This window comes from Mytilus edulis, chromosome 2 (genome assembly GCF_963676685.1).
Source record: "Mytilus edulis chromosome 2, xbMytEdul2.2, whole genome shotgun sequence".
Taxonomy (NCBI): Eukaryota; Metazoa; Mollusca; class Bivalvia; order Mytilida; family Mytilidae; genus Mytilus; species Mytilus edulis.
Genome location: NC_092345.1, coordinates 63,868,503 through 64,012,681, shown reverse-complemented (window position 1 = coordinate 64,012,681; position 144,179 = coordinate 63,868,503). Strand labels below are relative to the sequence as shown.

The following is a 144,179-nucleotide window of genomic DNA, read 5'->3' as shown; positions in this document are numbered from 1 at the left end:
TTCGTATTACACCAATAATTGATTTCAAAAAGGATTCATCATACGAATGATACACATAAAGCTGCAGACGCTTAACTTTTCGATGCAGTTAGTTTCACTCCGTTCGGAACTCATGCAATTGCATTGTTTTATTCCTTTGATTTGTTTGTAAACGAAAGTAATATGGTTAACAATAGAAATCGGTATTTCAATTCAGGTATGTAGACAACATTGTAGTTATGATATAAAGATAATGAGAGGTGGTATTGTTGTCAATAGACATAGGAAGATGTGATATGAGTTCTCTCCATCCAAATCATAATTTGCAAAAGTAAACCATTATAGGTCAAAGTATGGTCTTCAACACGGAGCCTTGGCTCACACCGAACAGCAACCTATAAAGAGCCACAAAAATGACTCTATATATCTTTAATCATATACAAAGATGCAAAGAAAACATGTAAAACAATACATTAAATATATAAACTTAGATATTCAATGTATACAACTGCAACAATATATTTTCAAAGTCGCTTGTTCATTTACAATCTGCAGATGATATCCATAAAGAACTATAGACTTTATTATTTTCATACTTTGAACGATATTATTCTATAATTCTACCTGTGTGACGTTTACATTCTAGAGTCATACGCGCGATTCAATGTTAGAGCCATGTTGATATGGCCATTCGGTCCCAATGCTTAAAATAATTTAAAAAATAAAATAAAAAAATAAAAAAAACAATGTCTTAGGTTTTTACATTTGATATATGCCTCTTTGTGCATATTTGTTAAATATGTGTTGGGTTTTATTAGTACTAATAGATACTTTGATACTTGTTCATTCTTTCACAACCTATTAAGTCTGGTTTTTTTTTGCTCACGCTTTGTTGTCAATATAATGGAATTTGATGCGACTGTCATACAAGTGAAAGGTTTAGCTAGCTATAAAACCAGGCTCAATGCACCATTTTTTACAAAAGAATTCAGGAAGATGACAGTTGTTATCCATTCGTTTGATGTGTTTGAGCTTTTGTTTTTTCCATATGATTAGGGATTTTCCTTTTCGAATTTTCTTCGGAGTTCAGTATTTTTGTCATTTTACTTTTTTTTTTTTTTTTTTTTTAGATCTGTTTTATTTGTGGATCTATTTCAATTTATTTTATCTGAAGGAAATGTCAGTGTATGAATTTGAAAGTCTTGGAATAATTTCCTTTCTAAACTTGTACGAAGCAAAATGCAAAGATTGACTATTCCTGTTTTCATGTAATACGCGATGTAATACGTTGAATAATCACGTCACGCTATCGGATACGTTTAACATCTCGATCACGCTTTCTGATACGTTGGTCACCCCCATCAACGTCGTCATAATCTCTTATTATAGATACTGTACATGTAAATATATATGAGAACCCTCAAACTAGATCTAATAAAAGCATGTATACGTAAAGAATAATATTTATTATTCCACGCATATCTATTTCTAAACAATAACCTGTATTTTGTAATTATATATTTACAGTGGTAATATATATTAGAAGACATAATGACCAAATGACTTGCTTAATCGTTATTGGACTATTAAATTTATTATGAGATATATCAGCAATATAAAAATCATATATTATAAGTAACAAGTCACGAACAATTAAACAAAAATTAATAGTGTTTATAAATGACATTTGGATGAATAAATGAGTTGCGTGAACTCGGTCATGAAATCCATTACGTTAATAATAATCAGAGACCACTATGACTTGATTAATCCTTCCATCGTTTCAAATTTTTACTTTTCAAAGAGACTGTCATTTGATTGATCGAGAAATTTTATCGTTAACGTTTTAGTAGCGTTGGTCAAGCACCGCAAACTTCAAAATCAGTGAATACAATCTTGTTTATTATCAAAAGGCAGAACAATATATATTAAATGTTAATTCTGTCGAAATCGCTTGACTCACTAGATAATACTGTGCACTAAGAAAAAATATAGTATCTGTTAAAAAAAATGCAAAAAATGACTTTCAGTTAACCTTCTACTCAAACTGCGAAACCAGTAATGATCTAAAACGATCACTTTGATCTGACCAGCTCTTTAATGATTATTAAAAATAAAAATTAATTAAAAACATTTCAATCCTTAAGTCAATATTCAAACTTATTCACTATTCTAAAAGTTATCAAAGGTACCAGGATTATAATTTAGTACGCCAAACACGCGTTTCGTCTACACAAGACTCATCAGTGACGCTCATATCAAAATATTTATAAAGCCAAACAAGTAAAAAGTTGAAGAGCATTGAGGATCCAAAATTCAAAAAAGTTATATAGTACTGTTAAACTATTCGTTTGCAGTCTGTTAAGAGAAGTTCATTCAGTCTATTTTCAGACTGGTCAGTAGCTCAAATATTTCTGTACACTTTAACATCGTGAATTATTAACTAAAAGCCACTGAACAGTACTGAATGAAACAGCAAGTAAATTGTACTGAATTTGTCGCAGTGTATAAGTCTCATATTGTCTGAAAAACTTCCTGAACATTTCATTTTTCAAACTTTAAACATAAAGCTCAGATCAAAATGACGGTTTCAGACGCAACTTAAGATGCATTTCCTAGTGGAATCATTTTGAATCTATAATGGTCACTTTCAAATAAATAATAATACATATGAAAGAAAATGATGTGTGTGTTTGTGTGAGAGTAGATAGATAGTACAGCACAATGGAAATTGATTTTAATCTGCAATACAAATATTCAATTATTGTTTAAAAAGACGTTTGTTTTGTAAATTTTAAATGAAAATTTATTCTAACCATGTATGAGTTGCGTAATATCTGTCATTTAATCCATCACGTAGTAAACAATCAGAGCCCTTATTAGTCTTGTAATGGTCTACAATCTCTTGTTATGGTTTTACTTTTCAAAGAGATGTTTTTGAGGAACATATTATTCACAATATAAATTACAACATAGTTCATAATACATACAGTATACATAGTTCATAATACATACAGTATACATAGTTCATAATACATACAGTATACATAGTTCATAATACATACAGTATACATAGTTCATAATACATACAGTATACATAGTTCATAATACATAAAGTATACATAGTTCATAATACATACAGTATACATTTTTAAATTATACATACAGTATACATTTTTAAATTATACATCAGAAATAAATCTTTGTTTATTGCAAATTTATATCAGACAAGCATCTTTTCTACCTTTTGAATAAAAAATGACAGCTTAGACAGCACATTTTTATTACAATATTTAAGCATGCCCAGCACTTTTTAAACATCTGGATATTTTTAATAATATGGAGGTATGAACTTCCCCCTTAAATCTTTAACTGCAAAATTGGTACACATAGATATATAGTGGTACACATCCCCAAGACCAGCTTTACAAAGTGGACAAATTCGCTCATTTCGTCATCTTCCTGTTTTCACTGTGTATTACATACCCTTAATTTACATATATTTACTCTATGACCCCGCTTTAATTTTAACAGATATGGTTCTAAGCAAAACTCTTCATTAAAGTGTAAATAAAATCCCCCTTGATGAGTTGTTTATATCAGAGAACCATTTTTGAATAAACTGGTCCTGGAGACTCTGCCTTACATTAGTTTTGGTATAATTATAATCAACTGGCTCCGCAATATTATATATTTCACATAAGCCACAGTCAGTAAACACAGATTTTACATAGTTAAACCATTTGGAATTATAACCTTCATGCTCATGCATGTACCAATGTAACTTATACAGTTACCCGATATTTTTTTTATCATTTGTTGCAAGCTTGTGCCAAAACATACAATTTTTAACTTGACCTGCAGTTCAAGCGGAAATCTTCCAAGTTCTCCATACACCATAGAATTTGACGTAGAGGATCGCACCCCCAAAATGCGCGAACAAAATTGTAGATGTAATTTTTCAGTATTATTTTTATTTTCAAACCCCCATATTTCCGAGGAATAGGTCAAAGTAGGAACCACCAATGCATCAAATAATTTTAACTGTAAATCCATCGGGAGTGAGATATTTTGTATCCTCATGTAAAGAGCATAAAGTGCCTTTTCGGCTTGGTCTACCAGATTTTTTTCGAGCGTGAAAGAAGTTTCCGTTGTAATTTAAATTCAGACCAAGATAAACATATGAATCTTTAATTTCAATAATTTCATTACATTAACATGCATCCGGTACGTCGTATTGCTCATGTTTTACTGATATACCTGTATGTCTGTCTCAAAATACTTGTTCACTATATCACAGTGTGGGAACGGAACTGTACGGTTTTATAATAATTTGGTCATTCGGAGACAAGCGGGGCTCCGACATTCGTAACAATAACAAGTTGCTTGATGAAAAGTTTGATGAACTCAAGTGTTACTATAAAACGTTTCTGCTTCAAGTTTTGATAATCAAAACAATCTATACATATATATGAACCGATAAAATAATAAAAACGACATATGCATCCTAAAGTTTTCACTAGAATGGTTGGACTCCGAGTAAATCGATCAAAACTGTGACAAAGCAGCGATCAAAAATATTTAATAAACATAAAAAAACACATCGTTGCTATCAGAATTTTTATACGTACCTTTTCTGATGTATAGTCTTACCTGTCTGAAAGTTTGAAAGTCATTGTCCAAGTAGAAACTCCAATATATCCATTTTCTAAATATCGGATATTTTAATTGACTGTACAATTGCTTGCAAGTTTACTGAACAATCGCTTAGAGCCCTCCTGTACAATCACTCGGAGCTTTCCTTAGCCAAATTCATTAAATACATTACATATGCGTTTCATTGGCTGTTCCTTGTCTGTCCTATTATATTCATCTATGGTATTTGAAATAACAATGAGTACGGATCCTGTTATTTTGCCGATTAATAAAGATAGTTGAGAATCTATCACGGAAACATTTTTGAAGGTGTCGATATCAGAGAGAAGATCAACATTCAAACAATAAGTATACAAGACAAATTAAAAGAAAAACAGTACAAATGTAAAGAAATCACTAAAACGAAAACAGTGCTCGAACAAAAATAAATAACCGAAAAGATGACTAGGTGCTCCGGAAGGGTAATCATATTTTAAAGTTCACTTTATTTATTAATCTCAACTGTTTTCAAAAAAATATATACATATATTTATTATAGGCAAAAAAGCGAATTGATATTTTAATGGAACATAATTGTTTCTAGTGTTTACGTTTTGGGCATATGAATTATTATGTCACTGAAGTAGGAAATGCTTACTGCTCTCTTTATTCTGCCACATTCATTGACAGATTTTATATTCAATGCAATTTATGTCATATCTATAAATGTTCAATTAAACTATACTGCAACCCAATGCGTCATATTTCTGACATGAGTTGGTTTTCCATGTTCTGTTATGATTTAATGACAGCTATTTGGTATTTATCCCTTATCATTGATACATGTAAATTTTTGGGACAGGCGCAAAAGATCGTCGTGGGTAAACATGCCTTTCGAGATCCAAACCCTTTCCCTATACCTCTAGCCAATGTAGAAAAAAACAAGCACGAAACAATACGCTTAGTAAAACTCAGTTTGAGTGAAGTCCGAGTCCGATGTCAGAATAGGTAATTTATAGACCTGTCATTTCCTAATGAATGTAATGAACCCAATATTTCTCACGATATCTACATGTACGAACAGCCTAGTAAATGTATCAAGGCATATACCACAATAAAGGAACTGGATACATGTATAAGAAAACCAATCTTGGACCTTTACCAACCTGTTACTATATTGCATGACTTATATACCAAACTACAAAGTGACCTGAGCAAACTATACCAACTTATAAGTCCTTTACTGTCGTACTAAAATACTATTGTCAAGTTGACCTAATGCTGCCTCTTAGATATGTACATTTTTGAACCAAGATTCTATTGTTTTGCTGTCTCACGAATTTATACCAGCACTTCTATCATGCTTTGAATCTATCTCTGTTAACAAACAATAGGATAAAAGAAATATTTTATTACTACTAAGCATGTGTAATCTCACAACATATATACATATTTACATAACAAATTACAACTTGGAAAAACTGGGGACTAACAGATTAAAATTGAGTTATCCCCCTTTTCATATTGATATAAAATTTAAAACTTGGGGATGAGATACAAAGGCTAATGTGAAGAAATTGTATCGAATTGGCCAAATACAGGTGTGAAGCAGCTGTAGCCCCCAAGTGAAATGGGGAACCTTTGTTGCCAGTACAATTTAACCTAACTTCTGTCTGTCTCTGCTAATTGTTTTTGAACATTCTTAAGAACATTAGGAGAAGTATGAATATATCTTGTGTAACAATTAGATGACCATCTACCAAGTGTTTGAATTAAATGATCTTCAAGACGGGATTCTTTAGCAGATGTAGCTGCATCAACTCTAAAAGAGTGTCCATTGTAGGAATCACAAGAAAAACCTAATTTGTGGAGTAAAATTTTGACATGTGAAATGAAAAATTTTCTGTTTAAAGGTTTCATATCTTCAGAGATGAGCAAAGCCTCAGTATAAGAGGAGTACACAGACTGCCTCAACTGATTGTATTTCAATATCGATAAAACAGGACAAATCGAACAACTTGTTTTGTAAAGTGGAATAGTAATTCCTTGTCTAAAAGGATCAGTTTTAGACTTTTTAAGAGTTACAAAAATACAATCACCAGTGTTTTGGAAATCACTGCAGCATAAGTTACATTCAGGATCAAACTGATTCATTACAGTGAATTCACCACATCTTAAAAAAAAGGCTGTTGTGCAGGCAGCCTCTAACATAATACTATTAAAATTACCAAAAATACATGTATGTAGTAATTTACACATTTTTGACAAATAGACATAGTAATAGGTAAACGTTTGCGTTTGACAGTATCCCCTTGTTTTTTCTTTAAACCAATTAAAATTGTTTTAAGACACTCAAGAGGCTTTCCGAAACTGATTTATGAATTAAAACCTCCATACTTTAAAAAATGAAACCTCATGCCACATCAATATAATTCAGTTGTAAAATGACATAATTGTTTGTGTTCAGCACAATATTCTACGAAGCGCATAAACAAGGTTTCTGACACAGGTGGGAGACTGTCTTTATCCCAAGTAAATCCATCTAACAAAAGAAATCTAGTATATAGTTCGATTCTTGTCTTATATACCCTAGTTGTGTTATTGGAGAGTGAATATTTCCACAAACTGTCTATTGTGCAGTCCAAAGGATCTCGAACAGTGGCGGACAAGGTTTTGGATCCATCACGGCTTCTAGTGCTAATTCCCGGAATTTGTGTATCTGGAAACGAGATAAAGCATCTGCTATAGTGTTACTCGCACCAGGTACATGTTCACTAAAAACGGCAAAATTGTTAAAAACAGCACACATTGTTAAACGTCTCATAAGTTTCATTATGCATGGTTCTTTAGAGCGACCTTTTTTAATGATATTAACTGTACTAGCATTGTCACAATAAAAGAGGATCTTTTTTCCGCACCACTGTTTACCCCATAAAATAGCTGCAACCACTATAGGGTATAGTTCTAAAAATGCCATCGATTCTGAATAGTCTTTAATACTTGGCAATTCTTTTGGTCACTTATCATAAAACCATTTGTTTTTGAAAAAACCACCAAAAACCAATAGTAGATGAAGCATCAGTATATAACGAAATACTAAACGCTGTAGTCAGTTGATTGTCATAAAAATAAATTTATACCATTCCAATTTGTTTTGCATTCCTTGTTAAGATGTACATAATAATAACTTTCTTTAACTGTTGACATGAGTTTATATAGGTAAGTCACAAATGCACGGCCTGGTAATATAACACGACTGGCAATATTTAGGTGACCCATTAATTGTTCAAAGTCTTTCCTATTACAGGTTCGTTTATGTATCATTGTTTTGATAAAATCAGTAATACGAACAATTTTGTCTTGTGGCAGACGAGCTTGCATGTTAACAGTGTCTAAAATAAAACCCAAATATTCAAAAACTGGGCCTACTGTCTTTTTAGCAGATAATGGTATAAATAAACATCATAGATACCAGGGCTAAATTTTACATATACGCCAGACGCGCGTTTCGTCTACAAAAGACTCATCAGTGACGCTCGAATCCAAATAGTTATAAAAAGCCAAATAAAGTACGAAGTTGAAGAGCATTGAGATCCAAAATTCCTAAAAGTGTTGCCAAATACAGCTAAGGTAATCTATGCATGAGGTAGAAAACCCTTAGTATTTCAAAAAATTCAAAATTTTGTAAACAGTTGATTTATATATATAACAATATCAATGATGATTCATGTCAGCACAAAGAGTGCTGACTACTGGGCTTGCGATACCCTCAAGAAAATAAATCTCCACCAGCAGTGGCATCGACCCAGTGGTTGTAAATAAACTTATCATAGATACCAGGACTAAATTTTACATATACGACAGACGCGCGTTTCGTCTACAAAAGACTTATCAGTGACGTTCAAATCCAAAAAAGTTATAAAAAGCCAAATAAAGTACGAAGTTGAAGAGCATTGAGATCCAAAATTCCTAAAAGTGTTGCCAAATACAGCTAAGGTAATATATGCCTGAGGTAGAAAAGCCTTAGTATTTAGATAAAATCTAAATTTTGTAAACAGTTAATTTATATATATAACAATATCAATGTAAAAGTATAAGGATAATAAATACATAGTTCTTTCACCACAAAAATTTGGTTTATCTATGGTTAAAAAATCATCCAATAAATGAAAAAATGACATCTATATTATAATTGTTCATGGATATCCAGCATATGCTTGTGGATAACATGTCAAAAAGTCTTGGACTTGAACGACAACCAAAAGGTAACCTTACATAGTTATAATATTTATTGTTCCATTTAAAACATAGTCTGGTATCAATAGTGAGTTTATATTCATATTTTTACCTGTGATGATATTCTGCCTAATTTCCGGCGAAATCATATCTGTGTCGCTGACGGATGAAGCCGGCACACCAAACGATTTAACTGAGTATACTGGCATTTTGTACGAGTCGTTTTGGCTAATTTTGGCGAGACGGTTTGTTGACGGGGCTTGTTCGGCCATTTGAGTTGTTGTAGAAGGAGGCATGAAGGATACCGCCATAGCTGACTGTAAATTAAAAGATGGCATTGTCTCTTGCAGCATGTTCTGTCTACTATTAACTTGTTTCAGAGTTTGTTGACCAAGTTCTATTGTGTTTATCAACAACATGTTGTTGACCTGGGCGGAAACTGCCTCTTGCATATGCGCAGATGTAGGAGTATGTATGTCCAGATTAATCCGCGGCGCTGAATTTGAAGCAGAATTTATATTTGCTGAAATAAAATTTTCTTCTAAAACACGGTTGGAATCATCGTTTGTTGGAATATTTTCGTCAGTTGAATTGTTTACAGGACTATTATTTGTGACGATAATAGTTGGATTGTCCGAAGAGTCGGGACTATTTTGTACGATGAAAACATGTTTTCATCATATGAATATCAAGCATAATCCCTCCCGCTAGGGATTTAGTATTATTCTATCATAAAATATATGAAAAGAACATAACCCGTGTCATGCCAATAACTGGTTTTGGAATAAATGTGTTTAATTCCGATGCAAAGACCCTATAAGTGAATCAATATTAAAGCAAAAATATGCAATCTACTTACATGTATGTGGTATAATTTCACGAAATATACAATAGATAGTACAATTAGCACCATAGACAGACTTTTACCCAGTCGGTAGTTACACAAATTAGTTATTGAAAGACAATAATTCCATATAATTGTAATTGGAGAAGGTGATAATAAGCCTGCTGATGTAATACTTCAATATAAATTATATGTATCTGCGTCTTTTAGTCACATACTGTAGATGCATTCATAAAACACACACTATAGCATTATTTTTTTTAAACCGGAAAATAACGAAAACGAAATGGGTTCAACAAAAATAATTATGTTGCTTTTCTTTGTTCAATTGGTGATGATATCGGAATCTTGGATAATACAAAAGAGATCATGGGCGCTGCCTCCAACAATTCTGTGTAATTATTCCGGGACATGGTACAAAATGCCTCCACCACTGATCACCATATGTATCAGAATGAAAAACTGTTATTGTTCATATATTCATATCAATATTTAACCAAGGAACTGACGAGGAGGACAACTATTATTCTACATTACCTAGGTATCTATGATAGGTTTCCTTATAAACCTGGTATCTTTGTTGCGCTTCAACAGGGTGACATTAATGTTATAAAGCAGACACTAATACTGTAGAACTGTTTTTTTTTTTTTTTATAAAATGCATTTAAACAGGGGTGTCTGTTTGTTAGACTGTGATAAGACTTTTAGATTGCAGAAGTTTGTTATGTTATTGAATTAAAGAAGTTTAGATAAGACATTTTTTTCTCTGATTTTTATAAATCCTTTAAAAGGTATATACATTTAATTGATTTCATGAAACAATTTAACCATAATTTGTTGATATGAACATTGGGAATTGTATCGAATAATTGATAGTGTGGAAACCACTAAAGGAAAAAGACTACTATAAAAAAAATATCAGAAACTAAATTTATGCATAATTGAAAAGCATTTATTCTTATCCCAATGCTCCAGATACGAATTTCCAAAACAATTTTTGGTAATATTCTTTTGGCGTGGCTCGGTATTTATACACCAGACATTGTGTTATTGTATAATGGTCATTTTTTGTATTCTTGTCTTTCATTTTTGCTTGTGTGCTTTGTCTATAGGGTAACTAATCCATTTTGTTTTTCTTTGATAAAAAGTTGTTTGCTTTATAGTCATCAAGATTATTACACTATGTTGAGTGTCAACTTTTGACATATTTATCTATAGGTATGTCTCTTTGGTTTGCTCGAGCATTGATTTCAATAAAATGGATTGTATGCGACTGTCATCCAAACGAAGTGTTTAACTAGCTATAAAACCAGCTTTAATCAACCATTTTGTACATTAGGAAATACTAGTACTAAGTAAGGAATAAGACAGTTTTTATCCATTCTTTTTGAGTTTTTGATTTTGTCATTCGATAAGGGACTTTACATTTTTAATCATCCTTCAAAGTCAGTATTAATTTTATAATAACGGACATCTGTGCCCGAGTGGTCTAAGTAGTAATCACTAGCCAGTCAACACTGAGGTTGTGAGTTCCAAGCCCGCTCGTGCAGGTGCACTCGATTCCAATCCTAATTGACTGGGATAGGCAGTTTTTTATCGAAAGTCGGTGGTTTTCTCCAAGCACTCATCTACCAATTAAACTGGTATTCACGATATAACCCAAAAGCGGTGCTTTAAAGGGGCGTTAAAACACCAAATATCAATTCAATGTTGTATTATTTTTTTACGATACTCATGCTCACATCTATTAAAAACTAAAAAGATACTTGAGCGTTGATGACCTAAAAAACCAACAATAAGGACCAGAAGTAAAGCCAAATTCTGAAAGAAAACTACGTAACATATGTTCCTTACGTTTTAATATTAGACATTTGCAGTGTCGGACACAAACATAGATATACATTTACACTGACACATAGCCTGATATATCTTCTGTCGTCTCAAAATGAAAATTATCACCATCGTGATCAAGCAATAGCTTCATGTTGACCAATTGATTGTTTCAAACAGTAAAACAACAGGATTGAGTACAAAACTTGTAGTATGTAGAAACATCATTTTTAGTCACAAAAGTGAAAATGCACATATAACAGAACAATACAAATTAAAAACAATAGTCATGCCAGATAAGCAAATCAAATCTCAATATTGACGATGGGTTGGCTTAATATTAAGTCAGGTAAGGTAAAGGTAATGCAATATATTATAAGGCATTGTCCCATGATAGGAACCTGTTATTCAGTGTTTGTCTTTGTTTTACGTTTGTTGTTTTATATATTTTGTCATGTCGGGGTTTTTACAGTATGCTAAGTGCTATATGACATGGGTATTTTATCAATGCTGAAGGCCATATGGCGGCCTATGATTGCTAAAATCTACTTAATTTTGTGACTGTTGGATAGCTGTGTCATTAGCATTCATACTACATATTTGTATTTTATATAGAGAGAGGCTATCATATTCATATTTTAATAAACAAAATGCTAATTGACCTGTACAAAAACTGACCAATTGTTAAAATAGTTTTAGAAAGAAAAGATACTAAAAATCACATAGTTCAAAGGAAATATACAAGGAATCCTACATTTAGAGCATGGTTGAAAGTATGTAAACTGTAGTAGGATAAATTTTGTGAAAGATTTGTCTGGCCAATTTCAGAAAATGTATCATCAAAAGTCATAGGTACTTGGAGGCAGGACAACATTTACTCCTTCTCCCTTTTTTTCCAAAGTCCTTTATGATTTTGTTTCTGTTTAATTTCATTATTTTCGCGTTTCTGTTACTATCAACATAAGTATATTATCAATAAAGTGTATTTTCTATTAACTATCAAATCCAAGGTTCTTCTCTTCGGCGATCACTGCTATATCACAAAGAGAGTATCTATATATTATAGTAGTATAAAATAAACGCAAAAATAATTGTCCTTTCCTCGAGTAATTATGAAAATTAGGTGTAAGTTTGAAACCGGAAGTCTTGTCTATGTCTTAGAACACAACCGCGAAATTGCGGGCATTTAGTCCGAGATGAAGTATTTAAATTGTTGTAGAATGCATTTTCCAAAATACATTTTAGGCAAGGTATCAAAAGTCTAAACCTGTTGGTACTGAAGTTACAGGACAATTGTTTTTTTCCAAAGTCCGTTAATGTTTGTTTTCTGTTTTTCTGTTTTCTGATTAACATAAATATTCTAAAAATTAAGTGTATTTGCTATTTGAATTTCTACCAATTCCAAGTTTACTAACTATCCACGGCAGTCACTGATATATTATATAGATAATCATTAGGTAATATAGAAGTGACCGCTGTGGATTGAATGTTAATAGCAAATGCACTTTTTGTTTTACAAAAAAACGTGAAAATAGTTGACCTGTCCCCAAAGTACCCCCAAGTACACAGGATTTGTATAGCCTAGGTAAACCATTCTGGCGTTTATTAACTGAAAAGAAATTGTTTCAACGTCAACGAAAATAAGTTCCGTTCAGCTTTTCGCTAATATTTTTTCTTATTTTATTTGGAAATAAAGTTTTACGATAATCTTATATAATTATAAGATTTTAAAACCTCTGTACATACCGCTAAACTAAGATGATATAAATTGACGAAATATTCATTATTGCAGTTTTCATCTCAACTTATAATTAAATTCGATTTAAACAAAAAAATGTCGTTTGCTGTATTTGGTAACACACAACAAACTAATAATGAAATATATCCAGAATTTCAGGGTCTTCAATGCTTTTCAAATTTTATACTCTATTTCGTGTTTTTTATGAAACTTTTAAAGATAAACGTGCATGAACATACAGAAGTTTCAGCCTGGTGTATTGTATATAACTATGACGACTTCATATACTTAAACGTTGCCTCACATAATAATAGAACGGAATTAGTTATCTCCATGCAGTGTTATGTACCACCTTAACATACAATTAATATATCTTTGTTATTATGTTATAATTTTTTTATAATCTTAAAAAGTTTAGAAAATTGCAAAGCTATATCTAATATAGTTGTTTTCGTGTTATATCATCAAATATCAGCAATTACAAACAACACACATAAACCACTAGATTATATAAACGGTAAATATATGATATTGCATTCGGTACTGTTAATGAGTTGTTGGACTTTTGTTCCTTGGGGGCATACATTGCCTAGTTAACAGCACTTCTATACAGCATAAATAAGAATAATATTTTATCGAAAATTGATATTTAAGAACTTCGGGTAAAATTTAACATTTAGGACTATCTATATATCAATGCATACCTCTGATTGTTTGTTCGGGTTTGGTTATCTATTGAGCCTTTTTCGGTTGTGTCAGCTCTTTAATGGTAGTATTAAGTGTTTGGTGTTCTTATAATTTGATTAAAGCATAATTGAAGAGATACTGTTTTCGAAATTTTAATCTGATGGAGTTAATAAAGAAACTCACCATAGATTCAAATACAAACCAGAGTTACGTCAGACTCGCCTTTATTCTACAAACTACTCACCAGCAACTCTCGAATAAAAACGTTAACAGGCCAAATACAGTAGGAAATTAAAGAGCATAAATTAGTATCGTTAACGGTTTAATTGCTTCATTAAGGAATATGAAGGTTTTCTTATGTAACATTTTATATTTGATATCGTATAATACATCATCACGATAAACTATCATCCGTTATGACAGAACACACATTATTGCAGAAAAATATTTAAACAATTATTGCATTTTAGTCTCTATCTGATTATTCATGATTGTGAGTAGGATTGATTTAGACCTACTCAGAGAATATCTTAAAATACTTATATAACTTTTGATAAACCTTTAAAATGAAGCCAACGATTTTCATTGCAATAGTAGTATTTTCCTGTAGTTTTGTTAATTATTGTTATCTATTATTATTGTAAAGAAAATAAACGACCTGCTAGCTTAAACATAGTAATACAGTTAAGGACATACATTTTTTATCTATATTTATATTCTTGCTGATCATGTCAGATGTACACTATTCATCTCTATCTACTGTATTAATTTTTAAGAGAGTGCTTAAAAACGAAACAGAGGAAAGTCATCTATTTGGGGAATGAATACTTTTGATTGCTTATTCAGTTACGTTGACCTATTTGTAAGTATTATTTTTTGTTTTATTCTAGCCATTAAAAACACTATAAATGGTTAATGTGATATTTAGATGCATTTACACCCAAAGAGAGTTGATTGTCGATTTTGATTGTGATGAATTTTTGAAATCGATTTAAAGTTGTACTTCTATGTCATTTTGTCTATTGTGGAGAGTTGTTTCGTTTGCAATTAAACCACATCTTCTTATTTTTATCTTACCTTTCTACCAGAAAATTACAAAAATTATGTTGGTGCTTATTTTTGTTATAGGTCAGAATTTATGTTGTTCCGATGTTAACTTTTTAAAATTGACGTGTTTTCCTCGGTTTTGGTTTGTGCACTGGATTTTGTTTTCCCTAAATCGATGCATGCTTATTGAACAGTGGTATACAACTGTAGTTATTATTACAGTTTGGCAATATCAATATATATGCTCATCATAGATTACATAGTGTAACGCACTATTATATTATTTAATTATGTATTTCTCTGTATAGAGTTTTATGTGGTTCTTTGATACAGTATTATATTATATTATATGCTTATAGTTTCTCTTTATCTAAACAGTTATTTCCAGAACCAACAATGGGAAAGCAGTCATCATTTACGGTCATTAACTCTTATTTTATACAACATGTTTCAAACATAATAAATACACATCAAGCGTATGATTGATTTGAATTTTGCACTGCTATACTGCTACTAACTTATTAATGCAACTGACTGAATAAATCTGACAAAGATTGAAAAATTAACACGTGCACCAAGTTCATAAGACGGTTAAGAAAACATTGCCGTCTCTACCACAGACATCATAAATATAGTAATAAAATGTGTATCGTCCACCTAAATAAATAATGATTTTAACAGAAGCCGAGTCGGACAGTACATGAAACATTAATATAAACATCAATTATATTTTTTTAAATTGGATGGATTAACGATTTGAGTCAAATCAATAAGATCATCTCTAGCTGATTTTTTTTTTTGCTGTTTTTTGCAAATTTTGTTGAAAATTTCAGTTGAGATAGATCGTGTCATTCTGATCAACTGATTCTGACCGTACTTGTATACGTTTTAAGATAGTATAATAAAAAGTGGTGTTTTATCTTCACCGGTGACGGCAAATATTTTTATCCGATAGAAACAAAATGAAAACAGTTTGTAGAGAAGATACCATAACTCTATACTGATAAGAATCATAATATTTAACTGTGTGCGTCTATTTCAATGTTGGTAATTTCGAACCCGAGGTGCATATTACTGTATCATCAGCCCAGCGCTTTGTGATATGGTCATTTCTGTAAATTTGATTATTCGATATGATTTTGTTTGTTTGTCTATCCCATGTAAAGATGGCTTGTTATGTATGCTCTTTGGCTTCGTGTTTATTTGGTCTAACTATAATGATTAGGCTACTAAGGGGATTTGTGAAGAGAAAACAAGTACCAAATGTTAAGCTTGGTATCTTTGTAGAGTGTTTCAGCACCAGTTCTAATTGTGGTTTTATTCATGAAAAATAGCGATAAAAAGATTATCATTGTTCATCTCAACTCGATTTCCTTTCTCGCTTTCGCCGTCCCGGCTCAAGCGAGAAAACCAATCTCGTTGAAATGATCACCGATAATCTATAATTATCATATTTTATATATTACTTCGACAAAAAATATCACTGCATAACAAAAAATATTTCAAGAAATCTAAAAATTAACTTTATATATATATATGAAGCTATGGCTTTACTTACATTCACATTTTACTGCAAATTGAAGCTTAAATAGCTTAATACATTACGTTAATGTTTTGGGATACTAAATCTCAGATTAAGAACGAACTGATATTCAGCTCTAGGATTTATAACACTTTTGGATAAAAAGATACATCTCCAACTTCCTTTTATTTTTTAAACAGTGTAAATGTTTCTGCAAAATATTCTTCCTGTTCTCCTCTGTATTGCCTCTTAAACTTGATAAACAAATCTATTTTATTTTTCCAAATAATCATTGGGAACAAGGGATTGATTTCACAATCGAATTTGCGACGACGGTCGTATTTTTAACGAGGTTAGAAAGTACAAATTATGATTTGCTAATGCAATGCTAAGTATCTTCTATTGTCACGAGTTCTTAATGAGAAGAAAGAATATACTTAGTAGTCTCGAAGTAAAAGACAGGAATATAATTTGTAAAATATAATTGTTATAAATATGAACAAAAAAGTTAAATGAAAATTAAAATAACTACTGTACAAAATCTTTGAACTTAACTACCTACAATTTTACAATTTTAAGAATTTATAGATTTACAGCTATTGTTGCTTATTTAAGGAATGACTGTAATATTTTTTCTGTCTATGAAGAAATAACATAAAAAATTTGGTGCACACTGAATAACGCGCGTAGCGGGTTATTTAACAGTGTGCACCACAATTTTTATGTTATTTCTTCATAGACAGAAAAAATATTACAGTCATTTCTTATAATTTAATTCTAAATTCCATTTTAAACCGTAGAAAACCATGAAAAAACGTTGATGACGTCACAGTCACATGACTAAATTGTGTCTATGGGCTCATAACAAAATAACGTCAGCCAATCAGAAGACGTGTTACATCCAAAATTAAATTATATTAATATAAATTCATGAATTCAAATATAAATAAAAACCTACCAACACCTTTCCTAATGGACGAGCGTAGCGTGTGTTCATTATTACTCTTTTTGGTCAAAAAATTAGTTTTTTATGTTCTTATTCTTTGATTTATTAAATTATTTTATTACATTGAATTTTAATGCTACTTGAGAAGACATTTTAAAGAAATATCTTTTTCTACTCATTCTTACTACGTTCTAGTTGAAGCATAACGTCAAAATGTTCCTTAATGAACAGTTATTGTCATATCGTTGTAAGAACACTCGGACAGTTGAGTTTAAATTGCATAATCATAGACTGTAATTTCAGCTTTGTCGTAGATGTGCGGTGGTTCATTGATAGATTTGTCGTAAATGTCAGGTGGTGCATTAATGGATTTGTCGTAAATATGCGGTGGCTCATTTATAAATCTATGAGTGCCTTCGTACCTAAAATAAAGAAGAAGTAAATAAACTATTGTTCTTCTCTATCAATATTAGGTGTATAAACATATTTTTTTTTTCATTTTTACGTCATCAGTAATTGTCGTTTATTATATATAAACAATGGTTTTTCTAAAAGATTTTTGTGTTTATAACATATCTCCGATAGTCAATGATAATATTACCAAATTCCAAGACCATACATATATCAAAATATTTTTACACAAATAGGGGGAGGGTTGGGATCCCGCACACATGTTTAACCCCGCCACATTATTTAGGTATGTGTCTGTCCCATATCAGGAGCCTGTAATTCAGTGGTTGTCGTTTGTTTATGAGTTGCATATTTGTTTTTCGTTCATTTTCTTTTTATATAAATAAGGCCGTTAGTTTTATCGTTTGAATTGTTTTACATTGCCTTTTATAGCTGACCATGCGGTATGGGCTTTGCTCATTGTTGAAGGCCGTACGGTGACCTATAGTTGTTAATGTCTGTGTCATTTTGGTCTCTTGTGGACAGTTGTCTCATTGGCAATCATACCACATCTTCTTATTTATATATAAAATATAAAAAGAACTTGTTTAATTATAATTCATTTACCAGCAAAGCCTTCAGTTATTGTAACGTTAAAAGAGAACTCACCATTTGCTGTCAGTGATGTATTTTCCTAGATCTACAAAACAGAGACAACAGATATAAAGTGGTTGGCAAACATAGTAAGTCGAAAAAAGAATTGCAATACTCATCCTCAAAGTACAAGAATACGAAAAGTCGAAAACAATCTACACACAAATATAGATTTACAAGCTCAACCAAAAACCAATGATGACGTCGTGTGTTGTGGTAATGAGATCGAACTTCGTAAGTGGCACTCTTTGTGTCGCTCAATGAAAGAAAATATTATGTAATAAGGCATGTTCTGTGATAAGTCATGTTCGGTGAGGTCACAATCGATGAAAGCACGACGGGATAGAGAAACCAATCAGTGGTCATATGTGAGAAACATATTTATCAACGGTCAACCAAATCGTATTGCCATCCGTTAAACTTTCGAAGCGTTTGAAACTCTTTGTTCAATAGCTTCATTAAGAAAATCATGATATGAAACGAAATAGCTAGAATATCGTATCAACTGTGACGTATAAAATCAATATACAGGTGCTGAGTTTATATTGCTGCAAACATGAATTCCGTAAAACATCATAGACGATAAAAACACGAGGAAAGTTAGCAAGAACCACACCCAAAGGACAAATGATGAATAGACAAATAACAGTCCACATTCACTTGACATTAAACTTAAAATTGAACAGCATGAAACCCATAAACTCCTGGCGTAAATGTAGTTGCTCCTGGTATGTGAGCCTTTCCTTCTCCGCTAGTGACAACTGCCAGTGGCGTGAGTAATATCTTATGGCATGATGCATTTATCATCAAATAGCTTATTGATTGTTCTGTTTCAAAATGAAAGACTCAGTAATAGGTTACATGTATCCTTTGTGTAGTACATTGTACTTTTGAATCAGCTAAATAATGTACACGCACAGTGAGAGTATAACGTTAAAATTTTAAAACTAATCGGCCACTAATTGAAATCATTGATAGTGTTTTCAGATATTAAACTTGATCAAAATGTTGTAATGTGTTTGTTGTTGCTTGTATTTTTAATGTAACGTAATGATATTCTGTTCCCTTCCCTTTAAAATGCAGCAGAATAATACAAATACATCGTATTGAACTGATCTTAATAATTGGTGTTACTGGTAAGTCTGTCCGTCTTTCTGTGTATTAGTCAGTCTGTCCATCCTATACACATTTATTCAGAAACTAAAATTCAAGCCATTCCAAATTTTGGAATCAAGCTATACACGTAAACGTGCTGTACAATGTGGTGACTTTCTCCCTGTATACCTAATACTTATAGCTAGCTATTGTTACATATCGTAAAGTAATATATTTTCGTTTTTGCAGTACACTGGAAAATACTCAATATATACTCCTTTCTTTACTTTTTTTTTCAATATCAGAAAATAGGTATTGTGATACGTTTGTCCTATTTATTCTTAATCACAATTTACCAGTGTCTTCTTTGGTGGTTAGCAACTTGTCTTTTGCAAGTTGATTTGGTTTGCGGCATTTCAAAATGGCACCAACAACGACCAAAGTTCCAAAGATAGCTAGAACAACAGCGCCTGCTAAAATCATCCATTCGTAGAAGTTCAAATCTAAAAGTTATACAAATGAATAATTAAAAAACTACAAAAAAGCATACAATCAAACGCAGATTTTGTAACAAACAAACAAAAATATATACATTATGCAAGTACCTCTTGTCGATAAGATAATTAATATGAAAGTAACCTACTGATATGAAATGAGATGCAATATGTTGATATGAATTGTGTCAAAACTTGTCTCCAGTTTAAACTATGTTGGACTACCACTCAACCACGGAATGTGTTAATCAGTGGTACATAAAACGCTACAAGAAGTTAATAGGGTCAAAGTGCAAGGTCAAGACAATAGACACGACAAGTGAAAAGTGACAATTCAATTTCCTTTCAGAAGATTTACCCATATAGTAAAGGGGTCATTAACCGTCAAATTCAAGTTCATTGATTTGACTAAAATTCTTATATTCAATTCATATCATACTTAAACGTTTATGCAAGTTACAAACTGTCTAAAATAAACAATTAAACAAAACATTGACTCGATAATATGCATCAATATTTCATGTGTATTTTATGTAGACGCCATCTAATTGACAATTGACATTTGATATGACCCAATATTGACGTACATGTGCATATGCATATAAGTATAGGTCTTTTTGATTTCATATTTTAAGTTTAGAGATATATTAATCATATTTTTTTACTTGTTTAATAATGATTTGTTGGGAATCGAAACAGTCAGCAAAGTTGTTTATCCCTGTTCCACCTTCAATCTTGAAAACCTCTCATTCATTAGTTGAACACACCTAACGCAAACATAACTAAGGGTTGAAATTGAAAGTAACATAATTACAGATTCAGATGAGGTGAATTATTGTCTTGTTAGTCAATAATACATCAGCGATGTTTTTTAATTAGATAACTTACATATTAAACAATACTACATTTGTACCTAAGTCTATCTATATCTCATTTCTAATAAATTCAAATTAAAAGCAAAAAGACTTTCACTCCTAAAAAATCACTCAACTTGTGTGTAAATGTTCAATAATCAAGGAATGTATATATATTAATTTGGCATACACTTATAATATAATAATGCAAAGAGACAGATAGCTTTTTCGAAAAGCAAGCTAATAATTGTTTAGCCATACCAATCAAGTTGTTTTGACCAATATCCTTCTTTGTTGACTTTCCGTTTGTGTTTTTACGTGAGTGGTCATCAGAATAGTCCATTAATGAGAAAGGCATCCTATTGTCAATGATTTGGCCTGCCGGTGGTGAACATGCAAGGATCCCTTTCGGTCTTGAACATTGAACTGATCCCGGATTCTCTCCATCTAAAGTGGAAATGAAATTAAAAAAAACACGTTACTGTGTTTACATTAATAGAAACGTACGTTAATGCATAATATCTAGCAGTGTGTGTATACGTTATTGAATTTTTACTCTTAGACGGATGAAATGTGATTATTTCTAATGACTTTTCATTAAAATAGTGTACAAATTAATTTGTATATAATTTTTTCATCTTATGATCAATCAGCCCTTTGGGAAAAGTTTTGTTTTCTCCTTTAAAACTCTCGTTTAAATGTGAGAACATTCGACAGGAATAGTACGTGCAATTAATTCATTCTCCAATTAAAATTTCGTTTGGTTCTAGATGAACTAAAAATACGGTTGATGGAATCAAGTTTAATTTTGTGTATTTAAACAAATGATTACGCCAATCTCATATATAAAAATAAATGTGGCACTATTCATATCTATCACTAGAATTAACTAAGGGTTTTTTTTCTATTTCAAGTGTCTGTATTAGCTGTTACTTCTCTGTGATAGAAAAACAAGATCTGGAATTAATCATGAAAGGAATACTAAAACGTTACTTCAATTTTGAATAGGAATCTGTATATTAATAATTAGAGGATACACATCTCAATAACTGAAGACTAATGTTAGCCAATGTTTAAAAACACTCACCACCTGTGAATTGAACAATTTTCGTATAAAATCAAACTGCATATTTTGCTTTAAAAGTAGTCGCTTTTGTATACTATAAAACTAGTATATTTTAAAGTGTTTGCATACGTTTAGCCAATTTGCTGATTATTGATAACTAGAAGGTCAATTACCGTTGAATTTTGATATTTCGATAGGAAAATAGCAAGGATACCGCTGGAATTAGTATTCTTTATTAAACCTCACTCTATATTTGAATAACGTTTTTGGCTAGTGAAAAATCACAGTCATGGTGTGAATAAATCCAGATATTTTCGTCCAAGTCTGCAGGATCGGTAAAAATCACCTTCACAAAACTGTACCGTCCTTTTATTCACAGCAGGTGAATGATTATTATAGGGGTAATCAGCGGACGAATATTGTTTTTATTATTTGTGATTTATTACATAAATAATATTTAATGGAAAAACAAAGGATATGGGTATCTATTGTCCCTTGCATCCATGTCACAAAATCAGTATTTATTTATGATTGCCTGTTTTCCATAGGACAGATTGAATACCAACATTTGTTAGGTATTATTAAACAGTACAGTGTAATGATTATATTGCTTTAACCTATCTTTAAATTAAAAATTCTCACCATTACAAAAGAACCACAACTTTTCCCTACATGGCTTCCAGTAGCTACCGTACACATAACACATTCCATCAGGCTCTATAAAAAGAGAGCAGTGCCACGCTCAAGTAAATGTAAATAAATTGTTGTTGATAAATGCTTCATGTCAGCATTACACGGACTTTTATCTTATTTTTAAATCCGTTTCCATTTAAACTTTTCATTTACCTTTTTATAATTCTACGAGGAACAAATACAAATAGAAAAACCTAAAATTTCCTTAGAAATGGATACTATTTTTAATTTTACCCTCGGACTAAATTGAACAAAAGTCAAAGCATATATCAGTTGCTACTTTTAATCATTTTCTCATTGATAGTCGTAAAATGATATTAAGACATTATCAATTGTCTTTGTTTTAATACTTACTTTCCGAACCTAAATCTGGATCTGCCTGCCTTCTCTTATACCATACATCACAATTAGTTAGCACGCATTGGTTTCTTGCTTTTTTTGCATCTGATAAATTTGATAAAACACTGTTGTTTTTGGAAGCGCAGTATTTTACCGCGTCAAGGTAGTCAAATGTTTGGTTAGGAAGGAATAAAAGGCATGAAATACCTACAATATATGATGTATTTTTTTACTAAACAAATCGTATCTATATATATATATACAAACAAGTCTAAACAAGTGACATATAGCGGATGTGGTCGAGTGGTCTAGAGCACTGGACATGAGGCTAAGCGATTGGTGATGTAGTGTATCAAAGATGTGAGTTCGAATCCCGCTCAGGGACGAACAAAAAATTGTCAGTAGAAAATCTAACTCTAACACTGTTTGGAGTAATTTTCAGACTTATATATTATATATATGCATTCCAATGTAAACCAAACATCTTTCAATAATAAAGTTTTACTTGTAGAAATAATCTATTTAAGAAGATTTTGTCACTAGATGAATGCTTAGATGGAAAACCTCACGTTGTTCAAAACAGTTGTAATGACTAATAATACTGGAATGGCAGCTGGAGAAAAAAAAAAACCCAATGGTATGACTTTGATGCTGAAATTGTAGGAGTGGTGTGAGTAAGCAATCTAGTTTATATAAGACGTTCTTTTTGCTTCGATTACTCTGTTCTCCTTCTTTTCTAGTGATGTTATACATTTGTAGGTAGTTTAATCAGATTAAAAAAAGAGAGAATATCAAAAATGAAATGTTCAGCTGGCTTGCACTTTAAAATTATTTTAATTACATGTTATGGAATCATTCCTAAGTTTTAAGCTGGTTTTGACAAATGGTAGTCAGACATTTATATTACAGTAAAATTTATCAACTTACCTCATTACACAAATTATTTGCTTATTTCTCATAAAACTCGTACAACGATTTTTTTCCATATCTAATATCTCCTCAAATTAAAATTTTCTGCAGTAACTTTAATTTCCTTCTTAAATACGTATATGAAATGAGATATCATAATAAGATACGTGTCAATAGATAAAACGAGATTATGGGATGAAACAAAAAATGAAAGAGGAAAATATGAAATAAAATGCTTACGCTATCTGACATTACAATGATGAAACTTTGCTAAAATGCGAATGTCAAAAACGTCGTACAAGTTGTTTATTCGTCTTTGTCAAATGAATTGAAGTAAGACTTTTTAAAACTTAATTTTGTATGTTTTCTTTATTCCTGTGATAAACATAAACATGGTTTCCATTCTTCACCAAAAAAATGTGTCACGAGCTGACTGCTTATTTTCAGAAATCTGACATTAATGATCAATACATTTCTTTGCTCGTGTTTCTTCAATTATTTACTAAACTATAAATGCTCTATTTTCTCTTTTTCTCCATTGATAGAGGATAAAAATGTTTTTGATTATTTGATAACTATTTTCTAAAAAGTCATTCCGAAATAAAGCATAGTATTCGGTTCATGTATTTAGTGTAAAATTCAATACATTTTAGTTTTCAATTTTAGTTTCAACTGCTTGTTAAGAAAATGCATGCTTTATATGAATGATTAATTACCATATAAATGCTGAAAATGCTTAACAAACAATACACATGTTCCTAAATAAAACAGTTCATTTCACTTTTTCTACAATAATTGCTTAAAATTTAAAAAAAAAGGATGAAGAAACACGTTTCGATTTAAGAAACTAAATCTTTTATTAAAGTGTTCGTCTATTAAATATACACGAATCTATAAAAACCAACCTTGGAAAAAAGAAACAAGTTGAATCCATACTATTATCATGTTTAGACCTATAATCCTATATGAATATTCTAGTAAATATATTTGATCACACAAAAACTATATATCATATCAAATGCATCAAACCAGATCACCAACAATTACAAATATTGCATGTTTCCTATTCGAAACGGGAAGTTTTTATTTGAAGTACTATAATTATAATACTTTTAACGAAAAATATTGTACAATTTCCGTTTTAATGTTCCAATTAAAAATCCTTATTGTTATAATCGTGTGACTGTGACATTCATTCTTTTTACAAGATATGGAGGAACTTTACAGAGACTTTCCAAAATTCTCCGATCAACATGTACACTAAATCTTATAAAAAATAAAAACTATAAAATTCGATTAAGGTGGCTCGGCCCTTTAACAATGCGCATATTTTAAGGGCATACGATACAGTTTTGAACCTGTATTTACAAGTTGATGAAAATTTGCATATAGGCTATTTTTTACCTGATTAAATCAAATATGTAATAAAAAATATACCTTCATGTGCTACTTTTAGAGTAAAATGAGGTCGAAATTTTGTATATTTGCTCAAAATTCAGATTTGTGTCCGTATTTTCTTTTTCGAAAGAAAGACATAACTTTTTTGTTTTAAAAGATAAGCACATATTGTTTTTTGTTAAATAATCGGTAATTTCTGTGTTTTGTAAGTATCATTAAAATTTATGCAATTTTTATTCCGAAATAACTCTATATTTATCAAATGTTCATGAATAGAGGAAAAAACGTCATTTTTTGCTGCATGTTTATCAAAATTAAAAAAATTGCGCTATTTACAGTTTTATAAAATTTGAGTCACATAATCTCCTTGCAAAATGAAACAAATTGCTGTTTTAAAAAATAGGGGTCCATGCACTCGTTTTCAAATTAAATCAGTTTGAATGATAAAAAGCAGTCGAAAAATGCATCTTTTCCCGATATGTCACAGTTTGACGTCGCGAAAATAACATTTTACGTTAGCAACGTCATTACCTCCCCTGTAACTGTATCGTATGCCCTTAACGCATGTTTCTTACGACGAGTGCCTTGGAAACGGTCGCTTTGAGGGGTCTTCTCAAAAATAGCTTTGACGACCTTGGAACGCGGGCGTGTATGAAAGCACCCTTGACGATGTAAACAAGTATTGCAAAACAGGAAATACGAACGGTCAGAAATTCAGAGTGCTTTCTTCATTTTTTGCATAAGAGTCTAAAAGGAGAGAAATATACACGATTTAAGCATAACAATAAAAAAAGAATATATAAATACTGACAGTCACATGTATGACGTCGACGGTATTTAGTGCCGCTTCGCTCCCAAAACGCATTCTCATCTTACCCGGTCGCCCCTTGGGTCCGTTCGTACCATATTTTGAATTCATTTAAATACCTATAATCTAATATAATAAATCCTCGAGGCCAATGTTTCTATTTCTATGATAGTTTTCTATTACTTATTTTGCTGAATTGTTATTTTGTTGATTTCGATTTTCTGTTGTATCTATCAATATGTCAACCGAGTTCATATTAAAAAAAAAAAGAAACATCAAAATTAAAACTGAAATAATTGAATCAGAGAAAGTGTTATTATAATATATGTCTCTGTAATAGACTAGTGATGGATCATACAACTTATTTCACTGAAATGATTATTTTTTTTTTTTCCTGCAGAAATAAAAACGACATTTCAAAATTTGCTGTTTTCCGCCTTTTCATGAAGATGAAAATTGATCAATCGGGGCGGATCCAGCCATTTTAAAAGGGGGTTCCTAACCCAGGACAAAAAGGGGGGTGTTCCAACTATATTTCCCCATTCAAAAGCATTGATCGTCTAAAAGGTGGGGTTCCAATCACTGGAACCCTCCCCTCTGGATCCACCAATGTTAAATAACCGGGACTGGCCTAGTATTCCGACATATCGGTCTGATATAATTCCTCAATACTGCATGCTTTGCGGAGGACCGCAAAATTTTTGGTTTCACCATGTCGGGATTTTGCTAGGACACACACCCGCAGCATGCCGGGCAGTCTCAAACACTACTAAACACTTTATATATAAAAAAAAAAACTATACTACTACTAGGTTCAGGAAAAGTTTGGACTGCAATTTAAAATCTCCGCCCAGTACACAAGAACACGTCTATATTAGCCGGTGATATTGGCAACTTTAATTTCTATCTTAATTTTTGACATGCTTTTTTAAAAGGTAAGCTAATAAGGAAAGTTCTTGATTAAAAACAATATAGTGGAGTGATGTCATTGCGGCAAAAATGTGAATGACAATTTTGTTTGTGAACACTGATTTGGTCTTACCGTAGGAAAGAAATGTATAACTAATCATCGATCTATGCGTGATGATAAAATGAGATGGTGTTTTTATTTATAATATTGAATTTTAAATTTGAACTTTGGTGGATAGTTGTTTCATTGGCCCTCATACCACATCTGCTTATTTTCATATCGTATGGTTAACATATAAATGTGACTAATCTGACAGATGATCCCTTGATTATACAGGGTGTTCAAGCAGCTGGGTGTATACATATGAAGCCTCGAAGGGTAAAAAGGGGAAATTTGGCCTTTACATGCACCAACTTGACCAAGCATAATTGTCCATTCATTTTCTTATGCCAGTCCATATATCTATCTCCTCTTACTTTGCAGAACTTTCATAATTGATACTAATCCGTATTATGCTTGAAATATTTGCCAGTGACCATTCAGTATGCACAAATCAAATTTTCATTATGTGAATTATATATATAAAAAAAAAACGTAATTTCTGGGACTTTTATTTGTTTGACTATGTGATATATCGGTTTTTGGTAATTGTTGAAGTCCATACGGGGACATAATTGTTATCTTCTATGTAAACTAGTCTCTGGTGAAGAGTTGCCTCATAAACAATCGGATACCCATCCTCCTATTGTTTATACCCCACACTACGAAATTGCGCAGGGTATAATGTTTTTGACCCGTCTGTCAGTCTCTCAGTCAGTCTTTCCTGTTTCTTGTCATCACAACTCCTCTCAAACCGCCAAACAAAAATTCATGAAACCTTAAGTTTTAGATAACAAGGACATACTATGTAAATATATGTGCATATCAACAGGAAATTACGATCCTTTTTTTCTAGGAGTTACGCCCCTTTGAACGTATTTGCTGCAGTATACTACTGCAACAGCTTGTCATCGCAACTCCTCTGAAACCACACTACAGAACTTCATGAAACTGTAGATAATAAGGACAGTCACATACTATGTAGATGTGCATCTCGACAGGAAATTATGATTCAAAATTTTTTTCTTATACCATTTTTTTTTTAAGTTATTTTATTTCTCCAGTGACAATGTGGGAACTCACTGCCAAATCGGGACTGGCTTCAGTTATTCGCAATATAATCAACCAATGAGCCCGCATCCTATGTCTCACTCTGTAACAATCATCCCATTAACCAAATATTTTGAAACATATTTAGAATTCAAGAAACAGACAAATCCATGAAAATGAGGTTAAGTTCAGATAAACCCTACAAGACAGACATATTTGCTTTTAATTTGTACATAAATCACCCATTAGTTTTCTCATTTGAGTTCATTTGTCATTTGAGGCCTTTAAAACCAACTATGCAGAATAGGTTTTACTCATTGTTGAAGTCCGTATGGTGACCTAAACGCATTAGTCATTTCTGTGTTATTTGGTCTCGTGTGTCTCATTTACAATCATATCACATCCTCTTATTTGATATTTTAATTTGTTATAATACATTTAATAATCATTTCATACACCAAATATACATGAAGATGACCTATTGATTACAATATATCATATTGAAAGAAGACTTACTGTTGACCAATGAACCATACAAATGATTATGTGGTCAATGACAATTGCCAGACAGAATTGTAAATTATTGCACACAAATAGTTTATCTACTACATGTACCTTTTAGTATTTATCATTTTTGAGTATCTGTCTGACATGTAGACGAATGACAGTAAAACAGGCGGGAAAAAAAGGCTCAACTAAATCAAATTTTTGAAACATGATTGATTTTATTCCTCTAATGTCTATGAGATCAAATTTATAAAACATTTATTAATATTGTTAATTTCAATGTACTATTATTATATATGTTAGTATTGTTGCCATTTACACATCATGTACATGTACAATAATTAGCTGATCAGCTATATATTTTCATTATTTTTATTCCCCTTCAGTGTTTTTTATAAGACTCGATATATATAAATGATCTGTATTCATCATTGGGACAGGCAGGTGAAGTAGGTCCTTTTGATTGGATTTTTTTAAGGATTTTGACAGCACTAAAGCATATACATGTACATGTAGTTCCAATTTATAGTTGATCTTATCTCCTTAAATGGATTGTGGCAACACATATTGCATATACATGTAGAATGTTGTTCTTAAGTTTCAGCACTGTACACATAGTTTCCGGTTACAAGACTAGAATATGATACTGGCTTCTCATGAAATTCAGACTTCTGTCAGTACTTGGCCAATAGTTTCCCAGTAAAGTTAAACATTCCAAGATCACTCCTTCCATTTGCATGTACATGTACAAATTTACTTGCAGCCTGAAATTAAATATCAGAGTAATTCTGTCAGAAAATCAACAAATTATTGACATTCAAAAGCATATAGATGTAGACTAGTTCATAATTGGTCATGTGTCCATGGGACACAGATGAGCAGCCACTTGCATATAAAGAATGAAAAGAGTAACACCACCCAAATTTGTACTTGATCTGAGTGTTGTTGTAGTAAGCATTGCATATAAGTTTCCAAAAATTTGGATGAAAGAAAGGAACAAAAATTCAGCATTTTTTTAATTTGTAAAGGGGCATAACTCTAGATAAGTAAAAGCAACCCCATCAAAAATTCAAACTTCATGTGTGTTTGTTGGTAATAACCTTATATATGCATTAATTGTGTATAAGTTTCATAACATTGGTAGAGGCAAACTGAAGTTAGAGAACAGAAACCAAATTTGGGACATACATGTACATGCAAGTTTGATAAGACTGACAACACAAGGGTAAAACTAAATGCCCCTGCCGCTATGGTGTAAAAATAATGAAGAATTTGTGGTGATCAATAATGAGCAAACAAAATATAATTACATGCACAAGTGTAAATAGAAATTTTGTTTCTATAGGTTGAATAAAAACTTCTTGCTGTTCGGCTGCCTTCAATTCTGAAATGCAGCTCAGTCCTCATGCTGAGGCTTCTTGTACCCTGTTTGGAATATAGGATACACAAATTTTGTATTTATTAAAAAAAATACTATTCACAAAACAGTAATGATTTTTTCAACTCAAAATACACAGTACCTGGCCAAAAGTATTTGTCCCCTGCATTTTTTTGCTATATATTTCATATAAAAACACATTTCTTCAAAAAAAAATTGAGGGCATTTATAGTTGGATTTTTATCTACGAGGCCTTAAAAGAAGTAGAATGGTCTAAATTAGTATGTATTTATTTGATAATGGGTTCGTTTGCATGTGTTTTTGTATTCCCTTGAGAACACATAAAATATTTTCTATTGGTACCAGGTTGCTTAAAATTGGGAACAGTATATCTAACTAATTCCTGCTTAAAATCAATCCAAAATATTTTTTTTTGAAAAATGTAGTTTTATATGCAATATATCAATATACATGAACAGCTAAAAATCTGAAGTGACAAATACTTATGGTCACACTCTGTACATGTTTAACCCTGATACTACTATTACTAGACCTTGTGAAATTTTTGTATACCTTACAGATTTTTTAAATTTTTTATTTTTTTTTGGGGGGAGGGGGGTTAATGGTAAACAAATTGTGGTTGATCAAGAAGAATCGTTCGATTAAAGGTATTTCCTCCTACTGTAGGGTTTATCATTAATAAATTAGGTCTTTTATATCATATTCTTAAGAAAACAAACAAGTCAATCAAACCCCTTGTCAGATGACCTTAATTGAGGGGGTTGACAGGGGTAAGGAGACAGGGGGTTGAGGGATCAGAGAAAAAGGGGTATCTTGGTAATATATTTAGTCATTTTTATTTTGTCTTGGAGCAAGGAGATGGAAGTATTGAAGTAAGAGGAGAATATTTTAGGATAAAAGGGAAGGAAAATATATTTGGTGTTATATAGCAGTATGTATGGTCAGATTATGTTTCTGTATGTGAGAGAGAGTTGTTCCCCTTTTGTCAGTATTTTGTAATTTATGTTTGTGACGTCATCTTTGTCTGATTAAAATGTAGAAATGGAAGCTGATGTGTTTTTATGTGTCCGTATATAATCGCCTCCATCCATGCTACCAGAGCTATTCCCCTAGTCTGTAATATGGTGGAGTGACCTAAACGATCGTGAATAATGATTTACACATATTTTGGATTTTAATTTTTCATTGGATTTTGGATATTTTTACTTAAAAAGTTGACCGATTGTTCCTGATGGATCCTGTACATGTTATTCCGCCATGATGCTGATAACTTTTTATTGATTTTAAAAAATTAAGCCGAACTTTTATTATAGTACCAACATTTAAATTGCATTTTTGAAGAAAAGAACAGACCATGTCTCGTCAGTCTCGTGTACGTACTGTCTTTGTGAATTATTTATGAATGTCTACATGTATTCCGTTTTTAACCAGAAAGCACGTGAGATTTATCTCATTGCATCATGATTATTCGATTTCCGTAATATTTGGATCCTGTTTATATATATGCTATTTTCATTTGACATTATTCATTTACATCGGTGATAACTGTATCGCCATGCATAGTCTAAAGTTCCGATTTCATCAGAAGAGCCATTTTACATAACAACTGTTGACTCAGATTTATCCGTTGAACCTTCTACACGTGTGATGTGTATTGCGTAATATGTTGACTGTAATGCTGTTGTGTTCATTCCGCCGTAAGTTACCTTTATTTGACTCCGTCTTTTAAAAACGTAATTATATTTACTGTGTTTTGGTGATAACTGTATCGCCATGGTTTTGCAGATTTCCGAGAAGACCTATTTTAAAGAAAAGATGATGAATTTATTCTGTACGAGAACATTCTATTTTTAACCATGTTGATTTTATGAAACCAGATACTTTTCATGCTAATTTTGATCAACGTTATTTGTTTACTTTGAAATTAAGCTAATGTGAATGTGTTTATCATTTAGCGGTGTGATATTTATCATAAATAAAACCTTATTAAATTTAAGAGTTTAAGGTCTCTGATGATACTATCAAATTTGTATTCAGCTATTTATAATGATATATGTTTGTCTAGTAGGAAATGCCATTGATATGTGTATCACTGTAATTGTTGTGTGGAAGTAATGCGTGCATAAGGTCATCCGAGGGAGGAGTCCGAGATGCCAGACTTTCGGTTTGCAGCGTTGATACGTTTGTTTTAAAATGGTTACTAGAATGTTGAGAGATTAACTTTATTCATGTGAACTTTTAATTTTGGAAATTATTATTAATTGTATTTTTAAAATTTTTTTTTTACACATAAACATATTGACCATTGTAAAAATTAAGTAAATTTTTGTTTTGGGGGCGGGATGTTATATAGCAGTATGTATGGTCAGATTATGTTTCTGTATGTGAGAGAGAGTTGTTCCCCTTTTGTCAGTATTTTGTAATTTATGTTTGTGACGTCATCTTTGTCTGATTAAAATGTAGAAATGGAAGCTGATGTGTTTTTATGTGTCCGTATATAATCGCCTCCATCCATGCTACCAGAGCTATTCCCCTAGTCTGTAATATTGGGGCTGGGAGTAGAAACTGTCCGAGGGAAGTTATGGGGTACCCCACATACATGTGACCCTAACTTGGCTACTAAATTAGATATTACAAATGATGATTAAAAAGACTAATTCATTGACACTAACGGTAGCGTAAACATGACAGTTGTGGTGCTTCATAGTAGATGTCACACGGATATTTTTCAAAACTGGCAGACATGTTTACAACTTGTCTTTAAAGGGTAAAATAAACACATAAATAAGATACCAGCTATAACGACTAAACATGGAACAGAAATTGAGCCCGTGCAAGGTTTCAGCCGCAGTGATTTTTAACAGTAGTGGGTATTTTGAGACAACCCCCAAGTTTGTATTTTTCGTGATACTGATAACATTTGGCTGCCTTATATATCGAAATCTATGTTTTCTTATGTAATAACTCTACCTTCATCGTTGTATATTCGCCACAATGTCTGTTATGCATGTACATGGCCGTATTCATCAATGTAGTATGCTGCTCGGCAATGGCGACCTTGAAATTCCTCTGGTCCGATAATGGCGCCAAATTAGAGGGAAGCAACTCGCGCCAGACAAAATTACCGTATTTCACCAAAATAATCAAAATTTCGCTTTTTGATAACAAACAGTAATACGATAACCACATTTATATTCAGCCATCGTTTATTGATATAATTACAAACACTATTTTATTAAAGCCGTCAATAAAAAATTCACAATTAAGTAATTAATGGAGTGCATTGAAATCAGACCTTATGGGGTAGAGGGGTCAAACAAAAGCTCGTAACTTTTTTAAAAGTCTGGTGACCCCCATTTTATTTTACCTTAAAATGCTCGAAAAGTTAATAGCTTTGACATATCTGTTTTTAAAAAAAATCTACCGGGGAAATTTTACGAAAAATCGATTAAACCAATATTTTTTGCCTTAAACTAAAATTAGAAAATGCAAAATTTAGACATTAATCTGAAAATAAAAGGATTTTTAAGTCAAAAACAACCAAGGGAAAGGTTTACATTTCAAATTCTAATGTTTTTTCACATAAAAATCATACTGACTTGGTTTTAAAAGTCTTTGAATTTGATGTAACCGTTATTGTTGAAAGGGTGGACATGTTTGGAAATATGGTCAAAATCGCACATTTCGCTTCAATTTGAGGGGAAAACGAGCCTGGTGACCCCCTTTTTTCTTTGCATTTTTGGATTCATCATAAAAAAATCTACAGAATATGTGAAAATAAAAAAAATCTACCGGGGGTCACTATTGGGGTGAGCCACCTTAAGGAAAACCACTGCCAATTTTGCTGTTTTGAGAAAAACACACGAACATCTGTCTTGTATAACACTCCTTCCGTTTACTTTCTTGAAGATGCATTGCAAATAGTGAAGACAAGAATGTACAATTATAAAACCAGTTCAAAAAAAGCTTTATACTATTACATAGACATGGAAATATTTCCTATATAAGTAAATCATTACTGCTCATTACCGTTATAAAACATTGCGTGTAGTTTCTAAAAGCAAACTGTAACTCTTACATATATGTTAATTTAGAAGTTGTGAAACAGAGGATATTGATAAAAATCAAAAACATGAACAGTTTATTAAAACACTATCACGTAACATTCCCAATATTAATGGTCAAAATTTGAATGCAGGGACTTAAAGAATTAATCTGATTTTGTTCCCAACCAGAAACAATTTATTAACAACCCCTGCACCCCCTCCCCCAAAAAAACAACAAGAAATATCAGGTGTATAAATTCTAAGTAAGAATAAATAATCTTCATTGAAACCTAAGATGTCACAGAAAACACGTTCATATTAGAAAAGAACTGGACTGGAAATAAGGAAGTGTATCGATCAAGGTAAGGAAAACTAATCAAGTTTATCCTGAATTTTGGCCATAACATTTCCGTACGAAATGATACAATATCAAGTTAAAAAATCTAGGATTTTTTTTGGAAATTGTAATACTGTTGTTAATAAGTGTTCCTCTTTCTGTCCTTTTAAAATCACCATAGGTGTGTATTTCCACCCGACCTAAACTTTAAGAATAATGGGGGAAAAAATCGTAAAATTAAAAAAAACAAACAAGCCAGTTTGAAAATCCCTTTAGAATAATATATGGAACAATATCGGCAAGAATATATATAATTAATAAGATTTGAAAAGAACAATGTGATTTGTCGCTTTTTGGTCGTCTAAACAATGATGGAAGGTCTAAATAAATGAAATGCGGTTCTTGTTCACAACAAAACTTAGTTTCCGTGTTTTTTCTATGTTGTTTGTTTGTAGTCTGATTGACATTTATCTCGCATCCTTTACGATTGCTTTACACCATATTTCAAAAATCATAACAGGGAACTAATTATAGACATCAATTGATACTTTTAAATATCCGTTGTCATATAATACATTTTTGAATTGAAAGTCAAACATCCTGTCAGTTTAGGTGCAGGCAGGAACAGTTTCCTTCAGGATAATTCATTTTTACGATGTGACCTTGAACAAAACCATACTGCGTCGCTACATACAAGCATATTTAATGTCCATAGAAACAAATTAAAGTGTGTCATGAAAAATAAATCGTGCATAAGATCTTCCCGTTTTTGTTTTTTTTTTTTGAAGTACAGCAAGTTATATCAGAGTGAAGGACGACATTGAGGTTGTGTGTTTTGATTGTATGCATAAATGCAGACTTTATTGCTTATAGACTTTATTGATTGATATTGATTTGTGTTTTGTCATCTTTGATATCTTTTTGAGTAAATCTGGAACCTCATAAATGGATTTGATTTTCTTATGCCATATACTATTGGTTTTTTTTTTCAATTAACGAATATGGCTTTTGTTTAACTAATTAAAAACTTTTGTAGACTACAGATAGTTTACATCGGGTGCCACATGTGGACCAGGATCTGCTTACCATTCTAAAGCACCTGGGAAAAAAGTAAAATCACAAAAATACTGAACTCCGATACAAATTCAATCGGAAAGTCCCTAATCACATGACAAAATCAAATGACAAAACACATCAAACGAATGGACAACAACTGTCATATTCCCGACTTGGTACAGGCATTTTCAAATGTAAAAAATGGTAGGTTGAACATGGTTTTGTTGCACTAAACCTTTCACTTGTATGACTTATTCTTCAAATTTCGTTATATTTACAACGATGCGTGGACAAAACAGACATAATAAATAAAATAGTCAAAATATGGGTACAACAGTCAACACTGTGTTACAATCTCAAAACAAAAACTCATTTACAAAAAAACACAAAAGCATCTATCAAATTAAAAAAAAACACATTCATTGCTTCGCGTGTCTGAAACGTGTCAGAAAATGTAAACGTCATATAGGAATAAATTTGGTCGTTCAATGTTTATTCAAAACAATTTTATAATTTCACATGGGGAATGCTAGTATACAGGGAAAAAAAAAATTTCAGAAATAGACCGAGATTTAAAATTGTCCAGAAGTTCGTTGGAATTTTTGAGAATCCACATATGGGTAACGTAAATACCACTACGCGAGTAAAATAAGTTTGTCGTTTGTCGTTCAAAGTATTTTTAAATTTATAATAGAACGGAGAGGCGCACACTTCGTTGCCATAGGAATGCCGACAATTTGTTGAAAAGGTCTACCTCCAAATTCAACAAATATGTTGTCGATGAGACACTCCAGCATACTGATCATTTATTCTTCTATGTAGCATGTTTTACCCTTTTGTTCACTATTGTCCCTAAGTGTTTGGTGGGGTTCGTGATGTTCAGTCCTCCTTCTTCTATATTGCGTTTTGTGCTCTATTGTTTGTCTATTGACCTTTTTCTTTTCTAACCATGACGTTGTCAGTTTCTTTTAAACTTATAAGTTTGAATGTCCTTTTGGTACCTTTCGTCTCTCCTTTACAACTTGACGTATTGTATGCACGTTTGTCTTGCTTTGTCTGTAGAAAAATAAACTCATCATAGATACCAGGATTGAAATTTTGTATTTACGCAAGACGCGCGTTTTGTCTTCAAAAGACTCATCAGTGGCGCTCGAATAAACAAAACGATGGCTAAATAAAGTACGGATTTGAAGAGCATTGAGGAACAAATATTCCTCAAAGGTTTGCCAAATACAGCTAAGGTATTCCATTCTCGAGATAGAAACGCCTTAGCAGATAGGCTAAATATATAAACAAACTCATAAGTCGACAAGAAACCTACAATACCATTGCAAAAAAAAACAAAAACACGTTGAAAGACAGTGCGGAAAACGCAACATAGAAAACTAAAGAATAAAAACACGAGTCTTCCAAAATCTAAAGAGGATCTAAGGTGCTACGACAAGGTAAGCAGATACTTCTTCATTAGTGGTACCTTTCGTGTTGCTCATGAAAGTACAAACCCGTTGATAAGCCTATTTCGGAGGTCACATTCGAGGAAAGAGGAAGGAAGTTTGGTCATTTGAATATATCCCTCGTCATATGTAAAACAGATATTCCATAACGGCCAGCCTACTCCTGATGGCGCCCGTACCATTTTCGAAAGAATCGTTTGTATGAATAGTTTTTGTCTTCAAGATGTATTGTATGTGGTATTATTTTGTCGTAATTAAGTGATTGTCCTATTGAATATGCATTATTTTTTTTATTTATTTACAGAGGGTATTGTTATTCAATTCATCTCAGTCTTTTATCGTTATCTTGTTAAAATTCATACAAAAATTGACATAGATATTATTTATAACAATGTTTGATATTGCCAATGAACTGAATGGTATTTTACAGGGAAACATTTTGACATGTTGAATGTATATCGGGTATATTTAAGTTGATTTTCTTTTTAAAAATCTACAAGTCCTCATGAATTTCCAAATATGTGTCATCATCTAATAGTGCACTAAAATGATGTGCAGATAAAATATGACTCGCCCATAGTATCCGTTACACAAACTGAAACAATTGTTTTTACAGCCAACGCCGGAAACACTACGCCTTAGTTAAACTTTTGAAGTTGGCAAGACAAACCCAACCTGAAAAGACTTTCAATTCTATTCTGAAATATCGGTCAAAATATTCTCGAAATAAAGGCCATAAATGTTTCCTCTACGGTGAAACAACACGCTAGTATATTATATAAATTCATGGACAGTTTTAAAGACACAACGTAAACAATTATGTTTATTGACCATCATTGATAAATTTTGATCGTGTTGGCTTAATGTAAATCCGCAGAAAGTTGCAATTACAATATCATGATTTACTATAATCATGAAAGTAACAAGCTGTTATTAGCAACTCATTATAAAATGAACATCTAGTTTGCATATTATCTATAATTATCATGTATGCAATTATAGCTATGCCAAATGCAGAAAAAAACATGATCTCAATACTGTACAAGATGTTAATGAAAATGGAATGAGACAATTGATGTTGTATCATGGTCAATAAATATACTTAACTTGAGTATACAGGACAAGGAAGATATACATGAGAATTAAAGGGCATCAACTAGTTTAATTTTTTATGAAAGCATGCAAGTCAAAAACTGCCTGCAATGAGAACGGATAAAGTTTTTTAAAAATTGTTATCTTGTTCACGTTGAAATATGATGGCTTTGCAAAGTTAAGGAGAATGATCTCAAGAAGAAATTCTACATTAGAAAAATGCTACGGAGAATACATAAAAAACAAGGGCATCTTTTGCTGCATGTTTTAATGATTTTCGCTCGGTGGAACCGTAAGTAGTTTTAGCCTGAGTGTTTATAATAAAGAGCATTGCAGATCGACAAATAAAATAAAACAAGATGGTCTCAAAAGCCTACACAGCGCACCTAGAATTGTTTGCTAAAAATCTGTCATCAATGATTATTTTTGCTTTTCAATAGTTTACCCTTATGTTCCATTTTAGCCACAGTGGATATGTTCCTTGACGTACAAAAAATAAAATACAAAATTTATACTAGATAGTCTGAAATTTATTCCGACCAAATTTGGCTGAAATTGATTCAGCAGTTTCAAAGGAAAAGATTTTTTTAAGTAAACAACTAGATGAACAAATTGTGAAAAATTGTCTACAAAGGACAATAACTCACTTAGGGGTCAACTGACAATTTCAGTCATTTAAAAAGTTAATTTATTTGTAGATCTGACTTTGATGAAAGTTTTTTTCTGTTTACAATTTATCTTTATCTGTAATAATATTTCAGATATTAACCGAAAACTGCAAAATTTCTTTAAATGTTATCCCTAGCGGCTATGATTTTTGATGGCAAAGAAAATAAAACACAAACTTTAGTCTAGATACCCTAAGGATCAATTAAGCTTGTGGTTTGAATTGGTGCAGTAGAAGGAGAAGAATTTTGAAATAGTTTACACCAGACGGAAAACGACACCGGACACCAAGCGATGGCAAAATATCACATTTCATTTGGAAAGTGGAGCTAAAAAAAACTAAAATTCCGAAAACTTAAACCTTTCGTTACCACTTACTGTCCTTATCAAGTACACGGGTAGTGTTGTTTTATGTGGATGTGGTTATTCTAGTTTCTTTTATGTGGATGTGGTAATTCTAGTTTCTTTTATGTGGATGTGGTTATTCTAGTTTCTGTTGGTGTTTTTGAGTGACGAGGAAAACTCAAGTTTGTTTTATACATGAGCTATAGGTTCATATACAGTTTGCTGTCAATTCATTACAGTAACTAACTTCCATTACCTTTTCTTGTATTTTTTACGGGTGGTAAATATTCTAATTCCGTCTCAAGTACTTAGCTTCATTTTGATTTAGAAACATGCATTCATGTACATTTCAAAATGTTGTCTTTCACGTTTATAAATATATGCGGAAAATCATTTAAATGAAAAGATTGGGCATATAAAGTTTTTTCGTTAAAAATCCTAATAGAAGTTTTATCGAAGCATATTAAAGGTAGAAAATTTTTAAACTTAATGGTAGTGATAATGATTATTAAAGCTCTCGATATAGCATTGATATACTTTGAGTGCTCGTAAATAAGGATCCAATCTGATAAGGAGTAGACATACATCTATTATCATTGATTATACAAACAAAATAAAGTAAAATAAATATATTTAATAGTCACCTTAAAATGTATTTTATTATTTGATTGATGGAGGAGATAAAATAGCTACAATTCTCTAAGTGAAAGAGGAGATACAGTATGAATACATATTTGATTTTAATTTGCCAAATACTTGTTTTTACATGTAGCGGTAAGCACAACTATAATATTTAATATTTTGTGTTTTTCATTTATTATTTCACAAATTTTTACATATATATTTGTGTATCACAATGTGTTTACTCGTTTCTGTTATTGTTATGTTTTTTTTTTATTAAAGGGGATACTTGTATTAGTTTTGTACTTATTGTCAGTGAAAAATTGTTTATCATTATATACCGTGATGTTCGTTTTTTTTAGCTTTAGTTGTTTCAAATGTGTGTCATCCAGGGCCCTTTTATAGCTTACTTCAGGGTATGGGTTGAAGGTCGTACAGTGCCCTATATCATAATCGTTTACATCATAGTCCTTTGGTCTCTGATAAATAGTTGGTAGGCCAGACAAATGTGTAATAACATTAACGGTACCAGTTTTCCTGCACCAGATGTGCATTTCGACAATACATGTCTCTTCAGTGATTCTCGTGTCCAAAATATTTGAAATCCAAAGCTTATATAAAAGATGAAGAGCTATAATCCAAAAGCTCCAAAAAGTATAGCCAAATCCGTGAAAGGAATCAGAGCTTTGCATGATCGACATCAATTTAAATGGTTCTTTTTGATAATAAAACAACTAATACCAACCAATTAAAAAGAAATTTTCCCCTTTTAATCTTTTGTCATGTCTTATTCAGATTAACCAAACCAACACATAGTTGCTATGTTTTTCCCTGACTCAGAAATATCCTTCCCGAAACATAATTGCTTTATTTTTGGCTTTAAAAAACGCAAGTAAAACATTTTTCAACGGCAAATGGGGATATTGTTTAATCAATCTGACATGTTATTTTATTTGTAATTTGAATGTTCTTTCAATTTGTAAGTGTGTCGGGTAACTTCTAGGTTAATAATCGATATGACTTTGACATTCTAGGAACTAATGCTACAATTTACTATTCTGGTATCGAAAAGAAAATATTTGATGATGCAGAATCATCATGTCAAGAATTCGGCGGGAATCTTTTGAGTTTTGGACAACTATTCGTTAAAGCTTTGTTAACATGTCAGCGATATCAATACGTTTGGAATGGGAGACCAGTTTACAAACAATTACGTAAGTCAATGGTACACGTTAATTTTATATATCATGTTTAAAACACACAAAAAATTAAAAATGTCAACGTTTAATACAATTCCATGTATGAAGTGATTTCCCGAAAAATGAGTAAATTATCTGTTATTAGAAATTAAACATTGTAATAAATAATAAGGTTTGAATTAATCATAAATCACATTAAAAATATTTTGATCATTTTAAGTAATTTTATGTAGAATATTAAGATACAAGATTGTTTTCAAGTAATTCAGACAGTTTTCAAAATATTGCTTGCCAAAAAAATGTAATAAGTATTTCCGAACATTTTAGAGGGATGTTATACTGGAGAAGGAAGCAAAAAGACACCAACAGATCATCACAAAGCCGATAAACGCATTGCCATATGTGCTGACTTTTGCATAAGTGACAAATTTACTCACTTTGGCATAACTGTAAGTGTATAATGTATGATGCAATCCTTGAAAAAATATTCGTTTACCTTCTGTATTTATTGTGGTATTCAGCTTCAGCAGATTACACTGTATCTAATTTTTATTTCCAAAGTACAAGTCTGATATTAGTGTATAAAAGAGGGACGAAAGATACCAGAGGGACAGTCAAACTCATAAATCGAGTATAAACCGACAACGCCATGGCTAAAAATGAAAAAGACACATGACACAACATAGAGAACTAAAGAATAAGGAACACGAACCCCACCAAAAACTAGGGGTGATCTCAGGTGCTCCGGAAGGGTAAGCAGATCCTGCTCCACTTGTGGCACCCATCGTGTTGCTCATATTATAACATTCCTCAAAGAAGTATTTTTTTAGAAAAGGAAATATTTTAAACATGTTAACATAATTATTCGTGTTTCATGAGGTTTAGACCCGTTGGGTGACGGTGTGTTAAAATTCGTAATTCGGCAGTTGTAAATTCAAGGGAGACAAGGATTCTTTTATTTGTCTTATGTGTTAAAATATTTTATTGGCATAGTTGTCCCAATTTCCATTGTAACAGGATTAATGTCGTGAATTTCAATAGTACTGACAATAGATGTACATGTCATTTATGTTATAGATGTTATTCAATAAAAAAATGTGTTGGAATTGTCAATGAAACAAGTATCCACCAAAGACCAATGAATGTGAATTTTATAGTAACTATAGGTCACCGTACGATAAAACAAATTCCGTATACATGAAGTAAGCTTTGGGATCACTGAACAATCCTCTCCTTAACCTGGGACAGTTAAATTACATCAAAACATAATAACGAACTGTTTAATTGCGATCGACGCGAAGAACTACATAAAAAAAGAATAAGAAAACAAAAAAGACCACTCAGAACCAACCAAGGAGTATAATCTTGGTATCTTTGGAGAGCTATAACAACAGTACCAAATAAATGACCTTTAAGAATGACTTCACTGTACATGTAAATTTTTAGTGAATTTTATGGGATCTGTAAACACCACCACTGTAAAATTATTAAAAAAAAATGAATGCACTTTGCTATTAGTAACAAGGTTTCTACAGTTACATTTAAAATTCAAAACAAAACCTTTCTACATTTGAAATTATAAAATGAAATGTTCAGTAATTCACTAAAACGAAATCCCTTGATTTAATAATTTACCAGTTATACACAGATTACGTTTATTGAAATCTAATCGGACACGGGCATAGTAATTGAGTAAGGAAATCGTGTTGTTAATGTTTGTATACAGTTTTCCGTTTGAAACTGATATATCCAAATATATCAATGGTAAAATAAGTCAGTTTGCTCCTGTACATGTAATTTGGTAGTTCTTTACTATTTAAAGCACAAACATGATAAAGACTCTTCGGCTTTTTGTACTTTTTAGTTCAAATAATATGATGAATACAGACTAACCAATGTCCATGTGCCTAAAAGCTTCTTTAATATTTAAAACGATGTTTTGGTATGTGTCACTGGTTTGTTTAATATAATTACTAATTTCAGTTGTAATATTTTACGTTATGTTTTATTTAGTACTTATGTAGTGTAATGTGACAATATGATAATTTTAGACCACAGAATGTTTTTGTTATGATCTAGAAGACTTTACCAGTGTGAATAGGTCCGATTCCTGTGACGTTTCAATATGTCCAGGAAACTTATACGATATGTGTGGTGTGGATCGTCATCAAATTTTGTATGAAAAAGGTACGTTTAAAGCATGTTTTCATTTCGGATTAAATTTTATTCGAAGAATCACTGGAACCCTTTTTCAAGCAAAAATGCGTTTGAAAATTCCAAATGAGTTTATAGAATACCCTCTTCATCAAAGGTCATTAATACTTGTACATATTTGTCTAAAGCAAACTTATCCTGGAAGCACAACTCTTTTTCAAGTATTGCTGCTTCCAATTTTTGCAAGAAATATCAAAATAAAAACGAAAATGACCAAGAACTAGCTAGTGTCGTTTGGTTTCTGACTAATCAATGAATACCTCATATAAAAAAGAAGATGTGGTATGATTGCCAATACTTATGTGGTATTATTTGAATTATCTACAAGGTATAAACAAAAAAAAGTTATTTCACTAAATATTCGCACATGACGGGCATGTAAATTTGTTACACATTGTTAGAATCGATTGATCCTTTGACGGACTACAATAAAAGTCGTGAATGGAACATGAATCTTTCTGTGATCACACCCAGTTTTTGGTGGGGTTCGTGTTGCTTAGTCTTTAGTTTTCTATGTTGTGTCTTGGGTACTGTTATTTGTCTGTGTGTCTTTTTCTTTGTTCGCCATGGCGTTGTCAGTTTATTTTCGATCTATGAGTTTGATTGTCCCTCTGGTATCTTTCGCCCCTCTTTCAAAGCATTAAAGTGCCCAAATTTGGTTATTTTTAACACAGAGCTAGTATTTTTTTGCATGATTTGATTTAAAACAAATTCATTGCGACCGTACATAATTAATCAATAAATTAGTAAGACGATGATAGGCTCTGAAATTTAAACTCCAGCAGCAATAGAGAGGATGCCATGCCGTGAACTAGACTGTTTCTTTTTGGCTTTGGTGGTTTTTTTTTTAACACGGTAGAGACACGTTTTAAACCAGTACTCTTTAAAACCATGTAATTAAGTTTTTTATTTTGCCTAAATTAAAACTACATACAAACCGGCAGAGCATTATGATGCAGAAGTTAGATATTGTTGTTGGCATGATTCTTTGTTTTGATACCTAGTACTTTATTAATAAATACCATGATTGCTATAATATGTCTTTGGGCTACAAATGTCTGAATTGTAGGAAATCCGTTCATTATTTAAGTATCTGTAAGAATAATTGTGTTGATTGGTCGTGACATAAAAACTTAAATGTATCACAGAAGACATAATACTCAAAACATTATCATTGAAAGTGCAACACATTGTAATTAATACTGCAGTTTATAGAAGCATATTCAAATTGAGTCAGATTGAGTCAGATTGGCGTAAACTTAATTCATATAAAATGTGATTCACTCATCCGATGCATACTTTTTTTTTATGTAGATAACGAATTTGATATTGGATCATGTCATGCCAGGAATGTGCATGATAATGGATATAGTCATAGATTAATTGGAGATTGCTTACAAACTTTTCCGTATCTTTGTCAAGGTAATACAATTTGATGATTCTTTACCATTTTTGTATTTTGATGAAATCAATATGTGTTTTTTCTCTCGACCCAATGTCAGTATTTACGATGTAGTTCAATATTTTAGACTTCAAAACAGTAGGTCTAAATAGTTCTCCAAATATTATACACTTGGCTATATTTGTAGAATTGTTGAACATTTCAAGTACCCCATTAATTTCAATTTTAAGTCTTATCTCCTAATAACATTTTTTTTTTTGCGAATTGAAATAACTGAAACCATATGATTCTTCTTATCATTATATTGAGTATTTTTTCTATTCATTTTCCTTTCCAAATTGTACTAGCATTTACTTTTTTAGTTGGTGTGTCAGATGACATCAGGTGCTCTCTAAATGAATCAACGCCTACAATGATTGTTGCTACTTCTGACAATACCGATACAGTGATCGTCAGTATTACTGAAGTCGATATAGACCGGGATACCACAATTTATAGAAGTTCTACTTTATCAACGATAAGGCGTAAAGTGACGAATCAAGCCTTAACTCAAACACAAGAATCTAACAAAAAAGGTTATATATCATTTTATTATAGAATCTAACGTGTTAAACATTTGTATAAAGCGAACTACATATTGTAAACACAAACACATTATGTTTTCTGTCAACGGTAATTAGAAGAAATGTTTTAACAAAATACCGAACTCCAAGGTTAATCAAAAGTCCATAAAACTGACACAATCAAACGGAAGACTGTATCCACCAATGCAACGAATGGAAACAAACTACCATAGATTTTCGATAACAAAACCAATCTCATCAAGTCATAAATTCTACTCTGTCTGGTTAGCAAGAAGGGTCTTATTCATGCTAAATACATCGCATTACATTCAAAGTTGAACAGAGATTGAATTTATAGATCTCCCAAAATAACTATATGAAGTTAAAGAAAGGCAAACCATAAATCGATTTAGTAGATTCCAATCAAGGCCACTCAAAAAAGAAGTTAGGCTGGGTGCCTGGCAGGGTAATTTCCTCTTCTTCACTTTTAAATTTTGTTAAGTAATTTAACATGTTTTGTTTAACTGGAGCAATGCTAAAACATAACGTTATCGGTAACATGTGCCTACATTGTTATACAAAGTAAATCTTTGTCTTCAGCAAGTAGTTTTAACAATATTAATATTAAACACATCAATACATTTTATCTATATAAAAGATAAGTGTATTAATTTTGATGTTATCATCGTTTCTTTTTGTTGCAGTTATAATCATTGGTGTTGCAGTAGCAATGGCTTCTTTCTTGTTGTTGTTCGCCGCTTTTATCTATATTAAAACTAGGTATGATATATGTGTAAATCTAAATTTATGATTCGTTATGAGTCAAACTGACGTGTATGTCAGCCACTATATGTCTTGTACGTCCTTCAACAATGAGTAAAACTACCGTTTAAAATCGAAAATAAACCAAAGGAGTAGGTCCGGTAAGGACCGATTTTGGCCTCAAATTTGAGGTTCATCTGACGAAAGATTTTGACCACTTTTTAAACACTTAAGTGTCTATTTCATTTGATTCAATTAGTTTATGTGAAAGATTTTAACTGATTTAGTCATTAAAAACGATCCGATTCAAGCTCAAATATGAGAAATCTACCTAATATGCCGAAAAAAGTCACTTTTCAGATGGTTTTTCTCAAAAATGAAAGTGGCCGCATCCGTGTTCATCCTCAACCTTTATATACGTATGTATTATCATCAAATACAACTTACATTTTAATATTAAGGATGAACACGATGACCACTTTCGTTTTACACGGAAACCATCTAAAATTTAACTAAAAGGCTAAAATTGTGAAGATTTCAGTAATTTAGCATGACTTAATGGTGCTAGTACCCGATATATGTGCATTGTATTGTCAAAAGCAGCCCATATTTATGTAGCAGAAGCATTCTACTGTCCAATAAATAACTAAAAGTTAACATTTTAACAATTTTGTAAAACTGCTATATTTGGGACCAAAAAGGGGTCTTACTGGACCTACTCCTTTGAAATGATTCAAACGAGATATCATTGTTAAATTTTAATTTGGAATTTTCAGAAATTATTTAACTAATCAACAACACATAGATTATTTATGTGTAATATTTTTCGTGGATAATTATTTAGTTGTCCTTAATACATATTGTCTGTATTTAAACAAATTTGAAATTTTTATATGAAATAATGTAATCAATTTGTTTATTTAATGGAAACCTACAAAAATGTGTAAATTGCAAAATGTGTCCACATGGAAATGTTGTTTTCTTTATAGATATACCTGCAAAATAAAGAAAAAACTATTTATCCAACTTACCTACAATTTACAATGTACTTAACATTTAAAACGATTATGAACAGCGGTATACTACTGTTGCCTTTATTTGCATTAATTTCAGGGAAAAGCCAATTAAATCAAAAGCCAATGCAGTCCCAAAAGTACATTTCACGAACACAGATGAGGACAGTGAAGACATTTATTATACCTCAGTTCAATATAACAAATTAGCTGGACCATCTGATACCAATCAATTCAAAGCTAGAAATCAAATGTACGACGAGGAATATCTAGTCTTCAACCAACCTACAGTATATGATTGAAAATAAAATAAAGCATAATTTCGAGATTTGTGCTGTTCTGATGTGTCTACATAGTATTATCGTGTCGTATCCATAATAACATTATTCTAGGGGATTCTATATATCAATTGTGAATGATATGCCGATAAAGAAAAATGCAAATACTTTTTAAGTAAAATTCTTACGAATGGGCATAAAACATACTTCGACGAAAAAAGACAACACACATGATGACTCTAAGAAAAACCAAGAGAAGACAAAAAGTTCATAAATCACTACATTTATACGCATTAGTGTCACTAGTTTATACATAAAATTTTTCTGTTTAATAAATAATGTTCGTGATAATAAAATGGGGTTTTGTTGCAGCTGTAAAATTCTTATTCAAACGGGATTCGACATTCTTATTTTTACCGCTTCACAGTATATAAAGCCTATAATTTAAGAAACGATCAATGTAAAATCATTGATCATTTGAATCACAAAGGTTATCAATCAAACACCGTCGTAAAATCTTTAAATACTGTTTTGTCCATACTAGTTAATATACAAACATAAATAAGAAGATGTGGAATGATTGGCAATTAGACAACTCTCCAAAAGAGTGTACACGACGAAGACGTTTACAACTAAATGTCGTCGTAAGGCCTTCAACAATGAACAACACATATACTGCAAAGACAACTATAGAGGCCCTGAAATGACAAATTTGAAACAATTCAAACGAGAAAACTAACGGCCGTATTTATGCACAAAACAATGAACGAAAACCAAATATGATAAAGCAACACGCGACAACCGCTAAATTACAGACTCATGACTTGGGTTAGCACGTACATATTGTTGCTAGGTTTTAATATAAAAATAGGAAATAGGGGTATGATAGTTTGTTGGCGTCAAACCTCTCATTTGCCGACACAGTAGTCCTTGATAAATTCTAAACTGTTCACGTTTTATGAATAACAACTTGCCTCCTTTACTATTGCTTACCCATGATAAGAATTGTTACACCCAGGTTTAATGTGATGTGCGACTGTCATTGAAGTAAGAGGTTTAGATAGCTATAAAAGCAGGTGTCATCCACCTTTTTATACATAAGAAAATGCCTGTAACAAGTTAGGAATATGACAGTTGTTATCCATTCTTTTGATGTGTTTGATTTTTGATTTTGCCATTTGATTATTGACTTTGCATTTTTAATTTTTCTCGGAGTTTGGTAATTTTGTTATTCAACTATTTGTAAAGAACTGAATTTTCAGAGAATTTAACTGTGTTAAAATTGAGATTTTTTACTTGCTGAAGCGGCATCATGTGGGATGTGTCGGGGTTGTCAATTTGTGAAAATTTGTATCGCATTTAGTACTCCTAAAATTTAATTACATCTGTGAAATGTCTTGTTTCTTTTGTGTCGTTTGTTTCCTCTTTTAATTAATTGAGTGTGAATTCACATTATTATAAGACGTGTCACGGTACTTTTCTATCCCAAATTCATGTATTTAGTTTTGATGTTATATTTGCATTCACATCGAATTTTGTCTAATGCTTAGTTCGTTTCTGTGTGTATTACATTTTAATGTTGTGTCGTCGTTCTCCTCATATATTGAATGCGTTTCCCTCGGTTTTGGTTTGTGACCCGGATTTGTTTTTTTTTTCTATCGATTTATGAGTTTTGAACATCGGTATACTACTGTTGCCTTCATTTATTCATCTTCAAAACAAGTCATCAAATATATCCAATATTACGATTGATGAAAATACAACCATTGACGCCAACCTAAAATGTATTATGCATCTTGAACCGCCTGATCTATATTTTTCAATGGCTACCTTCCAAAACTTTAAACATTTTTATTCACAGACAATTTATATCAGATATCAGCATAGAAAATCATACTCTTTCAACATGGTCGAACTCAATTTGATAAATACCGTTTTACTAACTTGGTGATGTTTATGCTGCTTTTTGTTTTAGCATAAATCGTCAGTTTTATTTTCTCATTTGATTTGTTTACATTTCACCATTGCGTGGCCTTTTATAGCTTATATTTCGATATATATTGTGTTCCTTTTAAAGTCGTACAGTGACATATAGTTGCTTTCATTCACATTCTAATTTCACTGATATACAATTGTCTTATTAGCAATCATACCTCCTTATTTTTACACAACTTGATATGCATGTATTTCTATGTGTTGATTTCAAAATACTTAGTAACCTATATCAAGCTTGAATATCACGATGCATGGTTATTTTAACTTTACTTTTACAATTAACCTAGTAAGCCATTTAATCTAAATGCAAAAATAAAAATAACGCTTTTAAGATATTATCTTAGTACCATGGTCATATATTGTAACAAATACCAATCTCATAAAATGAACATTATAACTTTAAACATCATGATCATATTAATGTTAAAAATAATGCGTTGAATTATATTCATCTTAAAATTCAGTATCACCTTGCTCTATGTAACTGTCATTTAAATATGAAGATATGAATAGATTATTATTTAAAAATACCAAGATAAAAGGGCGTCTGACACACATATTGTGCATAAAACTGGCGTCACACATTCACGATTCTTACTGCCGTTCTTGACAGGACCGTTCCCGATTAAAATTTGTCAAAAGTCTAATCAAGATCCTGTGAATCGTGGATGGAAATTCAAACTTTAATCAAAATTTGTAAAAAAAATAATTTAACCACGACAACAATCAGATATGTTTCAGGAAGCGTCGATATTCAACCGTTTCCAAGCGAATTTATCCCGATAATCCCGTTCTCAATCTGCTTCTAATCCAATTTGTATCTTTCGCCAGTTATATTTCGACCGAGTCTGTTACGACTGCGTCCCGATTATACCGAATGTAATCCGACAGAGATCAGACAGTGACCAGACAGTAAACCGACGCTGACGGAAGTTATCCGTTCGAAAACTGTCGTCATAATCGGGATCTGCAGGTACTGTCGGAACATAATCCTATCACGGTCCGCTCTATCGCATTGCTAACGGCTTTGTCTGGTCTCAGTCGTATTGTATTCTGTAATTGTCGGGACTCTGACGTGGGTATTATTGACGAATTTCGTATTTATAACGCGACTGTTCCGGAACGGTTTTGGCAAAAACGGTTCGCAATCGACAAGATCTGGATGCAATCTGGACTCAATCGGCAGAAAAAAAGCAATGAAAAACTATCCCAGATCATTCCCGTTCACCAGGACACCGTCCAGAATACACAGAACATTGTTAGGATTGTGATTCGATACAGCAGAATCTGTCACGACATAGGCACGATTGTAATCCGACTAGACTAAATCGGCTGAGTTTCCCTGAATGTTACGGGACGCACCTAACTGTCGGAGTGCTTCGCCGAACTATTCGGACCCTTCCCGACCCGTAGGAATCTGTTACGAACTTAAACGACTGCGTTCAGACAATGATAGGACATTCCAGATAATTGAGGATAGTAATCCGACTTTTTCACTTTTCGTGTCGTATCGCTGTCTGATCTCAAACGAGAGCAATAATCGGCAATGTGTGAACCCCGCATTAAGAATTCTTTTTTCGAATGTTTATTTTACAGGAAAAGGAGGATAACTTATATTTGACCGATTTCAGTAGGTCACAACAAAGCAAATATGATAATACAATATACATTCTATGTGTTTTATTATTTTTAGTAAAATATGTATTTATTCAGCAAAACATTGTTAATTTCATACTTTAGCTTGCTGGAAATTGATGCCATTTTGTATCTTTTAGTAATACATGTACTGCATCTGCATTCAAAAATCAATATGCTGCTGATGTTGTACAAAGTAAACATAACAGCTTGTGACCTTTATTTGTCACTTCTTAATTCATTACTTCTAATACGGTGTCGGGTCACACTTGTAGGCGTAGACGGGAAAGCAAAATGTGTTTTGACCAAAACTGTAAAGAAACAATAAATAAAAGCTGAATCGTATTTAAAGATAGAGAAAGGGCAAGAAGAGTGGGAAATGTTAAACGGTTAAAGTATTTATAATTGAATATGATTGATATTAATTTGTCGATGTGTATTTTTTTCTATCTGTCATGGTCTTTTATATCCTTTGACTTACATGTATAAATTCTATTTAACATCACTGGAAATTTAACTGATCTTGATGATGATGGTATCAACCATGATTCGGGAAAATTGAATAATGAATTTATATATGCTTATTAGATTAAAAGACATTTAGATATAGTATGTCAAGTTTAGTTTGAGTGGGGGTCATGGTTTATGGCAGTAGGTGTGAGTTTGTTTGTGTTGTTTGTTATATCCTAATTTGGCGATGTATCATTTAGAGGTCTCTGTCATAGTATTTTTCTTTGTCCCTGAAACCATCGAATTTTCAAAAAAAAAAGCCTTTACAGTTTGGAATATTTTAGGTAAAAGTATTCACATGTACCGGTTGACTATTGGTTTGGTTATATCTTATGATAGGACAAGTGGCATTGACTTATCCGTTATGGTAATAGTCTTAACTTACCAGATCTTATCGAACGTTTAGGGTTTATGATCAAAGAGGTCCAGGTAACCTATGAGAACATCCTACCTATATAAGTAACAATAAACTTGGGTGACAAGAAATATGAAAAAGGTGAATTCACTACCAAAGGTGGTGGATGTTTTTTTCAGTATTTTAGTCTTTATCTCGTCATATTTAACCGAAAATCTAACAAAGTTGAAATTTTTAAAAAGAAATATGAACTACCATTTGAATAACATGTACATGTCCCATGTATGTAGGTTAAGTACTTGTATGCACCATACTCTGTGCCACTCTCGCTTTATTACGATATTTCAAAAGGAATTAAGTTTGTAATTGTTATAGTTTTACTTACATTTGTATCGCCTACATATACGTTTGCTCTAACGCCGCTATATATGGGGTCTTCGACTAATTACGAGTAATTCCAACTTAATTTGAAGATTCTGTTTACCATCTTACTTTTAATTTGAGTGATAGTAGATTTTTCTACATTTTAGAGATAAGGCTAATTTAGTAACCATATGACGTCTTTTAGATTTAATTCCATTGATTTTAAGGATGGGAACATGCGTCTCAAAAGAGTATAAGATAAACAAAAGAGTGGTAAGTTTACCTGCTACTGCAAATAAATGCTTACAAGCAGTCATATTTGATAATTTCAATAGATTGACGGAATATTGTGCTATTGTGCAGAGTGTAGGTCATTTACCAGCACATATCTTATTCACTTAAGCACCAGTCCCACTAGACCACGATTGCACCACGCTCATCGCGATGTAAAATAAATTCAGATCGTGGTGAGGTCAAGGTATGAGCGGCATGAAAATGTAAATTTTCGTTGCTTTCACGATGCTACTACGTCCTCATTACGCTTCTACAACGATCCCACTACAATTATACCACGTTCTCATCGCGCTTATTCTACGCTCATCACGTTCTCACCACGACCATACCAAGAGTTATTCGATTGCAACACGATCTTACCACGCTTCTACTGCTATTATAGCACGTTCCTACAACGATTATACTACGTTCATACCGCGATCTCACTACGTTCTCACCAATAACGTCAACATCGTGTTCCATATCAATACAGTTCCATTCTTTCTATTTCTGCTTAATAGGTAGATTTCTCGGAATTGAGAATGGGATTATCGGGATAAATTCGCTTGGAAACGGTTGAATATCGACGCTTCCTGAACAATATCTGATTGTTGTCGTGATTAAATTATTTGTTTTACAAATTTTAATTAAAGTTAGAATTTCCATCCACGATTTACAGGATCTTGATCAGACTTTTGACAAATTTTAATCGGGAATACTCCTGTCAAGGACGGCAGTAAAAATCGTGAATGTGTAACCCCAGCTTTACTACGATCTTAGTGCACTCTCACTACGCTTCTACTACGACCTGATTTCACCACGACCGCATCACGATTGTTTTGAACATGTTCAAAGTTGGCCACGCTCATCACGATCTTGAAGACCTCACCACGCCCATGATACGACCTTACTGCGATCTACACGATTGTACTACGATCATCGAAATTTGCATTTTTTTTCACAGATCGTAGTGCGATCGTGGCCTAGTAGAATTGCGATATTAGCTGAAAATTCATACACACGCTTTGATTACCAATGACGACATCAGATAAGGAACCCATATTTAAACAACAGACAAGAAAAGATGTACACTGCAAATGGCCCTAACTTAGAATAATCACATATTTTTATTATATGTGAAGAACATGTAGTCATATAACTAAGAGATAGTTTTATTAGATTATTCTTGCTAATTACCTCAGTATGAACATAAACCGTGGATTTGGCATTTTGTGTGTGTGTATTTTTAGGTTGCAGTCTCGTTGACGGATAAATTGCTGCGATATTTATTAGGGTACTGTTAATGTTCGAACTGTTCTCAACTAATATTGTTACTCATGTGTGGACCACATAATGATGATATTATTTCGAACTTTATTGAATACGTAAAATAAGATTAATGTGCAGACACACATGCAAACATTGAAATTCACATGTAGGATATCTATGGTTAATTTTTCATTGTACCAGACAGAATATACTAAGTTAATGTTTGGAGAAGTACAAATGTAGTCTATGTCAAAGGTAACTGAATGTACGTTTGTACCATCAACATCATTGTACATAATGCGATGTATGATAAGTCCATTAGTCTTCAAATGGTAAAATGTAGGTTATATTTTAACTTTGATCTTTTAACCACCTGACATATTTTTATAATGGTTAGTTTTAATTCTATAATTTATTTGTATGATAAATAGATAACTTTAATACACATATATACGAAGGAGAGCCATGACTTTCCTTTTGATACGAATTAAGACTTTACTGATATGCATTTTGTACAGTAAGTAAAATTATACCATTGTTCTTGCTGATATATATGTTATTTTTTGGGAATTTTGGGTCCTCAAAGCTCTTCAACTTTATACTGGTTTGGCCTTTTTTATCATTTTGATCTGAGCGTCACTGATGGGTCTTATGTAAACGAAACGCGCGTCTGGTGTATCAAAATTATAATCTTGGTACCTTTGATATTTATTATTGTCATGCATACACATTCCGTTTATATAGGACCTGATTTATACAGATGATTCAGCAATGTCGTTTTGTAAATTCGCATTATATGTTCAATAAATTAAAACATTTAATATAAATATTCACTGGCGGTCCAAGGGGCGTTGGAGCCCCAATTAATTACTGATTTTTTTTTAAATTCTTTATATATCTAATGTTTTTCTTATTACATGATTCATTAATGGTGTTCCTGTCATTGGAACACCAAATCCCAACCCCAACGCATGTTTAAAATGGCTGAATCATCACCGGAATAGTGTCCTTTTATTAAATAAGTTGGATGATTATATCCCTGAAATATATAAGATTTAACTTGCAATGTAAACCTAGTGGCTGGCATTTTCTTCCTTTTTAAATTTGTTTGGTACTTTAATTTGCATTGTTTCATTTTATATACTCGCGTAGAATTGGTAAACAGTTCCACAGTACAAGCTGTGCAATGTTATTGGCTTTGAACAAGCTGTCGGTAACTGAAAGTACTATCAGATTTGTACTTATAGTCTTTTTGTTGTTATGATGTACAACTAACCGTCCACTTACACTCAGTGTTTTTGTAAAATGTAACAGTATTTCTATTTGTATTCATATAATATTCTATGCCTTCTTCAACTGATATTACAGTTTGTTCTTATGTGTTGTACTATTACACCTTTGTCCAAGGTTATTCGTTCATTATTTTGTATAAGTATTGTTTTGTTTGGTAATGCTGTGTAATTTTGATACTTGTCTCAATTGCAATCATACCACATCCTCTTTTCTTATATGATTATGAACTTTCAAGAGTTAATAAAAGTCTTAAAATAGTAAACTGTAAAACAAATACACATAGTTACAAAAAACGAAGAAGCAATGTTCCATTTGATTTCTAAGACAACTCATGTTCATCAAACGATAAGAAACAAAATTAATTTAAAAGTATCAAAATGTGCGTTTTAAACTTTAAAATTGTTCATTAATACATTGTAACAGTCTAATCACCAGATTTGTTTACAACACTAAACTAATATTTTGTTTGTGTAGACCAACAAAGTTCACTATGAGTAAACTCGAAAAATTCCCTCGAATTATGTAAGCTATAGCTATAATTTACTTTAAATTAGATATTGCAAGTCACAGACTTTTCAAGCCAGTCCGTATTGGAAAATATGAAAAAGAGAAAAGATCTTTCCTTACTCTTTCCTTTGCCAACAAAGGTCTCGATGGCGTCAACTTAGGCAATATCCTTCATCATAAATTAGTTCAATAGAAAATACCTCCTTATTTCAAAGACCAGTCTGTACCAATCATTTCTTATACCTATACCAAACATATTGCAACTAAAATTTTCAATTACAAACACGTTTTGCAGGATCTCGATATTGACGACTTCAAGTCTAAACCTCCTGATTGCACTTGTGCTAGTTCCCAATTCACATAAAATTCGGCTGGCCACGTTATTACCGGTGACCTCAACTTGTTAATTTCACTTCCCTTCGAAATGTGTTATCAAAAGGTCCGAAATATCGTGAACCTAAATCCATTGGAAAATTGGAAATTACAACTTTAAAATTTTGATGGATTCAGTCGAGGATTATGCCAGGCAATGGGCTAAGCGCGAGAAGGAAGATGTAGACACTCTTTCCGAATGGATTAAGGCAGTGAGGTCGTTGATACAAATCTGAATTAAGAAACTGAATGGGTCTATCAATGCCCATGCTACGTCAATCTTTAAAGACCCAAATGTTGCAAAACACTTATCCTGCCTCCATGACAAATATGTTGTTGTCCCTGCAGATAACAGCCCCAAACAAGATCGTTTTTGTGTGTAAAACTCATTACATTACAATAACTGCTTGATAAACGAATTAGTTATTGACAATTAACTTGGAAACTCAACATATACCCTCACAACACTTACCAAAGAGGAAATCCTGGATAATCATAGGTCTGTTCTTTGTTCCTTTAGAATTTCAACCAAAGATGAAGAACTGGATCTTCAATCACTGTATTGGATACCTAAACTACATAAGTGTCCTTACAAACAACGGTATATTTCTGGGTCTTCCAAGTGCTCCACGAAACCTCTTTCAAAATTATTAACATCTCTTTTATCAGCAATCAAAGACGGGCTTCAAAGTTATTGTGAAACTTCCTATTCTAGTGGGGCGTGAATCAGATGTGGATACTTAAAAATTCCAAAGATCTTTTAGAGTACATACAATCTAACTCTCTTTCATCTTGTAACAGTAACAAAACATTTGACTTTTCTACTCTTTACACAAGTACTAGTATTCCACATTCCAAACTAAAAGACAAATTGAAAGAGTTGGTATTGCTTTGCTTCATAAAAAAAGAATGTCCAAGGTAGATACCAGTATCTTGTCTTAGGGAGGGATAAATCCTACTTTGTATAGGATCACTCTGATTCAAACAAAAAAATCTTTGAAACTGATATTATCAAGATGCTTGATTTCTTGATTGACAACATATTTGTTACGTTCGGAGGACGTGTTTTTCAACAGACTGTCGGCATTCCAATGGGAACAAATTGTGCCCTCTACTTGCCGACTTGTTTCTTTATTATTATGAGGCTGACTTCATACAGGAACTTCTTAGGAAGAAAGATAAGAAGTTAGCGATATCCTTTAACTCTACTTTACGCTATAAAGATGATGTTACTAAATAATTCATAATTTGGTGACTATGTGGAACGCATCTATCCCATCGAACTAGAGATAAAGGATACTACAGATACAGTTAAGTCGAGCTTAAATCTTGACTTACATCTAGAAATTGACAATGAGGGTCGGTTGAAAACAAAATTTTACGACAAAAGAGATGATTTCTGGTTTCCAATTGTGAACTTTCCATTTCTAATTAGCAACATTCCAGCAGCACCTGCATACGGGTTATATATCTCCCAATTGATACAATATTCCCGTGCTTGCATTTCCTATCATGGTTTTCTTGATAGAGGGTTGCTGCTCACAAGGAAGCTATTAAACCAAGAGTTCCAAATGGTGAAGTTGAAATCATCCCTTTGTAAATTTTACGGACGCCATCACGAGTTGGTTGACCGATGGAATAACCGTTTCACAAATGATATCGGATATGTTCCTTACGTCGTAACTACAATACCCTTCACTTTCATGAATGTAACCTACCGAATTAGACTATTTACCGGATTTGTTATCACATAAGCAACACGACGGGTGCCACATGTGGAGCAGGATCTGCTTACCCTTCCGAAGCACCTGAGATCACCCCTAGATTTTGGTGGGGTTCGTGTTGTTTATTCTTTAGTTTTCTATGTTGTGTCATGTGTACTATTGTTTGTCTGTTTCATTTTTAGCCATGGCGTTGTCAGTTTATTTTCGATTTATGAGTTTGACTGTCCCTTTGGTATCCTTCGTCCCTCTTTTATAGAAGTATAAAATTATATTGAAATACATATGTTCAAATCAAATACTAATTAAGAAACAGTATTAAAGATTGCATATTTTGGCGTTAATATTGAGTCACTGATAAGGTCTTTGCATCGGAACTAAACACATTTATTCTAAAAACAGTTGTTGGCATGACACGGGTTATGTTCTTCTCATATATGTTATGATGGTATGATACTAAACCCCTAACGGGAAGGATTGTGCCTGATGTTCATATGATGAAATCATAATCTTTCAGTCAGTTTAATGGAAGTCTGGAGCTGGCATGTCAGTTAACTGCTAGTAGTCTGTTGTTATTTATGTATTATTGTCATTTTGTTTATTTTCTTTGGTTACATCTTCTGACATCAGACTCGGACTTCTGTTGAACTGAATTTTAATGTGCGTATTGTTATGCGTTTACTTTTCTACATTGGTTAGAGGTATAGGGGGAGGGTTGAGATCTCACAAACATGTTTAACCCCGCCGTATTTTTGCGCCTGTCCCAAGTCAGGAGCCTCTGGCCTTTGTTAGTCTTGTATTATTTTAATTTTAGTTTCTTGTGTACAATTTGGAAATTAGTATGGCGTTCATTATCACTGGACTAGTATATATTTGTTTAGGGGCCAGCTGAAGGACGCCTCCGGGTGCGGGAATTTCTCGTTTCATTAAAGACCTGTTGGTGACCTTCTGCTGTTGTTTTTTATTTGGTCGGGTTGTTGTCTCTTTGACACATTCCCCATTTCCATTCTCAATTTTATATCAGAAAAAAAATGTTTTACTATGATTCAAAGCTAATATTAATTTCTGATATATTTTCTTTTTTTTCTTTTTGTTTTCTTTTTTGAATCACAATGGTTTGAAAATATGACATCAACAAAGAAAAGTGCTATTTTTAGTTATTTTCAACCCTAATTTGAACTCTAGTTTCAGAGGCGAGCTCAACAGTATATTACTCGGAAAGTTTAGTCAGTTATTACGACGCCGAGTCTCACTGTGCAAGTTTTGGAGGAAGCATGCTTGAATATGGACAGTTATTTATTGACACTGCAAACACCTGCCAAATTCGATTAGGGGGTATTTGGACTGGTACACCATTTTATAGAATAGTAGGTAGGTAAAAATACATAATATTAATGTTGTGTTGTTGGATATGTATATTCATTTACTAAGGTCATTGAAGAAGCATTTATGTTTTATTGTTTTTCAAGCTATCTTAAAACGATCTTCCCTTATTTTTGTTTTTAGATAGAAGTGCTTTCTGTTGTGCAGCTTTTTTCATTGATAAACTTATAAAAGATACTAAGAATGAAATTTTGTATTTGCGCAAGACGCGCGCGTCGTTTAAAAAACAATACAATACAATGCATTGAAACAGTGATGAGGAGACTCGACTACAGCTTAACAATCTTGTGAAACCTTGAGATATCCGAGTAAAATCAATAGGCAAAACTCTGATCTATACTTTGGAAAAAGCCTTATTCGTCGTAGTTACGAAATCATTAGGTTGAGAGAAATCAATGGATTGAAAAGTGATAAATAAAGTTATGATGGCTTTAGAAAAAAACATAACTTTATTTACATTCATTATCTATATATATTTCCATTCACTTTAATAAGTTTCAATTTTAAGTTAAATAAACCACTTTACTCAAACAAAATTTTCATCGAAGATTTTCACAATATTATAGATCATTTTAAAGTGTGCAAAACATGTTTAGGACATCAACCATAAGTATATGGAAACATGCGGTGCATAGTACTGTTATGTTACACCCTCAGGAAAAGTTTACCTTTAAGTATTACTAAGATGAAGTTGGCTAAATTTTTAAATCAACATTTCATTCAAGAGGTATTAAATATTGTAATTAGGTACAGACAACTTCTATATCATATCTGCATAATAAGTTAACATTTTTGTAATGTTTTTTTTAATTTTTATTAGTGAGTGTTTTACGACACTTTAAATAGTACTTACTATATCATGTTGGTCAGTTTTTTAATTTGTTGACAAAGGACAAAGGTGGAATTCCCGGAATTGAACCATCGATCTTTGGTAGAAAAACAGACAATCCTAGTCAATCACGATAACAGTTGAACGCATCTATCATGTGCGGGGTTCGAATTTACAACCTCCGTGTTGACAGACTATTGATATAGAGATTCGACTAATTAGACTACTACTAGAACACACCCGCGAAATCGCGGGCATTCAGGGCGTGGATGAAATTATGTAAAGTGTTGTGGCTAGAATTTGTGTAAAAGATTTAATGACTGTAGAATTTCAGGAAAAGTATCAAAAGTCATGGGTATTTATGGAGAGGAAATTTCAGTTTTTTATTTTATTCTTCCTCCTTTTCCCATTTTTTTTTTTTTTGTTTTCTATTAACTTAAATATGAACATACATTCAATATACTATGAACATTCAAGCCAGGAGCCTGTTATTCAGTGGTTGTCGTTTGTTTACGTGTTACATATTTGTTTTTCGTTCATTTTTTGTACATAAATAAGGCCGTTAGTTTTCTTGTTTGAATTGTTTTACATTGTCATTGGGGGCCTTTTAAAGCTGACTATGCGGTTTTGGCTTTGCTCATTGTTGACGGCCGTACGGTGACCTATAGTTGTTAATTTCTGTGTCATTTTTGGTCTCTTGTGGACAGTTGTCTCATTGGCAATCATAGAACATATTCTTTTTTGTAATCAATGATTTTTTGTAAAAGATTTAATGACTGGAGAATTTCAGAAAAAGGTATCAAAAGTCATAGGTACTTTGGGACAGGACAATTGATTTCTAGCCCGGCTCCTCCTTTTTTCTCCAAAATTCCCACTTTTTTTCTATTAATTTTATTACACATGAATATGCACTTATTTATATATTATGAACATTCATTACTATAAATAAAGTGTATTTGCTTTTTACTTTCACTGTTGATTACTAATCGATCCACGGCGGTCATGTTATATTATACAGACCCTCTCTATTTAATAAACTCTGTGACCACCGTGGAAAGTTAACTTGAAAATTATAGCAGATAGAAAATACACTTTAATTGTAGTATATGTATTTTCAAAGTATACAGAAAAACGCAAACCGGAAGTCCAATCTGACTTAAAATTTCGTCCAATGACGGAACAATATCCTGACGCCTTATTTCTCGTATTTCTCCCAAAGTAACTCAATCTGAATATTCATATGAATGGATGATAAATGCGACTATGCACTGTACATATAGGACACAAAAGCATGATGATTAATTTATTGTGGAAAGAAGAGAAGCGACACACAAAATGAGGTCTTCTCGTTTAATAGTATAGAAGATATATACTAGTATACAAAAATTTTCTGATTCTGATTTTTTAGGTGATAAATTAAAACGTGTGAAAAATGGATAAGTCCTTTGTAGACGAAACATGTGTATGGCGCACATTATGCACGTATATATAGAGTTTATTTCCCCAGTATGAATGATGATTTTTTTTAGTCTTACGTTTTACAATATCAAATGTGTCTTCTTTCATTTGAACATCATGATAACATGAAACTGTAACTAACTGCTCGAATAGTAAATTGGTATGGTAAACGGATATTGAAATGCATGTTTAACAAATTGCTTTTCATTTAAAAAAGATGATAAATGTAGAGATGGGATTTGGAACAAGCAAACACAACCTGAAGAGCAGACATTGGATAAACATTCAGCTGTCTGTGCAGATTTTTGTACACATGATGATTTTACATACTTTGGGATTACGGTTTGTATTGTAATTTTATTATGTTCCGTTTATGGCATTACGCTTTTCATAAACAAACAACCATATTAAATAAAATAAGAACTTGAAAGTGACCATCTCAGTTTAAGAGCCCGATCAAAGTGTCATGACTTTATGCTTTCCTTGTGTACTGGGGATTCATTATTGTTTACGGGTACCAATCGTGGTTATCATGGATACAGGTAAACCACGAATAGAAATGTTAAATGAATTACACATTTTCTTTAGGCATTTTATGCAGAGATTGGCGAAATCACGAAATCAAATATCCTAGAAATGTTTTCCTCAATCCACGAAAATTGATACCCACGAACAGAAATGAATCAACAGTAATGATACTTCCCTTGAAATCCGTCATAAAGTTGAAATTAATTTTTTTATCAATTAATTGATTCATTAGCAATGACAGTAAATACTTTGAATAATCATACTGATATGAAAAAAACATCTTTGGAATTTATTAATCGACGGGATATTCAACTTTATTTGACATACAAGTTTGACACACAATAGAAAACATGAAACTTAAACAATACAACAGTAACAACGGGAGGAACAATTTCATTTTTTCATAAAAACAAATAGTTTTTTAGATGGCGATTTTTGTCTTTTCGCATCCTACATGTAAAACTTGTAAGGTTTGCTAGAAAATATTTGGAAAAACTTTGTTCACTTCAGTGAGTGTATTTAACATCTTTTGCATTAACAAAAATTGATACTTTCAAAGAATTTTGTTACGGTCCTTAGCATCTTATGTTTCCCTAAAAATAAACTCACCAACCTTCTTTAAAAATGTCTAAATAAGAACTAAAACATTGACTTTATATGTATATCTAGTTTTTGCAGATAAAGGAAGTTAAAAAAGATTCTTTACCGATACTGCAAAATTTTAATTCAAAATAGCATCTTAAAAATCCAAAAAAAGACTCTTACTAAATTACATTAGAAAATTCTTTGAACTTACTTAGAGTACTTATAAAGGTTAATGTTCAATGCTAACTAAGTAATTACAATATGAATTGACATTTCCCCCAAAAGAGGAAACATTAATATTGTTTTGACTACATTGTCATTTACTTAATGACTTTCCCTTTCATGCATTTTAGACCTTTACTTATCGAAAATGCATTATCGAAGTTTAAATGAATACAGCATTCGCATCAATGGTCATACACATGCGCATGTTGGGCTCAAATGAAAGGTAATTAGTAAAATATTTCAAAAAATTAAGTTTGAAGATAATTCGTCATTTTTTGGTCACGTGGTATATTTCCAAAAGTCACGTGACTGTTGGAGAAAAAGTGAAAAAATACGAAATCCTTGGGCAAAAAGTCGTGCAGAGACATATTGTTGGGTCAGGTTTTGGTTGAAACACAATGCCTCGAGTCTGTTGAAGCCATTTAAGTTATCATAGTGGTATAAATAGTCGCATAACGTGCTATAGGCCTTGAAATATCGATGTCCGTAACATTCAAAATAATTGATTTTAGACGCTCTTTTTGTCCGATTTCAAACTTGGATCCTAGTTATTTGTCTAATTCGTTTTCAATCAATCAGCAACCTAAACTTTGTTTTTACAAGGGAAAATTCATCTGGGACACCCTTGACCGAGCCCGATGGAGCAAAGGGGGTAAAAAAAGGGGGGGGGCAATTTTGCACACACATTCTTTTAAAAAATTTAAGTTAAGTTTACTTTCAATTTCAATTTCAAAAAGGAAACCTACGAAAAATTTGTTTCCTTTTTGAAATTGAAATTGAAAGTAAACTTAACTTTAGTTAAGTTAAGTTAAGTTAATATAGGAAATTATTTTTCCAACTCCGGCAGTGAGATTCGAACTCTCAATCTTGAGATAAATCAGCGTACCCCTGCGCCACTGGCATTGTAGTGAATTTATTGAAATTTAAGTACTTAAGTCTACTACTACGGAAGAAATTAAAAAAAAATAATAATATAAAGATTCTCACCCAGTTTGTTTTCTTTTTGGAATTATGTGTTCAGATGATAACTTTTTGTTGCCAAATGCATGAATTTTACGCAAATCTAGGAGGAATCCATTCTTTAAACTGTCATTTTTTCATTGAAATATACATGTTCCTTTATTCAAACAAAAGTGTTTTCAACTTTAGTATACCGCAACACTTACGAAACCATGTTTTGTTACATATATTTCAACTTTGCAAAAAAATTCAGAATATTTTAGCGGTTTTTGTCTCTTTTCGCATAATATCTTTAAGAAATGACTTCAGATTTTTAGCGTATTTCAAGTTTGTGATTGCGCTGCTACACTAAAAATTACATTTGCAACTAGTGTACAAGTTAGAACTATTAGTTTAATACTATTCTTCAAAAACTCACTGCACAGTTACTGAAAAAAGTCATAAATCCTCTTAAAAGAGCAGTTTTCTTTGCACTTCTTTTTGAGAATATTCCTCAAAATTCGAAGAAAAATAAATGGTTTTTACAGAAAAATTACACATCAGTAAGGGGCGACTTGTTTATTAACTAATAATGATAGAGGTTTGATGCACATTAAATCGCATTGCTGATTATCTGAGGATTAATTTGAGCCCTTAACCACACCTGTACGTCAGCAAATGGCGATTAAACAAGTCTAAATGTTCCCAAAAAAATCTTGAAATCGGTTTCACTGGTAAGCTGTACCGGTGTGAAAGGGAGAGGGTTAATGTCTTTCGATTACTTTGTCATATACGTTGATATTGAACTTCATATAAAAAGCATATAATAATAAAAAAAAACATGTCTGTAGTCTAGTTATTTCCTACGTATAATATTCGTAAGCAATTTTTTACAGTACATGTATTTAGTGTTGGAAATGTAAAAAACAAAATAAGCTAAATCGCATATTAATGGTATGACAGTTACTATAATTACGGTTATGTCTTTAAAATGTTGAATTTGGTAGATACGGACGTAGTTTTTCTTCAATTTGCTTAATATGATCTAATATGCCAAAGAGATATAAACAGCAAATAATAAATGTGACAAAAATATATATAATTCATAATTTCAGAGCAACATCTGTTACTGCTATGATGAAAGTCATTTTAACAATCTGACCATAGTTGGTGACTGTCAAACAGGAGATTGTCCAGGAAATTGGCTCGAAACTTGTGGAGTTACTCCAAACCCTGTCGTTTACCAAAAACGTAAGTGTAGTTGTCCATTCTATTTATGAGATATTTTGATTGTTTTAATATTTAATATCCTTTTGGAGCACATTTGTTCATGTTGTACAGTCTTTTGTTGTCTGTGTAAGGTTTTTAAGGACAATTATTTGTTTGTTTATTATTTTCCTTTGGATATGGTGTTGTCTTCATCTTTTCAACCCCTTTTTTAGATTGCCTCTTTTTATCGGCTGACATTTTTCGGTATGCGTATAAACATAGCATACCGTCTATCCTAAGAATTTTATGCAAAAGCGTTTGTGTTTGTAAAACTACAGCAACACCACATAACAAAAAACTAAATTCACAAATGTCCTTTCTAATCGGTACAAATTTTCAGCTATCATCTTGAATTTGCCATTGCATACTTTTCAGACCGGTCGGTTTTAGTTAGAATGAAACAGAAAATTGAACCTTTCTATTGCAAAAAAAAAAATCATGATAGCATCGAATTATGAAAAAGCTTTCATTATAAACCCGGTAAATCTCAAATACCTCCTTTAAGGATTAATGTAGATACTTTTGTTGAATAAGTTAAAGTTGTGAAGTCGTTGATAAAAATATTGATAAAAAACCTTGTCTAAATCTAATTGTTAAAGAACTATTGAAACTAAAATAAAATACCGAAAGTATAGCCAAACCTAGACAATGGTAAAATTTAAGTCTTCCCTTCGAATAGTTAACAATAAAAATAAAAATATAGTTTGCCATTATAAGATATCTATGTCACAAATGACAACGGATTTGTCCAACATATGTAATAAACACAGGCAACAGTAGTATACCGCTGTTCAATGGTCATAAATCGGTTAAGCAAAAAACAAATACGGGTCGCAAACCAAAAACATTTCAACTATAAGAAGAAACCAAAGGAACCCCAGAAACATTGAACTGCTACAACACTCATCTTCTCTCTTTCTCCATTGTGACCTACTGAATTCGGCTAATCAACGTGTTTAAGTTGCAATAGATAACTCGATAGTGTCCATTAGTTGTGCAAAATTAAAGAGTATCGTTTATTTTATTGGAACAGGTATTGGTTTCCTTTTGTAACATTGATAATTACCACTAGTTTCAAATTCATATATGTACCTCTTTGATTGCACGACTGAACAAAATCATATAATAATCAAACTTGCCGAAACGAAGATGCATTTGTAGCTATACAAACCACTCTTTTATCAATTAAGGAAAAGAAAACATTGTAGTTTTTGTGTGTTCTTTGTGTCGATTATTTTAATCAAATCATACGTCAACTGATTCCTATGTTGTTTTTTTTTTTGTGTGTTGTGCTATTACACAACTGTCGTAGGAGAGGAGTGGGGGATAGGCTCCAGCAAGCATGTTTAGCACCGCTGCACCATACAAGTGAAGGGTTTATCTAGTTATAAAACCAAGTTTAATCCAGCATTTTCTACATAAGAAAATCCCTGTACCAAGTCAGGAATAAAACAGTTGTTACATGTTCGTTTGTTGTGTTTGAGTTTTTGATTTTGCCATTTGATTAAGGACTTTCCGTTTTGCATTTACATCGAAGTTAAGTATTTTTGTGATTTTACTTTTACTGTATGTGCATGTAGCCTGTAATTCAGTGGTTGTCGTTTGTTAGTCTTGTTGTTACATGGTTAGGCTACTATATTATCATACAGCTTTTTGAATGTTTCGGTCATTATTAATCATTTGGTTCCAATACTAGGCTTTTTAGCGTTCCTGATGATGGTTAATCCAGAAAATCGATACGAATTATGCATTTTATTTAGCTTGTTGTTTTAATTTTTTACTGTATATGATACTTGTTTTTCGTTTTTCGTTTATTGTTTTTTTGTTTTTTGTTTTTTGTTTTTTGTTTTTTGTTTTATTTTTACATTAATCAGTCTATTAGTTCTCTTTCGAAGTGATATACATTTGTCATGTGGGGTTTTTGGTAGTTGATGAAGACATATTAGCTGATAAAAATTACGTTATTTGGTTTTGGTAGTTGATGAAGTCATATTAGCTGCTTAATATTACGTTATTTGCTGTGGGTAGTTGATGAAGACATATTAGGTGCTAAATATTACGTTATTTGGTTTTTGGTGAACAGTTTCTTCGATAAATGATCTAGTTTAAGATGAACAATCAATAGTTTACTGAGTTCCTTTGATTTAGTTTAAAATGAACAATCAATAGTTTACTGAGTTCCTTTGATTTAGTTTAAGATGAACAATCAATAGTTTACTGAGTTTCTTTGATTTAGTTTAAGATGAACAATCAATAGTTTACTCAGTTCCTTTTATTAAGTTTCAGGTGAACACTCAATAGTTTACTGAGTTCCTTTGATTTAGTTTAAGATGAACAATCAATAGTTTACTGAGTTCGTTTGATTTAGTTTAAGATGAACAATTAATAGTTTACTGAGTTCCTTTGATTTGCTTTAGTTTAAGATGAACATTCAATAGTTTACTCAGTTCCTTTGATTTAGTTTAAGATGAACAATCAATAGTTTACTGAGTTCCTTTGATTTAGTTTAAGGTGAACAATCAATAGTTTACTGAGTTCCTTTGATTTAGTTTAAGATGACCAATCAATAGTTTACTGAGTTTCTTTGATTTAGTTTAAGGTGAACAATCAATAGTTTACTGAGTTCCTTTGATTTAGTTTCAGGTGAACACTCAATAGTTTACTGAGTTCCTTTGATTGATTTTAAGATGAACAATCAATAGTTTACTGAGTTCGTTTAATTTAGTTTAAGATGAACAATTAATAGTTTACTGAGTTCCTTTGATTTGATTTAGTTTAAGGTGAACAATCAATAGTTTACTGAGTTCCTTTGATTTAGTTTCAGGTGAACACTCAATAGTTTACTGAGTTCCTTTGATCTAGTTTAAGATGAACAATCAATAGTTTACTGAGTTCCTTTGATTTAGTTTAAGATGAACAATCAATAGTTTACTGAGTTCCTTTGATTTAGTTTAAGATGAACAATCAATAGTTTACTGAGTTCGTTTGATTTAGTTTAAGATGAACAATTAATAGTTTACTGAGTTCCTTTGATTTAGTTTCAGGTGAACACTCAATAGTTTACTGAGTTCCTTTGATTGATTTTAAGATGAACAATCAATAGTTTACTGAGTTCCTTTGATTTAGTTTAAGATGAACAATCAATAGGTTACTGAGTTCCTTTGATTGATTTTAAGATGAACAATTAATAGTTTACTGAGTTCCTTTGATTTAGTTTCAGGTGAACACTCAATAGTTTACTGAGTTCCTTTGATTTAGTTTAAGATGAACAATCAATAGTTTACTGAGTTCCTTTGATTTAGTTTCAGGTGAACAATCAATAGTTTACTGAGTTCCTCTGATTTAGTTTAAGATGAACAATCAATAGTTTACTGAGTTCCTTTGATTTAGTTTAAGATGAACAATCAATAGTTTACTGAGTTCCTTTGATTTAGTTTCAGGTGAACACTCAATAGTTTACTGAGTTCCTTTGATTGATTTTAAGATGAACAATCAATAGTTTACTGAGTTCCTTTGATTTAGTTTAAGATGAACATTCAATAGTTTACTGAGTTCCTTTGATTTAGTTTAAGGTGAACACTCAATATTTTACTGAGTTCCTTTGATTTACTTTAAGATGAATAATCAATAGTTTACTGAGTTCCTTTGATTTAGTTTAAGATGAACAATCAATAGTTTACTGAGTTCCTTTGATTTAGTTTAAGGTAAACAATCAATAGTTTACTGAGTTCCTTTGATTTAGTTTAAGATGAACAATCAATAGTTTACTGAGTTCCTTTGATTTAGTTTAAAATGAACAATCAATAGTTTACTGAGTTCCTTTGATTTGATTTAGTTTAAGGTGAACAATCAATAGTTTACTGAGTTCCTTTGATTTAGTTTCAGGTGAACACTCAATAGTTTACTGAGTTCCTTTGATCTAGTTTAAGATGAACAATCAATAGTTTACTGAGTTCCTTTGATTTAGTTTAAGATGAACAATCAATAGTTTACTGAGTTCCTTTGATTTAGTTTAAGATGAACAATCAATAGTTTACTGAGTTCGTTTGATTTAGTTTAAGATGAACAATTAATAGTTTACTGAGTTCCTTTGATTTAGTTTCAGGTGAACACTCAATAGTTTACTGAGTTCCTTTGATTGATTTTAAGATGAACAATCAATAGTTTACTGAGTTCCTTTGATTTAGTTTAAGATGAACAATCAATAGGTTACTGAGTTCCTTTGATTGATTTTAAGATGAACAATTAATAGTTTACTGAGTTCCTTTGATTTAGTTTCAGGTGAACACTCAATAGTTTACTGAGTTCCTTTGATTTAGTTTAAGATGAACAATCAATAGTTTACTGAGTTCCTTTGATTTAGTTTCAGGTGAACAATCAATAGTTTACTGAGTTCCTCTGATTTAGTTTAAGATGAACAATCAATAGTTTACTGAGTTCCTTTGATTTAGTTTAAGATGAACAATCAATAGTTTACTGAGTTCCTTTGATTTAGTTTCAGGTGAACACTCAATAGTTTACTGAGTTCCTTTGATTGATTTTAAGATGAACAATCAATAGTTTACTGAGTTCCTTTGATTTAGTTTAAGATGAACATTCAATAGTTTACTGAGTTCCTTTGATTTAGTTTAAGGTGAACACTCAATATTTTACTGAGTTCCTTTGATTTACTTTAAGATGAATAATCAATAGTTTACTGAGTTCCTTTGATTTAGTTTAAGATGAACAATCAATAGTTTACTGAGTTCCTTTGATTTAGTTTAAGGTAAACAATCAATAGTTTACTGAGTTCCTTTGATTTAGTTTAAGATGAACAATCAATAGTTTACTGAGTTCCTTTGATTTAGTTTAAAATGAACAATCAATAGTTTACTGAGTTCGTTTGATTTAGTTTAAGGTGAACAATCAATAGTTTACTGAGTTCCTTTGATTTAGTTTAAGATGAACATTCAATAGTTTACTGAGTTCCTTTGATTTAGTTTAAGATGAACAATCAATAGTTTACTGAGTTCCTTTGATTTAGTTTAAGGTGAACAATCAATAGTTTACTGAGTTCCTTTGATTTAGTTTAAGTTTAAGATGAACAATCAATAGTTTACTGAGTTTCTTTGATTTAGTTTAAGATGAACAATCAATAGTTTACTGAGTTCCTTTGATTTAGTTTAAGATGAAGAATCAATAGTTTACTGAGTTCCTTTGATTTAGTTTCAGGTCAACACTCAATAGTTTACTGAGTTCCTTTGATTGATTTTAAGATGAACAATCAATAGTTTACTGAGTTCCTTTGATTTAGTTTAAGATGAACATTCAATAGTTTACTGAGTTCCTTTGATTTAGTTTAAGGTGAACACTCAATATTTTACTGAGTTCCTTTGATTTATTTTAAGATGAACAATCAATAGTTTACTGAGTTCCTTTGATTTAGTTTAAGATGAACAATCAATAGTTTACTGAGTTCCTTTGATTTAGTTTAAGGTAAACAATCAATAGTTTACTGAGTTCCTTTGATTTAGTTTAAGATGAACAATCAATAGTTTACTGAGTTCGTTTGATTTAGTTTAAGATGAACAATCAATAGTTTACTGAGTTCGTTTGATTTAGTTTAAGATGAACAATCAATAGTTTACTGAGTTCCTTTGATTTAGTTTAAGATGAACATTCAATAGTTTACTGAGTTCCTTTGATTTAGTTTAAGGTGAACAATCAATAGTTTAGTGAGTTTCTTTGATTTAGTTTAAGGTGAACAATCAATAGTTTACTGAGTTCCTTTGATTTAGTTTAAGTTTAAGATGAACAATCAATAGTTTACTCAGTTCCTTTGATTTAGTTTAAGATGAAGAATCAATAGTTTACTGAGTTCCTTTGATTTGATTTAGTTTAAGATGAACAATCAATAGTTTACTGAGTTCCTTTGATTTGATTTAGTTTAAGATGAACAATCAATAGTTTACTGAGTTCCTTTGATTTAGTTTAAGATGAACAATCAATAGTTTACTGAGTTCGTTTGATTTAGTTTCAGGTGAACACTCAATAGTTTACTGAGTTCCTTTGATTTAGTTTAAGATGAACAATCAATAGTTTACTGAGTTCGTTTGATTTAGTTTAAGATGAACAATTAATAGTTTACTGAGTTCCTTTGATTTAGTTTAAGATGAACAATCAATAGTTTACTGAGTTCCTTTGATTTAGTTTAAGGTAAACAATCAATAGTTTACTGAGTTCCTTTCATAAAACAAAGATTTATCTGGTCTATTATGATAGTACCATATACGATTTCGTAAAAAAACGAAAAATACGTATAATACGTTTATTTGATACTCGGTTATAATGTATTTTACAGAAACAACATTTACATCGCTTGAATGCCTGACTGCATGGATCTATGGATTTGGAGTAGGACAATCATTTATAAAAGGAAGTTGTGCAGCTGAAATATCATATATATGCAGAGGTATTATTTTATTAAATTGAAACAAATTAATTTCATTGATATTCGTACAGAATATGTTTCACCAATAAAGTGAATTGTGTTGATTTACCCATGTTTTACGTCTAAAAGCGGCATCAGATGACAATTTGTAAAAACAAAGGTATCCATCGTTTCTGTCGTAAAATATCATTAAGTATTAGGGACAGAGCCTTTTTTTTATCAACATGTTAAGTTATTTGTTAACCCATCTAGATATATATCAGTCTATTTGTAAATGGATATTTTCTCTGTAACTATGACATGTAGTTTATGAGAATAAAGTTCATTAATTCTGTTGGTTTCTCTGGTGAACCTAACAAAGCTGACATTCTTTTCAATGAATGTTAATGTTGAGCAAATGCCCACTCTTTGACCAATTGAGGTCACATCATATGTTGCATTTTAAACACATGATTGTATCTACAAAGTTTTTGTTAGCTTATTTTGAGAACATTTAGAAAAAGTACCAACAATTATTATAGCGAAACATATCATCTATTCTATTTAGTTAAAAGCTAGAAACATAAACAGAATGTATTTGAATTTTTTTTCAACTTATGGTGTTGACTCGTAGCTAATGCCGTCCTTAACTGGATGAGTGCTTTTGGTGATCTTTGGAATTTATTTTAAATTTTTTTCTAACTTTTTGAATTCGTATTTTTTTTATTGATTTTCTTCTTGGTTTGGTTTGCGTATATATATATCATATGTAATATGAAACATGATATTAATATACTATATAAAAAATCATCAAAGATGTTTACTTAAGCATTCTACATTAGTGCTAGACTGAAGACAGCTGGAAGGCCATTAAAACCATTTTTAGAAATGCATTCAAAACCAAAAATTCCGAAAAATAATGTTAATTTTAATTAAGTCATCTATTTCGTCGTAGAAAAAATGTTTTGAATTTACAAAATATGACCATACAAATGAATGCTGACTCTTGGGTTTGTGAAACCGCCGGGTATGTCAATCGGCAGTTGCATTGACCCGGTTGTTTCAAATAATAAAAAATCTCAGGATTTATCATTTGGTATGCAAGGCGACGATTTTTCTCCATACACTCATCAGTGAAGCTCTTAATGATTTGGGACGCCAAATCACCTACGAAGTTGAAAGGAATCGAAGAGAATTGAATACATAAAAAAAACAAAAAAAAAAAACAATTGATACGAAATCAGGTTAATACCATTTATGTTTGGAGTAAGTAATAACTTTGGTTAAAACAATGAACCGTTCATTTTTTGTGTGTTTGAAATTCGTATATATTCACTATGTTTTCAGTTGGTGATTCTAATGACATTAAATGTACGTTTGATGAACTTTCTGTAACGACCGAACAACATCAACAGCAGACATCGTTAATTATTTCTACTACTGAAATACCTACAACTTTTGGAAAAGATACACAAGCGAGTTCTAAATTCTTTGACTGGACATCAACGATGGATTACACCAATGTTGCAGCCAGTATGAAATTTTCAAAAATGGAAACAATTCATTCAACGGTGGATGCAACATATAAATCCTCCATTACTGTAAAAGGTGATACGAACAATCCGCATTCCACTGAAACTTTTACGGTATTAACATCATCTGCAGATGATACCTCAACAAAAGTTACGATGTCTTCAAATTCTTTGTCAATCACTGAAAGCCAATCTGTAACGTCAAGTCAATCCACAACAATAACAGAAGAAAATGCATATGATTCACAAATAACTACTGCAACTGTATCTTCACAAGCAGTTCGTTTACCAGATATCGCGCATTCAACATATCATACATCAAAAATAACAGAAGTATCTACCTCATCAACACCATATGAATTACAAGTAAACAATAAAGAAGCTGTTGCTGAAAGTCCAAGCAAAAATTATCAAGGTAAGCCATATTTTCCATTTGCATTTTTATTAACAATTTGTTTAATTTTCGAAGAAAAAAATTCTGAGCATATAACTAGGGGCTATTAAAAGTCATAAATCTATGAATAGAATACATCACTATGGCTAAAAAGAAAAAAAATGAAAAGGCAACAACAGTCCACAAATTCTGTAAACCAACTTATTTTCGTGAGCAATTTATTTTCGCGACTTTCGCGAGCAGAAATATAACGCAAATATGGAAATATTTTCATTATCTATCTACCTCAAATAAATTTGAGAATCGCGAAATTAAATCGCCGCGAAATAGACTAGAAAAAGCTGAACGCAAAATAAAGTATACGCGAAAATAAGTTGGTCTACAGTCACTAACTTGAAGTCCGAGCAATTCGAACTCTTACCAAAATATTTCTCAGGTGCTCAACAGTTTCTTCCTCACAAATAATAAACATATTTATATTTCAAACTGTGAAGAAATCTCTATTCATTTATAAACTACTGAAAGATAAATATATATATAAGGGCAGAAACCATGGTTATTTAACCATACCGATGTTATTTTATTAGGATTGGAAAAAAATCCGATTGAACTGTTCTGTGAATGAAATTTCAATAAAAAAAAAACTTTTCCGAATAAATTCTATGTAAATCTTTTACATGAAACTGGACACAGTCAACCAATATTAATCAAGCACAGACATTTTCTAAGCAAACAAAATGCATATAAAAACAGGATGTCACTGTATTAAGGTGGTACCTAACACAATAGGGAGATAGCTCTGTAAAATCAGCTAAACGTTTTAATAACGTTGTGTTTATAAGGGAATATTAAGCTTCACATTGATCAAAAGCAGTGTTTGTCAAACTGCTATATAACCAGTGTAATTTTTCTGATAAAACTTTTGTTTTAATTTTTTTGAAATGTTTATATTTTTTTCAAAGGGTCAAAGTAAATACATTGTCAACATTTTAAGAAAATTAAACGAGCCAAATTAATTTTAGTGAAAGTGTTGGGTACCACCTTAAGACGCACAATAATGATATTTGACACCAGAGCTCCACGAATTAATCCCATGTTGAGTACATACACAATAGAATTTCTGCACTTTAATGACAATTTCTTATTTTGTTATCGTGCAATGAAAAAGAAATATTTATGATTTCAATATTGCTGTACAAAATAAACTAATTTCGAAACTAATAGTCAAACTTTTTTTTATGTTTGTTTCAGTTATGATCAGTGGTTCAATGATTGGTGTGGGTATTCTCATGTTTACTATTCTTATATTTGTATTGCTGTTCAAAGCTTGGTAAGATATTTTATTTAGAGTAATACTTTCTGTACGTATATGGACAAATTTTTCACAGGAGAATGCAATGTGGATAAATAAACTAATTTTTCATAACACATCACAAATTTGTTTTCACTCCAACAGAAACTTAACCAGTCTTTCATTGTTGGTGATCCTTAAATATATCATTGCTGTGGTGAGGAAAAAGAGACGTCAAGAAAGTACCAATGAGCAGCACTGCAAAATCGAAAACAGAAAAAATGACATATACAGAACAAAGTGCTATTCCGACTGGCCAATGTGCTGTGAAAATAAAACGTTAGAACTCTAAATTTCGATATAAAAAAAATGATCCAACATGCAGTGATGAAATTAATTGCACTTTACTGTAGTTATGCTACCGTCGTTGTATAAAATGCTGCTAAATTTAGAGGCAGACATTTTTGATATGGACAATTTAGTACCTAAACGAAAATGTCTTAAATATTCTGTGTTTATAAAAAAAGAAGAAGGAATATCGAATCGGATATCATTAGCCCCAAAACATTCAGTAGAACTGTCTAAGTAAATGTGAATTAGCCAATTTGAATTTGAAAATGTGAGTTTGGATAAACATCTATTCAAATGATGACAGATATAAATCTGAACATAAATTTCATTTCAACTTTTTTTAATGTTCAAAACAAACAAAATCATATTTCAATATTATGTCTAAGTCATAGCTAATGCCACTTAACTTTCTTAGCTGTTAAGTTTAATAATTAAAATATATAAATGAATCCTTATTGTCATTACAATAGGCAGATTGAATCCAAAATTGTTGCAAATAAACTAAAGTGATTACTAAAGATATGCCAACATCTGCCTACAATACAACATTTAGTAATTGGCAAAACCATAACGTTACAAATTAAAACAATCAATGATGAAGTGATGTACATGTATAATAAGCATGTTAAAGTCATATGAAACCTCAAATTAAAAAAAATATTTGCATATGTTTTTTATAACTAAATGAATAGTTTTCATTAGAAAACTTATGTACATATACTTTTTTATGAAGAAAATTCTTTAATTTGTCCACATTTAGAAGAAGTTTACATTTTTTAAAGCAATTTGCCGACATATTTTCCGTATGCAAAGTGACCTTAGCGTGACCCGTTTCGTAAACATCCGGTGATCGCAATACGCATGAATCTGTCATTAAAATAAACAATTATCTGATTGTACATGTTAAAAAATGGCTCACTATCCATGCTTCTTTGTTGATTGTTCACTATAAGGTGACAATCGGTAAAGTACGACTTCAAAACACGACAATTAAGTAGCTGACATTTTTTCACCTCATAACAGACAGAGAGAAAAAAATTGACGATTATACGATATATTTGCGTAAAAAAATATAAAATCGTGCACACACAGAAGACTAAGCATTGGATAAACATTATTTTTCACCAGTCACTCGTTTCATATGACTTCAGGGCCGTAACTACCTATGAGGCAGGGGAGGCAACTGCCTCCCCTGAAATTTCTACACCAAAATTTTTTTTTTAAGTAATAAAATGAAATATGTACACGAGGAACTTAAATTTATATTATAAACAACACAAGTTTCAGTTTAAACAGTGTTATCATGATACGTAATATATCTGTCATTTTCCGGATTTTTGATCGAACGTATAGTTTTATTTATTTTTTCGTGTGGCCGTCTGTCTGTTATTCAGTAAATATTCGTACGAGAACACATATGAAACTTTGCTTTCGACAGTTTTGAATAAAACTTAACTATTCACATTCATTTAGGGGCTCAATTAAGCGGAGGAAGTTCCCTTCGTATTGTGAATCTTTTGTGATATCGGAAATTCGTTACCGGCTGAATCAGCTGTTGGATCGTTTTTTAACGTCTCATTATGAGAACATTATGGTCAATGCCTTAGGCAGCAACCATTTGATTTTCTGGGGGGGGGGGGGGGGGCTATGGGTTTTTTTTTGGAAAAAAAAGTTTGTTTCTAGTTTTTGGAGAAAAAAATAATTTGTTTTTGATTCTGAGAAAAAAAATTGTTTGTTTCACCCTCAGCTGCCACTATATGTAATGCTTAAATTGAAAGAAAAAAAAACATAGCCCCCCCCCCCCCCCCGAAAATCAAATGGTTGCTGCCTTAGTAGTTAAACAATCCCATTCGTTGTAGCAGGGACTTTCTATACTAAGTATATAGAAAGTCCCTGGTTGTAGTTATATACATGTCTGTTCAGCTTACAACGATATTGAAATTCAAGGTCCTCGATAAAAAAAAATATCTTGCGTTCTATGATCTTGCTTTATATGTTATTTTAAAACTTACCAGTTTGATTTCTAACAAAATTATCTTTAAATACAGTTGATAATTGTTTGCATAAAAATTGCTTCCAGGATTCAGCAATACTGATGTTTTCTTAAAGTAAGGAAATCGATGGAAACGGGTTATTTTTAGACATTTTACTGAGAGAAATAAATCGACACTTACAATGTATTTAATGAATAGTTATAGGTCAAAGTACGGCCATCAAGACGGAGCCTTGGCTCGTCCCGAACAGCAATCTCAGGCTCAGACAGCTTGTTTTTGCATAAAAAATTGTTTCCAGGTTCAAGCAATACTGATGTTTCTAAAAGTAAGGAAATCGAAGGAATACGGGTTATTTTTAGCCATTTACCGAGAAAACAAAAATCGGCGGGGGGGGGGGGGGACTTCGCCCCCAATCCCCGGCTCTAAGGGGTCTCAATCGGCGGTCCTCAAACCCCTGCCTCCCCTGAATTCGAACCCTAGTTACGGCCCTGTGACTTTATATTAACAGTGTCAGAGACAAATTTATTACAAACTGTATGTCTCAGAATAGTTGATAGACATCTTTATAAAAAAAAAAATATATTCGATTGTGGCATGTTTTAAAAAGATCCATAAAAGGACGTATAAACTTCAAATGAATTTCAATCTTGAAAATTAATAATACCTATAATTGTTATATTTACAGCTACAGAAAGCAAGCGAAAAGAAAGAGAGTTGTCAAACAGGAGAACTTCTTTTCGTCACAACGACAGAATTCATTATACCACAGTGATTCAAAGATATTTGCCAATATGTACAATTTTTCGGACGGAGTAAATCCTTTTGAACAGAACAAACATACATATTACTCATCTAATTATGTTGTTTATTGATTGTTATAGCGATGCGTCGAAGCAAAAGTGATTGTGTTTAACCTTTCTTTTCATTCTCGGGTCGACGGAATAGTCAAGGTGATAATTAAGTTAATGTTAACGTATGTTATAAGATTTTTTCGTGAAAAACCGTTAATTGTATCTCAATAATATTTTGTTTGAAAATGAAATAGTATTAGCACATCTTGTTTTGTGTAGGTTTTTTTGGTGACGCCCCTAATTAATACTAAGTAGTCTATTGACTTTGAAACGTTTAAATGTTTTAGTTTGTGATTTGTCACAGAAAATACGTGCCTGGTGAACCAGTCATCCTAGCATATTTCTAATTCGCCATGATAAAAAGATCTACAGATTTAAAAGCAAACAAATATAAGGTACTAGAAATAGTAAACATTCGACAACTTAAAAATAAGTTCTTTCAGATAAGAAGTGCTTGATACATATTTATATTTATCTTTCCAAGTAGCAAATAAACGAAAAACCTCCTTTTATAGACAATGTCGCCAAATGTGTTGGTTTTTTTTACGTGGACTAGACCACACATTGCATCGAACTTAATTTCCAAAGTTCACAAGATAACAGTCAAGACAAAGATTATTATACAACTACCCACCAATGATTATGTTAATAGGACGAGATGTCAACAAGAAAAAGTCACCGTATGGCCGTCAGCAAAGATAAAAACGTATACCGCAAGCTAAAAAGACAAGTTCTAGAATGACATTTTGTGGATCAAGTTAATAGAGAATACAAACTGCAAGATTTAAGTAAGAAACGATAAATGAAAACGAATAGTTTGGCAAACGGCAACCAACGACAACCTCTGAATTGCAGGCTCATATATAACTCGGGTGGGTTAGACCAACAACAACCTCTGAATTGCAGGCTCATATATAACTCGGGTGGGTTAGACCAACAGCAACCTCTGAATTGCAGGCTCATATATAACTCGGGTGGGTTAGACCAACAACAACCTCTGAATTGCAGGCTCATATATAACTCGGGTGGGTTAGACCAACAGCAACCTCTGAATTGCAGGCTCATATATAACTCGGGTGGGTTAGACCAACAACAACCTCTGAATTGCAGGCTCATATATAACTCGGGTGGGTTAGACCAACAGCAACCTCTGAATTGCAGGCTCATATATAACTCGGGTGGGTTAGACCAACAACAACCTCTGAATTGCAGGCTCATATATAACTCGGGTGGGTTAGACCAACAACAACCTCTGAATTGCAGGCTCATATATAACTCGGGTGGGTTAGACCAACAACAACCTCTGAATTGCAGGCTCATATATAACTCGGGTGGGTTAGACCAACAGCAACCTCTGAATTGCAGGCTCATATATAACTCGGGTGGGTTAGACATGTGAGGTCGTATTCCTAGTCTTAGAGAATTGCAGGCTCCTATATAACTCGGGTGGGTTAGACATGTGAGGTCGTATTCCTAGTCTTAGAGAATTGCAGGCACATATATAACTCGGGTGGGTTAGACATGTCAGGTCTTATTCCTAGTCTTAGATCTGAATTGCAGGATCATATATAACTCGGGTGGGTTAGACATGTCAGGTCGTATTCCTAGTCTAAGATCTGAATTGCAGGCTCATATATAACTCGGTTGGGTTAGACATGTCAGGTCGTATTCCAGCAACAACCTCTGAATTGCAGGCTCATATATAACTCGGGTGGGTTAGACATGTCAGGTCGTATTCCTAGTCTTAGATCTTAATTGCAGGCTCATATATAACTCGAGTGGGTTAGACATGTCAGGTCGTATTCCAACAACAACCTCTGACTTGCAGGCTCATATATAACTCGGGTGGGTTAGACATGTCAGGTCGTATTCCAACAACGACCTCTGAATTGCAGGCTCATATATAACTCGGGTGGTTAGACATGTGAGGTCGTATTCCAACAACAACCTCTGAATTGCAGGCTCATATATAACTCGGGTGGGTTAGACACAGGAATCAACAACTTTATGTCACCAAACGGCCTTCGACAATGAGCAAAGGTCATACCGCAGATATCAAAGGCCCCCAAATGAACAAATGTAAAACAATTCAAACGAGAAAACTGAATACCTTATTTGTGTACAAAGAAATGAACGAAAAACAAATATGTAATACAGCAAAAAACGACATCCACTGATTTACAGGCTCCTAACTAGGGACAAGCATGTATATACAGATTGAGAATGTGGTTAAATATGTTAGCGAGATCCCAACCCTCCCCTAACCTGAGACAATGGTGTAACAGTACAACATAAGAACGGACTATAAAATTCAGATGAAAAGGGCTTAACTCATCAGATGGATACAAATAGAAGTACCTTTTACAAAAGTGAATGTGGCCGGGTACTTGATCATCCCCCAAAAAAAAGACACTTAGTTCAGATCTGAGAGTACTTGCAGTTACTGACAGCACGTCCAAAACCAATAACAACTAACAAACAAAATCATGCATCTAAGACTAAATTACCAATCAGTACTCATCCAACATCCAACTGCTTCAGTGTTTGTACGTCTCTTCAATCCGTGAATGCTTTTAACACAAGTGTGTCTTAGACCCCCTGGGATGGTAAAAATCTAGCTTCCAGTAAGAAATCTAACTGGAACAAGAAAGTGTATCGTCTTCTTTAATATTTCATGTTCAAATAAGAAATTCAACACATAAAGTTTATAATACTATATTTCAAACTACAAATATATTAAAAATTTTAAATACATATATTTAGTACAATATTGCACGCATCATCATAAAGATTTTGTATTAGTGAAAGATCAAGGTTTTCAGACAATAATAAATACTAAAAATCTATATGAACAAAACAAAACCTGAGGAATACATCAAAAAGACAGAAATTTAAAAGTACAAATAATGAATAGATATCCATATCTATTGTAATATCTTGATATTGAAACATTGTGAAATATTAACATGTTTGGTCATAATAATGTTCTTAATTGAAGTTTGATATGACTTAACTTGAAGATCTGATGCTGTTTAAAAAGATGTGATGTTTTCACTTGATCAGTCTGATAATCGAGAAACTGATATGTGATTAATGGCTTGGAATTTTTTTCTATTCACATAAATTTTAAATACTAAGAAATTATGGTTTCAGAGTGTCTTCAGTATTATCAATTATTTGACGATTCAATAGGATATGGTTTTGTAATTTTTATCAGAGATAATAAACCCACAACATTAAAAATGCATGAAAGGTTGATTTAATGCATTCAGTGGGATGTGACCAATGTATATGGCATTATTGAACAATCATACATATAATATGTCATTTATCCTTTTTATCAGTACTGGAATAAACACAAAATATCAACATAGAATTTGAAAATAGCCTATTCATGCTTCACATCAGCTCTTATTCCTTGATTCTAGGTATTTTGGATATCCTCTACATGCTTCTTGCATCATTGTCAAAAAGGATGGCACACCAGTCTGTGAAAAAGAAAAAAATATTATGTTATAGAACGAAATTCATAACAGTGTGGTCAACAGTAAAACGTTTATTAGTAATTGTACTGAAAAGTTTACCTTTAACTTGTTTGTCGTGGGCGATGATTTTATGCTCACTCAGTCTATCGGAGGCCTTCAAGTGGGGATTTAAATAATCATTTGTTACACATTTTGATACATAAAATGAAACTTTCTTTTCACATATCATTTAAGGAATTTATTTTAAATAATTGTTATACCATCACTTACAACAGTTTCACTTTTAAGAATATTAATGTCCAGAGCTGATATCAATAAATAATAATAATAAAAAAAAAGTTTATTCATGGTAAAAAAAAAACAAAAAAACTTTTAAGTTAATAGGGACTCGCGTTATTTCAGAAAATATCTTATTGATTAAGAGAACAAAAACTTCTACGTTGTCATCATTTAAGTGTGGCCTTCTATTTATTCAATGCTAACCATGTGGGCTTTGTTTTTTTTTATATACCATAAATCGATTCGTTCATTCAGATATTTGTCGGTTTGCCTTGGCTCTTCAAGTCCAACACACACTTCTCACGAAATTGGTATTTTTCTTACAAAAATTACATCCATGTGATGTATTCTTTTCATGGAGAATGAATGTTGCACTTTATTTTATTTGTTATCGTTTTTTTTTTGTGTGTATCATTGACGTATAAGACAACCTGAATCTTCTTTATTCAAATTTAAAACATACGAGATGGCAATTATGACACAAAATAACTAAATTAAACTTACAGCAGAAGAAAGATAATGAACATCGCTTTTATAGTCTTCTAAATATCGAAGACGCGTGGTCTTTTTAAAAATGATGTAAATTTATAAAGGAAACAACAAACAAAATAGTTCGAATATTTATATTTGAAAAAGTATGGGTGTGTAAATCATAACAATTATTTTATTTCAATGAAAATCAAACTGTTGAATTTTTTCCGCTGCGAGCAAATTTTTAATTTTGGTCGCATTTTGAAAATCAATAAATCTTGTATTCTTGTTGGAAGCTGCACTGTGTAGTTTATACCCGTTTTTTTCAATGCCACACAAATCCAACACAGACAAAAAAAATGGTAGGTTCAAGAAATAATTGATGCAAACTATACTTTATTGTAGTTTTAACATGGGTAGGCATTATATTCGTGATTATTTTTGCCCGAGCGATATCGAAAAACTATTATAAAAAGTGTCCTAGTTCAATGAAAATGTACGTCATACTTATTTCCTAAACAAATAAATAAACAAACATTAATTAACATACAACACTACCAAAGGCCAGAGACTCCTTACTTGTATGATTTTGTAAAAAAAATGCATCTTTTCAAAACAGTCGAAAACAAAATTGTCTGTCCAATGGAAAAGTCGAAGCCCAAAAAAGATGAACAGTGCATTATAGAAACATAGAAGCTGGTTGCAAAAGTTGACGACAAGATCTATTTTATAACTTGAGTATGGCCTAATACTATTGACCTGAAATAAATATATTTATAGCAATTCCCTTGATTCGAAAGATCTACATGTTGCCTTGGGCTTTTTTTTCTTTTTTTTTTTTTGCTCTTTGGTTGGGTTTTTGTCTCGATGACAATTCAATTTTCATTCTTATCATAGATATAACTGCATGTTAAAATAAGAATATGAAGTGTGATAGACAATCAGACACATTTTTCCAGGGACCAACAGGCGTTATCAAGCTATAGGTCCCCGTATGGCCTTCGACCATTAGCAAAATACACACTTTATAGAATGAAAGCTCCAAGAGGTCTTGGGATGAAAAAAAAACAAACATAAAAGATGAGCGAGAAAAAAAATAGGGATACCGTATGGAAATTGGAAAATGGTCCGCAACATTAATTTAGTCAACTCACTTAGTTGAAATTAAAGACCTGGCGAATTTTAGCCTTTTGCAATGGATGTGATGTATGTTTAAAAAAAAATCATGGTTTGTTTGGACATTTTTATAAATCAAGTCTTGTTTTTAAATTATTTGCAAGTAAGTTTTAAGTCATGAACAAATAATCACTCACAGAAAGACGTCAAATCCATCAACAAAAGAAAAAAATTAATAGACGACCGACAACGCACAGAATATCATGTATGTGTTCCGGACCATATGAGTATTTGGACCATACGCATATATCATGACCATAAGGGTATACTAATATGGTCCAACCATACATGTATGGTCCAAATACTCATAAGGTCCGGAACATATTTTATTTGCGATCACAAATGCACGAAGACGTCCATTTCTATGTAAATTGGGTCGATTTTTTTTTTATATAGATAAGATGAATGCGTTTCTGTTGCCAAGTGTTTTTCACAAGTATAGTAGCAGTATAGCAGAACGGTTTAAGTTTCCCTATATACACCAAATGATACATTTTGCCAATACAATAACGTTAATGCATGCAAATTTCACAAGGTTTAATCCAAATAGCTTTTTTAATATCCAAAAACTTTCAAGTACGAACAAGACAGGGCAGAAGTATATTTTGTCTTTATGTTTCGTATTTGCACAACTTTTGAAAGTGGATTATGCATTCGTTCTAAAATAAAATTAGACCAGATAAAAGTTAAAAGATTACATAACTCGACAATCGCAATTGTTAAATCCGAAAAAGATAATCAATCAATACATGCATTCAGTAAGTCATTCTTTTTTCTGAAAGAACATGGCTTTGCGATATCTTATTATGAAAATTGATTGTCGAAACATAACAAAAACACAAGTAAAGGACGTTTAATTAATCAATATAAATCAAAACACAAATTCCTGATTAGTATTTCAAATTATTTTATATAGGCGTTGAGAACCTTTGGTGACCCCACGGTTTAAATGTTTATATTAAGGACGTCGTGAGCAATGGGCGTTATAGACGAACGTTCACCTAATCTGTCCTAGTCAATGGGATATTAAAGTGCGCCAATCAATGTCCATAGCCACACTGTTATGAATTCGATACTATATGTTACAAGTTCTAGGAATTAAAATTAATCTTATACAGTAACTATATTTCATCTCATTTAATTTCCAATTATTTTTCAATTTTTATTTACACAGCAAGAAAATCCTAAACCAGAAAGCAGGCTTCAGCTGGCTCATAAACCATCATGTATACTAATTCAGTGCTAAACTCCAAAATATATAAATGAACCAAAATTAAAAAGATAAACAATATTATCAAAGGCCAGAGGTCTCTCACCTTGGACAGACACAACCAGATACTCCGCAGGGCGTAGCTTTATACGACCGCAGAGGTTGAACCCTGAACGGTTGGGGCAAGTATGGACACAACATTCAAGCTGGATTCAGCTCTAAATTTGGATTGTGATTAAATAGTTGACACAGCATAGGTTTCTGACACAGAATGAATGTGTTCTAATGAACTTAAAATTTTTGTTTTCTCTTAGAGCAATTCACTATGCTGTTGAATATTAATCCTCTCAAAAAAATGTTTGAAGAAATTTTCTTTTTTATTTATGAAATTTCAAATGAGAAAAATTGAACCCAATTTTTTTAATCACATCCCCCTTTCCCTTACTCCAAAACTAATCTCAATTAAAATTTCTAATGGAGTTTGCAACAATAACTACTCATTTAAATACATCATAAAATATTAAGATGTAAAAAAACTGCTTGTTATCACTGAATGGTAAAGATTATTTTAATTTATCAGTTGGTAGTAAAAAGTGAATATACATTGTATATTGTATATAACAAAGATTTAAGTTGATTCTGGACAAAGAAAGATAACTCCAATTAAAAAAAAAATCTTGCTATTGCACAATATTTTGCAATTAGATATTTCTTGCTTACTATTCTGGACAAAGAAAGATAACTCTAATTAAAAAAAAATTTGCTATTTCACAATATTGTGCAATTAGATATTTCTTGCCATTGCGCAATACTGTGCAATTGAAAAGACTTGCTATTGCACAATACTTAATATAATAATTTTAGATCCTGATTTGGACCAACTTGAAAACTGGGCCCATAATAAAAAATCTAAGTACATTTTTGGATTCAGCATATCAAAGAACCCCAAGATTTCAATTTTTGTTAAAATCAGACTAAGTTTAATTTTGGACCCTTTGGACTTTAGTGTAGACCAATTTGAAAACAGGACCAAAAATGAAGAATCTACTTACACAGTTAGATTTGGTATATAAAAGAACCCCATTTATTCAATTTTTGATGAAATCAAACAAAGTTTAATTTTGGACCCCGATTTGGACCAACTTGAAAACTGGGCCAATAATCAAGAATCTAAGTACATTTTTAGATTCAGCATATCAAAGAACCTAACTGATTCATTTTTTGTCAAAATCAAACTAAGTTTAATTTTGGACCCTTTGGACCTTAATGTAGACCAATTTGAAAACGGGACCAAAAGTTAAGAATCTACATACACAGTCATGACAGTTAGATTCGGCATATCAAAGAACCCCAATTATTCAATTTGGATGAAATCAAACAAAGTTTAATTTTGGACCCTTTGGGCCCCTTATTCTGTTGGGACAAAAACTCCCAAAATCAATACCAACCTTCCTTTTATGGTCATAAACCTTGTGTTTAAATTTCATAGATTTCTATTTACTTATACTAACGTTATGGTGCGAAAACCAAGAAAAATGCTTATTTGGGTCCCTTTTTGGCCCCTAATTCCTAAACTGTTGGGACCTAAACTCCCAAAATCCATACCAACCTTCCTTTTGTAGTCATTAACATTGTGTTTAAATTTCATTGATTTCTATTTACTTAAACTAAAGTTATTGTGCGAAAACCAAGAATAATGCTTATTTGGGCCCTTTTTTGGCCCCTAATTCCTAAACTGTTGAAACCAAAACTCCCAAAATCAATCCCAACCGTTCTTTTGTGGTCATAAACCTTGTGTCAAAATTTCATAGATTTCTATTAACTTAAACTAAAGTTATAGTGCGAAAACCAAGAAAATGCTTATTTGGGCCCTTTTTGGCCCCTAATTCCTAAAATGTTGGGACCAAAACTCCCAAAATCAATACCAACCTTCCTTTTGTGGTCATAAACCTTGTGTTAAAATTTCATAGATTTCCATTCACTTTTACTAAAGTTAGAGTGCCAAAACTAAAAGTATTCGGACGACGACGACGACGACGCAGACGACGCAGCCAACGTGATAGCAATATACGACGAAAAATTTTTCAAATTTTGCGGTCGTATAAAAATACCACAGGATTAAACATATTTGTGAGATCTCAACCCTATCCAGCTTATAATAAAACACAATCATACTAAATGAGGATAATAAAATAAACAAGGAAATTAAAGACAAGTCAATTTTTTATTGGAAAGAACCAGTCAGATATAGCTTTAATTAAAATCATATACATTTTAAACAAGGTTGTTAATATAAATATTTTTGGTGGTTTCAAGTTAAATTAAACAAGAATGCACTGGCTGAAATGTCTCTCATGCTTTACTGATCATATTCAATGATATTTGGGTTTATGTTGAAAGGCTTTAAAATAATAGTTTTTATACAAGTATCACATAGAGATAACATTATCAATAAATGGGGTTTGAATCAAGAACTAACATACAAAGGTAAATACATGTATATGTTCATAACACATTTGTACCTAATAATTTTCAACTTTTATTTTTTTATTCAATGAAAATGATGGGAACTGGCAACCTTTGAGTAACCTGTCAACCTATGATAAACAATCGTATTATCACATTGATTGCAATAAAATCAGTGATTTACAAGATAAAGAAAATTAATTTATTTCAATTGTGAAACAATTACTTTATCTAGTGTAATAAAACAACAGGTGTTTGAAACTGTAGAGGATGATGCATCAAAACAAAAAGGAATGAGTTCAAATCTAAAGTATTTTTTATTTTATATCTAGGGAGGCTCGAGGGTACAAAAATAACATTTTTTTTTTACAAATTTTCTTTATAACACTTTTAGTTGTTACTTTATGATATGGTACAAAAATCAACCAAAAAATCAATTTGTTTAGTCCCAGGTGACTTTTAAAATGTTTATATCATTGAAAAAGTTTCAAATTATCTCCCTTTGGTGACAAAATGCAATTTTTTTGGCATTAAAATTGGAATAACTTTTTTAACTGAATGTTGACCTATATTTTTTAATATTTTTTTCAAATAAACTGTACTTAAACTAAACTATGGAAAAATTTAAGCGATTTCACTCATTTAGTTCTTTTTTTATTTCGATATTACTTTTTGTCTCTAATTAGTTCAAAAGAAAAATAGTACCTTAACAAAAAATGCATGCTTCTTTGAGGTCAAAATGAGCTTAAAGTGCAATGACCCCATAATTTTATTTTATTTTTCCATTAAGTATAGGATAAAGTTAATTAAGGAATGACTGTAATATTTTTTCTGTCTATGAAGAAATAACATAAAAAATTTGGTGCACACTGAATAATGCGCGTAGCGGGTTATTAACAGTGTGCACCACATTTTTTATGTTATTTTGAATAGACAGAAAAAATATTACAGTCATTTCTTATAATTTAATTCTAAATTCCATTTTAAACCGTAGAAAACGATGAAAAAACGTTGATGACGTCACGGTCACATGACTAAATTATGTCTATGGGCTCATAACAAAATAACGTCATCCAATCAGAAGACGCGTTACATCCAAAATTAAGTTATTTATTTATAGAAAAAAATAGCAAAATCCTATATTTAAAAACAAATTGATTTATACCCTCGAGCCACCTTAATTCCTTTAAACGGTGTATTGTCATTGTAATAAAAAGACTAACAAGTGGAAGAAATTCTATATTTGCGTAAGACGGGCTTTTCATCTACAAAAGATTCATCAGTGACAATTGAATAAAAAAAAGTTAAAAGGCCAAAAAAAAGTACAAAGTTGAAGAGCATTGAGGACCGGAAATTCCTTAAAGTTATATATATTCTAAAATTTATTTTATCTATTAGTTATCCTTAAATCATATTTTAAGTTTGCTAATTATTATTTGAATTCAAAATCAGGCTTAAATTAAGTGCATCTATTGTTCTAGGTATGCATCAAATATTAGTCACTGGAAGTTAGTCAACGAAACAAATTCTAGTTAGGTAAGAGGAAATATAGCTTCTCCTGACAAGAAAAATATATAACAACTCTCACCTTAGCTCCCCAATTTATCAGCCATGTTGGAATCATTCCTTTTGGGTTGTCATAGTATCTCATAAAAGCTACAAAAAAAAGATATATAAAAATTTAAGTTGATTTACCTTTTAATGCGTACTGCATAATTATGTATATGTATAAAGAAAAATTTTGAAATTAGACATAATTTGGGTGTAATTTTTTTTTGAAGTTAACATGCTTATAATTCAATTTCTACAAAGATGACTTTATAAATCTGCTGCTTCTCCGTGATTCCTTCGTAAAAGAGGACACCAAAAAGGTGACTTGGTTCATCCCACTGAGATATTTATGATATGTGGAGACAAATCTGAATCATTACAGGGGAGGTAATGACGTTACTAACGTAAATTGTTATTTTTGCGACGTCAAACGTTGACTTATCGGGAAAAGATGCAGTTTTTTGGCTGATTTTTATCATTCAAACTGATTTAACTTGAAAACGAGTTTATGGACCCCTCTGTTTTAAAATGACATTTGGTTTGATTATGCAAGAAGATAACGTGTACCAATTTTGATGAAAACGTAAATAGTGCATTATTTTTTTATTTAATTAATATACAGCAAAAAATTACGTTTTTTTCTACATTAATGAAACGTTTGATAAATTTGAGTTATTTGTAAAAACAAAATGTACAAATTTATGCAATATTTATAAAGCACATAAATGACAAATTATTTAACAAAAAACAGATTGTGTTTATCTTTAAAACAAAAAAAGTTATGTATTTCTATTGAAAGGAAAAATATGTCCACAAATCCGTATTTTGAGGAAATATCTGAAATTTGAACCTTAATTTACTCAAAAAGCAGCACATGAAGGTATATTTTTTATTACATATTTCATTTAAAGGGGCACTAGCTACGAGATATATAAAAATTTTAAAGTTTGATTTTTTTCTATTCAATCAATAATGAAAGTGAAATAGTGAAATAACAATTCGCTTTTTGCAGCCAAAAAGGGTAAATTTTGTCAAATTACGCTAATAAACATTGATAATTAGTAATTCACTTGCAAGTGAATGAGTCGACCTCTTTAAATCCGTATTCATGTGAACTTCAATTTAACCCCTAGCTAGAGATTGGCAACGCATGCATTGTACGTGTACTGGTTATTTAAAGAAAAAGAATGTCAACAATGAAAGTGAAACTAAGGTAAATCATTTGATTACTAATTCGATGCACTTAAAATCATTCTTATACGGTTAAAAACAATGACAAACATCTATTTTAAATCTATAAAATAAAATCAAACAGACCTATAAAAATCTAATTGCACGTGTTGGTTTAATCTATTCATATCTTTATTTATGTTTACATCGCTTATATGGTCATCTGAGGTCAAATCGATAGGTAATTAGATGGCGTCTGGACTAAAATACACACGAAATGAACCTTTATATTATCTACCCCATGCTCTGTAAAATGTTTATTTTAGACTTTTGATAGTTTGGATAAATGTTTTACATTGTTATAAATCAAATATGAGAATTTGAGTCAAATCGGTGACCATGAATTTGACAGCTAGTGCCCCTTTAATCAGGAAAAAAATAGTCAACATGGAAATTTTTACCAAACTGTAAATATGGGATCAAAACTGTATCGTATTCCCTTAATATAATGCCTATACCAAGTCAGGAATATTACAGTTGTTTTCCCCATTTAAGTTGATGTGTTTGAGCTTTTGATTTTGACATTTGATTAGAGACTTTATGTTTTGAATTTTCCTCTGAGATCAGTATTTTCGTAATTTTACTTTTAAATATATATCAAAAGCAATGGAACATAGTTTTGTTGGCTGACTTAAGCTGGTGAACAGAAATGAAGCACCATGGTAATTTTTTTCCAAATTGAAAACATATCAAATATGGTCAATGTAATTTGGTTTATCTCTAGAATTATCTCGTATTTGTACCTTTTGATCCTTGTTTTCCATCCGTTGTAAGTACACAGCTTTGTTTATAATCGTCTACTCTAATAACACCACTTTTCTCTGGTATACTTAAACATTCTGTACTTTCTGCCATTACTATCCAAACTTTGTTTCCATTATGTTCTAACTCTCTCATCTCACGTTTGTATACATACTTATTGTTTGTTAAGGTGGTTCAATGCTAAGGACAATCATATATTTACTTAGCTACCCCCAAAAAAATGTAATATATAAATGCTTTTTTCCTTCATACTTTTACAATAACCTAACCTTGACAAAATTTACAATTCTGCAGGTTGACTTAAGTCCAATGGTTCAATGAGACAAAAGAAACAAAAATAACATTGAGGCAGAAAAGATCATACTGAATCCAAAATCATATACTGTAAAAGGGGAAATTTTTGTGGATGTTTTAACTTTGTTGATTTCATGGTAAGAATATATCCACAAAATTAAAACCCCAAAGAAAATTTAACCTACACATAAAATCACTTCCAAACCACGAAATTAAATCCCCATGAAATCTTTTGTAGAGACAAAATCACGAAATTTTGACCCCACAAAAATTTAATGTTTCTGCAGTACTTATATACAGAATTTGTTTCTAGTTGTTTTATTTCAGAATGTTAGAAATCTATTTATAAACTTTTGTAAACCTCTAAGCTTAATTATACTGTAAGTGTTCTAAATAATTCCTACAACACATCACCAGGTAGTTAAACTCTTGAGGAAATCAATTTGTTTCAATAAGCATGTTGAGGACTATAGAATATTTCTGAATAGACAATACATATAACATAAGATTCAGTGTTATTTCTGAATAGACAATACATATAACATAAGATTCAGTGTTATTTCTGAATAGACAATACATATAACATAAGATTCAGTGTTATTTATAGATTAAGTAATTTGAACATTCTTTGATATAGAAGTATAAAGTATTGTTCAATCATTGAGAATACTTTGATGTAGCATACCATTGTTCACATTTTTTAATTTGTTCTGACTTTTGAAATTGAAAGTTTGTTTCTAATTTTCTAATTTTTCTAATCTCATGTATCAATCATAATAATTAAATATCTCTTCTAATATCAATAATCACAGCTGTTTTTCAACTAAACTTAACAGCAATTCTGGAAACTCAAATAATTAAAGAGAAGTTGTTTACTTGTCTTCAAAACAATCATGCACTCTCACTTTTTCAATAAATCCTGTTTCCTTGACATTTTGACTAAAACATATATTTGTTTAATCAGACAAAAGGTTAATTAATAGGGATATCAACTTTTGTAAGGAGTTGTTAATATGTGTTTGTACATGACAAATGGTAAATTAACAGATTAATCATAAATCATTGAACTTTTAATTTTATCAAAGGTTCATGACATGTGAAAAACATATTCAATTTACAATATAAAACTAGGTGTTAATTTGTGAACAAAACATCAGAAAGCAGAAAGTTCCTAATCAAATGGAAAAATCAAACACATCAAAAAAATGGACAACAATGTCATATTCCTGACTTATTTTGGGCATTTTCTTATTTATAAAATGGTGGATTAAAACTGATTTTACAGCTAGCTAAACCTCTCACTTGCATGACAGTCACATAAAAAATTATCATATTGACAACGAAAAGGATACATCTCTATTAGACATTGGCCATGGATAATTTACATTCCAATAAATTACTTTCTTTCCATTTTCTTCTTTTTCGTATAATTCTGAAATACAGATTAAATGATACTATGTGTACAGCTAAATTATTGTCTTTTACAATTCATTTCTTCAGAATTATTTTGTGTTGGAAAATTCTTCTCACAATAAAGCTAACACATAATCATAGTAAACAATCAATATTTGGTGTCATTTGGTGATTTCCCTAAAATAAACTGTAATATCTTAAAACTAAAAACGCAGCATTTTATCATGGTTTGAAGATTTACATGCAGTTCTATACTATAATCTTAGATCTTTTGATGCTAATAGAAGTAAATGTACATATGTCACTGTCTTTTAAAATGATCGTAGGTTCTATGCAGTATGGTTTTTGCTCATTGTTGAAGGACATAATATGACCTATTAAATGTTATGTTCTGCATCATTTGGTCATTGGTTGAGAGCTACATGTAGTCTTATTGACAATCAAACCACATTTTCTAATATCATGAATATTTGCAGAGCTTTTTCCAAAGAAAACAATTAACTTTTCCTTTGAATTTTATAGGAGTATTAATGACATCCTACATCATGGCTACAACAGAGCACTATAGAAAGAAACATAATTTGTTTTCTCAACCTACACAATTACATAAGATCATATTCAAATTATCTGATAAGAAAACCTTTGAGATTCCATTTGTTATAAAAATTGTAATGAAAAAATGCAGAAGAATATATTTTTGATGTTGCAAATTGTACAATATTGTACCTAGAAAAAGTTGTATTATAATTATACGGTGTATGACATGTGTATAATCAGAGTAAATGGTTTATATTGATCAGTAATAGACAAGTTGTTTTTTTAATTTAAATTATCAAGTAACAATCAAAAGATTTTACCGCAAAGAAAAGTTTCTCTTAATTGATTAGCAGCTGTATACAAATTTACATGTACTGCACTACGGTTTCCTTTATTGTACCTTTAGCATAGGAATCCCAGACTTTCCTGTATTCTAAATCCATATAAACATCAGCTGAGCAATCTGGAAGTACATCTGATAATGTTCCATAGATCTTATATTCATACAGACCAGATTCCTGAAAAGCAGAGTATCATCATGTAAAAACCTTGAAAAATTAGGTGCATATAATTATAATACTTGCAATTGCCAACATTTTCGTTTAGCTCACTGCTGTTTGTAATAAATATAATCTGTTTAATTAAATAGATAAATTATCAGATCATATCATCAAATTTTTGTCAGTCTTCATCCTTTTTCTAATAAATTGTTTTTATCTAAAACTTTAAACAATCATCTAAATTTGTACATGAATAAAAAAAAAATCCCTACCTAGCTTGTCTGCATGGAATTATCAAATAATGTAATCCTTTTGTGTGCTTGATGTGCATTGTATTATATATATGTACTAATCAAGTTTTAATACAAAATGTACTTCTATAAACTTAAGGGAGCTACCATTTGATTTTTATGGGGGGGGCTAGGATGAAAAATTTTGTCCTGCATTTTTTTTTAGTTGTAATCTCTGTCCTGCCTTTTTTTTTGCAAAGTGTCTCATCCTGCCTTTTTTTTACTCAAAACTCCTGTCCTGCCTATTTTTTTCAAATTTCATCCTAGCCCCCCCATAAAAATCAAATGGAAGCTCCCTAAAAGGTAAATTATTTTTTTAGGTGTAAAAGTAACCCTCAGTTGTAGTGATGTAAAATGTACTTTGGCAGGGCTTTCCATTGAAGCCGGTAGCCGGCGGAAATCCGCCGTTTGCGGTGGCTTCAAGTTCCGGCTACTTCACTGACAAAAATATAAATTCAAAAAGAAAATAATATCTTTTTCAAATGTTTACAGGCAGTCGAGAGACGTATTTTCGCAAAGTCGCGGTCACGATAAACAAGGATGAAAAGTCAGTATTTACCTTGGGCTAAATATAGTTCACATGAATTCAGGTCACTGATTGGTTGTCTATTTAAAGTCAGAATGCATCGTTTCTTTTCAAAGATAACAAGAGAGACGTTCCGGTGGTCATTGAATGATAACAATAGAGACGTTCCGAGGGTCATTAACTCGTTGGCTTTTTTTACTTTTAAAACGTGAAGACATTCATATAGGATGATCTTATGTTATGGAATAATATCAGTCAAATTAAAGAAAGTGTTGTAGATCATATTGTTCAGAATCTGGAAAACAGTATCTTTTGAAGTTCATTTTTCAAAGCCCACGTGGTGTTCAGAGAATCAAGGTCAAAAACGAAAGTAGAATATTGTCGACTCGACCTCAAATAAATGAGGGGGAGGACAGGGGGTACCCTTATCCCTTCTCCCACCCCTCTTCTCCTTTCTCCTACCCCCGTTCTCCTTTCTCCCATTGGAATAAAACATCTCCTTTTGAGATATTTTTTCTTGAAATATTAGAATTTTTTTTAAAAGGAGAGATATTTTATTTTTTCTCCTTTCTCCAAGCCTTCCTCTCCTTTCTCCTACCCCCTTTCTCCTTTCTCCTACCCCCTTTCTCCTACCCCCTTTCTCCCTGTCTCCCTTACCCCTGTCCTTCCCCTCATAAATAACATTTCCAAATGATTTATGTATCCGACTTATTGAACAGTTTACAAAAAAAAAGAGAAAATCAGAGGATATATCAATTTTCTGTCAATGCTTGAAAAATAATTGTATAATTTTAGTTACGCGTACCAGTCTTTGGAGAGAAAAGGGGGGTCATTTGTTTACAAATTCACGTAGTTCTGCAAAATAAATCGATCAAGATTTTTAACAAACCGGATTATTATATAAATAAATCTCTTTTAAAAGTAAATGAATTTTAAGCATAAATAAATGAAAATAAAAAACTATAACATAAAAAAAAAAAATTCTTTGAGATTTTTTTTTCTTTTTTTCTTTAATTTCATACATAAAAAATGGTCATTTGAAAGATGAAATTAGGTGCCAGGAGATTGCGAGAATGCAGGATTTTGCTCTATTTATGGCAGAGCTTCTGGGGGCCTTGAGCGGCCCCCAAACCCCCTGCCGTAAGACACCAAGCTTATAGCTTGGTGGACGTCCGGCTTCGCCGAACGCATGTTACAGCCGCCTATAATTTTAATTCAGCCTTCTACTTCAATTTCAATGGAAAGCCCTGCTTTGGCAGTCAGAGCTCACACATAAACAGGTTGATAACTGTATTTGACTTAAAGAAGTCAAAACATGTATTTATTATGAAAATGTGTTTTCAATTTTAGACCTATCTAAGTCAGAAAATGACAGACTTGTTAACATCTATTTCTGTTGATGAAAAAACTTAATTTACTTGGTGGCCAAAGTACACCACCTATGACAGCAAAAACCTGTCTGAGAGTTCACAAGAACTTGAGCTATTCTATATTCAATTGTCTCATTGAACATCCTTACTAACATGACTAAACACAGATGTTTTACCTCATTAAGTGTGGTTCCAGGTGGTTGCATTGTAAGGTTAATTAACATTATTTCCGATTTTTTAGACTCTCATTCATATTTTTCTTTAGAAGACAAAGCATTGTTTTTCAATGTACAGTAGTCATTATTTGATTTAGATGCATGACCTTTTTATAAATATGCGTGGGTCTTGAAGTTAACCAATTTTGGTAACTTATCGACTTGTAGGAGTCGACATTTGCAACTTTTTGATTCTGGTCAATTATTTCTTGCTTAACAATATTTGTCTTATTAAAGTCATATTTTGTCTTGCATTAAAGGGAGACAAATCAAAAAACTTACAAATTTAGACCTCTATGAGTCAAAAGCAGATTCAGACTTATTTATGTCTGAGCTCTGACTGTTTGGTATGGATCATGATGCTGACCTTTGCTCAAGAATCAGGATGAAAATTGTATACGGTACATATTTAAAATAAATTGCCTAATTACATTATATAAATTTATATAAAGTATAGTGATCATAATACATAATTTACTTGGTAATAATGATAAAAAAAACTTGTAAAAATCTTACACTAACGTGAATGAACAATAAAGCATCATGGGTTACATTTGTACATGACCATGATGACCTTCGATTCTTAATATTTATTTCATGTATTTGGGAAATTAATTTGATGTGCCCACAACTACAAATGTACAAACATCTGCAAAGTTTAATCATTTTTATTAATAAAGGTTCAGCAGTTCTGAAGATATAGCTGTGGACTGTGATGCACACACATTATGTAACAGGCATGTTGCTACGAAACATGGAAGCAGAGGGTACTATTGCTCAAGATGTGATAACATTAATTATAACTTTTTAATTTTAACACAAAACTCAATAAAACTTTTTAAATCTTTAACATTTAAAGATACAATGTTTAAAAAAAACATATACTAGGATATGGCCAAAGTAACAATGATTATGAAAATTTTAATTGGAGCAATATTGACTTTTCAGTTTTATTTCTACAAATGTATCATCTGTTATGAAACTTCCCTGTACATGTACATGTTGTATATGACCTAAAGTCATGCATGAGAAATTGTGTTATAAGAATTTGGAAAAAGAAGACATATTTGCTTTCTGAAGATAAATTTCACTAATTGAAAGATCATGTACATGTATTGCATGCATTGCTGCTTGTGGGTGTTGACAGCAGCTACAATGTACAAAAATGTAGGTCAACATGTGCATGTACAAGGGAAGGTCTAAAACGCGGAAATGAAAAATGAGTGTATAATAACTAATATCTTTGGAACCGCTTAAGCTAAATTAATAAATAAAACTGATTTTGAAAGCTAATATAATAGTCTATAAGATAAAATTAAAAAAAAATATATTTGAATATGCTTTTTTACCGAAAAGTTGACCGGAAGGCTTCCTTAGTGCGACTCTGGCAACACATTTTTGAACATTAAAACTTAAATTCATGCAAAAGCATATAACACGGTCAAAGTCTGTAAATTGACTCTTAAAGACATTTAAATGACAAATAATATGATATAAAGAAAAAAAAATAAATACATTACTACAAAAGGACAAAAAGTTGACCGGAAGACCCCCTTGTACACAAATATTGAAGTGAAATTTTCAATTTTGAATTAAAATTCACAAAAATATAAAAAGCCCGGTCAAAGTCTGTAAATTGACTCTTAAAGACATTTAAATGACAAATAATATGATATAAAGAAAAAAATAAATGTATTACTATAAAAGGGCAAAAAGTTGACCGGAAGACCCCCTTGTACACAAATATTGAAGTGAAATTTTCAACTTTGAATTAAAATTCACAAAAATATAAAAAGCCCGGTCAAAGTCTGTAAATTGACTCTTAAAGACATTTAAATGACAAATAATATGATATAAAGAAAAAAATAAATGTATTACTATAAAAGGGCAAAAAGTTGACCGGAAGACCCCCTTGTACACAAATATTGAAGTGAAATTTTCAACTTTGAATTAAAATTCACAAAAATATGAAAAGCCCGGTCAAAGTCTGTCAATTGACTCTTTAAGACATTTAAATGAAAAATAATATGATATAAAGAAAAAAATAAATATATTACTATAAAAGGACAAAAAGTTGACCGGAAGTCACCCTTGTATACAAATGATGAAGTGAAATTTTCACTTTGATACTAAAATTCACAAAAATATGAAATGCCCGGTCAAAATCGAGAACGTAAACATGGCATGAAGTTTTGTTTAAATTCTTGAAAGATAAAATTCCTGGAACAGATAAAAAAACAAATTACTTTTGTCATTGACCAAGAACCAGGTTTAAAAATGGCTATTCGAGATACTTTTCCAAATTGTCCGATTATGTTTTGTAGGAATCATATAAAAGAAGATTTTAAATTCTGGTTAAAAGGCAAAGTGGATAGTGATAATATTAAAATTTATATAGATCATTTGAATCAGATGTTGCATTCTGGTAATGAAGAAGAATTTTTGGAAACAAAAATGAAATTAACATCAAAATGCATGGAATCCCGTAGTTTTAGAACATTTCAATAAACGTATATCTCCGGCAATTCAAAATCACTCTGGTAAATGGTTAATTGAAAAATATCCCGGCATGTTTGATCCTTATTCTGGATTAAACAAACAATCTTTCCGAAAGTATGAATGCTGTTTTAAAAAGAGAAAATGATTGGAAAGAGCTACCAGTAGATTTAATGGCTTTGGGTTTTTATTACATACAAAATTTTGAGAATTATGAAATTTTACGTGGACGTTCTGGTTTAGGAAATTATTATTTGAAAAAAGAGTTTAGTAGAGCATTTATTTCACCATCAGATGTTATGCATGTTATATTTCCAAAAGTATGTTGATACTATTGAAATTAAATTAAATGAAATAAAAATAGCAAGTTCTTTGCTTTGCACGAAGATTTAGATTCTTTTTTTATATCTAGTTTTAGTAATTATTTTTTTCCATAAAAGGGGGTCAAGATTAAAACATAAGCTAGGCCACAGGTCAAGTTTTTGCAATTTTAGTTTCATATATTTTTATTTTTATTTATATCATATCATTTGTTATTAAATTGTCTTTTCGAATCTTGTTCTCGATTTTGACCGGGCATTTCATATTTTTGTGAATTTTAGTATCAAAGTGAAAATTTCACTTCAGCATTTGTATACAAGGGTGACTTCCGGTCAACTTTTTGTCCTTTTATAGTAATATATTTATTTTTTTCTTTATATCATATTATTTGTCATTTAAATGTCTTTAAGAGTCAATTTACAGACTTTGACCGGGTTATATGCTTTTTCGTAAATTTAAGTTTTAATGTTCAAAAATGTGTTGCCAGAGTCGCACTAAGAAAGCCTTCCAATCAACTTTTCGGTAAAAAAGCATATGTAAATATATATGTTTTTAATTTTATCTTATAGACTATTATATTAGCTTTCAAAATCAGTTTTATTTATTAATTTAGCTTTATCGGTTCCAAAGATATTAGTTATAATACACTCATTTTTCATTTCCGCGTTTTCCATTTCCGCGTTTTAGACCCTCCCCATGTACAATGTCAATTATGACGTACATGTAACCTTTGCCCCCTTTGCTTCTGATAACACATTTTTTTTAAATACAAATGATAGAACTTAAGTTATGAACAAATCTGTACTGGCTCCATAATGATATACGTTTACTCACTTCATTGTATAGCCTATAAATTGAAATTCCGTGACTTTCAGTAAAGAATTCCCATCCATCAATCTGAGGTTGGTCCAATTCTTTCATTAGGACAGCAAATTCATCATCAGTAAACATTTTTCTCTGTCTTATTCGACTGCTTTTAACTTCTGTATTGTTAGCTTTGTGATATTCGTCCCCAGGGAAACGTTTTAAGCTAAATTAATGCCTTGTCTTGTTTCAACTCGCATGTAATGTTTACATTTTGTGTTTACTTCCGGTGCTAATGAAATTTTAAAAACAAAGTCAACCGGTATTCATTCCGGGAAAATATGAATGGGTAAGCCTTTGGGGTCAACATTATCCAGTCAAAATGACGAAAAGACGAGCCGACTGACAAGCTTGAAGAAAATCAGCTGGGAAATTAGAAAAAAAAATCTTATTTCAATAAATTGAATCATATACGAATGAGAATAAGAATACATGTAGTTGTATTTGTCAATCAAGACGCCAATGAAGACTTGCCGGCAGAATAGTTAATACAAATTGTGATATATATATACATCATGATTAACATTGTTTTAGTAAATTATAGTGATGAAAAAATAAAACAAAAAACAAAAACATTTTTCATGGTCTAATATATAAATTTCAGATATTCGATCGTCCGGACTCAAGTTGTGTGAACCCGACAAACAAATGCATGTTGTGACAAGTTCAACTATCTAATACGGGGTTCACACGTACATTGCCGATTATTGCTCCCGTTTGAGATCAGACAGCGATACGACACGGAAAGTGAAAAAGTCGGATTACTATCCTCAATTATCTGGAATGTCATATCATTGTGTGAACGCAGTCGTTTAAGTTTGTAACAGATTCCTACGGGTCGGGAAGGGTCCGAATAGTTCGGCGAAACACCCCGACAGTTAGGTGCGTCCCGTAACATTCGGGGAAACTCAGCCGATTTTGTCTAGTCGGATTACAATCGTGCCTATGTCGCGACAGAATCTGTTGTATCGGATCAAAATCCTAACAATGTTCTGTGTATTCTGGACGGTGTCCTGTGGAACGGGAATGATCTGGAGAAACTTTTCATTGCTGTTTTTCTGCCGATTGAGTCCAGATTGCATCCAGATCTTGTCGTGCGAACCGTTTTTTTTGCCGTAACCGTTCCAATGAGACAACTCTCCATCCAAGTCACAATTTATGTAAGAACACTGGTGAGGGAACATTGGCTCATACCGAACATGTAGCTATAAATCTGACTGTTTTTGTAGAAAGTTATATAAATACAATAGTACTAAGACAAAATGCAAGTTAAATAAGTTTGAATAGTTTTACAAAAATATATAAATATATACTGAATTTGTTAATACACATGACAAACACACGTACATGCCAATGGAAAAAAAACGTGTCGATAGTATCATTTGCATGATTTGTGTCCTTTGTGAATAAAGATCTAAGAAGGACAATTCAAAAGAAAAAAAAAGTCATTATCATCACAGGTTTCTATAAAACAAAAGTGATACCTGATGGAAGCTGTACAGAAATGTTAAAAATGTTAATATGCTTACATGAGATATCTCAAAAGAAAGTTTTTAATTTTCGGCAAGCATTATACTACGCGATGATCAGGTTATATTGGTGAGAAATGATTGTCAAATTTCGGTATTTTGAACTTCGAAATGAGTTATTTTTTTTTAAAGTAGAAACTTTAATTGATTAAATGTCAACTTTTAAAAAACGTAGAAAACCGTAAAGACTATGTAAATTCAAGAGACATTCGACAAATCCAGGTACAAAAACATGTATAATGACAAATATTGAACAATTTATAAAATCCCTTTTCATCGAAAATATACATAGATTCCGTATATCGTCAATTAACTTGGCCGGAATTCCAATGGGCAATAACTGTGCATCACTTATTGCGGATCTGTTTCTGTATTGTTACGTATGAGTTACCATTTATGACTAAAATCAGCAAATACCCATCAAAACAAAATCTGTTACAAAAATTGAATAACGCTTTTAGATAGTTAGATGATATTTTGGCTCTCAATAATGACGACTTCAGTATGTACACAAAAAAGTTTTGTTTTCCTGCTCAACTGACCGTTAAAATGAAGATAATAATGACAATGAACACTGTCCTTTCCTTTCCTTTCCTTGATCGTGATATCTATATATATATAACGGAAAGTTTTATACGAAAATTTACGATAAAAGAGAGGATTTTTAATTTCATTTTGTTATTTATATATATATATATAGATACTATGGACATTTGCGCTTTAGATTTTGATTCACCTGTATTAAAGTGATCGGACATTTGCGCTTTTTAACTTTGTATAAGTGAGCCTAGATGTTCCAAATTTGCAGACTACCTGACAGAAAAGTATGTGACAATTGAATCACGATTTGCAGCCATCATACAGTAAGCGTACGACAAATGGTCCAGAATCCTTCCATGTCCACTATAATGAACAGTTTTACTTGACTCATCCTGCTATGTTTATCTTTTTCTTTTTGAAGAGTATCGTTGAACAACAGTCGGTAAATTACATTAAGATTCGTTATATTGATAAACAGGCACCCCCATTCAATAATTAAGAAAGAGAAACTTGATTTTTGTATTTGAATTGTCTTAAGAATGTTTACTTTTAGCTGTATATAAACTTTAAAACATATGTCAATGTGTTATGACCTGAATGTGCTATGAAATGTACTATGAAAAGATTTTTAAACTTTTAACCATATAGAAAAATATGAATTTTACTCTGCCAGACCAAACCTGCTGGTTCCAAGCCTGTATAAAAAAGGATGGAAGTCATAAAAACAAAATATTGCAAAAGCGCAAATGTCCTATGTTAAAAGCGCAAACGTCCTTTTTTTAAAAGCGCAAATGATCTATGATTTGAAGCGCAAGTGTCCAAAATAAAAAGTGCAAATGTCCAGCGCCTGAAATTAGTAGTCCTTTGTTGATTTTTGTATAATTTTCATTTTGCTTACTAGTAGTTTCTTTTGTTACCTATTCTATCATCGGACTCGTACTGTTTTAAACTGAGATTTACTGTGCGTATTGCTGTGTGCTTGTTTTTTTCTATATTGGCTAGAGGTATGGGTGAGGATTAATATCTCACAAAACATGTTTAAACCCGCCGCTGTCCTAAGCAGGAGCCTATGGCCTTTGTAACACTTGTATAATTTTTAATTTTAGTTCATTTATATGCCTTGGAGTTTAGAATGACGTCTATTATCACTGAACTAGTACACATTTTGTTAAGAGGCTAGCTGAAGCACGCCTCTATGTGCGAGATTTTCTCTCTGTGTTGAAGGCCTATTGGTGGCCTTCGACTGTTTTCTGCTCTTTGGTCGGGTTGTTGATTTTTTGACACATTGCTCATTTCCATTTACAATTGTATAAGTTTTTTAAAATACAGTACCGATTCTGTGGGGGGGGGGGGGGGGGGGGATAAGAAATCTGGAACTGAAGGTGTAAGTGTTCTTTATTGTGACCGGGATCCGACAAATCTGCTGAAATACAAATCCGACAAATCTGCTTAAATACAAATCTAACCTCAGTTGAACTGTTTCATATTTTTCATGCCGTCGGCGCCTCTGAAATTTATCTATACGGTATAGTTTTTTTGCCATTTGTTTAAGGCTGTACAGTTGTCTATTATTGCTTAAATATCAACACAATTTGAACTCTGCGGGATAGTTGTCTTATTAGGAAATATGTCGTATGGTGTTCCTTCTAAATTGTGTCAAGTTAAACGATCCTAATACTTCCTGCGTCGATTGCTACAAAATTGACATATATAATGACATTTCGTTAGCAGAATGATCACATTTCGACATTTCAAAAAGTTTCAATTATAAGGGACGACATCAAAAGTTCAATGAAGGATAAAAAACTTAATTCACATAGTTTTTTCACTGACCCCCCCCCCCCCCCCCCCCCCACCCCCCTCCTAACTTAATTTGGGAAAAATTGATTGACCCATATGGATATATGTAAAAATCAATGTCGGATAACCAAATCTTGCAGCCATTCAACCCCCCACCCCCAAACTATTTGAATTAAGTTTTTTATCTTACATTGATCTTTTGATGTCGTCCCTAAGTATAAAAATTATACGTGTAGAAAAAAAAACTGGGTAAGTAAAAACTCATTGTTGAAGGGCGTATACGGTTGCCTTTAATTGCTTACAGGCACATCATTTAAACTCTGGTAGATAATTGTTGTCACATATATCCTGCATCTGTTGCTACAAAAAAAGACGAAAATAATGACATTTCGTTAACAGAATCATTACATTTCGACATTTTCAACAGTTCAATGATTAATTAAGATGAAAAAGTTTGTAAATAAAGCAATCACAATTTCCATTAGAAAAATAATAAGGGAGAAATAAATGGATGTTCTGCAGAAAAATGTACTTGACATTTATGAGATATCTTCCAAAGAAGTGATTTAGTTGCATTCAAACATTGCCTAAGCATGCAGCAACTGAAAGCAACAAGAAAAACTACTACATGTATATAGCTTGATTAGCTTCAATATTCAAAAAGTCCTTGTCATTCTTAAATTGTTTTGTTTTTTTAAATACCACTGTAATACCATTGTACAAGTTCATGTTTTTCTCGGACTGTTAATGACGCACCTGGAGATGACTGGTAATGACGTCTTTACACTATATCCATTGGAGTTGGATGTGTATTGATTGATAATTTAGTCTTAGATGAAGTATTTCGTTTTATTAATGGTTAGTGGTTTTGAACTAATTGTCAGTAACTGTGAATACTCTCAGATATGTACTTGGTGTTTTTTTGTTGTTGGGATGTACTAGTACCCGGCCACGTCTACTTGTATGTGTAGAATTGGTATTTTTTGTCATCTGATGAGCTAAGCCTTTTTCAACTGATTTTTATAGTTTGTTATTATGTAACTGTTACACCAATGCTGTCGTTTAGGGGAGGGTTCACTTGTTTAACCCCGCCACATTCTGTATGTTTGTGTCTGTCCCAAGTCAGGAACCTGTAATTCAGTGGTTATCGTTTGTTTATGTGTTACATATTTGTTTTTTCTTCATTTTTTTGTACATGAATTAGGCCGTTAGTTTTCTCGTTTGAATTGTTCTGCATTGTCATTTCGGGGCATTCTATAGCTGACTCTCGTTGTTTATCATCATTTATGTCTATATGCCATTTTGTTTTCTTTCTTGACATATATGTTTGTTTTTATAGTGATGAAGATAACAACACAATGATGAATGCTGTTTCCCTATTTTTGAGGTTTTATCCTATGATATCTGGTTTGTTTTTTTTGTTCACCCATTTTTGTCAATATAATAGAATTTTATGCGACTGTCCTACACGTGAGCTGTTTGGAATAAGCTTCAAAAAACCAGGTGTAATCCACCACTTTCTACATAAGGAAATGACTGTACCAAGTCAGGAATATGACAATTCCAATTTGTTTGATGTGTTTTATATTCTATAACTTAATATTATATTTATATACTGCACACACGCTTGATGTCTCTTCAATCTGTCGATATCTGTATCTTGCATTGGTATTGCAAAAGGTAATGTTTTCTCTGATTGTTTATGGCATATTTATTCTAAATACATTGGATGTTGGATGTGTGCCTATTGATTATTTAGTCATAGATACATGATTTGTTTAATAAGTTGTAGTTCCCTTTTGAACTAGCTGTCAGTAAATGCGAGTTATCTCAGATCTTTCCTTAGTTTTTTTTTTTTTTTTTTTTTTGCTGCATGGATGTACAAGTACCCGTCCACTTTCACTTTGTGTGTTTGTTAGATGTATTTCCATCTGATGAGTTAAGCTTTGTTCAGCCGATTTTTATAGTTTGTTCTTACTAATATGTTGTACTGTTACTCGACTGTCCTAAGTTACGGATTGGTTGGCGCCTTCAAACAAATCAAACCCCGCCACATTCTGTATGTGCCTGTCCCGAGTCAGGAACGTGTAATTCAGTGGTTGTCGTTGTTTCTGCGATTCATATTTATTTAGTGTTTCGTTTAATATTTTCCGATTTGAATTTTTCTTCGGGTTCGAATTTTTTGTCATTTTACTTTATCAAATAGTGAGCCCAGGTTTCTGAAACAATGAGTCTGGAATGATCTGATTTATTATCACTAATGAACGCATATCATAATATACAATAAGTATCGTTGACACGTTCTATCGTAAACTGGTAGACATACAATAGTTATTGAAATAGAATAAATTTGGTAAATCAATTTGGTTACCTTTAATTTAATTTTGCTTTGTAACTATCTTCATGGCTTCAATTGTAATACACATTTTAAAAAGGTATAAAAATTCGTATATATTTGAAATTTGTTTGATCCAACCATTAGAAGCATCTTTTTACCGTTAAATGTATATACATCCAAGCAAATGACCAACCTGCATGCGATTTTAACGTAGAATAGACATTAAATGCTTAGGAATTGTCTTTCTTGGATTAGAAAAATAACGTTTATACTACTTCATAATATACTAAGACATGTATGTATCATGTCTTCTTCCTGCGTCTGATATTGTTCCCAGTGACTTAAGATATCGCAATCTCTAACTAGATTTCTACATAATTGCATAATATTTCGGTACATGTGTATTTTGATCAATGCTTTAAACTTTTCTATCGTACGTCTAGGGTATTCAGTGCAGATATTTTTTCTACAATAATCAATCATGGAAATCTATCCATTATTCAAACTTCCAATGGCGATGATCATACTAGGATATTTTCTCATTGTTTTTTCATTGGTAGGAATTCACAAAGTTTCATGGCTCTGTGGAGTTTGAAATTTCAACCAGCATTGGCGTGTGTATAGCTGTTTTGGTAACTGTCTTTTGTCTTAGCAACACATTAGATTGTCTCACTGAAATGAGAAAACAAAAAACATTTAAAAGCTTTGTACAATTATGAGAAACCTAGACATTATAAGATAGTGAGTGACTAAGACATTTTGCAAGCGTTAATTATTATATCAGGGAATTATATCACGTTAAATGTCACCAAAAGTTGCAATACAATTGCAACTCAAAAACTAACGACTTTCACATGACTATTTTAAACCAGATTGTATATTACAGCGACTTGCATATTTGACTAAAAAAAAAAAATAACTAATCCTATTGCTTCAAAAACGGCTGTCAAAAAAAAAGCAGAAACGTCAGAGATAATATAAAGAATATTTGTTTTTTAAGAATAAATCTTCATAATTTTGATAAATTGTTGTCTTATTCAGACTACTCTTTGAATTGCTCGAATCACTGAGGATTTTCTATACCCAGATTACCTTAGCAGTATTTAGCAAAACCTTTTTGAATTGTGGGTTCTCAACGCTCTTCAACTCAATCTTTTTTTGATTCGAGAGTCACTGAGGAGTCATGTTTCGCGAAAAGTGCACCTGGCGTACAAAATTATAGGCCTTGTAAATAAGATTGGATTTTTTAATAACACTACCGTTTGTTTGCTTCCTCCTCCATAATATAACCAATTGAAGACCCTTCATTTTATACGTAAAATAAATCAAAACGAATGTAGGAAACAAAAGGAAGAGCAATCAGAGAACACATTAGAAAGCTAACAAAAAGACAAAATAAAACCCACAAGGTACCGGTAAAAGGACAATTGGAACATATCCTGCGTCATCCGTGAAACATATTCTATGGTCAGCCACGTCGTGGTGGCGTCCGTAAGTTTCACATGAATGCCTTCAACACTTGGAACCCTTCAAGTTAGTTTAATACTTTTAATTTAAGCAGCATGTCTACTTCAAGGGATGCATGACAGGAAAATGCATGTTCTGGGACATTGATATGTTGGTTTTTCAACTTCGGTCAAAGTTGTGTTGCTACATATTTTAGAAGACATAAGTATATTTAAAACAAAATCACTGAGTACCGATAAGCCTTAGGACAATATTTAAAATCTAACTACAGTGCTAAACTGATAGTTTGTTTTTCGTGACGGACCCTCTTATAGCCGACTATTTGTTTAAGGCCGACCGATTGCCTATACTTGATTATATCTGTTCCAGACTATATGAGTCCGGACCATACGCGTACGGTCGGACGTATGAGTATACGCGTATGGTCCAGTACGAGCTTGCCATACATGTCATCATATGGGTTAAATTTAAGCAAACATTTATATAACAATCTTTTTTTTTTAGTTTTTCAAATTGTTATTATTACATATAGATGGATTAAATGAACAAACGAACAATTGAAATTAAATAGTTTTTTAATTGTATATCTGAATCCTTTATATTTTGGGACTCTCGCCCAAGGTGACGCTTGCTTCCACAAGTAACGTAATATTTTTTACATTTAAATGTTTGCAGTTTATGCATCTTCCTTTGCATTTGTATTTTTTTTTTTTTTTTTTGTAAAGTTGCTAAATATTCGAAAACAATTGTTCTCTCACATTATGCTTACTTCCGCTTTATTCAATTAATGTTAACTATTACTGATCGACATGCTTTATACTACAGATTAACAGATTCAATTAGCGTGAATTTCTTAAATAGTTAAAGTATAAAGTTTTTATTTCAATTACAATTGTACTTTTTTATATCAATTTGAGAGTTACGTTATGTTAATCTGTAATATATTATGCATTTGTATTTAATAAACTTCACCAACTTCTTAATATTAGTCCGACCGTATGAGTATTTTGAAAAAGTACGTAACACGTATCCTTGTTTTTATTATAAAGGTTTAAAAGCTTTCACTTTCAGAAATACTGATGATGTTTCACCAAAAAAGTGTATGTTTATACTACTGATACGCTACTGTTGTCTCAATTTTCGTTATACGTGGTAACGAAAAACCTGACCAAGTAATTTACTAATTATGCATAGATTACGTTCACTGAAATCTAATTCGACAAACACGGATACGGCAAACTAGATAGGGAATGTAAACATCAAACTGAAACTGAAATAAATAAATCTAGAAATAGACAATTATAATTGCTGTATATATTAGTTTCATTTAAAGTCAGTTCTCTTGGGTAAACTGTTGCAGCGTAATTAGAGATATTTTCAATGATCAAAGCAAAAAAAAATCATCAAGGTAACGGTTAGTGCTATAAGGTTCTTTTTTATTAAATGGAATTCAGACGGATCATTCCTGGGTTTGGGCATACACTGTCATTAATAAACATCATTGATTCAAAAACCAAACCAGATAAAGATGGGTATCATCTCAATTACTCATAAAAGTTTGTGTTTTAGGTCAAAGCGATGTTCATCATTTGGTTCTCTCTATAATCGATTAAAAGTTCTGTCATCAGTCAAGTTTGCTAATTATTTTTCAATAAAGCTTCCCTGGTATTTCTAGTTAACACATTCACTATTTCTTATTATTACATGTACCCCTGGCATTTAAAGGGAGTACCCAACACCTCAGATAAAATATAATATAAAAATTTTGAGAAATTTGAACCACACAATTTACAGCAGTAATTTCATTGGAATTTATTTGACAAAAACAAAACTGGAAAGGGACAAAAGAAGAATTATAGCTAATTTCATCTTTGGTCAACTTTGACTGGGGAAGTTGCATTGAAACCTTAATTTCCCAATAACATAAATCACATTTTTAGTCACTACAAAGCGATTACTTTTGCCTTGTTGGCACTTTTCCCACACTATATATTAAGATTAACTATTTATCCTAAAAAAAAACTAACTAGAGAAAAGCTCGTTTGTCGTATACAATTTTAATCCTGGTATCTGTCTATGATGAGTATCTACATTTGTACTTCTTTTTTTCCGGATATTCTTAAATTTGCTATACCTCAGAAAATATAAAAGTCATACATATCATATTTCAATATGCATGACATTGTGCAGTTCCCATGCTCTGATTAAATGGCCAATTTCATAAAATTCAGTGAGATCATTAATTTACGTACCATGTTATCCTAAGATGACATTAGCTGTACAATGTACATGTGTGTACCTTAGTCGTTTAAGATGAGTGTATGGTTTTCTAAATTAGAGGAGCATTTGCGTCACTCCTTCCATGGTTCAAAAGCTATCTCTCTATTTTTAATATTTATGCTGTTGTACATGCATCTGTGTCATGACGAAAATAACGAAAAATAATGGACTGATAGGCATAAAACTAGTTAAGATTTGTTCCAAACGGACATATGTTTCTGAACTTATGTGTTTTCTGCATATTACTGCTAAGAGGCCATGCAACTGCTCCCCCCTCCCCCCCCCCCCCACCCCCAGTTGCGGATTGTCTCACTGCGTTGAAAACCCATTGGGTCCTGTAAGGATGTTTCTCCTCTTGGGTCGGGTTTTTGTCTTTCTTACACATTTACCGTTTCCATTCTCTTTTCTACTTCGCATTGACAGTCCTTACCTTTATCGTCTATTTCTTCAGACATGTTTAGTGTAACTATTAGTAAAATTCCACTTAACAAAACAAACATACAAGTAAGAATAAGTATGGCGCGTATTAGATTTTTACGTGTAGACTCGTTTGGAAATAGTTTTAAATTGTCTAAAATCGATGATCTATGTTTCTTTTGATGTGATGATAACGAGATATTTCTAGTGAACTCCTGATGTATGGACAATGTATCAGAATTGTCAGAATCGTCTAATTGGTGTGTAAATAATATCTTCCCTTGCACATCTTCCTCAACTGAAATTGAATCAAGTCTGTCTGATCCGTCGGAAACATGAATTTTCACAAAATACACACAATTGTCGTTTTCCATTACTCTCTTGCGATATGTTGTTTCTCAATAAACATCTGCAGAATACTAAAACTATGATAAAATATATACATAGCATTTCTGTGTTAAGTGGGCAATAGCAGACGGATTGTAAACGTCATTGTACGTACTACTTTTGCGGTGATATGACGTAAATATACTCTTGTGCACTTCAAGAAAATTATCAGCAAGATATAAATATTTTGCTGTAGCTGTAATGTAGTACCGAAATAATATAAAAACAGGAAACAGGTTCAATTTCTTTTTGAAGATTTTATTAACATTGAAATAGAATGCGATAAATCTTCATTCGTTTGACGCAAATCTAAAAATGTTATGTAGGAACGATGGACTTATTTTGATAATTAATAAAGACATCGACTATTGTCGAGTTATTTGTTGGAAAAAAGGGGGCGTTTTATTTCTAACTAATGGTTGCATCAATTTTCTTAAAAACCCGGATTTTTTTTTTATAGAATGATATTGAAAAATTAACCGTTTGTTTCAATTGAAAAAAAAGATAAAATCAATAATTGAACGAACATCAAATTCAATAATTACAGAAAATGGTTACTTTTCGTTATCGAAAAATAAAATGTTTTTATTACAGAAAGTGTTTAAACAGTAGATTTTTTTTTATAAATGTATGGTCGGAGCTTAATTAAATCAGAAGGGTATATAATAGTCATAACACTGAAATCTTTTAATGTGACATTTCTTTGACGTACATCTTAAAATAGAGAACTTTTAAGTTAACGTTGACCACAGACCAAAAAACCCAAACGACAGCTTACTTTCCTTTTATGTTAGAACTTAAGATATTATATGATATAAAAAATCGAAGATGTGGTACGATTGCCAATGAAACAAGTCTCAATCAAAGACTACGTATTTATAGTTAGCAACTCTATGTTACCGTACTGACTTCAACCATGAGAAAAACCCATACAGCATAGCAAGGTATCAGTCCTCGAATGATAAATACATAAATGTAATTATTAAACAATTCATACGAAAAAAAAGCGGCCTGATTTTTGTACAAAACAATAAACGAAAAAACATATAAAAAAAATACAGCACAGATACGATAAATAGTGAATTACATGCTCCTGACTTAGGACAGGCACATATATGTTTTCTGGTGTCAAATCCCCATCCTAACTTGGGACAGCAGTGTATAAGCACATCATAAAAACAAAACTGTTAAAATACATAAAAAAAAAAAACAAATCAACGTTTGTACATGTATATATGCAAGAATTCAGAAAACGCGGTTCTTGCGTATTTAATTATAATCATAATCCTTTGAAAACTACTTATACAACTGGGTCGATGCTACTGCTGGTGGACGTTTCGTCCCGGAGGGTATTACCAGCCCAGTAGACAGCACTTCGGTGTTGACATAAATACCAATTATATCTATAATAGTCATTTTTTTTTAATAAATTTCCTGTTTACAAAACTTTGAATTTTTCGTAAAACTAAGGATGTTATGATCACAGGCGTAGATTATCTTAGCAATATTTGGCACAACTTTTTGGAATTGTGGGTCCTAAATGCTCTTCAACTTTGTACTTGTTTGGCTTTAGAAATATTTTGAGCTGAGCGTCACTGATGAGTCTTATGTAGACAAAACGCGCATTGGCGTATTTAAGTATAATCCTGACCAAGTACCTTTGATAACTATTTTAAGTAATGTGTGGTGACGCAACCATTGACTTGATAATTTACCAGTTATACATCAAAAACGTTCATTAAAATCCAAAACGTCACTATAAAACTCGGGCAAAGCGAGTTTGGCATACGGACCGTATTATGCGTCAAAAGTACCATGAACAAAGTACGAAAGTTTTTACATATCACATGTACCATGTACCTAAAAGACAAATAGTTTACAAGCTATTACAATAAAATAAGATTTTGGTATTTGTCTTACCGAGTTCATCAATATTTTTTGACATCATCATGGAGGAACAGACAAGAACAACACATGTTAGGAAAATCAATGAAGCAAAGAATCCGACTATGCGATTAATTCTCTTTCTTCTTTGTTCTTCCTCTAGAGTTTCTTTTCTATCTATCACGAATGAAGAAGACACTGGTATTTCTACATGAATTATCTGAGTTGAAATAACTTTAATGTCATCAATATCGTTCGAAGAATAAAAAATAACATCATCCGTACCAGGTATACTACTTTCATTCATATTACAAAAGCGTTAATGCAGTGACAAACCAAATAACGCATTTGTCTAGCAGCACTTTTAAATATTTGATGATCTGAAAAAAAAAACACAAAAAAAATCCCTATTATCTATCAATAATCAAACAAACCATTAGTTGGTTGACATAGCTTAATTAGTAGAACCAAGTTTTTCTTTGTTCAGAAACCATGAAGCGAATTTCATTTAAAGTTTTTGTAGACTATTGATATTTCTTGCATTAATTAGATTTATATTTCATATATCCTAGAACCGATAAAGTGATTATTAAATCGGCATTGGTTACGAAGATGATCTGGATGATATGGCAATGATGACAAGTAACATAATAGAGTAGAATCTAGGGAATTGACAAAATTAATTTATTATTAATTATATATGTACAAAATAATCATTGTGACACCATTGATGGCACCAATTCTGAAATCATGACAGAGATAGATAATAAGTCAGGTACTTGTTATGCTGAAGGCTTTATATGGTTTACGGATTAAGCTGAGATTGAAATGCCAGTAGACAGGGGTAATGTATTGTGACGTTTCAAACTTACATATAGTTCTCCCTACATTTTCGGGATAAATATGACTTTATACGGTATTAAATTAATTTATTTGAAAAATAAAACATCTTATGACCAGAATGCGAAAAAGAAACAGAATGCAAAATCGATAATAAAAATAATGAAGGAATAAGTGAACAAGGAATAATCGTATATTTATCGGAATATATTGAGTTTTTGTAAGGTTTACAAACATATACAAACGAAGTACTGTCGACCGCATCGAATTCATTTACCGAACCATTTAATATGGTTATTCCCTTCGCACAGTTGCACTAGAAAACTATGCAGGAACAATTTTTGATACGAAGCGGAAGAGTTAAAGATTCTGCAACATACGAGGCCCGTCTGAGTTTTTGGGAAATGATATCGTAACTATAAACCTTTAAGTTAAAACGTAGTACAAATTGTGACTGTCGTAAGTCGCAAAAACGCAAATCGATAGAAATAGATCTTAATAACGAACTTTAAAGAGATATATAAACCCAACAAAGGGTATTTTCACTCAGACCAGGAAATCATCCCCAAAATAAATAACATGTGTCAATGTCTTATGACAGGATATACATCACTTCGAGTCAAGTGATGACTAAATGTCAAAAACTATACCAAACGTTTTAAAAGAAAAACACGATAAGAAAATGATGACCACTGACGAGATGATTGACCTCGGACAGGGACATTCATGTTAGCCAATATTGAATACAATTAATTAATTATACTCATCTCGCCCCAAAATCGGTCGATGCCAAACAAGTGATTTAGTTGAAAATTAAACATGATTAAAAGTTACTGTACTACATTTGTAAATTTATAAAAGTATTGCGAAATGATAAGATGAAAAAAATACAATACAATGTAACACTGTGTTAAAGAAAGGTAGCTCGAATTTACTAAAAGAAAACTGAAAGTATTCAACTTGCTCATGTGAAACTGATTATCTTTATGAGAAACAATAATAATTGTTTTCTATTCCAAAGTGATAGTTTTGGATTTTCCTCAAGGTTCAGCTAAGCGACTTGATATGAAATCATATCAAAAGCGCTTTGCTTTGCGAAGATGAATATTTGTCATATTTGTATAGATTCAACGTTTGCTTTTTTGCAATCTTAAGTATGACATTCTTACATCAACCAAACAATACAACAACACAACAAAAATATAACCAACTTAAAGAACAATGAAGATAAATCTTTAATAATGGACAAAATTTAATTTCACGTTCTTAACTTTCTTATGCCACGACTCTTCAAATGTTACTTTTAACGATTTTTGTTAAAATTAAATGTTGAACGAATCTACTTTCGCTGCGAGCGTGTTCAGCGCTTTTAAAATCCAGTCAAACTACATTAAGGAAAATTTATTTCATATAAATCTATTTTAAACCTTAATTATCCTTGTTTGGTATGATATTCCACATGTAAACCGTTGTCATAGAGAGTTTTTTTTTTGTGTTGCGTGTTAGTACAAATTTAGATGTGGGGTGGCTCCTATTAGACTCGAAACTGGGAGGTATGAAAATTTGCCGCTGGAAGAGAGATGTTGTTTTAATTGTTTTAATACTGTCGAAGATGAATATCATGTTATTTTACATTGTCCTGTTTATAATGATCTTAGACAAGTTCTTTTTACTGAGTCTCTAAAATTGATGAACATTTTGATAGTTTTACAGATTGTCAGAAAATGGTATTTTAATTTTCGAATCAAGATATTATAAGATTATGTGCCAAAACCTGTAATTTTATTCTTAAAAAACGTCGAAATGTATCTTTTATAAATGTATTGTGTAATTTTATACATAAGGTGAGACGTAAATAAAATATTGAATTGAATTGAATTGGATTACAATGTAGATATTGAAATCATGAACTATCAGTAACACACTACTTAATTTCTGCCAATCTAAGTGATTCGTAAGGAATAATGTTGTTAGAACAATTTAATCAAGAATTAATACATTGTAGTAATATTTTATCATTTTTTTTAAACTTGAAACCAATACATCAAACTTATCATTTCTATCTTTCAATACTAGAGAACTATATGACTGAACAGATATTCGAAGGTATAACATGATGAAGAGATTTACCGTTTTTTTTTAAATTAATTTTAGTGGTAATGTTTTTACTGAATCAATGGCATCAATAACTGTAGAATCATAATATTGAATAATTACTTACGTTATAAAGTTAAAACTGATGTTGAAAGAATGAATTTAAAGTAACTTTTCGAAAGGCTTGATAAGAAATATTCCATTAATGTCCGTTATACCCTGTTATATCTCTTTTAAATATGTATGATGTCTCAATGTTTTTAAACAAAAGTGAAGCACAACTTATCGCGGTTCTTTTCAGATCGAAATAAATAAAAGTTTCGCTAAAGTTATTTGCACTGTGTGGGTAATACTATACTCAAAAATAAAGAATTGGATAAAATATAATTAATTTACTGTACTTTTAATGAGCAGAGCTCTATAAACCAAAGAAAGGAAACAATTAACGATGTAAAATATTGAATAATCTATAACCCAATTGTAAGAATTTACACGTGGAGAAGGTTAATTGTATCAGCAAAGCATTCTTAGTAATACTAAAAGTTCTTTATGGGGTGTCTTGTAGCTAGATTGTTAACTGATCCAAGAATTACACATTTTGTAATTGGCAGATGCTCTCAGAGTAGTAATCGACTGAATTTTACATTTTATATACGTCTTATTAAGGCTAAGTTAAGTAAGTTTAATAAGTGTCGTAGGAGTTCAAAACACTTATTCCAATAAAATACAATTTAGGATGTGCTTATACTCCTTACTATATCTTCAAAATAAATATTTATTATATAAAATAATACATCAATACCAAAAATCAAATATCCAATTAGTATCAATAATTAGTGAGATATTTCAGGTTACAAAACAATAATATTTTCTTAATTATTGGCATATCAACTGCCCAATAATAGCATATGAAATCCTACAAACTATAAGTTACATAAATCGAATGTAGTTATTCCAAATGCGAACTGCAATCATGAAATTACACTAACAAAAGATGGAACTCAAGGATAATCTAAATTACCTTTAAATTGGAAAACAATTATATATGACCAACAGCTGTTGTCTTTTTGCAGCAGTTGCTGTTAATATCATTTGAGCCGAAAAAAACTACAAATATCAGTGTTCTAGTAAGAGTTAACTCCCGGTCATTAAAGAAATAATTCCAACTGGACATTAATCAATCAGTGCAACAAATGGTTGTTCTGGAAACATTAAAAATGAAAACAGATACATCTTTTTAATTCGGAATGTTACAACAATCCCAAATCATAATTTCAAACGATTTTTTACAAAATCCCAAACTCTCATTTCAGTGATTTTATAAAATTCCTTTAACATTATCGAGGATGTTACAGAAATACTGAAACTGCTAGTGATTTTGAATTTTATTAAATCTCTAAATGTTTTAGGGATTTTACAAACTCAATGTAATATATGCAATGTACATTTAATAATATGTCATCTTGGAGATAACTTTTAGAAATATCTGTATAGACTGTTCAACAGGAAGTCAACTGACCTCAAGTTTTTTCGGATAGAAAAGTCAACAAGATAAAGGCCTAAAATGAGGGTATCACCAGCCCAGTAGTCAGCACTTCGGTGTTGACATGAATATCAATTATGTGGTCATTTTTATAAATTTCCTGAATATAAAACTTTGAATTTTCGAAAAACTAAGTATTTTCTTATCCCAGGAATAGATTACCTTAGCCTTATTTGGCACAACTTTTTGGAATTTTGGGTCCTCAATGCTCTTCAACTTCGTACTTGTTTGGCTTTATAAATATTTTGATATGAGCGTCACTGATGATTCTTATGTAGACGAAATGCGCGTCTGGCGTACTAAATTATAATCCTGGTACCTTTGATAACTATTTACACCACTGGGTCGATGCCACTGCTGGTGGACGTTTCGTCCCCGAGGGTATCACCAGCCCAGTAGTCAGCACTTCGGTGTTGACATGAATATCAATTATGTGGTCATTTTTATAAATTTCCTGAATATAAAACTTTGAATTTTCGAAAAACTAAGTATTTTCTTATCCCAGGAATAGATTACCTTAGCCTTATTTGGCACAACTTTTTGGAATTTTGGATCCTCAATGCTCTTAAACTTCGTACTTGTTTGGCTTTATAAATATTTTGATATGAGCGTCACTGATGAGTCTTATGTAGACGAAACGCGCGTCTGGCGTACTAAATTATAATCCTGGTACCTTTGATAACTATTTACACCACTGGGTCGATGCCACTGCTATGGACACTGTTTGTTAGGACATATTCAAATTTCTTTATTACCTAGACTATCGGATGCAATATTTTTACTAAACTGGCATAAGCATATAACTTGCAGTCATCTTAGGATATGGAATACTAAGAACTACTTCAATGACGGTAAATATTTTCTTTAGGACTTAGAACTTTGAAATCACTGCACGAAGGTGCTAAAATAGCAAAGCTTTCACTTGTAAGCAAACGATGTATTTAATAAGTTTGAAGGAATGTGTCGAACCAAAACGTGTAAATGCAGAAAGGGAATGGTACCTAGTGAGATTGATTCCATCCTTAGCGTACATGTAAGAATACAATCAGTGATGAAAAGTGACTATGACATCAATATTTATTGTATTTTTAACTTTTAAATAGTAATTAATAAGTTTTCGTTTTATCACTGGTATGTTGGTATTTTGTCATATCTCGCTGTTTTACTAAATAATTAACCATTTAATCATACAGTTCCTAGCTTTCAGCTGTTTGGATTTGAACGTTCCTGGTGAAGATGAACCATGAGAAGCGCTTCAAGCACACATAATTCATATACCAAGTGGTATTTTTATTCAATATCTCGTGCTCGTAAAGAAAGTGTTTGATACATCGCAATGACTTTTGACAACATGTCAATTGCTAACTACAGAAATAGTGACAGATAGTTGTAATCAGCCTTGTGTTTTGTTCGTTTGGTGATCATTGTTTTCCCTTTAGAATATACCGCATCTATACCTATTTTTATATTGATTTCAGACTAATTCAGTTCTAATAAGAAAATTTGACCTTTGAAATTCGCTCATCCATTTGTTTATCCTTTTTTTCTAATATCAATGGAAATTTCACTGTTAACCTTAAACTTTTAATTCAAATTTGATTTCTAAAGGACAATGTCTACATCTGAATATAAAGAACAGAATCAATTACATCTGTATTTGATATGAGTTTGAACAAATCACTAATAATTGTTCCAATAAAATAATCAACTACTGATTCATTTATACTGGTAGGTTTACAGCAGTCTTAATTGTTATCAATCCTATAAAGCTGCCTTTGACAATAACATGTTATGACAGTTTCGAGAGTTCAACAATAAGTTACTATAATTATTTGTTCGTCTTTTTAAGTTCTTCTTTTAATTTTAAACAATATCTAATCTATGGATGTAAGTCTATCTACATAATCTGAATTATCTCGAGTCTTTTTTTCTACAAGGATACAATGGATTGTACGAGTTTATACATATATGGTTTTTGAGGTCCAGCATTGTTCGAGAGCGATGTTACAAGTTTTAACACATTTTTATGAAAATAATATATTTGACTTAATAACATAAACGCGAAAGGTGAAATGAACAGACGAAAAAAACTGTAAAAAAATCCATATGTATATACAATAATGTATCTCTCTTTGATGGGCGTTTAGAAAATAAGAGATGAATAACACATATTTTAATATATAAAGTATATTAATCAAACAGACCTAGAAAAATCAAATTGCGTGAGTTCGCTATCTACGTATTACTATATTTAAATATTCCATCGAATCCGTATTCATGTGACCTTCACTTCTAATCTAAAGTTATTTACGCATGAATTATGCGTGTTAAGTTATTAAACTTAAGGACAAAGAATGTCAAAATTAAAAGTGAAACAAGGGTAAACCATTCGATTGACTGAACGATCCACAAGTTCTCATTATTATACAGGCAAAAACGATGTTTACCATATTTATTTTAACATATAATGTACATGTATAATCAAAAAGATCTAGAAAAATAGAATTGGGCGAGTTTGTTATCTATTTATATCTAAATCTAAATATTTATGATCGGCTGTCTTCGGATGTTACATCTAAAGTTAATTAGATGGTGTATTGAAGACTAGAATACACCTAACCCGAATAATTCAGTCGTTATATTCCGCTTACTACATTAACGCCTGAATGCATAGACAATGAAAAATCTTCAATCAACCATTCGGAATTAGCTCGGGATTTACCCATCTCGATAAAATTGAGCTAATTGCTGATTGGTCACCTCTTCTACAGGGCACCAATCAAAATCCAGGATTCGTGAAGAGTTTTTATCGTGTAAGGAATTCAGGCCCTCGCAAGTAGGAGAGATCGATTACGGGGAGGGACTGAATTATTCGGGTTAGAATACACCCGAAATGCTGACTCTTATTATCTAGCTTATGCTTTATAAAGTGTTTATTTTAGACTTTTCTAATTTTGATATACGTATGTTATAAATCAAATATAGGAATTTGAGTCACTCAGTGAACATGAATTTGACAGCTAATGCCACTTCAAATTGTTTCTTTCTGAAAAGGATATGAAAAAGTAAAAATTAAAATGTGAAATTAAAGGTAAATTTAGCAATACATTTATAATCAGTAACTTTATATTGTACATGTACGCATTCACATGTACAGCATCTTTTAAACGAATCTATCATTATGATAGTTATCAAACAGTCTGATAAATGTCATTGATTTTCTTTGGATTGACAATCTTTGGCTAGCGTTATGTTGCGGTTGACTAAATGACATACTGTAGTTTCGCTGTCTACGTTTGTTATATATACTCTTTCCAGACATTAAACAGTAATTGTAATTTTCCAAATTATGTACTTCAGGAGTTAATTGTACGCAAATTCAAGAATTCCATTTCTGATATGACTTTTGATAATATATGTTTGACATTATTTCCGAGTCCGCAGTTTACGATATTTTCATTTTTCATTTTAGTGCAAATACGATTTTTCCGTTTAAAAACATTACGGTGTTATTTTTTATCCGTTCATACTCGCATTATTCTGAAATTATCGTATCCATACACTTAAAATCAAGGTATCCAATGAATTCAAAAGATAAATCAATCAATAAATATATTGATACGTATTGATTATGCTTTAATTGTTTGGAGAGCATATTCAGCAAAGACTGTAAACCGTGTTATATTTAGGGAAAAAACAGCTGTAATGGAAACTTTTTTCTTCCCGTACTCGAATTAGCCTATATTTTCCTGTATTCAGGAAACTTATTAACTACATTTGTACGAGACGTATCGTTGGAACTTCGACTTCCGCACAGCGCAAGTGCGAGGAACAACTCGTGATGAAAAAAGTAAACAAACGTGCACAAGTACTGTCTGGTAAAATTTAAGATAGGACAGTTTTATTCAGAATATTAGGAGAGCCCAACGCAAAAACATCATCAAGGCAACAACAGTATTGACTAACTCATCAATTAAATGAAATGTAGACGTATCTTTATTGATATTAACCATAACTTTTGATTCACTAAAGTACAGAAACGGGCTTGTTAAAAAAGGAGAGCGATTGGTGCCCATAGGAATGCGCATACAACCAGCCTATAAACTGTATTGATCTGAAGTTCAAAGATGCACGACCAGTAGGTATACCTAGCCCCCCCTTTTCAATACATATTATCGCTATTTAGTCCAAAATTTAGTTGAAAAGTATCATGCATTGTGCATTGTTTAAACAGGGTCCCAGATAGCTTCAACTGGATAAAAAAGGTATAGTGTAATCTTAGAACTTATCCGGAATGGAATAAATAGCGATTAGATGTACGGCGAAGACTAACAGTTACTGTATTTTGTAAAGTATCAGTAAACCAAACCTTTTTTTATTTTATTCCATGTGAACAAATGTTTCTTTATTGAAATTCTGGGAAAATTTTTAAAAAAATATATACACCTAGTCTAGATCGTGTCTTCCTGTACAGTTACATTTGTATTCACAATTTAATAACGCAGGAGTACAGCTCAGCTACAGTAATGCCGGTTTGACAGAATTTTTATTTTATATTTGTCAATGTGCGCAGTTCTTCTGGTCACAAAAGAAGGAAAGGTTGCGTCGTTCAAAAATAATAAAATAGTTTATTACACTTCCTTTCTGAAACTTTCTCGTTTTGATAAATTGGTCAAAATAAATGAATTTTGTCAGGATAGCGAAATTCACTTGCAGTGCTTTTTAATCCACGATTTGGAGAAAATTCGAATCCATCAACATTAAGTAAAGCCAAAAAAAAAAAAAAACACAAAAAAAAAAAACAATATGCGTGTTTTCCGGTAGTTCTATAAATTCAAGTGATGTCTCCACGAAAAAGCCTAATAGTGTTGAAAGTGGCATCAAAACAATCAATCAATCAATCAATCAATTAATCAATCTTAATTATAAAGTAAGGAGGCTCTAATTTTGAAAAGATGTAACAGATCGTATTTTGGGGGGAGGGGTTGAAAACACTATAAGGAAAACATTTTTTTTTCAAAAATATACCTTTATAGATTCTTCAGTGAACCAAAGGGTATTATTAACTTTCGTATAGAACTGCTCCCAGATTCGAATACTGTCTGATGACCTAAATGTTGTGTTCCAACACCGTGCGCAACGTCTGTACGAATCGAAGCTTTGAAGACAATCAACTTACCAAACGCTTCCAGAGCCAGGACAATATATTATCTGAACGGAAATCGAATAAGCTTTTAAGTATTGGTTATTATTCTAGCAAATTCAACCTTCAATTTCCGTGACAGTTTGGTATTAGAATTTTAATTTAGTTTTATCTATTTGGAAAGAGAATAGATTACAGTTCTCCATTTTAACTGCTTTTATGCATAGACATTATAGACCGCTTGGTGCAACAAAGTACAACACATCGATTAAAAGCATATCTGAATAGAAGAAATAACTGTTTTTCCCACCACAAATGCAAATTCCCAGTCAAAGTAGGCTGCTAACCTTAGCAGATAAAAATGAATCGATTTGTTATATGTATTTTGAATCTAAACTTCCTTTATAATTAATTACTTAAGCAAAATGTAATAGATTGGTATCTTAGAAATCAGAGCTTTCTTTCGAATATATTTAGATTAATTATATGTTAACGATTTTGTGTTTTTAAATGATCTGTTTTTTTCAAAACATTGATAGAAAAATGCATACTAAGTACCATGGTTACAGAAATTAAGATGTGAAAAGACCGTGAAGGAAATAACCAGTGTGTTGCCAATGGTGTTACATGTTTTAACATTGATCCAGTATATCCTGATCACAGACTAATTTTATTGGCATTGATAAATCTCTACGTGATGCAAATGAAAATATAATGTTTGATATAAAATTATTTCCAAGTTTTTAGTCGACTCTATCTTTCAAGCAATTGTCCAATAATCATAAAATGATGAGTGTGAAGATGTCTGCATTTTATCCTGGCGGGGAAAATGATTTATTAGTATTCCCAACAGATTTATTATAAATGTAAAAAAAAACACACTTAATTAAAAAAATCAGAGCAAAATAATAATTTGAAATGAAATCGCAGATCATTACGTATTACTGAGCTACAGGCAACTGTTTGGAAATAACATCAGTAATTTAGTTCGTTGACCTTGGATGTTGTAGTTTATTTTCTATGATGCTGTGATGAAGGAGTTGTATTAGGAAGATAATTGCATTCTTGAGAGAAAAAATGGATAAGTGAATAAGTGATTGAAACTAATGCCATGTGAGACAGCAACTTTTATAAGGATCGAATCGGCTATTGCATGTAATGAAAGCTTATCTCTGTCTAAACCAGAAATAATCAAAATGTTCTGAAAATTAGATATCACTCTTCCTGTTATTTATTTGAAATTGTCTGCGATAATACAGTGGTTCTTTAACATATAACAAAAACGTGTGGTTTCATAATCTATAACAAAAACGTGTGGTTCTATGATCTTTAACAAAAACGCGTTCTTTTTAAGAAATCTGAAAATGGACACGTGTGCGGATTAACCCAGTCTCATACATTGAATAAGGTGACAAATAATTCTAAAAATGGATAATTATACGGATTTATTTAACCCAGTATCACACATCGAATAAAGCTAGGAATAATTCTAAAAAATGGATAACGGTCACAATGTGAAATTTCTACATACAACATCTTCAAGTTCGGAAAAGGATGAAGACATCGAAATAGTTTCTGAACAATATCTACCTGTTGAGACTGAAAAACCCGTGCGTAGAAAACCACGAAAATCCATTTTGGATGACATCAGAATTTTTCAGGATGCGGCTGCACGTAAAAAACTAACCCGATGGATTATGGTTCTAGGAGGTGTATTTATTTTCTTAAGTGGTATTCTCCTAATAGTGACACTAAATATGTCAAAAGATATTGACGACAAAGGTATGGTTATTTACATGTTTCTGAAACACAGCCGGTTTTTTTTATAACACATTGCCCTAGCTTGCATTCAAGTTAATAATGATACAGACATGAAAAGTCTGTCTGGTTCTTTGTCAACATGCATACGCATTAAAATAAAGATGCAATAGTCCACTTCACGATTATTGCAACCATATTGAATAGGAGGCAGAAATTTTGGATGGAGATGGAAATTATAGTATTCACGAAAGTACGGAAAATCCTACGCTATGATGTTACCCCGTATTTTTCAAGCCATTTTCATCTTGATTATTAAAATATATCCCCTATTAAACATGGCTGCAACAACCGCAAAAAGCGCCTGTTATGCATTATTTTAGATGAAAATAAGCAAACATTTACATAAATGTAGGCCAATAATTAAAATATATATCATTCATGTATATATTCTATAAAATTAAAGACGTATATGAGGACAAAAACTAATTGGGATGAAACAAAACACACCAAAAATGTTTTAGTTTTTTTTTCGAGGGAGATCAACCTTAGTTTCATAACAATTACATAATAATTCAAACCAAAAGTTGATATGTGTTATTTCAAACATGATTAAAATGGCAATTTGTAAGTAATATTTGGAACAAGATGTGATTACAAATTGGTAAATGTTTGTTTTTACTGCAAAACATTGTAAAATTGTATTCAAGAATCCCTATATTTAATGTTCAAAATACAATTTTGTTGTACAAACCTACCAACGATGACAAAAGATTAGAAAAGCGCTGATTCTCCATGAATCTGGTTCCATGTATTTTAAATTTGGTTGACCTGCAATCTTCACTAAAATGAAGCTTAAACCAAGTTGTATCAATGTAAAATATTAACATTAATGAAAAATGCACGATTCTATTCATAATCTGGCTCTGAATTGTGGTGATTTAGCTGATTTTTGAAAGATATTACCACGCTTTACAACAACAAAATAGTGTGTCCGTTACCATGGTAACCATTCATATTTTCCCACTCAAAATTATTTTTGAGCAGTATTCATTTATTGCTTCAACTAGGCCAATTATAGATAAAATCGGAAACCTTCATATATCGCACTCTGCCTGGTATGTATATACGTGAGCATGACAATGTTGTTTAAGTGAAATCTTTGCGATGTTTCTACTTTTTGGTCATGACAATGTGTATTTGTTTCAGCTTATGTGTTGTGATGGCTCTTGAAATCCCTCCTTATGATCTTTTATTCAGTTAGATTGTGGTAAACACAATTTATAATTTCCTAACTTACGATTTTATGTACATATAAAAAAAAAAGAAGACATGGTATGATTGTATGGAATGAAAGACAATTGTTTAATTTATGTTTCTTTTTCAGTTCGTGATTCTAATGAACTTCTACGACCGCAAACAGACATTAAAGCCAAAGTTGATGAACCATATGTAATTGCAGAGCAAAATATAACCAAAGGTCGGCTATGAAATCAATTTATTTGATTTAGATCTCAACTTCTCTGCAAATATTGATGACCAAGTATTTATCATTTGTTGACAGTACTAGTATTAGTTTTCACTGTTACTTCTCAAATCGATTTTTACAAACACATTACTTATTGCGACTGTAACCATTGAATCTGTTTTAGAACTAAAACATTATTGAATATCAATTTTATCATTGGACATGTTGCATATCAATTTCATCATACAATAATATCCTCAGTTATAATGATGTCTTCAAACGGCAGTAAACTCTAATATTTTTGCTACGATTTCCTTTGATATTGTGATATCGGTTGTTTTTATAATTACTGTACATATACTATTATATGTAAACATTTTTTGTACCAGTAAGTAATACAATTATGCTGCTACAAGCTCGACACAACCCACTTTGCAAGTAAGGAGCGGAATCGAAGAGGTTTTAAATTAGTATGAATCTGATTCCTAGCTTTGGTAATATCAATTTGTCCAGCCATAGTATGGAAAACATTCAATGATGACATATCCTTCAAACAAACAAAAAAATCACAGGGGGTCTTAATTGTTTGATTTTCTGAATTTATCTTTCAAAACTGTTTTTGCCCTGCACCATTACTATTGGCCACGTTTTGAGATCGCGTTTAAATTTCGATGCGAAAACATCCTTAACCGAACATGCATTTTACTACTTGATTATGTCTTAAACCTATTTACACAAAAAATGCATCAATGCTGACACCTCAGTACTGTGTATTTTCTGATGTCTGCAATTAATACTGGCACAAACTATTGAAACAAACTAAACGATACCGAATTTAAATGTGCGGATGTCGAACCTTTATTTCTAATAACTAGTATTAAAAACTAAATATTGGATTACAATGAATCCAATCATTACACAAAAATATACGCCTCAACACTACCAATAAAGTATCCGTATCAAATTATCATCGTGATAATCATGACAGTATAGAGGAAATGATACCGATAATTTGATACCCTCTCTTCACTTCAGTGATATCAACCTGCAAGATATCAAAGTTTTACATAATTATGTCACAGCATAAGACTTATCTAAATATCCAGTTTCAACAAAAGTAATAGCGGGAAACTTTTACAGCAATATTGTCCAGTGTCGAGTTTTCAAACCGGCATATAGTTTCATTATTTAACGACATACTTACAGAATTGGCTATTAGAAGGTTAATTGAGAAAAAATATCGTATTGAATAACTTCAATTCAATTTTCTTCCAAATTCCGTGATGTTGAAAAATCTTTTTAATTAAAAAAAACAAAGCATTTTGTGAATATCTATACTGTTGCATGGCTCAGATTTAGTAGTAAAATTAAAATAGTTATCGGCTAACTAGTACTATTAAAATGTCTAGTGTCGCATCGTCAGTATCAATATCTTGGACCACCTGACAATAGTCAACAAACATATTTCCTGTTGTATATGATTTTATGGTATGTTTTTTAATAAAGAAAGTTATGTGTCTTAGCCTTTTTGTGTTTCTTTGTTACATGTGACGTGGCTCTGTTCTGGGTCTTTTGAAGACGAAACGCGCGTCTGACGTAAATACAAAATTTAATCCTGGTTCCTAATACATCCCGTCATTGTGTTGTTGTGCTATGATACCTTTTTGTATTCTTGTCTTTCCTTTACAGCCAAATTGCTTTGTCTATATGCCTTTTTGTATTTCTTTGTTACATAATTGTTTGTTTTTATAGTGATTACGATCATAACACAATGTTAACTGCTGTACCTCAATTTTTGATATTTTACCTATTATGTCTGTTGGTTTTGTTCACACATTGTTGGCATTATAATGAAATTAAATGCGACTGTCATACAATGATAGGTTTAGCTTGCTACAAAACCAGGTTTTATCCATCATTTTCTGCATAAGAAAATGCATGTACCAATTCAGAAATATGACAGTTGTTATCCATTCGTTTGATCTGTTTGAGCTTTTGATTTTGTCATTTGTTTAAGGCCATACCGTTTTGAATTTTCATCGGAGTTCGGTATTTTTGTTATTTTACTTTTAATTGTCTTCCTATTATATGTATTATGAATACCAAAAACAAAGCTTAAATTAATTACAGTGTCGTTTAAATAAAAAAAAGTTTTTTTTACTACACAAATGTTGCATACGTTTACTAAAGAAAAAAAAAATCGTTGAACAAAATAAGGCCCATATAGCATTCTTCCGTCTTAACATTAAATGCAATGTTTATGTATTAATTGTATACAATTGATTCAAACTTGGAGATAACAATGATGAAGAACTGTAACATTTTAACCTTTCTTTTCATATCTAAAAGTACCAAATGTATATGTACATTACAAAGCCAATAGATAACATGGTAATTATCTTCACGCACACAACACGGGTCGCAATAGACGTGTACTTTAGAGTTCCTAACAACTTTTACTGTGTACTTTGTGTATAACAGTAGGTTTATTAACTTTATATCAGCGTTGTTTTGCGTATTTCCTAATACGATTAAGTAAAGCGCTATGTCCGTACATGTGACAGCTACTCACAAAATCCAAAGGATAAGTTTATAAGCAGTCACATGTCACCGGCCGGCCTTCAACAATCACAAAACGTACATACTCAAACTGTGGGTTTGTGTAAGTTTTATATGATGTTGTTTGTCGATCAGAGTTGCCTTTGATGACTTTTCGTTGCACTTGTTTTTGAAGTTCTATAACATAATAAAGATCATAATACCATTTAATGTACGCTGTAAAGCTTAAGTGATAAAACAATATGATCTGATATGAATTTGTGCGGATAAACTGTAGGTAAGTTTTTTAAGTAGACTCAAAGCTAAAATGTTATGAAATCAAAATGCATGCAATGTTCACTTTTGACTTTTGTATTTATATTAACTACAGACCACGGAAGCAGACATCTAGATTGATAAACGCATTGGGCATGTGTCTGATTAGAAATTGAGAAGACATATTGTAATCAATGCTTTTGTTACTGTTAATAAATCAATAAAATCTCTGCTTTGCTATGTTTAAATTAGAGTCGTTTTTTAATAACTAACAGTGAAAGGAAATGATCTAATTTAAATATTAAGAACTTCAATGAAACCTCCGGAGAAAATGTACTATATCTTTTCAGCTTCACAACTTTAATTCAATGCTCAATTTTAGTTGTTAATATGATAACAAATGCATCGTCTTCTGAAATTCTTATATACAATTAAAAAAACAACAGCGAAAATAAAACAACAGACAAGAGTTTAAGAACACTACAAATAACCTAACGATTGATAAACAAACATCCTATCAAAAACCGTAAATGGACACAGGTGCTCAAAATAATCAGCAGTTGGTGTTCCATGAAAGGGATAACAAATTCACCGCAGCAAGGGATAACAAATTCACAGCAGCAAGGGATAACCAAGTAAACGCTCGTAGTTTGGTTGTTATTCCTTAAAAAAAGGAATTATTGATACGAAAAAAAGTCATATACACAAAATGTGATATACACGTGTTTATTAGTAAAAATGACTTTCAGGATCTTTCAAAAAAGTTATATCACAAAATTACTGACCTCCAAGGAAAATTCAAAACTGAACGTTCCTAATCAAATAGAAAAATCAAAAGCTAAAACACATCAAACGAATGGATAACAACTGTCATATTCCTAACTTGGTACAGGCATTTTCTAATGTAGAAAATAGAAAATGGTGGATTGAACCTGGTTTTATAGCTAGCTAAACCTCTCACTTGTATGGCAGTCGCATCAAATTTCATTGTATTGACAACGATGCTTGAACAAAACAAAACAACCAGACAAAATAGGTAAAAATGTCAATAATACAACAGTCAACATTGTGCTATAATCCTATTCACTAAAAAAAACCCAAAGAAGCACAAAATGGCATACAGACCAATAAAATTGAGAATGGAAATGATGAATGCGCCAAAGAGACAACAACCAGACCATAGAACATATATAGAAGCATATTAGTAAAAATTAAAGACAAGAATGCACATATTTACCCACAAATTCCGCATGACTTTCAAAGGTATGATTTCATTTAATAACCTCCTTTGTTGTTATTTCTTGCAATCATACAACCTTCAGTATTAATTTGAAATTGTAAAACAATGATGAAAGCAGAAGTAGCCACGAAAATGGTAATTGTAAAAAAAAATCTGTAAATTCCTGCTTTTAAGCGTATATTATAATAAGATTAGAAAATGTTGAAAACATTTCATTGACAAAAAAAAAAATAATAAGAAGATATCGAGATGTTAACATTTGTGTCTTTTGTCATGTTGTTTTTTCTTTTGCTGATCTGATTACACATGACTTAATTTTGATTAAGTATTATAGAGAGCAAACGTTTGGACAGGAAAACACATTAATTAAACGATAGATAATATCTTACCGATATTCAAATATCTTACCGATATTCAAATATCTTACCGATATTCAAATATCTTACCGATATTCAAATATCTTAAATCTGTTTGGAAAATTGAAAAAAAATAGTCACAACATGAAGCAATTATATGAACTCCAAATGTAGCGATATCAGGTGTTGCGACAAGGAATAATGTATCCGGTTTTGCATTTCATTAACTCTTATGCAAATCCAAACACAGTAAAGTTAATACGATGTTGTTATATTTTTACTATTTTTGCGTGATCGATACAAGCGGACAAGTTTTGGAACAAAACGAAGTGTAAGTGATGTATAGAAACCATGCTTGACTGTTTTCAAGGAACGAAGTCAAAAAATATACATTCACGGAGCTTCAGAAAAACACTTCAAATAATACCTGTATCATCAATTTTGTCATTAATCATAGCTTGTTGCAATCCCTTGTTGCCGAATCAAATTGTTCAGGGCGTTTTAAAAAGAAGATTGTTGGCAATAATACTTTCCAGTCCCGAATTCTTGAAGCAAGTCATTGTTTGGGCTAAAATTTAATGTAATGGTAAAGTATTATTTAATCTATTATGGTCCTTATTTGATGAACAAGGCCGTAAACTGTTGGGCTTTACAAAATAAACCTAATTGAATAGTTTCTTAAGGTAATATCAATGGTAACAAAAGATGGCGAAAACATGTTGTTAGTGAGTTAAATACGCAGACACATCGTATCGGGTATCCAAGTATTATGACCGGTAAACGTATTATATTTCATTTTCTCAATTTTCTTCATAACCTGTTGCAACTGGGTTTTTTTTTATTATGAGCTTACAATTTTTTTTTATTTTATAACTAGGAATCCTTAAAATAGATAATAAAATTCTTGTTCATTAATACATTCCACATGTACACGTAGATTTAAACAGGAAAAGAGCGTAGAAACCGACAGAACCTTTATCTAGACATAACATTGTATCGCATCGTTCAACCAATTCGTGATGATGAACGTACTACTTACAGAGTGTTGATTTCTGTCGTCATACTCACACTCTGTTGGAGCTGGTTTTTTTGTGTGTTAGTATCACACCGCTGATAATGAAGTCAAAATAGTGTGAACATGCACGCGAATAACGTATAAAAAAGTAAAATCACAAAAAAATAGAACTCCGAGGAAAATTCAAAAAGGAAAGTCCCTAATCAAATTGCAAAATCAAAATCTCAAAAATATCTAACGAATGGTTAACAACGATTTGGTACAGGAATTTTCTTATGTTGAAAATGGTGGATTGAACCTGGTTTTATAGTTTGCTTAAGCTCACACTTTTATGACAGTCGCATTTAATTCCATAATATTGACAACGATGCGTGAACAAAACAAATAGAAAAAATAAGTAAAAATCCCAAAAATAGGAATACATGCAAACTCTATTCGATGGAACGATGTTACTACTGAGAAATGAGAACTTAAGAATAACTTTTGTTAATTGTTGTTTGGATAGAGAGTTGTTGCATTGGCACTAATACCGTATCTTCCTATATCTATTTACTCTTAAAAAGTTGAAATCATCACGTTTGTCGTAGATTCAAGTTAAGAGTCGTTCATTAGGTCAATATCGAGGAAGGAATCCAGATTTGAAAAGTCTTCTAATTTCAGTAACATTAGCTAAAATGGTCAGCTGTCATTGTTAAGCCCGAATACTTTGAAATTCATGGTTTTTTTTTGGCTATTCATATCGTTATTATGCTGTCTAAATGACGTTTACCAGAATTTCCTTTTATTCATTTAATGGATTGATAATCACTCCGTCTGTTAATATTATAACTGACGGTACAGTATTTCTACAAAATTGAGTAATTGCTGACTTGTTATTTAATAACGATTCGTTGGTATTGAGCTATGTCATATTCTGAATAAAAATATCAATAATTGTGCATTTACCTCAAATTTAAACATGTTTTTGAACACTCTGTTTAACATTTAATTAGTTAATTAAACAATTTATAACGATTCTTCGTTCCATTATAATTCAAACATTTATATTAATGAATAAAATTACAAAAAAAGAAACGTTGAGAATAAATCTGGACTTTAGTTTGCACAAAAATATGTATCCTCAATTTTGTCATTAACTTTAGCTTGTTGCCGAATCAAATTGTTGGAGAATACTTTCCAATTCCAATTCTTGATACAACTAAATGTATGGTTTTGAAATGTGATGCAGTGATAAGGTATTGTTCCATCTGTATAATCGTCCTTATTTGATTAGCAATGCATGTAACTGTTGGACTTTTCCAAATAAACACAATTGAATACTTGCTTTTGACAATATTATTGGCAACAAAATATGGCGAAAATATTTTGCTTTTTAGTTAAGACGCAGACACAACGTATCGGTTTACAAAATCGTGCTGTAGCCGTAAAACATATGTTGTATTGATTTCTGCAATCTTCTTCATAACCCTGTTGCAACGGTTTTTGTGTTGTGAGCTTTAAAGTTTATAACAAGGTATACTCAAAGTAGATTATAAAATCTAGTACATTGAGACATACGACATGCAGATTTGATAGGGAAAAGAACGGGGAAACGACCGAACATTTAACTAGACATCACATCGTGTTGTATTGTCAACAAATTCGTGATGGTGAACGTAATACTTACCGAGTGCCTATTTCTGTCGGTATACTCAGTACCCGTTTTGAGCAGTTTTTGTGCTAGGGTCACACCCCTGATAAAGATGTTCGAAAAGCGTGAACATGCACGAGCATAACGTCTAAACTGATTTATGTAAATGCCATTCGATGGAGCGATGTTACTACTGAGACATTAGAAGTTGACACTTGAAAAGTTGAAATCATCACGTCTGACATAGATTCAAGTTTGAGGTCGTCCATTAGTGTCAATATCGATGAAGAAACCCAGATTTGAAAAGTTGAAAAGGACAGCTGTCACTGCTAAAGAATCGAAGACGTTTCGGCCTTTAATATCGTTATAATGATGTCTAAATAACGTTTACCAGAATTTCATTGTATTCATATAATGGTTTATTACTCACTTCGTCTGTTAATATTATAACTGACTGTTCATTATTTCTACAAAATTTAGTAATTGCTGACTTGTTATTTATTAACGGTTCGTTGGTATTTAGATATGTCATATTCTGAATAAAAATATCAATAATTGTGCATTTACATCAAATATAAACATGTTTTTGGACACTCTGTTCAACATTTAATTAGTTTATTAATAACAAATAACAGATCACTATTCTGTATCTTTTATAATAACTGGTTTTGGAATATTGCTGGCTTTTGGAATAAATTGTCAAATACAGTTTAGTTACTGTAATGCTAGTGGTGCGTGTAAACTAGGAAAGACGTACTTTCTCGATGCATACACTCTCGTTTGAAACTATTTGTATTTGTTCTCATTTCCATGTTTTTTTCCCTATACATTGACGTACAACATATTAATTTCAGTTTACAATCATAATTATGATTTAATGTAAATAAAAAATCTCATCTAGGATCAGTTATAGGTAATAATTAACAAAGAGCCAATTTAGGGGTTGGAAATTCATCTTTATTGAAAACATCAATAAATCTATGATAGGAAAATTTTATTTTAAGACAAAATATGAGTTTGAAATTGATTTAATGAAGTTTTATATTTCGATATCATGTCTGCAAAAGTTTTTAAATATGCAACTTACCCGGCGGTAAACAGGAATGACTCCATGTTTACATTTTGAGGCAAAAGAAGTTAGATCATTCAGTCATCAATTGTTAATAAAATCAATTGGCATAAAAAAGATTTATTTTCCATAACTCAAATATAATTGTTTTACAAAGAACACTATGTTTTGCCATGAAATGAAGGATCTATTTTAAAACAAACAACACCCTCCGACTTCATTGTGTTTATATCCGTAAACACGCATAAAGGATACATTGATATCTAACTTTGCCTCTATCCCATCGCGCGTTAATGGTTCAGACAACACTGGGACCTCCTGTGGTGGTTAAGTATGGTCAGAATCAGTTTGATTCGTTGGCTTGATATCTAAATTTGCCTCTATCCCATCGCGCGTAAGTTGTTCAGACAACACAGAGACCTCATGTGGTTGTTAAGTATGTCAGAGTCAGTTTGATTCGTTGGCTTGATATCTAACTTTGCCTCTATCCCATCGCGCGTTAATGGTTCAGACAACACAGGAGGTCTCTGTGGTGGTTAAGTATGTCAGAGTCAGTTTGATTCGTTGGCTTGATATCTAACTTTGCCTCTATCCCATCGCGCGTTAATGGTTCAGACAACACAGAGACCTCCTGTTGTGGTTTAGTATGTCAGAGTCAGTTTGATTCATTGGCTTGATATCTAAATTTGCCTCTATCCCATCGCGCGTTAGTTGTTCAGACAACACAGAGACCTCCTGTGGTGGTTAAGTATGTCAGAGTCAGTTTGATTCGTTGGCTTGATATCTTACTTTGCCTCTATCCCATCGCACGTTAATGGTTCAGACAACACAGAGACTTCCTGTGGCGGTTAAGTATTTCAGAGTCAGTTTGATTCGTTGGCTTGATATCTAACTTTGCCTCTATCCCATCGCGCTTAAGTTGTTCAGACAACACAGATATCTCCTGTGGTGGTTTAGTATGTCAGAGTCAGTTTGATTCGTTGGCTTGATATCTAACTTTGCCTCTATCCCATCGTGCGATAATGGTTGAGACAACACATAGACCTCCTGTGGTGGTTAAGTATGTCAGAGTCAGTTTGATTCGTTGGCTTGATATCTAACTTTGCCTCTATCCCATCGCGCGTTAATGGTTCAGACAACACAGAGACCTCCTGTGGTGGTTATGTATGTCAGAGTCAGTTTGATTCGTTGGCTTGATATCTAACTTTGCCTCTATCCCATCCCTAGTTAATGGCTCAGACAACACAGAGACCTCCTGTGGTGGTTAAGTATGTCAGAGTCAGTTTGATTCGTTGGATTGATATCTTACTTTGCCTTTATCCCATCGCGCGTTAATGGTTCAGACAACACAGAGACCTCCTGTTGTGGTTAAGTATGTCAGAGTTAGTTCGATTCGTTGGCTTGATATCTAACTTTGCCTCTATCCCATTGCGCGTTAATGGTTCAGACAACACAGAGACCTCCTGTGGTGGTTATGTATTTCAGATTCAGTTTGATTCGTTGGATTATGTCACGTATCATGACTTAAAAAAGTACAAATTTCATGATAACTAATAATGAACAACAGGGTAGTCTGGAAATATTTACAGTGAGTGTCTTTAAACAGTTTTATCATGCTCTTGTGTTATTTCATTGGATTTGTTTCATTTTTGGCTATGAAGGGTGCTATTTGCGATGTATTTTATTTCCCCTTTGTAAAATTGGTTTTCACCTTTTTGTCATGTCATGTTTGATTTGATTGTCTGCATGCATATGTTTTGTTTTAATCATGTGTGGCTGGGTTTTCGTTTATTAGGATTTTGTTATTCTTCACCAACAATTACCGATTTGGCATCATTAACATAACCAGAGGGAAAAACGAATACACGAAATTTTAAAGAACGAATTAAATAATTATCTATCTTTTTAACCTCATATGAATAAGACAAACACATATGTTTGATCTAGAGTTACATTTTCTTTATAGATGCTGCGAAACAGGATGGATGTATTTACAATTGTTTTTACTTTATTTACTTTATTAAATGTGTAGAGTTGCATCTTCTATAATTACGTTTAAAGTTCACATGTTCAGGAAAAATATGTTGGATATAAGATTGAAAAACTAAATGTATATTATGTTTAGATGCGTGACAAAACATCATCATAATTATGCACTAGGTAAACCCAATGTAAATGTAAGACGATTTAATTGGTATTCCTCATCACAACATGGATCATGCCTAACACATCACTGCGAGTTAAAATGGCTAATACCATCAGTTGAACTAAATTCTTTGCTATATTTCGAAAATCTGTCTTAAGCATTGAAGATCACAAACTTCTGAAAAAAAAACATACATGCATAAAAATGAACGAGAAATTCTGTCATTTAAAATTGGTCTTTCTTACAATTAAGACATCATGAAATTGAAATAATTATTCATTTCAATTTGCTCGACTCATGTATCTTCTATTTATATTTAACATAGAAATAACGAGAATTGAAGGGATTGTCAATAAGACTAAAGATGGGGCGAAAGATACAAGAGGGATATTCAAACTCTTAAATCGAAAAAGACAAACTGACAAACAATAGTTCTCAAAACACAACATAGAAAACTCAAGACCTAGCAACACGAACCCTGTAAACTGGTGGGGGGTGATCTTAGGTGCTCCGGAAGGATGAGCAGATCCTGCTCCACATGTGGCACAACTATCCATCAAAGATAAACGGAAAACGATCTAAAGTTGTATGTGCTAAAGCCATACTGTATATTAAGTTATTAGATACATTGGGAGAACAAATATGGATCCATTTAACAAACAAAATTAGTGTTTGTAACAATTTCATAAAGGATACCAATGGCCTCATTAATGATACAAAAACAATCAAGGAAAATATTGGAACCCTGCAATCAAAGAACACCACTGGATTACATGGATTACAGGCTCATAGCTATGGACAGGACCATACACCCCTCCTTTGCTTGTAACAATGGTGATAAAGCACAACAAATAAATCCACCGTTTAATAGACAACCATGCTGCCAAACCACTGAAAAAATTAAGAAAGGAAAGTCCCTAATCAAATGGCAAAATACAAGGTTTTTTTCCTTTCAAGTTTCGTGCAATAAAATATAAAGTATTTCCTGTGCTGTTTTGTCAGTGTATTTGATACATATTCTGTTTGGGAAGATATCAAGACATAATAGTTCAAAAGTTCAGTAAGTAACGTAAGTTATCCATTGGTCTTTCATTGTCAGCTCGTCGACATCCATTTACGACTGCTTGTCGCTTACAGGACAACTGGAACTGTAAATCGCAGACAATATTGTGCACATTTGGTGCCTGAGGCCAGTTGAAAGACCAGTGCTGACTCGTAGACATCGTCAAGCTCGACATCAGTAGTCACGTTATCAACACATTTGGACTTTGAGACAATGGCCTCGAGTTCATTGGTCTAACGATATCAGATTCCTTTTACATCATATTGATAAACATGTATGGAGTCCTCGTAATACAACATACAAGGACCAGCACATCTTTGGAACTACAACGTTTGGTGAGGGTGGAGAGTAGACAATTTGGGGATGCTTTTCATTCTACTGCAAAATGGATTCTTTATGTTCTGGATAGAATTTTGACGGGCCAAACTATCACGATAACATCATGCCAGATATCGTTGTGCCACATTTTGACAATCACAATCTTGCAACCAGACCCGTATTCATGGACGTCAGCGTTTGGCCACACGTAGTACGCATTGTTTCAGATTATTTACGTCAGGAGGCAATTGAAACTATACCTTGGCCAGCTATGTCACTGGATATGAATCCTATTGAGCATGTATCGGATGATAATGGTCGAAAAATCAAAAACACGGTTACAGCTTGTCCGAATTTTCACGAATTACGAGCAGCCTTGATTGAAGAAAAGCAAAGAACTCCTATTAGAACATTACAACGCTTAGTTCAAAATATGAGAAGACATGTGGAAGAACTTTTCGCTACTGACCTTAGTTGTACTTGAATTTATTCACAAGTTGTGACTCTCGAATTTTGGAAAGAATATTGCGTATAGTGCAGTCCAAAATTGTCTAAAACTTCAGTATAAGTTGAAACTTTATCTTGTCTTTTTTTGTTGTCATTTTCAACCATTTGAAAAAAACAATCAATCATGAAAACAGTCCAAACTTTCCCTTGGCAATTTGAATTGTGTATGTTATCTAATAAAAGCACATATTCAATTCGTTTTATCAGTTAAAAAAAAATCTGAAAAAAAGCATCAGGTTTTTCTTAACTTTTGGCGAGGTGTATATGTACAAGATCAAATTGATCTAAAACATTGAATCATCTTTCGGATATATATAAAAAGAAACATTTAAGGTTAAAATATTTCAGGAACAACAATGTTTATAAAATGTAATTGAATGGCTTAAAATCAAACGTACCAAACTTATGTCTCGGCAACCCAAACATGTTTCTGACTTGTCATAACTAGTTTTGAAATCATTTTTTTGTATCAACTGATATAAATGGACCTTTTATTTTTATGGAAGGAATAAAATAAGATAAGTATTGAATGACGTTTAAGTTGAAACGTGACTGTATTACTATATGAACTATATTTCTGTCAAGCAATTGTAGCATTTAAAATTATCTCTGTTTGTTCTGATATTTCTTGAATTTGCTTCTGATGTCGTAATAATTCGTTTGAATTTCGAACTGAAATAGAAAACAAATACACATGTAATAATATTGGCATGTCAAAATCAATATCTTTGAAAATGAAAAAAATTAAAGGCGTGCTTTTTAAATCTTCGTTTATAAATATTATGAATTTCAAAATTCAAAGTTTTAAATTCTATTTATTGACTGGTTCAAATAAAGTAAACATGCAAACGTTATGACTATTGATTGAATTGTACTTTCATCGACATTAAAAAATCATTTGCCACTCAATGTGCTCCACGATTATGAACGAAGATAAATCAAAATATATCCTTCAAGCGATCCTTGTGTATTGATGCATATGGTTATCAATAATAAAACGGCTATGTTGGCGTAATTCATAAGTTAATTTATCTAAACTAATTTTCCATTCGATTTTTTACGCCTTTTGCAGTGATGCTTGAAAAGGGGCGATAGGTGAAACAAAGGGAGAATATCCTAATGAGTATTCTTCCAAGTATAAATAAGAATTGTTCAATTATAATTCAGGTTAGGTTGTTACTTTTAACATGATCAAAACACACGTAAATTTAAGTCTTACCTGATGAAAAAAATGAGTACTGATGACAAATTTATACTGATTTTCTCATAAACCAATTACCACATGTTAGAGGTAAACAGAGTATGAATATCAGTACAATGCAACAAAGGCACAGAAATAGAGACCACAAACCGTGTTAAGATAATATGTGAAGGTGAAGACAAGCGGTTATTTTAGGAGGGGACAAAAGAATGTAGAAAAAATACCCTGACATGAATAAATTTCCAACTAGCTTGAAAATGATTAATTGTAGAATTATTTTTAGTAAAAATGTTGATGTTGCATTGTCTGCGTAAAAAATCAATCATTCTGTGCAAAAATTTACACTGGAGCTTTGTTAAAAAAAACTCCCCGTCCAACATCCCACATACTGTTTGAAGTGTAAATAAACCATTGGTAGTATAGATTATTCCCGTTCTTGTTCATAACTTTTTTTAAAGTTATCCGTCCCATTATTACATCAGAATAAACAGAGAGGTAGATAAATAAAAACCCATTATTAGTTTTCACACATAGGTAAACCCTTTTCTTATATTATAAGATAATTATGCTCTGATAATTGTGGTCGGCTAGATACCGTCTCGTTGACGTATACCACAAAAGTCTATACATGATATTATTTCATTGCAATCAAAATATAATTTAAACACGTAGTTTTCCGCTATTTAACAATGAAGCTCATTCTAAATTGTGAGCTACAACTATTATTCATACCTAACATCGATTGAAGCACAATTTTCATAAAACTTATTAATTGGTAGATAATAGCATGATGTTTCCATGAGTTAAATATTTTAAGCCAATCACTTCAATATTTTGATAACTCTGATCGTACCAGTAGTCTATGTGATGCGTTATTCAATCATTGCCTAACTCGAACAATTATAAAATAAGAAGGCCAAAATGCATGTATATCATGGTCTTAGACTCTCTTTTTATAAGATATATAATAACAAGAAAGGATTTTGACGGTTAACGATATTTGTATTTTTTTCAATTTTTTTTTAAAGTGATTCACAATAGTTTTTACCTTTTAATTATTTGACGGTATTTCAACTCATTATTTATTTTGTCTTTGAATAAAACTTGTCGGTGTTATTTTATAAAGAACATTTTAAAAAACCTAAATGCAAACATAGTGTTCTCTGTGTATAACGTGATAATGCTCATTTACATTAAAATGCCTTTGAAGTATTGTAATTGTGTAAGTCTTTGTCTCTCGATACCTAGTCACATATGATATAAATCGTAGGCTTTTGGTAAAAAAAAACATCAAACATACAGTTTACACAATTCTAAGCTGAAATGCATCTTTAAAAAAAATGATACGGATGTTCATGTTTTTTTACGCAAAATATATTACGATAATGATTCATATAAAATGAATTCAGATGTTGGTGCGTTCCCGGTCAGAAAGTTAAACATTTCTAAATGAATGATCGATTGTATACACAATTCTATTAACATGGAGTTTGTAAATCATAGATCCTCAATGTTCTTCCACTTTGTACTTGTTTGGCTTTACAAATATTTTGATATGAGTGTCACTGATGAGTCTTATTTAGATGAAACGCGCGTTTGACATACTAAATTATAATCTTGCTACGTTTGATAACTATTGTAAATCCTTTGATGTTCTCGTTACGATCTCTATTTCCCCTAATTCTACGTGTAAAACATCTATTACTCTAACATATATAGTGAGCATCATCAAAATGAGTATTAAATGGACAAAATGATAAGTTATTATCTTAATGCTGTGTTACAAAAACACTAATTTAAGATTAAAGGCGTATAATCTCGTACTCCAGACGCACGTTTCGACTATATGTATTAACGAAATGTGACAACTATATACACTGATGAGTCTTATGTAGACGAAACGCGCGTCTGGCGTACTTGATTATAATCCTGGTACCTTTAATAACTATTTACACCACTGGGTCGATGCCACTGCTGGTGGACGTTTCGTCCCCGAGGGTATCACAAGCCCAGTAGTCAATACTTCGGTGTTGACATGAATATCAATAATGTGGTCATTTTTATAAATTTGCTGTTTACAAAACTTTGAATTTATCGAAAAACTAAGGATTTTCTTATCCAAGGCATAGATTACCTTAGCCGTATTTGGCACAATTTTTTGGAATTTTGGATCCTCAATGCTCTTCAACTTTGTACTTGTTTGGCTTTATAAATATTTTGATATGAACGTCACTGATGAGTCTTATGTAGACGAAACGCGCGTCTGGCGTACTAAATTATAATCCTGGTATCTTTGATAACTATGTAACTTTTTGAAGACTAAGTAAATAAATAAAGGTGCATGTGTTATAATTAAGAAAAATTACAGAAACGAAAAATGAAGCTTACCAATATCATCAATATTCTTTGACATACTAAATGATACAATCAATAAAACTCCACTAAGAAAAATAAATATTCCCCCTATCAGTAATACACCACGTACAAGTTTCTTTCTGGTAGCTTCGTCTTGAATTATTTTTAAGCCATCCAGGATAGATTTTCTTGGCTGCCGCGGAGGAAACTTTTTAATTTCTATGATTTCATAATGAGTTGATATTACTTCTATAGTATCATCCATATTATTGACATCTTGTGGCAGACGCATCGCTAAGAATTGTATATAATTAGTATTTTCCATCCCGCTGTAAAGATACAAACAAAAAGGATTTTGACACCTGCACTGTATGATAATCCTTTAGTGTGTTTGGTTATTTATAATCGGTCAAGCTTTTCAAGTTTAATAAAATAATAAGATATGCTTTTAAAAAGACAGTCAATGATTTACACTTCAAAATTGAAACATTTTATTTTAGTATAGATATTGATTTGAAAAAATAATTATAAAGCAGGTATCATTGATCGCTGTTCGTGTTGTATTTTAACTTTGGTAAAGTACAGAGAATATTGACTTGCTAGCATTAAACTAATCTATCATTAATGGAAAACAACATGCATGGTGATGATGTTTTGTTTATTATAGTAGGAAAAGGTCATGCATGATTTAAGAAAATCATTCTCGGTGCTGTCACCAGCGGGCGAAAAGTCAATTCAGCTTATGTCTGTATTGACTACCACGATAGTGAACTTTAAGGGAAGAATCGAAGAAGGAAGTCATCATAACAAACATAAAAAATATGCTGTGGATTATTATCTTTTTATTATTGATATTTAGTCTATTCATGCATCATACATTATAGATACCTTCGTTGCAAACAATATAGATGCTAAATTATGTATAGATAGAGGATGGAATCAGAATGATTAGTGTTTATAGGTTTAAAGGGGCACTAGCTACGAGATATATAAAAAATCTAAAGTTTGATTTTTTTTTTGTTAAATCAATAATGAAAGTGAAATAGTGAAATAATAATTCGCTTTTTGCAGCCAAAAAGGTTCAATTTTGTCAAATTACGCTAAGAAACATTGATAATTAGATATACACTTGCAAGTGAATGAGTCGACCTCTTTAAATCCGTATTCATGTGAACTTCAATTTAACCCCTATCTAGAGATTGACAACGCATGCATTGTACGTGTACTGGTTATTTAAAGAAAAAAAATGTCAGCAATGAAAGTGAAACTACGGTAAATGATTTGATTACTAATTCGATGCACATAAAATCATTCTTATACGGTTAAAAGCAATGAGAAACACCTATTTTTAATCTATAAAATAAAATCAAACAGACCTATAAAAATCCAATTGCACGTGTTGGTTTAATCTATTCATATCTTTATTTATGTTTACGTCGTTTATATGGTCATCTGAGGTCAAATCGATAGTTAATTAGATGGCGTCTGGACTAAAATACACACGAAACGAACCTATATATTATCTACCCCATGCTCTGTAAACTGTTTATTTAAGACTTTTGATAGTTTGGATAAATGTTTTACATTCTTATAAATCAAATAAGAGAATTTGAGTCAAATCGGTGACCATGAATTTGACAGCTAGTGTCCCTTTAAAAGCGGGTTCGTGTCCCTTCTACAAACAATTGTCAAATACAATCTAAAGAAGAATACTAAAATGGGCACTACATACGTCTTACGGCCACAATCACGAATTGGATGACCGATACGATATATTTGTGTTTCATCTCAAAGCAAAATATTGTCACCGTCGTAGATCTTTAGAAACCAGAATAGTCACATAGTCTGCTTTTTTTTATATCCCCAATTTAGACTTGTTAACTACTTGTCATGGATTCGTATGGCTGGTGACGCATGATTACGTTTTAAAAACGTCTCGAATGAATCTGCCACATGTCATCCCTGATCCGAAGTAGTTATCGACAAAAAAATGTACGTCTTAGATATATGATAAACAATAAATGCGCATGGAAATATATCATGAGACTATCTTGGCCATTCCAATAGGGTTTTGATTTGAGGAGGGGTTAAAAATTAATTGTTTTGAAAATGTAGAAAAATTAAATTCACTGAGAGTAAACGTATAAAGCCAACTGACCTCCTGTCATAGGTGAAGATTTTCTTTAAAAGGACAATGTTATTTTTCTTAGCTATATATATAGTTTGGTGAAGAATGGTGATAGATATTTAAAACAAAGGAGCATGAGCTTGATTCGTTGTGTTTTCATTGTTAAATTGGTTTTATATTATGTGCTTATATGACAATAGAAGACATATTCTTGTTAAAGACCCATTGGTGACCTTCGACTGTTTTCTGCCTTGGTCAGGTTGTAGTTTCTTTGAAACATTTCTCATCTTTATTAAAATTTATCATATGGTCATTGAGCTTTTATTATCTTAAACAAGAGAGATGACTTCGGGGGTATCATCATTGAACTTTACTAATCTTATTCACCACAGGAAAATACATTACCTTCGATTTGTAATACTAGTCTTGTACATGTCAAACAAAAGAGAAGCTCCCTGTCCGTGTTATGTAAATTAATATACAAAAGGGGCTTACCTGCGATCACCTTTTTAGCAATCACAGGCAAAGGTGTGTAAATATGGTCAGCACTAATATACAAGGAGATTGTTCTTAGGTGTTTTTTTGTTTTTTTTTTTTGTTGTGTTTTATACAAATACACCTGGAAAAAAGTATTGCAACACTTCCATTGAAAACAAATGACATGATTGTAGAATGTGTATAATTTGAGCTTTACCAAATACTTTTAATCGACATTCCCTAATTCCTGCGTAAATTATCGAACTCGTCCCAGACCTCCCTGAAATGAACCTTTGATATAGATTCATAAACCTCCAAGAAAATGTGTTAAAATGGGAGTTCTATTTAAACATATAAATGCGTACAAGGCTGAAAGGTTTTTTTTTTTTATTTGACAAAGGGTTCACAATATTTCTGATAATAAATTATGTTAGTTTAATAGAAAATTGAATTCATATGAAACGAGTGACTGGTGAAAAACAATGTTTATCACATTCTTGAACCAATGCATGTATATATCATAAACTCAGTCTTCTGTGCACGATTTTGTCATTTTTTACTCAAAAATATCGTATAATCGTCATTTTTTTTCTCTCGGTCTGTTATGAATTTAAAATATGGCCGCTTATTAATTATCGTGTTTTGAATCCGTAATTTACCGATTGTCACCTTATAGTAAACAATCAGCAAAGAAGCATGGACATTGAACACGTGTATAACATGTACAATCAGATAATAGTTTATTTAAATGACAGATTCAAACGTATTGCGATCACCGAATTTTTACGAGATGGTCACGCTAAGGTCACTTTGAATACAGAAAACATGTCGGCGAATTGCTTCCTGGAAGCAAGTAATTAAAAAAAGTAAACTTCTTCTAAATGGGGACAAATCAAGAATTTACTTCAGAAAAAAAGTATATGTACATAAGTTTAATAATGACAATTATCCATTTCGTTTCTATTTAAGGGTTCATATGACTCTAATTATTTTATATGATATATAAATGGTCTTTAAAAAAGTGTTGAGGTTAAAGTTTCTATGAAAGAAAGTAACGCTTTTTTCATCCAATCCGTGGTTGCTGTGTTGATCGCATATATCCAATGGATGGTTGACTAACCTAAAAAAAATCGGTCTTCCTTTTCATTTTCCTTATTCTATCAAAATGGCCACGTTAACCTCCCATGCCTCGTGTCGAGTGAGTGACTCACTCTATGAAATTTAAAGAATCATTGTTAAAACTTCAAAGGAGTCGTGTTCATCTGTTCAAATAAGCTCATTTTCTAATTGGCGTTGAAGTTTCCCACTCATTCTCTAGCCTCAACTGCTTTGCAGAAACTCCATATTTCATTGTTAAAGTGCATTGTAAGTGTCCTCGTTCATAGCTTTTTTTTCAATTATTTCATTA

At 31.8% G+C, this 144,179-nt stretch overlaps 4 protein-coding genes and 1 long non-coding RNA gene across 6 annotated transcripts; 3 read left to right on the top strand and 2 right to left on the bottom strand.

Annotated features, from left to right (window-relative positions):
* Positions 1–17,546: 17,546 nt before the first annotated feature.
* LOC139512662 (uncharacterized) lies at positions 17,547–25,052 on the bottom strand. Of its 2 annotated transcripts, none has more exons than XM_071300445.1 (7): positions 24,864–25,052; positions 23,065–23,256; positions 22,660–22,734; positions 21,231–21,398; positions 19,960–20,106; positions 18,524–18,554; positions 17,547–17,886 (listed from the first exon to the last, which is right to left on the bottom strand). In XM_071300445.1, the coding sequence occupies exons 1-7, from the start codon at positions 24,901–24,903 to the stop codon at positions 17,736–17,738; spliced, it is 804 nt and encodes a 267-aa protein (XP_071156546.1). In that variant the 5' UTR covers positions 24,904–25,052; the 3' UTR covers positions 17,547–17,735. The 2 variants fall into 2 exon arrangements, with proteins under 2 accessions (XP_071156546.1, XP_071156545.1); XM_071300444.1 differs by having other exon boundaries at positions 21,213–21,398; positions 24,864–25,041.
* A 14,735-nt stretch (positions 25,053–39,787) lies between these two features.
* On the top strand, positions 39,788–47,227 carry LOC139510638 (uncharacterized). Its single transcript, XM_071297189.1, has 8 exons — positions 39,788–39,899; positions 40,781–40,960; positions 41,273–41,394; positions 42,997–43,132; positions 44,474–44,581; positions 44,924–45,136; positions 45,829–45,904; positions 47,000–47,227. The coding sequence occupies exons 1-8, from the start codon at positions 39,848–39,850 to the stop codon at positions 47,199–47,201; spliced, it is 1,089 nt and encodes a 362-aa protein (XP_071153290.1). The 5' UTR covers positions 39,788–39,847; the 3' UTR covers positions 47,202–47,227.
* Positions 47,228–58,659: 11,432 nt separating this feature from the next.
* On the top strand, positions 58,660–77,529 carry LOC139510958 (uncharacterized). The gene is made up of 7 exons (XM_071297515.1): positions 58,660–58,841; positions 61,358–61,482; positions 64,533–64,668; positions 71,027–71,137; positions 72,443–73,042; positions 74,273–74,351; positions 77,343–77,529. The coding sequence occupies exons 1-7, from the start codon at positions 58,745–58,747 to the stop codon at positions 77,527–77,529; spliced, it is 1,335 nt and encodes a 444-aa protein (XP_071153616.1). The 5' UTR covers positions 58,660–58,744.
* A 2,678-nt stretch (positions 77,530–80,207) lies between these two features.
* On the bottom strand, positions 80,208–99,215 carry LOC139512666 (phosphatidylcholine transfer protein-like). Its single transcript, XM_071300450.1, has 6 exons — positions 98,935–99,215; positions 92,783–92,900; positions 91,785–91,864; positions 90,120–90,291; positions 88,184–88,251; positions 80,208–80,996 (listed from the first exon to the last, which is right to left on the bottom strand). Exons 1-6 carry the CDS (start codon positions 99,049–99,051, stop codon positions 80,913–80,915), a joined length of 639 nt encoding a protein of 212 aa, XP_071156551.1. The 5' UTR covers positions 99,052–99,215; the 3' UTR covers positions 80,208–80,912.
* A 22,695-nt stretch (positions 99,216–121,910) lies between these two features.
* LOC139512661 (uncharacterized) lies at positions 121,911–125,972 on the top strand. Its single transcript, XR_011662316.1, has 2 exons — positions 121,911–123,008; positions 124,372–125,972. It is a non-coding gene; the product is annotated as an uncharacterized lncRNA (long non-coding RNA).
* The last annotated feature ends 18,207 nt before the right edge of the window (positions 125,973–144,179 follow it).

Excerpts from the sequence above, each read along its gene's own strand:
- LOC139510958 (XM_071297515.1), top strand. The coding sequence starts at position 58,745 with ATGCTTGAATATGGACAGTTATTTATTGACACTGCAAACACCTGCCAA. Across the intron at positions 73,043-74,272 it reads TCCAAGCAAAAATTATCAAG|TTATGATCAGTGGTTCAATG; the intron begins GTAAGCCATATT and ends TGTTTGTTTCAG. Across the intron at positions 74,352-77,342 it reads GTATTGCTGTTCAAAGCTTG|CTACAGAAAGCAAGCGAAAA; the intron begins GTAAGATATTTT and ends TTATATTTACAG.
- LOC139512662 (XM_071300444.1), bottom strand. The coding sequence starts at position 24,903 with ATGATAATAGTATGGATTCAACTTGTTTCTTTTTTCCAAG. Across the intron at positions 18,555-19,959 it reads AACCACCAAAGAAGACACTG|ATCTAGGAAAATACATCACT; the intron begins GTAAATTGTGAT and ends TCTGTTTTGTAG. Across the intron at positions 17,887-18,523 it reads TACATCACTGACAGCAAATG|GTACGAAGGCACTCATAGAT; the intron begins GTGAGTTCTCTT and ends TCTTTATTTTAG.
- LOC139512666 (XM_071300450.1), bottom strand. The coding sequence starts at position 99,051 with ATGTTTACTGATGATGAATTTGCTGTCCTAATGAAAGAATTGGACCAA. Across the intron at positions 90,292-91,784 it reads GGCCAATGTCTAATAGAGAT|TATGTATACAAACGTGAGAT; the intron begins GTATCCTTTTCG and ends ACAAACAATAAG. Across the intron at positions 88,252-90,119 it reads TGGAAAACAAGGATCAAAAG|CTTTTATGAGATACTATGAC; the intron begins GTACAAATACGA and ends TTTTTTTTGTAG.
- LOC139510638 (XM_071297189.1), top strand. The coding sequence starts at position 39,848 with ATGAATACATATTTGATTTTAATTTGCCAAATACTTGTTTTTACATGT. Across the intron at positions 40,961-41,272 it reads ACCAGTTTACAAACAATTAC|AGGGATGTTATACTGGAGAA; the intron begins GTAAGTCAATGG and ends CGAACATTTTAG. Across the intron at positions 41,395-42,996 it reads TTACTCACTTTGGCATAACT|ACCACAGAATGTTTTTGTTA; the intron begins GTAAGTGTATAA and ends TGATAATTTTAG.